At 41.1% G+C, this 114,491-nt stretch overlaps 2 protein-coding genes and 1 long non-coding RNA gene across 5 annotated transcripts; 2 read left to right on the top strand and 1 right to left on the bottom strand.

The window, feature by feature from the left end:
* Nucleotides 1-16,772: 16,772 nt before the first annotated feature.
* On the bottom strand, nt 16,773-39,021 carry LOC128851323 (uncharacterized). 2 transcript variants are annotated; one of them, XR_008448666.1, is made up of 5 exons: nt 37,459-39,021; nt 36,585-36,764; nt 36,410-36,480; nt 35,425-35,489; nt 16,773-22,743 (listed from the first exon to the last, which is right to left on the bottom strand). It is a non-coding gene; the product is annotated as an uncharacterized LOC128851323 (long non-coding RNA). The 2 variants fall into 2 exon arrangements; XR_008448665.1 differs by having other exon boundaries at nt 16,773-22,740.
* COLEC10 (collectin subfamily member 10) lies at nt 35,578-72,018 on the top strand. 2 transcript variants are annotated; one of them, XM_009568761.2, is made up of 6 exons: nt 35,586-35,961; nt 48,471-48,542; nt 50,028-50,099; nt 52,072-52,125; nt 53,369-53,464; nt 54,906-72,017. In XM_009568761.2, exons 1-6 carry the CDS (start codon nt 35,814-35,816, stop codon nt 55,295-55,297), a joined length of 834 nt encoding a protein of 277 aa, XP_009567056.1. In that variant the 5' UTR covers nt 35,586-35,813; the 3' UTR covers nt 55,298-72,017. The 2 variants fall into 2 exon arrangements, with proteins under 2 accessions (XP_053915338.1, XP_009567056.1); XM_054059363.1 differs by lacking the exon at nt 53,369-53,464 and having other exon boundaries at nt 35,578-35,961; nt 54,906-72,018.
* A 199-nt stretch (nt 72,019-72,217) lies between these two features.
* On the top strand, nt 72,218-84,596 carry MAL2 (mal, T cell differentiation protein 2). Its single transcript, XM_054059362.1, has 4 exons — nt 72,218-72,463; nt 74,624-74,794; nt 79,468-79,626; nt 82,687-84,596. The coding sequence occupies exons 1-4, from the start codon at nt 72,329-72,331 to the stop codon at nt 82,756-82,758; spliced, it is 537 nt and encodes a 178-aa protein (XP_053915337.1). The 5' UTR covers nt 72,218-72,328; the 3' UTR covers nt 82,759-84,596.
* Nucleotides 84,597-114,491: the final 29,895 nt, after the last annotated feature.

Below are 114,491 nucleotides of genomic sequence, written 5' to 3'. Positions count from 1 at the left end.
GAATGGTATTTCTTAATAGTTACAGGTATAGTCAAGACAACGCAATGTGAAATAAGCTTCTGTTCTGATGTAGGATAGTACACTCCTGAAATTATTGTACTGAAAGGAGAACTTCAGTCTTAACACATTGTGAATGATATGACTTTACCATTTTCTCAAAATAAGAATGGGAAGCTTCAGTCTGGCCATATTAAGTCTAAAAAATGTGTTCGATACCAAATGTGAGTATTCAACTCATTTCAAAGTACATTATTTTGGGACAGGTTATAACACTGTAATAGGGTGAATGGCAGCAGAGTAATTATGGTTTTCAGTTGGTCTCAGAGAGGAAAGCCTTCTCTCATTTCTGTCACAGTCCACCAGATGTATCCCTTTGAGCAGAAGCTGGATTTTACTGTTCCTGAGTGTGCTTCCCTGGTGATTTGCCTTTGTCTCTCCCCAATACCAGCATTGGATGCTATGCTAAGCAATTTTAAACTGTCTGTAACAGTTTTCCAGGCTTCAAGAGTCAACTCACACATAAAACCATATTCAAAAGATCACTTGACTATAACACCATGTCCATTCACAAGGCATGTCCATTTGCATCAGGAAAAAAGAAAAACCCAGGACAAGGAAAGCTTATGACTCTTAATATTGCTTTGTAGACCAAAAGAGGAAAAATTCCTGCTTGGTGCATGTGTACAAAAGAAGAAGATTCAGACTGGCTAAGCAAGCTTACTTCTTGAATCCCTCTCAAAAGATTCAAGTGGAATAGGTGTCTGGAAAAGTTATCAGATAAGGCCCACTTTGGGAAAGATCACAGACATCAAATTAACACTCCATGAAGAGATCTGATGGTGGGAAATAAAACAAGATGCACCTGTAGAAAATACACAGGGAAATTTGCATCCCCTCTGATCTGTATGATGGTGTAAGAAGCTTGTGACTCATTTAGACACACAGCTTGCTAACAAGACTATCTTGTTACCCGTGTAACTCTGGGTTGAAATTATAAATCTTTTCCTAACATAGGGTTGCACTGAAATACGAGCAATTTGCGTTTGTTGTACTACATTGAAAATATATATAAGCAATGATGCAAGCTATACAGTGTTTGTCAAAAACTACCCTGGCATTTTGATTCACCCAGTCTGCTAGTAAATGTTCTTTCTTCCTCTTCCCAGCTAGACTAAATACAGCATGGCACATTTTATATCTTCAAGCTTGGAAAGCATTTAATTCTTCACATTATGCATCTTTGGAGTCTTAACTAAAAATATACGCTGCCAAAAATCTATATTTATGCCAGTGGCTAAAGCTAATGTTACAGGGAATAGTTTCAGAAGACTGTGCAGTCCTAGCAAATGATATGCAAGCTCTGTAGCCTGAAGCTCTAGAGAAATGGCTTACAGGCAATATTACAGACTCTCCAACTTTCAGCATTACGTGTAGCCAAGCATGACTGCTACTACCAAAACTCAAGCTGATAAGGAGAATAAACGATGTTGCTCCAAAACATATTTTCAGTCCATATTGTCACAGGCCAAATTTCCCTATTGTCACAAGTTTTGCATTTGTTGCTCTAGAGGACATAGAGCTACCCCTGAAGGGGCTGAAGGGTAAATGCCATAGAGCTATCTACCACTGTACATGAACATAAGTTCTGAACTAAAAAGAATGAAGAATGGGAAATGGCATTTACTTGTAGTTATCTTTGAGTGCACTGAGCCTCATTTTGCCTCACTCTTGAGCATGGTGAGGTGCCAGAAGCCCACAGTGGACACTGCATGCCAGTTGTACTTGACTCGGGTGCACTCGCTGTATTTAAGAGTTGCTGCTCTTCTTTGTGGAAATAGCTGTACTGCTAAAACAGCTCCAGAACTACAAACTAGAGACTTACCATCTCCTTTACACATGTTTAGTATTATCTGTGCCTTGGGCTTATTTTTTTTTACCCATACCTCATCCTGTCTTATTAGTATGGATAAAGGAGATGATGACTACAGAGATTACAAGATTTTTATTCAGAACACCCCTAGGGTCATTTTGAGCATTTTTTTTAGCTATTTATCTACTCAAACCAGAAACCAAATAGAAAAATGAAAGAGAGAGGAATGGAACATTGTTAAAAGAAAGGGCTTGAAAGAACTGTGATGACTTAATATGGAGAAGGGAACAAGTCTTCTAAAAAGTTAAATGTAATACCAATATTAGCTGTCATCTACCCATATTTAGCACAGAAGAGGGAAAAGAAACAAGTTAAAGACAGCAAGAGAGATGTAGGCTGCATTCTGGAAGAAAATTCTCTGCTTGGAAGACAGTTAAATACTGGAAGAGATTGTGTGGAGAAGCTATGGCTTCAGTGTGGTTAGGGTTCTATAAGGAGGCTATATAGCTAAACCTTTGCTAGCTACTGCTGATTTTATCTGGAGACAGCAGAAGGTCTCCACTGGCTTCTCAGGGTCCTCTCTAAGGAACAGCTGCAGTCCTTAAAAAACTCTGTAAATTTCTGCTTCCCATCAGAAGGTGCTAAAATCCCAATAGCTGTGGTAGGTGTGAAAGCCTCAGGAAAGAACCAGGCAACATTTCCGAAAGGTTTGGGGTGAGGCTTTCCAAGTAGACCTGAAGACTTTAGGCCTATTGTACCCACTGGCACCACACTGGGAGAGAAGGTTGGCAGAGGTGGAAGGATGAAGTCGTGTGGTTAGAGGACATTTGCTATTGGATGTTTACACCAGCAGGCAGGAAACCAAGGCAGCAAACTCTTGGCAGAGTTACCAGGGGAAAGTTTTTTATTTATCATTCATATAGACATATTGCTGTTTTCTAAACACTAAACCTGTGTGTCTTTTCCTCTGAATACAATTCCACAAGCCTATAAATTCTTCTACTTTGCAGCAAAGTTCTACTGTGTATTAGGGGCACACCAGGAGTGCACAATCTGTAAGAGAGCTTGAGCTGGGGATGTTGATTTCGAGAGCAGATCCACCCAGGAGCTATTTAAGCCTGTCCCTTGTTTTTGCCAGTAACACCAGGAAGAAGGCTTACACACAGAAAATCAGTTTCCTCTAATACTGGCCAGAGGCCTTTTTCAGGAAGCAACAAAGAAAAGTCTCTTCCAACAGAGCTTCTCATTTCTCCCCAAGAGTGTTTGCCTACCAGGTCTAAGGAAGAACAAGTAGGTGCAGAATGGGTTTGAAATGCTTGATTAGATAAGGAGGAAATAGCAACGCTCAGATTTTCAAGAAGCTTGAAGTGTGCAGCTGAGTTTGGGGTCTATACTAGAAAGCAGGGGAGGTATTCAGGCCAACTTGGTGAGGAAATGCCGGGGAATAAGCCTATGGACTCTCATCACTATAAAATCAACGTGCTCAAATCCTTAAAATGAGCAGCTTTGCGATTGTGAGGGAGCATCTTCTCATAGAACTTTTGTTCAAGGGAGGCCTTGAGAGGCTGAGAGAAACTCAGTTGCACATCTGGAACAACAATCTTTCCCCTGCCTTCTTCTGGGGAATCAGGAACAAGTTCAAAGATGACTGAGGCTCTTAAATACAGCACAGTGCTTATAACTAAGCAAGGGACATCTGCCCATCCCATAGGCATTATCAGGTACTAAATTTCCCAGCAGTCATGTGGCATCTGTCATTCTTATCACCCAGACAGTTTTTCTAGTGGGTCTTTTCATCCCTTCTGAACACTTTAAAGTAAGACTCAGCCTTTTGTTGCACTCAGATGTCCCTTCACCCATTTCTAGGATTTGTCTCGTGTGCGCCACAGACATGCTGCAGGCTCTGCTCCAAATCATGTTTCAAGGACCACTTGTTTTAGTCATTTCTGGGTTAGTCTGTACCTCCCAGCACAGCCTAATCCAGGCACTTGCTCTCCCAACACAAAAGCGACTAACTGTGCCAAGACACTGCCTACTCCACCCCTTCTCTCCCGTGTGAACTCACTGTCCCCAAATCACTTAATCTTCCCACTTGGCTGTAGGATAGCAGCTGCCTATTCCAATGAAACTAAAGACACTGGCAACCAAGCCTTCATTCCTGGGAGAAACACCAAGAACAGTCCATCCATCTGTTTCTCGATCTTTTAAGGCCATTCCTACCAAACAGAGATGGGAAACAGAAAGAAATGTGTCCTTCAGCAACAGGAAATTCAGGGGGCAGGCTTGAGGAGAGGGGAAGTGACACAGAGACGAAAGAATGAAATGAAATGAAATGAAATGAAACAAAACAAAACAAAATGAAATGAAACAAAATGAAAAATGAAAATAAATTAAATTAAAACAGATGTTCAATGCCAGAATCTGAGAGGCATTTATGATTGCACAGGAAAATACTAGAGTCTGTGTGATCCCAGTGTTTTGTGAGTGCAATAAATCTAATATGGACTCAATCCAATCTCCGAAATTCTGCCACAGAATGTCATTGCTAATTCTTGAAGATTAAAGCAGCCTCTGACTCTTCCTTAGTGGCCCAGTATGTATTGCAGGCTGCCAGAAAGTAAACAAGTAGTATTAATTGCCCTCTGTGGTGGTGTTTCCTCCAAGAATGGCTGGCAGTATCGCTGTAGCCATTGTGCATGCTCACCAATGGTCACAACTAAGAAGTGGACCTCTTGTGGCCCCTTTTTTTTCTCATTTCCTACATTTGGCACAGGCATATCACACCACACTGAATTTGAAGATATTAAGATCGCACCATATCAAATATTTCTCTTCAGAAATTCAGCATCTGCAAGAAAACTATTGGACAAGATATCCCAAGGTTAAACTTTGCCGGTAACTAGCAGAGATTTTAATTCATTAAACAGTGGAATTCACACTTGAATCACAACAACCTTCTCCTTTATTGGGAAAACTTTTGACTGATGGCAGAGCTTTCCAGTAAAGAAACTCAATGGAAGTTCAGTGTTTCCAGTTGAAAACTCTCTTAACTGTGAATCAACATAGAGCTGCATTCCATGGAAATGGAGAGACAAAGAGATACAAATGATGCAGTCCACTCGATTTTAAGATATTTTTCCTTTTTGTTTGTTTGTTTGTTTGTTGAATCCGTGCAGATATCAGCTCAGATACAAGTTCTCAACTTTCCTAGTGTTCCTTATAATACATTCCTTACAAGAAAACCCTAAATCTGCTCTTGGATTCAGACATTTTTATGCTTGTGCTCTTTCCAATGCTCTAGGGAATAAATCATATTTCCAAAGCTCCTTCGATATTTGTATTGTAGAGTAATAACTAGTGTGTGAGATCATTGCACACACCCAGCCTTCTCGCTTTGAGGCTGTTGTTATAAGTTCTAATAAAGACAACATGTTTTGCGAGCTGCATTTTTTCCAGGCCAAACCATTATAATTGTTCACACTTTGATTGGTACTTTACATATGTTTACTCTGATCTTTAGATAAAGTGGCAAGAGGATGTATCAGGTGGTGTGAAATATTGACATAATTTTCTGATGACAGAAGGGAGACTTGCAAATGAAATCTGACAGCTCTGAAAAATTAAGTGGGTAGAAGGTAGAATACGGATCAGCGTATTGAATTTATATTGCATTTTGTTTAAAATGTAAGGCAGAAAAAAGAAACTGCTGAGACACGTAAGCTATTAATCATTGCCAACTAGAGCACATGCAAAAATATAAAAACAGAGCTTTGCATTAGATTGAAAAAAAAGCTTCAGTATTTCTCCGTTGTAATCAATAAAGTTTAGTAAATAACTCATACTGTACAGTATACTCAGCAAGCTTGTGTTCAGTAGGTTCTGTGAGAAGGAATAGCATATTATTATATTCATCTGTATATTCTGGAAAAAGTTGAATCAGGCCTTATTCCTGGGAATATCAGCCTAATGATATTTGATAGCTGCCTGAGGGGAACGATGGGAAACAAGAAACACGCAGATCTGATCAGTTCATTTCCTGGTCCTTAGGCTTTGGTTTTGGCTGTGCTAGTTCTTTGTCATTACCATTGGAGGCAGAATTTGAGCTGAGGGAATTTCTGGAATTTAACATTCATCAGTAACATGCACACTTTCTTTGCTTTTTGGTAGCATGTCCTTTTCCTGATCCACAGCTCGAGACCAGTGGTTTAGGTAGAGAGGAAAAAAAAGGAGGGTGTTATTCCAGCCTCAGCAGAAGCTGCTGCCTGGTGCAAACACAGCAAGGCAATGGCTCCCAGCTCCAACTCTATTCCTCTCATAGATGAGCGTGTTCTGGTGTCAGAGAAGATGATGGAGTTCCAGCACGCTGATCATGACTGGCGGGACCACAGAGACACTGTTTTGCTCAGCCAAGCCCTACTTCTGCGCAGAGCAGCATCCCTGGCTGAGGCCACACAGGCGGTCAGCCTGGAAGCCTCTGATGGACATCTAATTTGTTCAGACAGCAGCAGCATGACATGTTCCTACGGACATGGAGCACTGCTTGGGAAGATTATTCACTACTGGGGCAGCACAATGATATTTACAGCAGCGACTGCTTTAAGCGTCGGTTGTTTATAATGAGGGCACTGCAGGAGGGCAGCCATGGACTCCCTTGCAGCTAGAGTTTTCTCCAACAGGAGAAACAAATCTCCTGAGTCAGAGGAAATGGTTTCTGGTTTCTGTTTGTTCAATTCTCAAACTCCCTTGAGATTTTAAAGAGAGTTACCTAAAATGTTCTGCTGTAAAGAATCAGGTTCTCATACAGATCTTCATCTTTCCCCTTGCCCCACTATTTTTTGTGGCTAAACCTTTGCTTAGAAGAGCAGGCGACCAGAAAGCATGGGACAAGTCCTCTCTTGTTGACATTGTTTCTCATAATGTAGTCAATAGATATTGTCAGACCCTCAAATGTCCCAAGGCTGTTGTTTTAGAAGAATTGTTAGTTTTTCCCCTTTTCCCTTATGGTGATGCAATGGTTATATTGTGGGACCAGGACTCGGAGGTTTGTTGCAGCAACATTTTCTCTATATGAACTTGTGGACTGTAAGGGATCACAGAATCACCAAGTAAATCTTTTATTATTGTTGGGAGAAAAAAACAAAGACAAATTCAAACCTTCCTTCTCCCACATTTAAGGAAATTAGGCAAAGGAGGACTTTATTCAGGTTCTTACAAGGTCAAGATAGGCTTGGTTGGACTGGTTTGGAAATGGAGTTAAAGGAGTTAAAGTAGAATGCTGTTGTGGGGAATTTTAAAATGTTAACATTGTAATATATTTAATTTAAAATCATAAAGGTATCATAGGCTCACACACATGGTGTCTAGCAAGAATTCTTATGGTTTGAAAAGCACAGTCTTTGAACTAAACCAAAATCTCTTGCAGCAAAAGTGAGAAGAATTCTTGTGTTCAGCAAAGGAAATACTTTGAGCATTTTTCCTTAGTGGAAACAGTACAAAGAACAATTCGTACTGAATTGAAGTTTTGTGGTGTCTCAACTTTGTTTAAAACACTTTGGAGAGTCCAACTTTACACTGTCTGGTAAAAAATCTATTTTTTCAATCATTTAGCTGACACAGTGTGGTCTCCTTTGAAGGATGCAGAGCAGCCAGAGCAGTCAAAGAGCAATTGCCTTTAAGACAAGAACAGGCTTGATTCTTTCTTGAAAGGCCTCATTCTTTGTTTAACAAAATACATAACACTTCTCACTCACTTAGATGAACTCTGGGCCTTAGCAGTTCTGTAAATAGTTTTGTGTTTCAATATCTAAACAAGATGAATGAATACAACAATACACACATTCAATGGCAAACAATGGAAGAGACCTTTGCAATGGAAGAGACTCTTACGATGCAATTTAATGCATGATTTTGACTCCAAGTGATACAGGAAAACTGCATTTAATCCACATACTTGTATCTGTGGCTGAACAGGCACCTCCAGTTTTTCTTCTCCTCATATGAACCACTACCCTGGCTGACCTCAGCTTTCAGAAAGTGTGATCCTTTCTAGGGCTGTTTGGGATTCACACAAAAGGAAATAGGCATACCCTCTGCTGGGTATAAAACTGGCTGGCTGGACTGACGCAAAGAGTTGTGATGAATGGAATTAAATCCAGCTGGAGGCCGATCACAAGTGGTGTTCCTTACAGCTTAGTGCTGGGTCCAGTTCTGTTCAATAACGATGACATGGATGAGGGGATTGAATGTACCCTTAGTAAGTTCACAGATGACACTACGCTGGGAGGAACTGTGAATCTGCTTGCGGGTAGGGAGGTTCTGCAAAGGGATCTGAGCAGGCTGAGGCCACCAAGATGAGATTTAGCAAGGCCAAGTGCTGGGTCCTGCACTTGGGACACAACAACCCCATGCAGCGCTACAGTCCTGGGGAAGAGTGGCTGGAAAGCTGCCTGGCAGAGAGGGTCCTGGATAGAAGTGCCAATCTGCTGGAGGGCAGGGAGGCTCTCCAAAGGGATCTGAACAGGCTGGACTGGTGGGCTGAGACCAATGGCATGAGATTTAACAAGACCAAATGCCAGGTCCTGCACTTGGGGCACAACAACCCTATGCAGTGCTACAGACTGGGGGAAGAGAGGCTAGAAAGCTGCACAGAAGAGAAGGACCTGGGGGTGCTGGTTGACAGCCGACTGAACATGAGCCAGCAGTGTGCCCAGGTGCACAAGAAGGCCAATGGCATCTTGGCTTGTATCAGAAATGACGTGACCAGCAGGTCCAGGGAGGTTATTCTGCCCCTGTACTCGGCACTGGTGAGACCGCACCTTGAGTACTGTGTTCAGTTCTGGGCCCCTCACCACAAGAAGGATGTTGAGGCTCTGGAGCGCGTCCAGAGAAGAGCAACGAAGCTGGTGAGGGGGCTGGAGAACAAGCCTTTACGAGGAGAGGCTGAGGGAACTGGGATTGTTTAGCCTGGAGAAGAGGAGGCTGAGGGGAGACCTCATTGCTCTCTACAACTACCTGAAAGGAGGGTTTAGAGAGGAGGGTGCTGGCCTCTTCTTCCAAGTGTCAGGGGACAGGACAAGGGGGAATGGCCTCAAGCTGTGCCAGGGGAGGTGCAGGCTGGACATCAGAAAAAAAATTTTCACAGAAAAGGCTCATTTGGCACTGGCAGAGGCTGCCCTGGGAGGTGGTTGTGTCACCATTCCTGGAGGTATTTAAAAGACGGGTGGGTGAGATGCTCAGGGACATGGTTTAGTGGTTGTTAGGAATGATTGGACTTGATGATCCTGGAGGTCTTTTCCAACCTAGTGATTCTGTGATTCTGTGATTCTGTGACTCTGTGTTGGTTGACCGCCGACTGAACATGAGCCAGTAGTGTGCCCAGGTGGCCAAGAAGGCCATTAACATCTTGACCTGTATTAGAAATAGCGTGGCCAGCAGAACCAGGGAAGTAAGTGTTTGTGCCCTTTTAGTCAGCATTGGTGAAGCTGCACCTTAAATACTGTGTTCAGTTTTGGATCCCTCACTACAAGAAAGACATTGAGGTTCTCAAGAGTGTCCAGAGATGAGCAAAGTAGCTGGTGAAGGGACTGGAGAGCAAATCTTATGACTAGCGGCTGAGGTAACTGGGATTGTTTAGCTGAGAGGAGGCTGAGAGGAGACCTTATCACTGTTTGCAACTACCTGAAAGGAGGTTGTAGAGATGTGGGTGTTGGTCTTCACCCAAGATGAGAGGGAATGGTCTCAAGCTGCACCAGGGGAGGTTCAGGCTGGACATTAGGAAAAACTTCTTCACTGAAAGGGTTATCGGGCACTGGAACAGGCTGCCCAGGGAGGTGGTTGAGTCACCATCCCTGGAGGTATTTAAAAGATGGGTAGATGAAGTGCTTAGGGATATGGTACAGTAGTGGACAGGTACAGTTGTACTTGATGATCTCAAAGATCTCTTCCAATGTAGGGAATCTATGGTTCTGTTATTCTATGATTCTGTGATTGTGTACACACACAACATGAGTGGAGTGCACCAAGATCTGCGGACACAGCCAGCTTCAGTTAAAGACAATAGGAAGAGGCGAGGTACACAGTAACTGGGAGGTTAGGGTACTTGCTCAAGTAGGATAGTTGGCTCGTTGAGCCCACAGCTGTTGCTTCACAGGACAGTGCCTAACCATCAAGCCATACGACACACTGAGTAAGGAGTACACTTCTTGTTGAAACCAGGATCCTCTGCAATCCAGATTTGAGACCCAGGAGTCCAAAGAGACATCAATAAAGAGACTGACAGTTGGTAACTCATCAGTGAGGGAGCTCTGCTTCTGAAGCAGGTCTTAGCTTTCAGTTGTTCAGCATCAAAACACTCAAACTTTTTTGTCTTTTGACCCTTTTACCTCACAAAAGAGAGCAAATCTTCCAGTAGTGCTGCTTCTTTTTAACAGAGACCAAAGTGAGCACTGAGTGGAAGTGGATTGAAGTGAAGAGCCATTGCAAAGCTTTAAATAAAACATAGTTGGCTCATAAAACTATCCTTTACCCCCCAAAAGTTTCCTTTCTACCTTCCCTTCTTTCCTTTCTACCTTCTAAAAATCAATCCCTCTTTACTTTCTTAGCTTACTTACAAAAGTCTTAATGACAGCTGCAGACCACCTATGTGATTTTCCTGCACTGGATAATTTGAAACTAGTCACTAGTCATCATGAAGTGTCTAAGAATATAAACACATACAATTCATGGAAGTATTGTTGACTTACCATAAAACATAGCCAAACATTCCTCCCTGTTATTCTCATCTTATTATTGGGAAAATGCCCATTTCTGCTCATTCTTACAACTCAGAAGGTTCTTTTAAGCCAAAAGAGTGTTTCAATTAGAGGTGAGCTGGCAAATTCATTTTAAATTTTTGTTAACTAATTTCATGTGACTTTGGCAACAAAATACCTGACTATGATGATCAATGCAAGCCCAAGATTTGTAGACAGTAAGCTGGGAGAATCTATTGGAACTAAGGCTGAAACAAAGACACTCATTCTTCTAGCAGGAAAAACGGGATACTACTTTGCAGTCCCTTTGGTTTTGCAATAAACTTTTCCATTTCTACTGTGCTGTTTGTGTCTTCTGCACTGGGGATGAGTTAGATTTAACAGACAATAACAACAACATCCTGAATATTTCAAGCAATATTTTATTTTGGTTAAAGTCTATTGAAATAGCATTAAAGGTGAATGGACGGAAATGAGTGTAATAAACTGAAGCATTGACTCCTTTGAAAGCAGTGAATAAACAGAAATTGCAATTAGAAGTTCTGTAGTAGCAGACTGGAAGGATCATTACAGAGACACTCAGAACAAATGTAGAGCTCATTAGAGACTGACTGCAGCAAGCCAAGCAGGTAGACTGGTTAGGTATGTCCAACTCCTGAACTTCAGTCATTCAGGGTACTAGAACAATGACTTCGCTGAAGTTGTGTCTATTTTGTTGAAGGATCAGCAAACTAAGCCAAATTAGCAGATCTTAGCAGGAAGAAAGTCCACAAGCAATCCCCCAATACATCTGTTCAATCAACAAACCACTTGATACAAATTGCCTTCACGAAGAAGTGACGCCATTTCTGCTGTACAGCTTCAACCGGCAGAACTTAATTTGACCTTTCCCCAGTAGTTTCTCCTTGTGTCTATGTTCACAGCCACCCACACTGTTATTTCCAACAAGACAGTATTGACAGAGAAGTTCTTTCTAGTCTTGGGGTTGTTTCAAAGATGGGGGTAGCAAGGAAGTGATCTGCACTGCGTAGACAGAGTTTGGCTTGGGATGTTGGCAGTGACAAATATCATAGACCCACGATACAGATTAGGGTGATCTATAAGTAAAAAAATTGCATTTTGGCATCTAGTTTATTCACTTTACTGGTCATTCAGGAAAGAGTATAGATTAGAATCACTACGTCATTCCTTGGTTATTTCATCTTAACAGAAGCTATGGTTCTCAGCTTATGTATAAAGTACCATTTCAGGCTAGAACTGATACACCTTGTCTCAGTTTCGTCCTGCTAACATTTCTCAGGGGTCAGCTAGGGACAGTAAAGATTCTAGCAATAGCTCACCTTCAGCATGGAGAATAAGAGAAGGTTTGGCACTGAAACATCCATCAAAACATAATTCAGTGATGACAAACATAAAGGGATCCATTACCTGCTTTCCTGAATATATTACAGACCTCGGACCTTCCTGGTTTTTGAGATCAGAGAGACTAAAATATGTGGCAGGATATGAAGCTGTAAGTACTACTCAAATTCTCTGTGTAGCACTGAAGTAGGGCTGAGGCAGTAGTGAATTTTACACCAGCTTCCTGGGCAGGTGTGCTTTTCACCCTGGCTTAAAGGACATAACATTTGCTTAACTCCTGACAATTGTGGAATGCATTGCTAACCTCACCACAGCCCGCCACAAATGCGAACAGCAAAACCTACGGCAGCATGACAAACGTTCCCCCGTGTCTAGCTGAGAGCTTTCTTCTTCCAGCCACATGCATCCTGTCAATTATTCAGTCTTTTACTGTCCCTCACCTGCTTTTTGTGAAAACAATATAATTTCCATTACTGTCATCCTAAACCTGACATTGTAAATATAAAAATCAGACGGCTATTCCCTCTTTCTTTATGGGATTTTCCAAGATTGTCTTAGATATATTTAGTATTCATATGTAATGAGTCAGAGTGTCCACCTGTGGTCTCCATAAACCGAATTTGTAAATAGCATTGACTGATGTGACTCAAAAAAAAAAAAAAAAAAAAAAAAAAGACTAGTTTCTATTTTCCAGTTTTAGTCTGAATTCAAACACTGTTTTCAGTTCCAAGAACTCTGTGGGTTTCATGCTCTGGGTCAGTGGGTGGGGAATACTGGAAAAGGCACACTCCATCCTGTCCCCTCATTCCGGTGGGCTGTAGGTCTGCAGAAAGGCAACTTTATTTTATAGCACAGCAAACCACCTTTTCATTTAGAAACTGTTTAATATGCAACCTGTAGATGAGGCCCTGGCATACATACTTTCCTGTGTTCGTTACTCACTTGGAGATTGCTACTGAGAAACATTGAATTTTGATCCTACAGAAATGAATGCCCAAAATGATCTGTGGTCTGTTTTTTTATAGGTATCAAAAACCATGGAAGGATGTTAAGTCTCATTGACTTTTTAGTAATGCTTTGAAGAATATGCAAGAAGAGCTTGACTTTGGTGGTATGTTATCTAAACTCAGTTTAGCCTCATACTAATGGAGGTGACCACACTGTGAAGAGACACCTGAATTCCTTAGTTTGGACTGGAGTCACTTATGTGTGGTATGAAGCTCTCTAAGGCTTTGGTGCCTGTTCTCACTCTTCAGACAGCTGAACTGTGGGCCTTTTTAGCAAAGGAGAAGTTTGGGGCAGAAAGTAGAAGCCTGGCAGAAAAGAAGAGGAGGAAGCCTGTGTCCTGTTAATAACTGAAAAGTTATGGTGCCTGAAGCTTAGATTAACAGTTCTGGCAGATTGATATCTCAAGTTAAAAGCACCATTGTGCATATTGTAGGAATACAGTACAGATTAAGTTTAAAGTCAACTATAAAAGGGTAACTGAGATCATCTTTGCAATGAGGGTAAGCCTCATCTCCAGAAAAAAAAAATACCTGAAAAGGGAACTTGGGATCCATTTTAAAATTTGGCATTAAGCCATTCTTAGGGCTTTTCTTAAGATCTAGTTTCATTTGCATCCTTTGTAATCTTTGCACAAAATGAGCAACTAGACAGCTGTCCTATAGTTGCCAAAGGACAGTATAAATTCAGTTTAGATGAAAGCATTGGAAGGACACTTATAAGTACACAGGTACATGCATTATAAGGCTCTGAATGTTCAAAAATAACCAAGGAAATAAAGTAAGAGGATGTCTTGCTGAGTGCTTAAACAGTCTATTGACTTTACTGGAAGTTTTGGCAAAAGCCAAAGGCAGTCTGGCCTCTTACTAAAGCAAACCCAGTGAAATAGTCGTTGCTGACTATGGCAATATCAGCTGTGTTTCTTTTAGGTTTTACATGAAGTCTGCTGTGTTTGGGGCTTAGAAAGAGACCCCTAACTCACAGCATGTGTATCAAAAGGTCCACGAAGACTCACAGAGCTTTTGAACTTGCTTTGAGTTGCAAGCTGAATAATACTTTATTTTCCTTCAACAGAACTTTATGAAATTTACAGTTAGCAGGTTTTCATTATGAAAGTCAGGAAATGTGATACCTTGAAGGATTTTCACATTAATGCTTCAGGAACACTTGAATCCGGAGCCTAAAGAAAACTTCAAGGCTTGCAAAACCACTTAGGTTGGAATGTATAATAGAATAAAAAGCAATAGTTTTCATGACTCTCTGCCAGCTGAAGCCACAGATCAATTAGGACATGATTCTGCAAGGTGCCAGTGTGTCTTGTGAGTCACTGTGTACTGTCAGCTCTTTGAAATCAACAGAACCAAGTCAAAAGACACTCTACTTATCGAGATCATTTTTCTAACAAATCAGTAGAAGAATGTTTTCCTCTATACGCTTTGAATAGAAGAAGAAACTCACCCTCCCAACCTTAAATATAAAAAAAAATAAAATTGCTAAGGAACCAGCATTTCTTATATCATAATGAATGCAAAACAAGCTGCTAAGCAAGCAGATAACATGAAGCATGTTAATTTGGAATTGCAGTAGCATTTGATAGCAAAGCGATGGCTAAAGTTCTATCAGCTTTTCCATTCTAAGCCACCACAAAAATCTATCAAAAGCAGTTACTTGATTTGTGGTTTCCAAGGCTCAGAATCATTCTAAAATTTGCATTTGATTTGATTTGATTTTCCACTGAAAAGAAAGCAGATCAGTTATTATTATGGCATTCTAGATAAAAATTCAATGGAAGTTTAGGAGAATTAAGTTTATTTGTGCTTTTATTATGCCATAAACTTTCATCCTTAACATAACTGCAATGCCTATTATTCCACAACAGTAAAGAAGAGCTGTCTTATTTTTAAAATAAGCTGCGAAGGAGTAATTTCTCACTTTTTATGAGTACGTGCTAAATGCTCCTCATGTAGACACATGTGGCTGACAATTTGCTGGTACTGTTAAAATATGCTCTTGAAATAAAATATAATAACTGACTCAAGCCAAGCATGTCTTCTATGTGAGAATGGCGTCTTCTACCTATTGTGCTTTGTGCTTTTTGATGCCTGTGATGCTATGTAGAGATCATTGTTGTTTACTGGCATAGCACAAATTTCCAGTGTTCCTCAGGCTAACAGTATTCTTATTTGGATACAAACTCCAGTAGGCTGGGCACTTTCCAAACAGGAAAGGTAGTTCAGACTTTGTTTCAAGAGTGTCACAAACTAAAAAGGCATGACAAAGAAGAAACAACTCAGAAATCACTGAAATCTAGCCAGATCCCCTTGGGCATCAAGCAAAGCCAGTCACCCCTAGAAACACAGCAGCTATTATAACAGTGCCAGCAACATGACACAGAGCAAGGGGAAGGAAGTGCACCAGAAAGAATCACAGGCAACTAAAGCAACCAGAACTTTAAGGTAATTACCTTAGTTAGGAATCTAGCAAAAAGCCAGGATACTGCTATTTTTGTGAGAAGTGTTATTGAGCATTTTATGGCATACAGCGGTCAGGAGTCAGAGCCTCAGTTTTGGGATTTACCTGAATGATAGTACCCCAGCAGGGCATGAGTGACTCAGGGTGAAGAATGTCAGCTACTGAATCACAATGCCACTTCCTGAGGCACCTCATTTTTCCTAACAGAAGTCCCCAAAGCTGCCTCATACTAGGTAGGTTGTAAGATCTTTGGAAAGCTGTATATATCTGAGGTCTTGGACCAGGATTGTGCCTGGTGCAATGCAGTCAGCCTTGCTGGCTCTGCCTCCAGGTTACAGCTTAACCATTTAATTTCCTCAAGTCCATAAGGTCATTCAAGGAGCAGTCAGCATTTCCATTACAAACTCTTCTTTCAGGGATTTATCATTACAATAAAAACATTATTGCGGAAATACACTGTTTGCATAAATTCTCTGGTGAATGAAGGTGAGTTTAAGTGTCAAAAATTACTACATCAGAGCAGGATACAAGGAAAAGGACTAAGTACTTGATTCTGAAAGGAATGTCAAATACTTGTTTTTAAGCACCTATGTAATTTCATTGAGCTCCAGAACTTTTTTTACATTTTTAATAAGCAAGAACAGGGACCAGAGTAATTAATAACTGTTAAAAATAATTAATAAACAATTAAATAAATAGACACCATACCTATGCCTAGCATTTATGCAAGTAAGAGCCACATCTGCTCACAGATAAAAAGGACCAGGATCATAATCCTAATACAGAAAATAATGCCATCTCATTTGTGTAATGAATTTCAGGTGCACTTGGTATCCTCAGCTCTTGTTCACTTTAACTGTAAGAGAGTCAAGCTATTAAGAAAGAGGACTGTCTCCTAACCTTTGAAGGAGATAGGTTTGATAATGCAATAAGTCCCACACATCCTCCTTCCACCTGCTCATAATACCTATCTTATGTAGATACAACAGGAACAATTAATATATATTATAGCTTTTGGAAGAAAATTAATGTGTGACAGAGAGAAACTGATGTTTCTGTAGATAACTAATTCTTCTGCTGAGGCTAGAACTCTAACTCTAGGGAGTGTTAGGAATGGTTGGACTCGATGATCCAGTGGGTCCTTTCCAACCTGGTGATTCTGTGATTCTGTGATTCTAATCCAGCATTTCAGCAGTAGAAATTATTCTTTCTCTTGTTAACATGCTCACAAAATGGTATCTCTTTTGTCAAAAGTATTTCCCTACACAAATACAACAGAAACACACCTGCATGACCGTAGAATCATAGAATCATAGAATCATAGAATCATAGAATAGTTAGGGCTTAAAGATCATCTAGTTCCAACCCCCCTGCCATGGGCAGGGACGTCCCACCAGACCAGGCTGCTCAAGGTCCCATCCAACCTGGCCTTGAACACCTCCAGGGAGGGGGCAACCACAACTTCCCTGGGCAACCTGTTCCAGTGCCTCTCAACTCACATGGTGAAGAAATTCTTCCTAATGTCTAGTCTAAATCTGCCTCTCTCCAGTTTGTACCCATTCCCCCTCGTCCTGTCACCACAAGCCTTTGTGAATAGCCCCTTTCCAGCTTTCCTGTAGGTCCTTTTCAGGTACTGGAAGGTCGCTCTAAGATCTCCTCTAAACCTTCTCCTTCCTTCTCTTTTCCAGGCTGAACAACCCCAACTCTCTCAACCTGTCCTCGTAGGGAGGGTGCTCCAGCCCTCCGATCATCTTTGTAGCCCTCCTCTGGACCCATTCCAACAGCTCCATATCCTTCTTACATTGAGGATTCCAGAACTGGACACGCTATTCCAGATGAGGTTTCACAAGAGAGGAATATAGGGGCAGAATCACTTCCCTCGACCTGCTGGCCACGCTTCTTTTGATGCAGCCCAGGATATGTTTGGCCTTCTGGGCTGCAAGGGCATATTGCTGGCTGATGTCAAGCTTCTCATCGACCAGCAACCCCTAGTTCTTCTCTGCAGGGCTGCTCTCAATCACATCATCTTCCAGCCTCTACTGAAACCGCGGATTGCCCCAACCCAGGTGTAGGACCTTGCACTTTGCCTTGTTGAACCTCAAGAGGTTCTCACAGGCCCACTTCTCCATTCTGTCCAGGTCTCTCTGGACGACATCCCATCCTTCTGGTGTGGCAACTGCATCACTCTGCTTGGTGTCATCCACAAACTTGCTGAGGATGCACACAATCTCGCTGCCAATGATCCTGTCATGATCCTATGATGCAGTTGGAGGCAGAGTTAAATAAAGGTTGAAACTATCATCTTCTGATAAATACAGCTAATTGTGAATACAAATTTTACTGTGTATACAGTATGTTAAGGAAGAACTGAAACAATTATTAAGAGGACAGTTGCAATCTAATTATATATCTCATGGATTTAATAAAAAACTGATTTTGTCTAAGATAGCTACAAAAATTGTATAAAACCTACTACAAAAATTTAGGCATAGCAAATACACATTATAACTTAAAGATGAAACTACAAGATAGGATACAGAACAGATCACGAAAAAATATTTCCTGAATTTTAACATCATAACTATGGACATTACAGGAAGTAGAGATCAAGAGAAATTGATAGAAAAGCAAATGGAAGGCAATGCAGAAAGACTCATAGACATCTTGAATCTATCTGTAGAGCTGATGCCTCTTAATTAAATTCTCTATTGCAGTTAGCACGAACCCACATCCAATATTCAAAGGAATTGCCATACCCAACAGATTCAGTGAGCTCCAAGCCAATATATGTGCCTGTGGAAACCAAAGAAAAAGGGTTTTGACAAGAGAGTGTACCAATATTTTATCATCTCCTCTCTAATGGAATTGAGCTGTATGTACTGATAAACAACAGCAGTAATATCTGTAACAAAAATCCCACTTTCATCAACATCAATTAAACCATATTTTGACAGTTATTTTCCTTTTTTTCCATGGGTCTATTTTATTTATGAAAATATCAGGATAAGAACACCTCGAGCACATTAAAATACTACAGCACACTTTAATTACCTATTCAGGTGGATTTAGTATTTACTTCCTGAGTGACATAAGGTGAATTGACTGCAGACAGATCTGCTCCTCTCAGCCCTTCTCATAATGCTACATCTATCAGCTCTCATGCTTCATATTCATTCCATGAATTACTTCTAGAAGTGCCTATTTTTAGTGTAAATTCACTATAAAATTTGTCAAAACTGTTACGTTGTACAGCATGCCAAGACACACCTTTCTTTTTTCTTTCCCTCGAAGAGGTGATTCAGTTCTTCACTGTTCTTCATTTGTTGACTGCAGGTCAGCAAATGTGCCACCCATCTACAAGAATGGCCAGAAGGATGATTCAGGGAACTATAGACCTGCCAGCCTGACCTTGGTTCTGGGGAAGGTTGTGGAGCAGATGATCTTGAGGGGCATCATACAGCACTTAGAGGATAATCAGATTATCAGGCCTATTCAGCATGGGTTTAGGAAAGGCAGGTCCTGATTGACCAACCTTATCTCCTTCTATGACAAGGTGATCTGTTTAGTAGATGAGGGAAAGCCTGTGGATGTTGCCTACCTAAATTTTAGTAAAGCCTTTGAGACCATTTCTCACAGCATTCTCCTGGAGAAACTGGCTGCTCATGGCTTGGATGGACATACTGTTAGCTGGGTAAAAATCTGGCTGGGTGGCTAGGCCCAAAGAGTTGCGGTGAATGGAGTTAAATCCAGTTAAATCCAGTCACAAGTGGTGTTCACCAGGGCTCAGTGTTGGGGCCGGCTCTGTTTAATATCTTGATCAATGACTTGGATGAGGGGATTGAGTGCACCCACTTGGGCCACAACAACCCCATGCAACATTACAGGCTGGGGATGAATGGCTGGAAAGTTGCCTGGTGGAAAAAGACCTGAGGGTGCTGGTCAACAGCTGGCAGAATACGAACCAGCAGTGTGTCCAGGTGGCCAAGAAGGACAATAGCATCCTGCCTTGTGCCAGAAACAGCATTGTCAGCAGAAGTAGGGAAGTGATTGTCCCCCTGTACTCATCACTGGTGAGGCTACACCTTGAATATTGTGATCAATTCTCAGCCCTTCAGTACAAGAATGACATCATGTTGCTGGATTGTGTCCAGAGAATGGCAACAAAGCAGTTCAAGAAGGGCCTAGAACACAAATCTTACCAGGAGTGGCTAAGGAAACTGAGGTTGTTTAGTCTGGAGGAGGCTGAGGGTAGACCTCATTGCTCTCTACAACTACCTGAAAGGAGACAGGAGTGAGGCAGTTGTTGGTCTCTTCTCCCAAGTCACAAGCAATAGGGTGAGAGGAAATGGGCTCAGGTTGCACCAGAGGAGGTTTAGATTGGATATTAGGAAATATTACTTCACTGAAAGGATTGTCAAGCATTGGAAGAGGCTGTCCAGGGAAGCAGTGGAGTCACCATCCCTGGAGAAAAGAGAAAAAGCTGCAAATAACAGAGGTAGCTCCACAGGTAAAACTGTTGGGGACAGTGTATGAAGAAGCTCATCAGGCCCACAGACTATGTTATTGTGTTTTAACTGTATCAGGATTGATTCATATTTTTTGTTTAATGTATAAGCTTGAAAGGTTGAAGAGTATCAAATTGAAAACAAATTTATCTAATCCTGCTCTTTTTTCCTATCAAAGTTCTGCTTCATTGGACTGTCTGCTAGAAGTGTCAGAGAAGTGATAGTCACCCAAGAAATTTTTGTAGGACCTCTCCAAGATAGAAAGAGATGCTTTAATAACTAATCCTGTTTTCCAGCTCGTCTTCTTTTTAGCTAAGGGAAAACTGAAAGTAAGAGCAAATCAGATAATAAAGTTGACAAGAGAGGATTGTTCAAGGCTGATCACCTCAACCCATACTTGACAGTCTGCGAAATCAGCCAACTGTGATATCGGACTCATGTGTAAAATGTTTGTTTCCCTCACTTAGGTAGTATAAAAGTGTCACAGGCTTTCTACCCGCACTTCCTAAGTGGATTTCACTTCAGAGCCAACTTTACTTTAAATGTTGGCTTGTAAGAGTCATACAGCGATTTTATGCATGTGGTACCTATTACATGCAGTGGAAACAATGCTACCCCTCTTGATATGGTATGTTTCTTCAATTAAGGAATTGTCTTGTACCAAACATGCTGGCTGCAGGGACTAAAGACACAATTTGGAAGAGTTGCTTTGAAGTGTAAGGCAAGAATCTGGGTAAAGCTACAGCAGAAGTCAAATAGCCTGTGTGTTTTGTGCGTGTTTGGCACCCAGTCTCAGGAGTGGATGTATCCCCAAAATAACACAAGGGTGGACTCGTTTCTCTGAAATAACAAAAAACCAGCTGAGGATACTCTGGTGAACGAAAAATCTCCTAGCAGCTTTCCTTATGTGGAGGTAGCTCGTTCTTTAACACTCAAATATATCAAAATGGTGCTAAGGCACTCAGTCTGAAAATGTTGTCAAGCGCCATGCTGCTTGAGACAAAGAAATATTTTACAGTAATATCTTCTCAGAACTCGAATCACTTTTAACCAGTAGTTCATAGTTATAAACAACAGGAACTTACATGCCTTTGGGCACTTGCATCAAAAAGCTTTTACTGAGAAAGGGTCAACACACTCAGACCCAGTAAAGCACTGCTGATGCAGAAACCTTTGTCATATTTAGTCAGAGTATTACAATGAACAAGAGTCATTTGGGAACAGCTCAGTTTTAACAATTCAACTGCCTCTTGGGGAAGGGCTCTGTCTTAACTGTTCAGCCACATCTGTTCACATCTGCTGGCACTGCAATTCACAAAATGTCAGAAAATGGTTGTTTGTGGAAAAGGAAAGTAAATTAGGGCTGAAAACTTGTAATATACTGTTATTATTAAATTAATCTTTGGGGTAGACATCCACATGAAAGAACATTCATAGGAAACAGACAGTCTGCCATAAAAATCTTCTCGGTAAATAAACAAAACATCGAATATCTGTGTCTGTTTGTGTTGTGCAGCAGATCACTGACAAAACCCAAAAAACCAAGGTGTAGGTTTGCCAAGCTCCGGGTCAGCAGCCTGGTAGAAGACCCAAAATAAAAGCATCTATGATATGATATTCTTTTTGGCTGAAGTTGTTTTTTAAAACTACTTCATAATTTGTTTTGAGGGCTGGAGGGCTTGTATTCTTGTTGATTTTAAAATATCTGCCAGTTTTCTTACAATTCTATTCTACTGTTAAGTACAAAGGCTGAATTTCTGCTTATAGCTCACACATAATTTGCTTTTCTCTTTCCTGTGCCTTGGAGTTTATATTAGCCTTTGATCTAGGCACTTGAAAAGAGACAAGTATGAATGAACAGATCCATTAAGTACAATAATGCTGTATTGGTAGCCCACAATCCATTCACATCACTGATCCTTTCAGATAACTGAATTCTATGTTTATTACCTTCTTAAGTACTTTTAGATTACTTTATACTATTTATTTCTTACCAAAGAGAGGGTATTAAGAGATTGCAACATTGGCAAGATCAAACTTCTAGAAGTGAGGAAACAACACATTTGCATTTGCCAAGCTAGCCTAAATTTTGAGATGACATTTTCTGTTCAAACAAGAGATGAAATGGAGAAGGGCAGGCATGCAAAGTTGCAGAATTAAGGCTACTTGGGAAACCCCAGGTTTGGTACTTCCTAATTTCAAAGTGTTGATTTTGAAACCAGGCCAAACTTCATATGAATCAAGGCCCTGGGGAAGAGAGTCCACAACGAAGGCAGATGAAGATTGTAGCAGAACACACGGACACAAGGCTAAATTTGGGTTGGCTGGACAAAAATATATCTGGCTTTTCCCAACTTCAGAGGAGTTGATTTTCCACCAAAAAAAAAAAGACGTGTGAGTTTCAATTGTGTGTTACTAATTTATTTTCTAAAGAAAACCCTGTTCACATGCAGCCACCTCTTCATCATCAATGGGACATCAATGCTCTCTGCTTGTGACAGCTAGGCAGAGGCCAGCTCTGCTTTTGAAGAAAGCAGATAAATGCTCTCAGTACCAGCCACGCACACACCTTACTGTCAGTAGAGAGAACTGGTGGAAGAGGGCATGGAGAAGGCTCCTAGAGTGGGGCAAAGGAGAGAGCCTTTCCCAGCCCCTTTTCCGTACAAAGTAGCTCCAGCACCCCTGTAATCTCTTCTGCTGTGCTGGTTGCAGTGGAGCTACAGGCACACCGGCGTCGGCTTGTGGTGCAGGCAAGCTGCCACAGCTTCTGTGAACTCTGCTAGGGAGAAATGGGAAACATTTCTGGAAAAACTTTGTGAGGCAAAATAAAATGTATTTTTTCTACTCTAAGAGCTCTCTCCTTTTTCTCCTGCCACATATGTATGTGCATACTCCTCACACAGCCATATTTCAAAGCCCTGTTGGAAGCACCAAAGATGTTAAAACTTCACAGGATCAAGTAATGGGAATGTTTTATGCTGGGTCAGGGCTCCAAGGTGTGCAGGTAGGCCAGCTGCCACCCTGATGATTAAAGCAATGTAACATACAGCCTACCACAGAACATTAAGTTAGAGGAAAATTTTCCTCTTGCATTCCTCCTTTCCTCCAGTGCATAGTCATGTACTGGAGTGTCCGTTGCTAGTCCAGTTTATCCCAATAAAAGTGATATCACTGAGTTCAGGATGAGAGGATCCCTCAGCAGGTTTCTTATCTGGTCTCCCTAAATGAATCAGAATTTTAAAAGCGCAAAGCAAATACCAAGCGTCTGCCACAGCGATTACAGGAACTAAAAAAAAATAATGACACGTAATAGCACATTTCTCTCTGAAGCAGCTTTGATGTCAAGAAACAAAATACCCAAGTACAGCTTTTTTTCTAGCTTGTTCATCTTTGGGGGTTGCCAGAGGAAGGTGTTTTTTGCCTCCCAGACCACCACAAAGTTGAGACATGGAGAAGAAGTGATAGTCCACATGACTCTTCTGTGAAAGTTCAGGATTTTCCAAACGGCCGTTTACAGTTACATGTTCATTCATTTTTCCAGTCAGTGAGCATTACAAAAATAAAGGACAGAAAAACAGAGGTTATGCTAATAGCTCCCAAGTGACTATCAAGAGCACGCAGTTTCAATCTCTGATGCAGATGACAGTAGTTTTTCTCAGTAAGCTAAGACATAGCCCTGTTTTTCGAAATTGTGTATAACAATTTGTAAAATTTTTGTCTATAAACAATTGACTTTTAAGTGATTCTTTTAATTATTGGCAGCATTAATCACATTCTCCGACAGACAGCAACTGTAATAGTTGTAGTGAGGTAGTAAGGAATTTTCCATCAAAGCTGAAAAGCCCTTAGGTGAACAAAATCATCTACAACTTAAACCAAATTCACTGAGCTGAAGAAGCAGCACCAAATGTCTAACCTTCTGACACTCAGACATATTCTGTAGTTGAGATCTGACATTTAGCCTGTTTGCTTTTTTATTAGATTGTCTGTCTTAAGAAAAAAATCAGCTAAAATTAGTAAAATTCTGTGTACTTGACTAAATACTGAGAGTGATGGCCTATTTTAATACTCTCTAGTATGATTCACTGAATAATCCAATATGTAGCCTTGATCCAGCTGTGGTGGAATAAATTATACCTTGCTACCTCATTGGGATGTTAATAATAGACAAGCTGTTCATCAACAGTAGAGACAACACTTGTTCGTGATCCCTCCTTTTTGCAAATCTCGGAAACTTCTGAACCAAACTTAATACAGATAGATGAGCTATACTGAAATAAAAGCACTCATGGACAGAAAATTGTATTGTCGGACAGAATCACAGGTAGGACAAGAAGAAATGGCCTGAAGTTGCACCAAGGGAAGTTTAGACTGGATATTAGGAAATACTACTTCACTGAAAGGATTGTCGAGTATTGGAACAGGCTGCCCAGGGAAGTGGCAGAGTTCCTGTCCCTGGACCTATTTAAAACATGTGTAGATGTGGCATTCAGGGACATGGTTTAGTGGTGGAGTTGGCAGTGTTAAGTTTACAGTTGGACTCATTGACCTTGAAGGTCTTTTCCAATCTAAATGTTTCTGTAATTATATGTTCAACAGAAACTTTTCTGCATATGTCTCACTGTCTTTACCATATTATTTGACATGTGAATTCACTCTGTATTTTTCCTGCTTTCCAAAGTAAGTGAAAGACAATCACTTGGAATGGAAGGACCTTTGTTACGTCCATTCTTATGTTCTACATATACCTGTTCCCATCTGTTCCCATTATGAGTTCATGTCATTCTGTGGAAGTTAACCTTGTGAAGAGGAGGACTGGGCTGTTCATATTAAAACACTTGATTTGGTACAAAACTCAGGGAAGTTAATGTGAGTTTTTTTCTCTCTCTCCATCACAGATCTTCGATGCTTCATGGTCTTTCTGAATGTTCACCTGCAAAACTGCTTCCTTGGAATCATGCTTTTCCGTTCATTTGCATTCAAACACCTACTGGAGAAGCTCATTCCAGTTCTGTAACTTCCCTATGTTTTTCTCTTTACTCTATTTCCTCCTTCCCACAGAAATGTAGCTTGAGATATTCTCTGTTACTCGAAACTCTTTCCCAACTGCATCATGCATCCTTTCCAAACTCTCGTCACATGCCTCTCCAATATAACAAGGTGGGACCAAAAGAGTTACATGGCTTTCTTTTCTCATTCATAGTGGAAATTTGTTTCCCCCACATATAGGTTAAAAGTCAAATGCTTTGCAGAAACCCATTAGAATCATCTCTCCAGTCTCCAGAGTTATGAGATACCATAGCCAAAGGAAAAATACAGGCACAACTCCTTCTGGACCTGAACTGTTCTTGGGAAGAACTGCATAAGCAATACTGTGGCATTGTGCCTAAACTTGCTAGCTTTGCTGGACCTAAACTGACTCACACAGGATCATCTTTGCTCTCTCAGTAACCACTGCACTGGTTAATCTGCAAACCAAATTGCCTTCCCATGCATAATGGAAAGATGACTCTGCTTTATCAAGCAAACTGGCTGTCTAAAAGGTTATTTAGGCAAAATGTTGAGGTTTTGCTACAAATATCTGAACTCAGGATTTTTTTCTGAAGAGAGACATTAAGGAGCATCAAATGAGAACAATCAAGGTCACTAAGGACAGCCGGGCAACATCTCAGCCATCTCCCCACATGAAAGACAGTGGTAAGACTAAAGCCTCCAACATAAATAGCAGTGGAGTTTGTCAAGAAGGCTGTATGCTGCGACAAGCTAAACCAGTGGGCCTCAGGACTGTTATCTGTTATAATGCAATGCAAACCAACAAACAGGTATTGCTGTGTGCTGAAAAAAATCACTCATAAGATGTATAACACTTCAGGATGAAAGGTGCTCTCTAACTGTGATATACCATGTCATAAATGTTTTCTTAGGAAACAGGATGTAGAACCAGTTGGCTTTGGGGCCTAAAATTGATAGAAAGTTATAAATACTTCAAGTACAAGTTTGGTTTTTTAAACAGGCACACATATTAAACATACTTTACTAAACATGCATTGCAGAATATCCAGCAGGTTACAAAAATGAGTATAACTAGCCACTGGAACGGGGTAGTTGTTGTTTTTTTACTCACTTAAAGTATTTAAATATAGCTGATACATTTTCCCATCACCACCAGCAGCTGTGAGCAGGAATTGTTCGGTGAAATTCCAAGTCTTATGTTATGTAGAAGGCCAGCTAGGATCACTGTAATGATCACTTCTGGTTTTAAAAGCTCTGAATAATATATGTAATCCCTAGCTCCATAGGCTTCTGTTTACAAGTCAATTATTTTGGCTGTCTGTATCAGGAGAAATAAATAGTTGCAGCCAGTCAGGGTTTATTGAAAGTAGGGAATTGCTATTTGGAGTGAAGCCTTTTTCTAAGAACCCTGCTGTATAAGCCTATGGTCTTTGGAAACACCGAAGCTGATCTCTATGACACATTCTATTTGCCGAAAGTTTACGGTAGATTGACTCACGCCGTTTTGTGTTGTGCTCTGTTTAAAATACTATATTTTTTTTTGGTTGAGTGGTAGCTGTTTCAGTGGTTACCTTTTGGTTTGATGGTTTGTTTTTATAGGGCAGAGAAAGTTTACCCAAATTACGAGCAGTTGCCAGTACTGCCTGAAGAAAAATGTCATCCTGACATTGATTTCTTTTGGGAATGAATCATGCAGCTATATAACTTTTAGCAGTGCTGTCTGTCTAGATTTGTGATCTTTTTTATTTCTTTTAGTACGAAGTTTGTCACTTGAAACAATGCGTGATGTCTCGTCTTACGCATATTTATAGGTTTCCCTCTGTTTACTAACAGTTCTGTTCTGTGTGTCACTCGTGTCTGGCATATGCATCATCAGTAGTTCCATTTCAGTATAGAAACCCATAATTTCACTTTATATTTTGTCCATATGCATCATTTTTGTGGCTACGTTTTATCCATGATGGGGCATAACAAGGAGGCCTTCTTAATGATAGAAACCATAATGTGTCCCAAATATAGTCCAGTACGGATAATTGTAGACAGAAGTTTAGGGGTATTTTTGGTTTTGACAATTAATGACTGCCTGCACAGAAGTTTTAATGCATTGCATCATATGAAAACCACTGACAGAAAACCAATGGCACATTCCTTTGGAGAGTTCTCTTGAGCTCAGCTAATCTAAAGAAAATCAAAATGGCCAATTCTTTACATCAGCACAAACAGAAAACTTAAGTAATGAATACAGCTTTATGGATTTCTTAGGCCAGATCCTGCTCACTCAAAATGTTCCATTTAGGAGGAAAGGGCTGAGAAATCCCAGGGGCAGCAAAATCAAAGCAGCAGATGTTTCTAGTCTGGTTCTAATCTCATGTAATTAGAATAACAGATAAATTATAAGTTCTCATTTTCTCATCCCTACTTTCTTTTTATGATAGCTTGATTCCTTTGCTTCCTTGATCTATTACTTTGTGTCCCTGTTATTTATGATTTATTAAGTGCTGCTGAGGCAAATCTTTGGAGATATAAAGCCATCATGTTTGCCATGATGTTTAGGAGCTCTAGTCAATAAACCTCAGCTTTTGCTCTTTGAGAAAGGGCAGCTCAGCATTCAGGGTGTGCCTCCATTGCTTTCCCCACCACAGCATGCAGAGACACTCACTGAATGTACGCCTGTCCGTATGACATAGCATGACGGCAGGTACAGTCATCACATCTGAGGGAGTCGACACTGAGGACACATTGGCATCCACACTCAGGGGAAGACAGTTACTGACTCATTCCCCACCGCAGATCCTCCTTAAAGAAAACCACGTGCTGTCTGTGAATCTCTTCCTAGTGCTAACAGGCAGTAATTCACTTCCAGATCGATTCAGTCTAGAAATTTAAAAAAAAAAAAAACACCAAAAAACAAAGCAAAACACAACAATATCACAGAGATGATGCCAGTTCCAACTAAGGAACCGGCATAAGCAGCATTGAGCTGGATGCCAGTCTAAATACACTTCCAGAGCTCATCTGTATCCTTGCGAAATTGGCTTCCTACCTCTGTGAGCAGGCACCATGCCATCCCGCTGCCTGGGTACTAGGGTGGGCTGCCAAGCAATCATGCACACACACTGACTGTGGGCAAGAAGGGCATGAATCCAAGCCCAGGAATGTGGATGAAACAGCATGGCTGAAGCTTTTGCACAGATTCAATAGTTAATGGACCACGTTAACAGTGTGAAGCTGGAATCACCACAAAGATCAGCCAAAACAGTTTCCTCCACCATGTGAAGTAATTTTTATCACCAGGGGATCAGGACGTATATTACATAAGAAAAGAAGAGGGAGGAGAGGAAGGGGAAGAGCAACTGGAGATTTCTTAATGATGGGTTGGGCATTCAATCTCTGCCTGCCCTTTGCACAGTCCTTGTTCTTTTGATTAGGTCATTGGTCTTTGGAAAAAAACATCTGATCTGTGATGCAGCATTGCAGATGCTTTGCCTGGCAAATCACTTCTGTACTATAAAGCCAAAGACCAGTTAATATTAGAGGTAACCTCTTACCATTAATCCAGAGCTTCACAAGTTCAAGTTTATTCTTAACTGCATCTGGCTGGCTATTTCCCAAGGGGTAAGACCTCTCCACCACAGCGAAGGACAAAAACCTGCCAGAATCTACTGCCTCCTCCTAGTACACACTACTTTGACCAAACTGCAAGCACCTAACAGATTGTGGTAATTTCCTGTCTCTTAAGACTGAAAATGACTGTGAATCCCATACTAATTTTGGAATCTCCAAAACCCTTGGAGAAATGACAATGCTACATATTTTACTGAGAGCGTTGGACATAGTATGATGCTGTCCTTGGAATTGATTTAATGTTACTCCTAAACTCATAAATTCTTTTGAACACTGTCATAAAAGCCCACACATTAAACAAAACCACGCACTGAATTTTAGTGACGAGAAATACTGTGCTGATTTATGAGCCTTTCTCCTAAATCTATACTTATATTGCTATAACCAGAGAGCAGATAGATTAAAAAGCAAAGCACCCAAGCAGATGTCACTTTCTGTGCAGGGATGAGACAAACAAAAACTTGAAGTTCTGGAAAGTCCTACCCTGTAGAAAAATGTTGAAAAAGTGTTCCTAACAGTTCCCATTAATGGCAAAATAATTACTATTCAGAAATATTTTTATAAGCCCCGTAGCTCAATTTTTTCATTGCCAGACGTGGCTCAGGAGTAGTTCCAAGTGATGTGAATTACTCCACATGGCAGATGTCACAGCAGTCCTTTTATCCAGTCTGTGCTAGTCCTATACTTTATATGTTAAACTACTGTTGAGCTAAACAGTAGCCACATTGTATACTCAAGTAAGTATCCACAATTCAGAGACGTGCGTATGAAGAGGGGACTGGAATCTAGTCTTCCAGTTTCCAGGTCACAGGTTAAAAGCCCCAGAGGTACTAGCAATAATTAGAATTGTCCAGAAAAATACTTCTATTTTTTTAATCTTTCTTCATTACACAAAACTTGAAGTTGTAAAAAAGTCTAATTCATCAGCAGACAGAAAAATCCCCAAACAAACAGCTTTCTGAATACGGACTGAGTGAGGGTTTTTTTCCCTTTTGTTTTGTTAGGCTGTCAGGCAGAAAATATGCTCTTCCTCCCCATCACTAACAAACAGTCTGGCTGACAATAACTAGGAAGGTGGGAGAATGAGGCTGAAAACTTTCCTTTTTTTTTTGCCAGCAAGACACCCACTCAGACATGAAACCAACATTATGATACACATTACGCAATGCTGTGCATCCCCAAACAGCAGGGAAGCAACTCATGAGGTAAGTTAGAGTTCACTGAGCAGGGCAGATTTCTTGAGACAGAGTGACGAGGGCCAGGAGCTCTGAGCAGCAGGTCAGCCCTTTCGGAACAGTGAGCAGTCATTGTCATTATTGATGCTGCTCAACAGCACTGCAAAAAAAATAAACCTGGAATGCCTGTTTTAGTCTACAAACATATTTTCAGATACCTATGGGCTGAGAGGGAGGTCTTCATGCTTTCTCTGGTTTCCTGTGGATCCTTCTCTTTTCATTGTGTTTCCCTCTCTCTAGTTCCTCCTACCCTTGCCTTCCTGTTTTCTGGATGAACTCATAAATGCTCCAGGGCAGGTAGTGGCCTCCTGGTTTGCTGGGGTGTCTTTTGCAAAATGCTGAAGAAATTGCTAAAAACTGTTTGGCTCTGGCTCTGTTTGGAAAGTCTCTGGCAGAGTATGAACTAAAGAAGGAAAAAAAAAGGAGAAACTATGTAATCCTAAATCTACACAGTCTGTAAACGTGTGTATTCAAGCTGAAGATCAAACAAGTAATCCAAGGCACAGCAGCTGAATCCTAGGACCAAGAGACTTGGATCCAGTAGGACTGATAGAGCTTGCACTTTGAAGTCTTGTCATAGTTCTGCACGATAAACAGGTTTCATGTACAATCCACAGGCCAGCACATCACTTAGGTACAACTTAGTCATTTGCATATTTTACCCTGGACACAAGCTTAGCATCTGCCATCTCTTGTGACTATATCTCCCACCCTAGGCATGGTGTTTTTCAGAACACCCCACACAGTTTATCACTTCAGGAAAGGTTGTGAGCATGCTGACAAGCAAAGCTGAGCTTTGCAGCAATACAAGGCTTTGTACAAGGCTCTGTCTGTGTTTCAAAGTTAGTGACTTTTCTGTTAAAAATGTTTTCTCTTACTTTTCTCTTAAAAATATTAAAGAAAGCAGGATCAACCTTTTTCAGTTTGTTGTGTTGGAGGCTATGTCTATTCTCATGGGGCAACTCATGTACAACTTTTTCACTAACCCCTACTTATAAACTTAGAGAGCAAACTCAAAAGACTGCATGTCATTTCTATTTCAGTTCACAGCAGTGTGTTTAGTTCTGTTTCTAAATATAACTACTTTCATTAGCCATACAATTCCCTGTTTAATCACTTACATGACTTTATTTATTTTTTTTACAGAAGAGCCTTGAACTAGAATGGAAGGGCAAACTGGGCAGGACAGAAATGTGTTACCACACAGAATATCACATTTAGTCCCTATTTCTACAGCCCCAAATAACAACTCTCTAAAGATCATGGGGAATGTTCAAATTCCACAGCCAGAACTAAGCTCCATGGCTCAAGACATGATGTGATCTATAAGAAGAGGTGAAGGAGAACTCTAAAAGGCAGAAATGTCTGAGATAAGAATGTAAAAACCAAAGGCTGGGTACATGCCCATAATCTCTCCTGTGTAAACAGTTAAATTTGTGTCAGGGAGCAGCATGTTCAGTTTTCTGAAGAAGATATTTTTCCCAGAAGGAATTACATAAATATTTATGAAAATGAAGCAGGAAATATTTTCCCAGGGTAGGACACTGTTCAGCACTGCATCAGGTCAGCAGAAGCCGGGGTTTATTTTGTCAGTCTTCCTCTTGAACTGAATCATTGCCCTCTTGTTTGCAAAAATCTGTTCTGACACAGGAAGAGGTTACACTTAGATAAACACAATTACAAACCACACTGAGCATTTCACTTTCTATCACATCTCTGAATGCATACATGAATGCTTTACTTTTTTGGACAGCTTCTTCAAGTGATTGCATGGAAAACAATAGCAATAGGTATCTGTCTCTGCCCTCTCAGGAAGGCTGATGTCATATGAGTAATGTCAAAAGCACCTTCAGTAGAAGTGAAAACCTAAAGACTATGTGTCAGATAATTATTGACAATGAAAGTGTTCACAATAAAAGATCTTACACACATTGATGGTGAGCCATTAAATTCTTGCAAACTGCAAAAATTAGAAATGCGAAGTTGCAATGCACTGCTAGCTCAGTGAGCAGAAGTTACACACAACCGAGGTCCAATGAAGAATGGGGTACAGTGTTCAGTACTGCACCTCATCAAGCATTCAGCAGCTCTTTGAAGCTGTGCTCTGCCATCCAAGCTCTTTCTAACATTTTGGTGCTGACCAGCCGTTCTGCTCTCTCAGCTGTCTCCAAATCCCTCGTGCCTCACAGTAGACGTTTCCAATTGGAATCTGGGTCAGCTTTTCTGTTTGAGAGCTAATGGCTGAGGGGGATAGGAGCAGGAAAGCAGAGGTAGGAGTATCCCAATAAGAGGTTGTAAGTTCTAAGGGAGGCCTAAGATTCTCCTAGAGCACTATCCCTGTCACAGACCAGGGAATGCTCACACCCATCTCACAAGATATCCAACTCAACAGAGTCAAACTCACTAGCAAGAAACCAGGGAGCTCATAGTTTATAGAGGAACATACATTTTACACTGCGGAGGCTGATGAAGATCCTCAAATATCCAACAACAATTATCTAAAAAAATTAGACTCTTACTAGGTCTGTTTACTGAACACAGAAACATGGAGATTTTGTCCTTATTTTGGTTCTTTTCATCGGTTATTTGCAGGCATATTAATGTCTAGTCATTGTTTATATCTCACCCAGAGGAATAACAACTGGTGCAGACTGTGTTTACAGGCTCGAGTAGTCATTGCGTGGTGTCAAAACAAAAAAATGACATTTTACAAAATAGCCATGGGATTACTGTCCTCCCTACACCTGGCAAACCATGTTACTGCTTTTCCTCTTCCATTCTCTCTAAGCTTTACTGCCATGATTGATGTACAACAGGTTGAAACACTCCAAATCATCATGGCCTCTAACACCAGGAGAACTGAAACCATGCAGAATCCCAAAGGAGAGAAATCCCCAGATTTATTCAGTATAGTATTGTAAAGAAGAGGAATGTGCTCCTTAGTACTATATTTGGGTTAGAACAGGTGCCAGCAGACTCTCAGCACTTCTGGTTGAATTAGCCCATGGTTATTAGCAGGATGTATTAACCTGGAGTCTAACCACAGGATCTGGGACTTTACCAATTATTAAAATTCCCTTTGGTTCTGGCTACCTTTTGACGAACACTATTTCAGGATGCTGCCTGTACTCCTCATAGTCTATTGACATTTAACTACTAATGTCTGAAGAACAGGCGAGTGAATACAAACTACCGAGGAAGTACTTGGACTCCAAGGAAGCAATGCCCTAAACAAAGGTTACCTGACTACTGCTCAATTTAAAGCAGTAAAATCTTTCAGGATTTTCTTTTGCGTCTGCTCAGGGTTCCCTTGTAATTCTGTAGGAAAGGTTTGCTTTATGTCTTTTATGTCTGGACAACACTGCTTAGTTTGTTTTTCTCTCTTGCCTACAGACATTCCTCTAGTCCCACCTCAATGAGAATTAACATGCGCAATAGGTAGTGTATCTCATTAAATCTCCACCACTGACGAAGCTGCTTGAAGATTTTTCAATGTAACTAGTTTGATAAATACCAATTTTCCAGACTCCGAAGTTTTTGTTCTACTATATCACTTTGATAGACTGCTTGTTAAGTTAGGTTTCCTAGCCCCAAGACAGGATTTCTGGCCCAACATACAGGAAGACATAACTGATTAGCAAACAGCCTTGCAAGGCAAGATAACCTTAAGGCTTTAGAGCAAACACTGGTTTGAATTAGGCAGAGAAAGAATTTGAATCTGGATGTCCTACATCTTAAGCAAATGCCTTCATTACCAAGCTCCTGGATATATTAAGCTTCATTTCTCACTTTGTATTTAGGGCTTTTTTGATTTTCATGGAGGGAAAAAAAAGTAGAGTCATGGTTTATTTTCTAATGTGCAATGAGAACATTTGAAAACTATCACAGCAAATGAAGTATTGGAAAAATGTTCCCTGCTTAGGTCAGTAACTAAACTGATAAAACAAATGGTTTCCTCTGTCACTTACACTTACCCCTCTTTATCCCTGATAAACAACAAAGAAGTCACTGTAAGTCTCCCAGTACTGTGGAACAGATAGCATCATTTCCGTCACTTTGCCAACATTTCCCAAAATGCCTCCTCCAAAGCTAAGTACACTAGCTTCCCACTCCTACGCTCTCTATTCTTGCTCTTACATTGACCTTCTGCTCACAAAATGGAAAGTGAATGAGGAAAAAGATAAATAAAACAGATTTACAGTGTACAAGTCAGAGGCACAGTGCCCAACACAAATCACAGAGGAAGAAGTTTATTCCTGGTACAACTCTATCCATCTACAACCCTGGCTTTCTCTTTCCACCCCCTCTAGCTGTGGCGTATCTGTTATCAAGGTCCCATTTGAGGATGTTAGTTAGACAACAATCATTAGGACAGAGACCACTATTTATTTCTGAAAAGTACTGTATAGAGTTTAGCAAAAATGAAAAGCATTTTGAAAAGTGGGAGAGTCTCTGACCAGGGTAGAAAGCATGAGGGAGATGAGTGCCTTGAACCCACTCAGCATTTTGGCCAACATTTCATCCTACATGAAAGTTTGAAATCAAAGCCTTTCTTCAGACTTTGAGAAAATTTATTTGCTTGTACATCACTGTTGCTACTTTTTCTGTCTACCAAAGGCTGAAACATGGTAGAGCTGGTGAACCAATACTCTCTTAAATAATTAGGAAAGCATCTCAAAAGCTTTTGTCATAGGAAATAAATTTTTTGCCTAGAATGGAAAGAAAACATGCTCTCTCACACACTATGCAGTTCAAAAGTATAGTTCAGCTTTTTGAGTAGCTGTCTCCTTCATTGTGTAAGAATTTCCTGGAAAGACTACAAATACTCATCTCCCCTTTCTTTGCTGCCAGGCTACCTAAAACAGCCTGCTCTCCCTGGTTACAGTGTTCTCCCTTAGAGAAAGATAGAGGTTTTTTTCTAGGAAGGGACTGCACATGAACAGATATCTATCACAGCTCCATCCAATATTGCGATATATTGCGAGCTTGGGTGCTATCTGTTCTCCTGTCCAGGAGGTCACCTACACCTGATTTCAAAGTCCAAACACCCAACTGAAGACCTGGCAGCCACGTCATGTGGATTTGAACCTGTAGCAGCTTCCTGGACAACGCAAAGATGACCTATGGTATTCCACTATCCTAATATTTGGTCTCTTCCAGTTAGCAAGTAGAGGAGAAAGGTGTTATGGGAGGAGCTACTGCAGTCATTCAAGCTCATCCTACTCTGTGGCTTCTCCTTAAGTCTGTCCTTCTGCACTGTGTCTGCCAACATAATCCGGGCTTGGAGCAAGCATTGTGGAGCAATGTATGAGCATAAAACAATAATTTCTGTGTTTCTGGCTCAAACAGCCATTGGTAACATCAACTTTCCATTTGGTATTCTGGGGACTATGAGTATACAGCACCCAAAAGGTGTGAAATAGCAGCAGTGACTTCCATCCACAACAGACTGGCAGCTTGTCCACTGTCACCAATGGTCTCCTTGGAGAAAAGCTTTTGCAGAAAAGTCTCTCTATAAGTTACATGGAGTCTGATAATCTTCCAGTTCAAAACCAGCCACAAGTATCCTATAATTAATTAGTACTCACTTGGATACAATCCTGAACTCTTCTGTCTCTTCAGTAAGTGAAAATCTGGGCATGAAGAGTCAGTGCTGAAAGGAAAAAAAAAAAAAAAAAGAAGACAAAAGAGATATCCCCATATATTGAAGAAATTTTCCATGGCAAAAGCAGCTAAACATCTCACAGATAAGAGATAAATTGGAATAAACAGCTGTCACTGTTAAATAAATATCCTGATAATGTGCAGGACAGAAATAACTACAGCATCGTCAAACTCCTTTCCTCACTTTATTTAGCTGTTCTTGCATGTAGCTCCCAATCTTTGTACTGCTTCAGTTAGTGGAGAATTTATTTTTGAATCAGCTGCATTTTTAAAGACTGTAACAACGAAAGGCATTTCCTGAGAAGCTGCAAGGATGAGCAGCAAGAAAGAACAACAGCTAAGGAAATATGGGACCCTAGTAGTGCTTTTTATCTTCCAAGTTCAGATTTTTGGTTTTGATCTTGACAATCGACCTACAACAGATGTCTGCTCGACACACACAATTTTACCTGGACCAAAAGGTGAGGAATACCAGGTTGCTAATGCTCAGATCAGTACTGAGAAAGGCTGATTTTTAAAAATAGAGACATGGAGGGCTTGTGGCATGGGCTGGGGATGAAAGATGTGAATTATTGTGGACTGTACAAACATCTAGAAAGGTGGAACTGTGATGGGGCAAAGTGATGATACAAGGACATTTGAATTTGCTTTTCTTTAATTTCAGTAACAGTGTCACACATTCTCATATAAATTAGAGTTGTCCTTTTGCATTATTCTCCAGCTACATAAATCTTTTCTTGCTTCTTGTATTCACCACACAACCAGTACAGCTAGCAGCCATAAACTGAGTGCCTTTGTCTAAAAGTGGGCACCTATTGTGAACTGTTAAAGGTTCACTTTGCACCTGCAGGTAGTAAGATATCTGCAATACTTAAAATGACTGAACTGTCCTTATTTCCAAATGCTTACTTGTAAACAGCTCCGCTCTGCATTCGTCAGACTTGATCCAGAAGCTCCGGGTGAATTAAACAGGACCTTCACTACATATTTCAACAAAAAAACAGATCAGCTCTGGCATGTGCAGCTCTTTTATCTTCAAAATACTTTGCAAATATCTGAAACCAAATTTTCTGCCTCAACTTACTTTTTGTGCAACAGAACTAACATCAATGGAATTGCCTGGAGGGTATCTCAGCCAAAAATTAGGTCCATGATGTACAAATCTATCTTGCAGTGACAGATCTAAAATATATATTCCACACCATGGCTATTGCAGTTCGAACTCCTGCTTTCCTTTTAGTAATTCATTATGTTTTTCCATAGGCTACAATTTGAGAGAGAAAAAAAACGCAACTGATTTAAATTTTAAGCAGAAAAAAGATTATCAAGTCAAAGGCACTGCTACAGACTCATTTGTTTTTATGATGGATTATTCAAATGCACGTTGCTTAAAGGACCATTTTTAATCAGCAAGTTAATTTTTTTATGATTACAATCCAAGCTGAACCTTTTGCTGTCACAGCATAAATGCAGAGAGATGTAATGATCCCCAGGGGAGCTAGTGGGAATTTGTTTAGTTAGTATCTGGATAATGGTATGCTGGAGAACAAAGTTTGACAGAATTGTGTTTAACAAGTCACAAAGCTAATGAGGTGGTCTGGTGACAGCATGGGAGTAGCTGGGACTCCAGCTGTTTTCCGCAGTCTAGCTTGGATAGGGAGCATTTGAACAATATATATTATGGTTCTTTGCAAGCGTGATACTGAGAAAGTCAGGATTTAGTCATTACCAGTCCTTCTGTCTCCCGGCTGATATGAAGACACAAGAGGAGCCAAACTCTTGTGTGGCATGGTCCTCACTACTGCTTTAAAATTAAAATACCATGCCTTTTATCCATGATTGATAAAAGGAATATTGAGTAAATCATGTCCATGTTACAGGCTCACATCCACTGCAGGTCATCAAATACATTTTGCAGTCTATGTGGAATGATCCTATAGACTAATTTTAGTTCCTACCAGATCTGAGTTCATCCAGGACAGTCACAAGTGGCTCTCAGTGGCACTGGTTGTATTGACTGCCAGTCAGCTGGGCAACGGGCAATTTAAGACTGAGCAGGCTGGGGGTGTGAACTACAGTTACTCCTCAGGCATCCCTTGTAGTCAAGGACAAAGCATGCTGACCTAATATGGTAGAACAAAGCCTGTCCTGATGCCAGTTTTCCTCAATCTGTCTTATGTCTACAGACTCAGAGCACGTGATCCCCAGCCTATGATCACATCACAGCCACAGGCAAAACTTTTTCTGCTCAAACTTTAACCCTAATAATGGACAAGTCTGTGACTTTTGATTTTGTAAGTTTTTTTTTTTTCTGTGCTACGTCTATTTTGCCCCTTTGTCCACCATTCTCCCCAAAATGGATTTTGACCCACCTTGCACAAGTTTCAACCCCACCTCCATCTGCTCAGCATCTTCAGCTATGGTAGAACACAGTGGTGGTCCCAGAAGATGGAGGCGCTGTGCTCACACAGGACTCTGGACAGCTTTTTTACCACCACAGGCCAGATTCCTGTTGCAGCAACTTTCTCCTTCTGTTTGAACATGAGAGTATCTAATGGGCCAAAGCAACTAGAAGTGAAAGAATTGAAAGGTATTCAATAGCTGTAAAACTTACTATACTGTCCCATCTCACCTATCCCAGTGCAAAGTATAAATTGTCCTGTGGGCTAGATCCAGTCTGTGGGCTACAGGTGGGATGGTTCTTTGTGGTATGCAGCAGCAATACTGCTGTTTCCATCACACAACACAACAAAGAGGGGAAAGCTGAGGGAGAAGTGAGGTTGCTTGGAGAAGCTCAGAATTTACAACCCCTTTATTTCTTGTACTATCGAAGCCTGTATTGCTCACTTCATCATTCACAGATGCTACAGCAGCAAGCACCTGATCTCTCCACATATTCACCCTGAAAATCACCTGTTCAAAAAGGGTCATTAGTGTTGTGAGGATAGGCTATTTCTTATACAAGCCACATGTAACATATCCAAGTTAATTTGTGCAAGTCAAATTACTCCTATTCAAAAATACACTCTTTGTTATTCTCATACCTGAGATGTCACAACAGAAGTATGGTATGAGTGATGGGATGAAAATAAAGGGTAATTCCAGGCTGAGTATCATGAAAGTCTTCAAACCAGTTGTGACAGTCCCACCAGCTCTCAAAAAACATGAGGCAAGACCAAAGGCCTTTGTGTATAACACCAAGAGCTAGAAAATACTCTGCAAGGATGCAGTCTCCCAGGGACAGAGGAATGTAGTAAATTTCTTGCAGCCCTTCTGCACTTTCCATTGCAATGACAGAAGTCAGTCTGAATCCAGCATTGGAAAAGGAGTTTCAGTCTGACCTCTGGCGGTTCTGCATGATGCAAACCAGACACGGTACAACTCCCTCCATCTGCTGCTTCTCCATCAGTGGTGCAAGCAAATGAATTTTGACGATTGTTTGTAAAGAATTCTGCAAAGAAATTTTCTAAATAGCACTCCAGAAAAAAGAGCAAAAAAAAAAAAAAAATAGAGGAAAAGCAAAAGCTGGCACTCCTCTCCCAGTTTCTTTTTCTAGGCACTGCTCAGGTCTCTTCTCAAAAAGATAGGCTTCTGTTTACTGAACACAATCCTAGTGCAATGGTTGTCTGGTTCTGCCTATCTGAAAAAGCTTTCGAGGTACACAGCACGCTAGCTTATATAGCAGTTAAAAACAGAAATGTGTGAGGGATTTTCTAGGATCCTTACTGAAATACACTAGGAAACAAAAACAAAAAAAAAAAAAAAAAGAAAGAAAAAATATGGCTTTGGACTATAACAGATTTTCAGTGTTCATAATTAGAGATTTTTGGTGTTTGACGTGTTTGGGAACAACTTGGTCTTAGCTGAACTGCTTTGGCACAGGACCTCTGAAAACTTACATTAGGTAACACTGATCTGCTCCGGCTGAGTAACGAAGGTCATAAAGGCCAAGTTCTGTACTCCATCAACTTCTTGGGTACAAAGTGAACCAGATCAAGCAGTAAATTTCCCAGACCAGCCAAGTGCTTGGGCTGGCAAAATTGGTCATGGACCTGTGACTTACTTTCCACCTTTCCAAACTTGGAGGCAAGCTAGCTGTTGCTGCTGCTGAGCAAGGAACTGAGTCTGTGAGGAGGCAGCAGCTAGAGCAATGACAACAAAAGCACCTGTTGTTGGTCCTGGCAGCAGAAGAACACCAGGCTCTGCTCCCCTGGGCTCTCTCTCTAACCAGTGTCCTGCCTTTGTCCTTTCTGGTAGTCTGCTTTAGCCAGGAAACTGCAAGCTCAGTTTAGTCTAACCTGAAAAAGAAGTTTTAGGTAGTCTGTTGATATTGATGAGATGGGATCTAAGTGAGTCTGAGTAAATCAATAAGCAACAACACGAGGGCAGAAATAAGGAGAAAGCCTCCAACTTTGACTCCTAAACTCCCATTAAAAGCATGAGCAGAGCGAGAAGAGGATTAGGGTACAGGCTATCTCTGCAGAAGCGTGAAGCGTGGCTACAGCTGATTTCACATGGATTCCTGGGAACTCTGCTTCAGAAAACTGGCTCTAGATCTTGCTATCTGTCCCAGGTCCCAGCTCATTTCCTTTGAAATCCAGACAGGGGAACTTCAAAGGTCTTGAATCAGATCCAGGTTGAGAAGCTGGAAAGAGATGAAATCTGAACAATACTGGGAGTTTCCCATAGTAATTTAGATGTAAAATGTTTCCTTATTATTACTGACAAATGATGCTTATAAACTCTATGAAACTGGCTGGCACCTCAAAATAGCATTTACTGTGGTCTGCAGTATAGTTGTTCATTTCTCAGCTTTAATTTCGCTTACGCAATTCCACTCCTGGAAAATTTCAAAATCTCTCAGAAACCAGATACGCTGTTATCCCCATTTCCTTCCAAAAATATAAAATACCTTACCACATCCTATAGGCTGTTCAAACCTATAACTAAACTTCCCTCTTAGCACTTCACATTTTATCTGAAGAGCCCTTTAATTTCAAAACCTAATTCTATTTTTCATGTCTTTTACACTCCCTTATTTTAGTGTACTCTACATTTCTGACGTTTATCAGCCTGAACTAGAAAGCATGTATGTTGGGACTTAAACACATAAATTCAAGAGATATTTGGTCTGTATTTCTTACCAATTATCAGTTTGATTCCCCACTGAAGCAGCTGTAATCCATGGGTCTCTGAGATCATGTCAGAACAGCAGGGAAACAGGTTGAGAAAATTAAATTTGGCACACCAAGTGAAAAGAAAATCTGGAATAATCTAAATATTTCTGTGTTATTAAAGAAATAATGTATGTCCCTATTATGCACGAAGCCTCACACTGTCAAATAATACAAGTCAGCAGAGCTTCTCGCAGCCTGCTGAAGGCCTGGGTCTGGCTCATGCAATGCAATAGAAGATGAGGGTATTTGTATTGAAGTCAGTGGATGTTTCTAAGTGGGAAGTGGAAAAGGCAGCAGAAAGTCATGTTTATTCTTTAACATTCTTTCCATTTCACAAAGGAAGGTGACTGAGCCCCTGTTGTCTAATTTAGAGATGGATAAAAAAAGACAACACAAACTTGTGGGCAAAATGCTTTATTTCTCACAGTGGAGCCCTGCATGTTCTTGCAGCACACCTGCCAGAAGGGCTATGGCTGCAGTTGCACACTGCAGCTGCATTCATCTGCCAGGGTTTTTTGCCAAAAGGGGAAGCCCAACATCTTTTTCATCTCCCACTCCAACTGTGTGGTCCTTTCTTCATCTTGTACTAGCTCGGCTGTTTATTCGTCAGACTTCTCACTGAGCTGATTCAGCTCATTCAATAAAAGCTGCTCCTTGCCTTATTAATGTTCCTCTGTTTAGTGAGTTAATTCCAGAAGAGTGCTCAGCATCAGGCAGAGGGGAGGAAGGTGTGCAGGCCAGAGATGGGGGCTGAAGGAAGGAGAAGGAAAGATGAGGAAGAGAACATCATGTTAGACAGGCAAAAGACATCAAGAAAGCAAGAATTCCCTCTGCTACAGGAAATTCACTAAGGATCTAAAATACACTGAAAGTGGAATTAGAGGAAATCTTGAGGCTTTCCATTGACGTAGCTCTGACGTGCTGGTACACTGGAAGACTGTATTTGTTTATTTCATGGACTCATTACTTCCCTCTGGTGACAAGACCGCTCAATAGAGACTGTACGCCAAGTTCACCATGCTCAGGGTCACTCAGCATCCATAGGATGCAGAGCTAATCCTGTGGTTATCTGCAAGGCTCTTCCAGGAGAGCAAGGGATTCAGTTGCTCCTGGAGGTGTCTCAAGGCTTCAGAATTAGGCACATAGAATCAGAGAATGATTTGGGTTGGAAGGGACCTTAAAGATCATCTAGTTCAAATGTCCCTGCCATGGACCCATCTCCTTACTCCTCTGATTTAACTCTCAGGACAGGCAGAAATCATCTGTACTCTCCACGGCCTCCCACAGTGGAGGTGGGGAGGGTCTCTATGCCAGCTCAGGTGGGACTAGGAGCATGAAACGTGGGCTCAGCAGAACTACGTCATGCATGATCAGAGGGTAAAACCATGTAACAGATTCCATACAAAGCCGCTGTGGTGAGACATTGCCTATGCCTAGAAATGCTAAATGCATCCAATGCAAGCAGTACAAAGCAGCCACGTACACATGAATCAAGGTTAACCATACCACCACCACACCCTCAGCAAACCAGTTACGTCCCCAAGAGCTTCTCAAGGACTTTTGGCCTGGTGGTGGACTTTTTTGAGTTCAAAGTATCTGATGCAGGAGGACAACTTTGCAACAGCCCAGTAAAAGTTGTGTTTCTGTCATATGAAAAGGTGGGTATGCCCTGGAGGGTGGAGGAAGGTATGTGAGGCTGCGGTACATGATAAGCCCACATGGGTAGTTGTAGTCAAAGTTCTTCATGTTTCTTTTGCTTCAGAGGAAACAATTTAATTGATTCACTAGAAAAAAAAATAAAAAGCTTAGAGAGCATTAACTTTTCTGCAGTATTTTTGGTCAGGAGACAGGAACCGGAGCTGACCTTATGCCATGACTTCCCAGCAGGTGTGGGGAAGTGTCTCAGTAAGACCGTGCGTTTCAGCAGAGCTCTGAGTGAAGATATGGCTACGCTGGCTGAATATGAGCTGGCAGCCAGCCCAGGGGGACAAGAAAGCCAACAGCATCCTGGCCTGTATCAGAAGTAGTGTGGCCAGCAGACCAGGGAAGGAAGTGATCACCCCCCTGTTCTCAGCCCTGGTGAGGCTGCACCTCGAATACGGTGTTTAGTTTTGGGACCCTCACGACAAGAAAGACACTGAGGGGCTGAAGCATGTGCAAAGAAATTCAATGAAGCTGGTGAAGGGGCTACAGAAGAAGTCTCACGAGGACTGACTGAGGGGACTGGGGTTGTTTAGTCTGGGGAAAAGACGGCTGACGGGAGACCTTATCGCGCTCTACAACTACCTGAAAAGAAGTTGTAGCATTGTGGTTGTTGGTCTCTTCTCCTAAGTAACAAATAATAGGATGAAAGGAAATGGGTTCAAGCTGCATCAGGAGAGGTTTAGGTTGGATATTAGGAAATATTACTTCACTGAAAGGGTTGTCAAGCATTGGAACAGGCTGCCCAGGACAGTGGTTGTCATCATCCATGGAGGTATTTAAAACATGTGTAGAAATGCTTAGGGACTTGGTTAAGTGGTGGCTTGTCAGCGTTAGGTTTATGGTTGGACTCAATAGTCTTGCAGGTCTTTTCCAACCCAAATGATTCTGTGATTCTAAACTGCTAGATGTTACACGCTTCCATAAAGATGCAGAAGCCCAGCTATGAGCCTCCTCTTGGCTTTATCCTTTAGGCATCCTGCAGACATCCTCATCCTGATGCAGGGCTGCTTCAACAGATAAGCATGGGCTCCAAAATCCTCAAAGATTACATCCTGATTCTCCAAGAACCAGGGTCAGCCCTTGATCACAAGACTTTAGGAGTCACTAAACATATGCGAGCAATTGAACCTGAAAATATCCTCCATTGCCCAGACAAGTCATGGATGTCCCACCTGTGGAGGTGTTCAAGGCCGGGCTGGATGACGCTTTGAGCAACCTGATCCAGTGGAAGGTGTCCCTGTCAATGGCAGGGGCATTGGAACTAAATGAACTTTACGGTCCCTAACCCAAACCATTCTGAGTCTGTGATTCCATTGGTGAATACAAGCCAGATAAATTGCTTACAAAAGATTCAGTAAGGAAATTTAAGTCACTTGAAGGTCAGTAAATTCTTATTAATTAAAGTCTTACTAAATGTAGTCTCTCAACATTGTGTTATTTAGTGAAACTCCTAAAGAGGCAGAGACCCTTTGAACTGCCTAAAAATAGTGATTATTATTAGACCTTCAGCATTTTCCTGAGCTTGTTTATGGGTGAAGGAAGAACTGGAGCTCCCTCTCAATTACAATTAAAATTTTGTAATGGCTGCAAAAGTCATTTACTGCTTATGGCTTCTGCTTTCCTTCTGTCTCACACAGTCTCAGGCTGGAAGTCTAGTAATTTATTGTTCCATGAGTTCATTTTAATAGTCTGGTATTTAAAATCTGTGACACAGAAGAAATGCGTCAGCTTGAGGGAATACTATGAAGCTTGAGAAGTGGTTTTGCTTCAGGTACTAGCTCCAAGCACTTTACCCATGCTTGTAATGCCAGTGCAGTGCATTACGTGACATCCTTGCAACCACAGTTTTAAAGTAACAACCTACTAATTAGGTTAACACTTAACCTGACACTGCCCCAAGCAAAAAGCAGCACAAAGGCAAGGTTAACCTCTAGGTACTGACTAAAGCATATGGGGACAGGGATCAGAGAGGGGTTTTTTTCTGTAAGAAAATTCAAGTTGCACAAAGCACAGTAGCACAAAATTTAAAAACCCAGTCCTGAGTACTGGCAGGATTTTTTTTTTTTTTCTGGCAGATTACAAAATGACTGCCTAGCACAGTGGGGTGACCTGTCCATGTGAAGTCCCGCAGGAAAGGGGACACTGCTTTAAACAGTGTCAACCGACCTCTCACAATCCCTCCTACCTACTGCAAATCTTGGTAAGACCACAAGAGGGGAGCATAACCCAAGAGTTCACGTTTCTTGCCAAAATTTGAGCTCGCACACAACAGCTCAGCGAGGACACAATGCATTTATAATTATAACACCATATTATCAAGCACTAGGCTTAATCCAGTCCTAACAATGAGATGGTACCACTAATGAATACTGTTTCTACCCTTGCTTTCTAATGGCCTACTCCTTCTCAGATGCCAAATGGGAAGATTAGCAGGATTTCCATCCCTAACAGAGAGGCAAAGTATTATTCTTCCCATTTTCCTAGGTAGGGCAACTAAGGCAGAGTGTGGTAGGCTGCTTTATGCCACAATGAAACAGGTGATAGATCTTACTTCTCTCTACTTCAGCTTTTAGAGCGCTTTAGCAAAAATTTGGTCTACACGAGGTGTTTGCAATAAAAATAGAGATTCCCTAATCTCCCAAAACCTCCTAAACAAACTTTCCCACACCTTTTACCCATTTTTTCTATTGCCTCTTAGTCTGATGGCCCATATAGGGCAAGCAAACTTCACCTCCAGCTGCCCTGTGTGTGAAAAGTTTGTTCCAAAGTCTCTCAGGAAAAGCTGCTGCAGCTTTCAGTGGCTTGAAATGTTGAATATGAAATTGGAAGAAAACATCTTTGGAAAGTAATCACAGTTTTTCCACTTGTATATTGACTTTCTTTACTAAGCTCTATTTCTAAGATTAACTAAGCAATGTTTCTTACCAAAAAAAAAAAACAACCAAGAAAATAAAAAAAGCATCTTTCCTGCACATCTTGCACAGAGGTCTTCCTTCTGCAGCAAATGGTCTCTTTAGAGTCTTTAACCCAAGGGCAAACTGCAAGCCACGAGGAATGAAACTAGCTGGCTTGAGGGAGGTGATGAGGTCTGTCAGGGTGACAAGCCCTGGTCTGGAAGGTCAGCATAAGTCTGGTTTGCTCTCCTGTGTGACATAGGGCAAAGAAACTCACTCTGCAGTTTCTACACCAGACCTAGTTACAGCACATCTTACACAATAGAATTCATTGCACGGTGAAAGGCTGGACATAAAAAGCCTCCTACACCTCCCTCCCCTGCCGGAGAGTACAGTCCATTTGTTAAACATCCCCATGTTGCATTTCTAGTCAGGACTCATCCAGCTTTTCCAGCCTTTCAATCACACCCTGCTTCCTTTCTGTTACCACATGTTTCTCCCCCTTACAGGTTTGCAGACTGTGATCAGATCAGCTCTCAACCTTCTCCCGGAATTTAATTTTACAAGCCTTTTGTCAGCCTCTGGGAATCTTTTCTGAATTTCTGAACTACTGAGAAGTGACTTTTACACTTTTCCCAAGGGTTCCATAGATGGGTTTGGAAAGGACAATCTCTTGGTTTCTCAGTTGTAAATGTTGTTAGTACTGAGGTCAACAGCAAAATTAAATCATACGTTCTCTGGCTCTGCTGTCTGATGGTCAGTAGACAAGAACCCAGTACAAGCAGGCATCCTTCTATTGGCTTCAGTCTCATAACCATAGCTTCAAATGGATATACAAGGAGCTTGGCTTTCAGAAATACATTCTGACTTTTCCAGCATTTTTAAAAACTACTGAAAATACATATGTTTAAAATTTCTATTGCTGACTCTTTATAGCCTATCCCTTTCCTGCTTTGACCTGTAGCAGCTGCTGTTAAAAACAAACAAGGCACATGAGCTAGCCAGCACACGCTGTTTCCTCCTTGTCCACCCCTCTAGCAAATACTTCCTCCCTCCAATGTGGACTGAAGTTCAGCCCTTTATCTTCCTCAGTTTTCATCACTGGCCACCCTCCTCAAAGAACATCCTGACCAACGGGTAAGTCTGCCCTCCACAAGAGAGTTCCAACAATGAAGGACTTTTTGGCATCCAGGAAGAAACTCAGCCCACTCCACATAACTGACACGGGAAGGAGCCAAACACCTATTACCACATTTTATATGCTGCAATTAATATTCACCACTCCACCACTGGAGGCCAGTTACAAGTGCGGTTCCCCAGGGCGCGGCACTGGGTCCAGCTCTGTTCAATGTCTTTATCAATGACCTGGATGAAGGCATTAAGTGCACCCTTAGCAAGTCTGTAGATGACACTAAGCTGGGTGGAAGCGTGGATCTGCTGGAGGGTAGGGAGGCTCTGCAAAGGGACCTGGACAGGCTGTATCACTGTTCCCTGGACATGTTTAAGGGACGGGTGGACGAGGTGCTGCGGGGCATGGTTTAGGGAGTGTTAGGAATGGTTGGACTCAATGACGCAGTGGGTCCCTTCCAGCCTAGTGATTCTATGATTCTATGATTCTCGTCACCACCCCACAGAACAGCCAATGATATGCTACATAAGGCTTCAGAAGTAGGAGAAGCTAAATTAGGAATAAGTGGGCAGTATCTTTCAAAAAATAAGAACGAGGTCCATGAAACAATCAGTTTGAAAGCAACTATAGGAAGCTGCTTTCTCCCTAAGCCCACAATAAAATCAGCAACCTCTTTGCCACGGGGTATTATAGGGGCCAAAAATATAAACCGGTTTAAAAGGTGCAGGATTAATCTATGTAGGGAAGAACTAGTAGTGGCTGTTCATGAGTTCTCTGGATGCAGTGTTTGGCTCAGGCAAGCCCTTCAAATCACTGCTTGTGGGAAGCTGGAAGTGTCTGCTTGGGTCACAGTCACCCTCAGCACATCCAGCCCCCTGAACACCTTCTGCCAGGGCTGGAGGCATCATCCTCAGTGAGACAGGTTATTGGTCCCACAATGTAATGCTGTTCTGTCCTCACTTTTCTTTCGCTGACATCCAGACATACTGCCCTCCCTTGGGTACTCTGTATCCGGAGCTCTTCTCCCATTCTGGGCTGCAGGCATGGACACACCTAGCTGCCATTCACATGAGATCCTGTTTCACAAGAAACTGTGGAGCTGCTTCCCACCGCACAGCAAGGCTCACTGCAGACATGGGTAGTGAGCACGGGAAAAGGCTTTGGAAAGCTGCCTGTATCCAGTGCTGGTAGTTTCATGCAAAGGGGTGCAGGTGTTGTCCCCCTTTGGCATTTGTCAAAAAGAAAAAAAAAACCAAAAATCTAACTTCCTGCATAATATGAAGTGAGATTGTATAGTACCTAAGGAAGGAGATAATACGTATCTCCTACTAATTGCTGTCTTGCATCTTTAGACTGTAAGCTGCTCAGTAAGAGACTCTCTCTTACAATAGTAAGCGTACTTACACAATACTATACAGGAACCTCTGTAATTTGGTCTTGATGTCATTTGGAGAAATCTCTGCACTACTGTAATAAAGACAATGCTTTTACCTCTTACAGATACTCAGTGTTTGACATTTTCAAATTAAAGCTTTGGAGTAATTGCAAAATACGTTTGTTATAGCAAATGTCATCTGTCAAAAACCGAAGGCAAGACTTCTGCCATACTAAGTGCTAAGGTCTATATTAGGATCTGTTTCAACATATTTACATTCCTCCCATTCCAAAAGCATCTGCATACCATGAACACAAGGTCACTATGAACAGTGTCACTAGAAACAATTACTAAATTCCTGTGGCTTCCCCTGGTAGCTCTTCCACAGTACCTGTGTACAGGTTTCCCAACAGAAAAAGATCAGCTTAGGTATCTGCTTTACAGCAAACAGGGATTAAAAGGTAGGACTAGAAATAGGTGTTGGATAATTCTCATGTTGGAATAGCCTTTCCAAAAGTGGAAGTTTTCAGCTTTTCCTAATAATGATCAGATTCATCAGCTCTTCTCTGGAAACTTATCCCACGGCAAACAAACAAAACAACCTGTGAACTTTACTTTCTGAGGATGTACAGTTGCACTTACTGCACTGAGAGAAACACACCATGGTGCTTTATTTTCTGTTTTTTGGAAGGTGATGAAGGTGAAAAAGGAGATAGAGGAGAAGTGGGCAAACAAGGAAAGGTTGGACCAAAAGGACCGAAAGGTATTTATGACAGTTTGTTGGCTATTACTGGTATATGAATATCATTACACAAAACTGTACTGATGCATATGATCAGTGATGTTTAATGCTTTTCATTCCTGCTGCACCAGTGGATTTCACAATCCTGTCAAACATTAATCAGTGAACCTAACGATACACTGAAATCTGGTGCGATTCTTACCAATACAGAAGACAGCTCTACATAGCAATAAATTTAAAGAGTCTTGTTATAAACCAGTACATCTGCTGCTGCTTTCCCAAGTGACTGAGTGTGATCCAGAGGACTCAGATCATGTGTATAATCATTACCCAGATGATATTTATAATCAGAAAAATTACTCTTCTCTTACTGAAGTGAACCTTTAGTTGAAATTGAATTTTGAGAGTTTTTTCCTAGTAATATGTCAGGATGCTCAAAAAATTTGGTCTCAGTTGTCCCTATTTTGCAGAAAAGCAAACAGAGGCAAGCACTGAAAAACAAAGTTCCTCTGATCAAACAGTATCTGATGGGAGAACAAGGCGTTGCAGATGTCTCAGGAGTTGGCTCTATTAAACATCTCCCATATCCTGCTGGGCAGGGCATTTGGAAGCACCAGATGCAACAGTATCAGCCTTGTTTGAATGCTCAAATTCAAAAGCCTAATTTATGATCAGAGTTTAATGATAGTGCATATTCCTGGTCTTTCTTCCTTGACAGCAGTTAAGAATACTCAGGAAAATTTTTACTTTTATAGAAACTTTGAAATCATCCTGTTATTATTGTTACAAAAAAAAAAAAAAATCCATTTTTAAATGCAGTCATATGACTTTGCCTCTTACCTTAAAAAGATCAGGAAAGTTACAAGGGAATCGGTAACTGATCATTTAAGAAGCATCTTAATGATTATTCAGTCAAATTCAGTGTGCAAACTGAGATTCCCTAAACTGAGCTGTCATCATTAGCTGGTTTAAGAACTTACACTATTAACCAATTAAAAAAGTATCCATTATTTTGGTGGTCTGAGGACTGAAAAAGCACATACAACAAAACAACAGGTCCCTATTTACACTCCTGCTTTAAGAAGCATTCACAGCAAAAGCCATGAAGACTTTACCTCAAGGAAAAAAGGAAAGTCTTTTTTCTGGGGTGGAGGGAAAAAAAACCAATAAAACCTGCTGTTGGCCTGGTCTGCAGTGAAGTAAAATTAATATTTGAATGCTCACTAGCAGTTTTAATTTGTATTTTCTGTAAGAAAATGTGATGTTTTGGGGCATTTGAACAGGCAGTTCTACTAAGGTGCCTGACAATGCCCTACTGTTGTGTCCCACAGCAGCAGAGATCTGCGCTGTCCTCCTACAACCTTCCTCAGAGCTCCAGTCCTTTTGGTTTTGCCACACACACGAACTGGTCAAGCTCAGGAAGAACAGCAAGAGTAGATACCTAACAGTGCCTTGGGAAAGGAATGAAATCATCCATACTATTCTCCTCATTTTTGCTTCTCTTAGGAAACAAAGGACCTGTGGGGGATGTTGGTGACCAGGGAATGCTTGGGAAAATTGGCCCAATTGGTGGAAAGGGTAAGCTCTGGCCTGGGAATTTTCTTTTTTTTTTTTTTTTTTTCATCTGTCTAAAGGTAAATATGTGTTTTTTGAGAGGTCCAGGTATGGAGTAATATCAAATAATGGCTGTGACCAATGCTCTCCAAATAAAGTTATGCATAAAGATTGGTGACGAGAGCTGAGATATTCTTCTTTTATTTCCCAAATGTGACATAACAGACTTACTTGGCTAGAATAATTTGCTTTATGAGTTAAGCTATCAATCTTCTTTTGTGGTAAAAGAGGAAGGGAGAAATCGAGCCTGGATTTCTAGAGAAAACCTCTGAACGTTCCAAAAGAGAAAGCCAAACTTGTGCTTTGGATGCTGAAGGCCTAAGTCAGTATTCTGCCATCTGTGCTGCTGTGGGACATATGAGCAGCAATGCACAGGACAGCTTAGTAAGGAGAGAATTTCAGTAGTTTTAAGAAAGTACTTGTGTAACTACAGATGACAACTACTTGTAAATCAAGGTAGACTCCAAGTCTACCTGGACAATAATTTCATAAAATTATACCCTACTAAACTGAGAAGAGGCTCAGGTATTCCTTTCCATTGTTCCTAAAGAGCTACCTAAGAAGGAATATTACACCTGCCACAAGGAAATCTTCCTTGAATTCTGAGCAGGGACTCCACCATCCCCAGGGGAACTCTGTGGTCTCAAACCAGACCACCAATCCAGGCATGTGAGTGAGTGTGTGGAGCAATCTCTGCTTCTCAAGCTAATGTTTTTAATAAACCTTTGATGGCCTCTAGCCAGCCTCAGTATCAGAGAAGAACAAAAGGATTAGGCCTTAGGGGCTTATTTTCAGAAGTTCCTAGATGACTAAAAAACAGATAGTTATCTCCTAAGATATCTTCAGTTACCAAAGAAGACTAGAATTTAAGAATCCCACAAATTGCTTATCGTTATCTGTAAGTAAACCAATGCTCTGAGCCTTTAAATCAAGCTCTCCCGCAACACGAATGTACAATTTATTGTCCCATTCTACTTTTCCTCATTTTATTTCTTTATTTGCAGAGGCAAAGGTCTCTAAGTCACTGTTTAAGTATACCATTAAACATTCAAAGTCTTAATGAAACAACCTTGAAATTATGGCTTGTATGTGTGCAGTGTCAAGCAATGCTAATTAAAATGGCAGCCAATTCCTAAATTCTTTAAAAAATACAAAAGTATACAAAGGAAAAAGGATATCAAAACACTGCCATCAACAACGCAGAGCAAGCATTAGTGGTTTTGACCTCTGAAGGTTTTAAATCATAAAAGAAGAGCTGACATGAATTTCAGATAGAGTCCAGATGTTTCTGATCCAAATTACAGCTGAGATTTTTTAAAAAGCTAGTCAGCTAAACTTACATAGTAGCACGGCATTTGGAAAAGTATTCCTGTCATTTTTATGATTTATAGAAGAGGAAAGCAGTTGAATGAAAATAAATCACATTTCCTTGAACTATATCTGAAAGGAAACACTGCTCCTTACTGACCTCATTTTGTGCAGGTGCTAACTGCTGCCTGCACACAGAGTCTGTCGCCCACATGAATTCTGTGGCTTTGTGCACATCAGCCTCATCTGCTGCCTCAGCCCATCATGGAACTACTGAACCCAGGGAAGAACGCTGTCCTGCAAGATGCTGAGAGAACCCAGGTCTCACCTCCCACAGATTTCCTGAGTTTTTTAGCCTCTCAGGATCTTTGCACAGTTTATATTTAAAGTAAGTGGTACCAGGAACCAGCAGCACACAAGATGCCTTTGTTATCAGTGAGTTAGCTATTAAAGGGTTCTCCTCACTTCTACACACCAGAATTAATCAGGGTTTGTTTGACTTGGCACATCTGCCAGTACAGCACATCAGGGTTTCCTATCAGAAGCACACCATTAATATATGATTAAACAGGTCCCCTGACATTGTGCACTGCCTGAGATCTAAGAATGTATTTTCCTCTTTATTCAGGTGACAAAGGAGCCAAAGGCTTATCGGGGGTTTCTGGAAAAAAGGGAAAAGCAGGTATGCTACACATTTTTGTCTGCAGAATGTCTTTGATTTCAGAGTTGGTTTGTCTGCAGTTTCACAGTATTTTGAAGCCCATGAACAAACCTGAGAACAGGTGAGTGAACAGGAAGGTGCTGAAAAAATTTCGTTTAGCAAAATGAAGGCTGGGTAAGGCATGACTATGAAGATACCAACATAGCCAAAATATGGAGAAGAGTTATAAAAATTAATGGCTAGTATTTGATATCATAAAAACTAACACATAAACAGGCCAGGAGTATATTTATACTAGAAACTAGAAGATTTCTGAATGCCAAAGGAATTAAATCCTTTAAGAGTTTCCTGACAGGTGCATGGGACAATAAACAGAAACAATTTTAAACAGAGCATAATCTGTTGTCAAACAAATGCAACACATCTGCTTACAGGAGAAGAATTTGGATCTGCTGATCCAGAAAGTTCTTCTCAGTCCTAATGACCTTGAATGTTTTCCCACCTTCAATGTGTAGCTGTGCTCATTTTTAGGAGATTTCATATGCAATACCAGTCTGGTTCTTAATGGGAAATCATCAGCAACAGATTTTCTTCTCCTGAATACCAAAGGAACAAAAAAAATCCAATACCAAGTCAAATTTCAGTTTCCTAGCAAAAACATAACTGAGACATCAGTGCTTGAAAGATATTGATTACTTGAGTTGGTATTGACTATTTCTGCTGTTTCATAGTGCTATGTTCACCAACATGGTCCTTCCACCAAAGTCTTGCCAGTCCCGCCTCTATGCATACTCACAAAGCTCCTTCACTGAGAAAACAGCAGTTCCTTTATTTCATAGATACTGTTGTTTCTATTAGGAGGCCCAGTGCTCCCTGTGGATACAAAGGCAGACCTTTGGCATTCACATGTAACTCTGTGATCAGCATGATTAAACCACATCTCTGTAACTAGATGGAATTGATAATGAGAGGGGCAGAGGACATCCAAATCCTACACTGATTGGTGGAAAGAAGATGGCAAATTCTTCTATCCGTGTTTTTTTAAAGTATGGATGTTTAAGTCACTTAGCAAGGGAATGCACAGACCCAAAATAATAAGTGCTTAGATCAAGAGAAGTATAGCCAGTGGGACAGGATGAGACTTGCTCTCCACAAGTTGAGGCCAAGCCTTCAGGAGGTTTGGAAACGGGCTACAGTCGACCCTCCATGCAGGTTGGCTGTTTATCCTGAACAGATAAATCCTCTGTCCTTTGTATTGCATCAGGCACAGTCTGTGACTGTGGAAGATACCGCAGAGTTGTTGGACAACTGAATATCAATGTTGCTCGTCTTAATACATCCATCAAGTTTGTAAAGAATGGTAAGGATCTTTATGTATTTGATGTGATTTATTTGGCTCCTATAACGTTTATCATTGCTATTCTTCTACCATTGCTGCTCTATGGAAGCATCCATGGAGAGAGAGAGGGTCCTGCTGTGTGAGGCACTCTGACAGCACACAGAAAAGAGTTTACAGTTTTACATCTGTAAGGATACAAGCAGCAGATGAATAAAAGCAAAAACAACACAGACATTATAGAAAGCACAGCAGTAAGAATAATGAAAAGCACAAGACACAGCTTGCTAACTGCCTCTGGGCTCTGCGGCCACACAGGCAATGAAAGGAAAAAGTCTCTGCCGTCTGCTCCAGGGAGGCAGGAAAAGCCATAGGAACCACTTGATCTTTCTGCTGGACAGGGTGGCTGCAGGCACAGTACTACTAGTGCTCCCCCCAGTGCCAGCATCGTTTTCCTGTAACAAGGGACCTGCACCCCAGGACACGGGTTATAAGAAGCCATGTCTGCAGGCAGCACTGTCAGGTGGGCAGTGCAAACTGCCCCCACTGCAAGGAAAAAGAAGCATGTTTCCTGGCATAGCAGAGGCTTTGAGAAGGTTCCACAACCACTTCTAGGATTGGGTCTGTATCAGAAAATTAAATGTGTTTCAGATTGCAGACAACTAGCACAGATCAGCCCTCATCTGTATTATTAAATACTACAAAGCTGGATGCCATATTATCAGGAGTAGTCCTCTACTAACTCCCAAAAGGTGTCTGGAGTAACTTCTGAATTGTCTGGGAAAGCATTAGTTGCCTCAGGCCAAAGCTGTGCTCAGGACCATTTCAGCAGTCCATCAGCAGGGACAATCAACTTCTATCTGCTTCTATTCTCCTTAGCACTGCTTAATTCACTAGGACACATGCTACCTGAGAAGTTTGCCTTTTAAAGCTGCTGAGCAGCCACAGTTTCCTTGCCAGTCAATGCCAGCGGCTACAGGAGCTCTGAATCTCAGGCTGTATTTAAAATGTCTTTTTTTCAGTAGTCATATTGACTTTACATGGAAAGGGGCTGAAAAGCTATCTATACCACTGAGTTTCTATCCCAGGACACTCTTTCACAGTCTGTATTCAAAACAATGGAAAGCAATAGGCATAATCCAGAGTTAGACAACGCTATTTGTCCATTTAGTATGCCTTAATTGGACTAGTACTAGATATCCCTATGGTAAAACTGAAGTGTCATGAGAGACAAATGCCAATCAGGACCAAACAGTTCTTGTCCTAAGGTGCTTTTCATTCCCACTAGCATCAGTATCTGATCAAGTCCTCATTGTTCCCACCTCATCACAAATTCAGTGGTAGAAATACTTTTTCTTTCTCCCTTTTATTAATTCTAATGTAAAAATCATCTCATTGTCATACTGGAACAGAAGTACCTTCAATATCTGTTGAAATGCCACTAAGCAATTATTCCCCTTTAAAGTTATAGCAGGTATCAGGGAGACAGACGAGAAATTCTATTACATCGTGAAAGAAGAGAAGAATTACAGGGAAGCCTTGGCCCACTGCAGAGACAGAGGAGGAACACTCGCCATGCCTAAAGATGAGGCAACCAATGCCCTGATTGCTGACTACATCTCCAACAGCGGCCTCTTTCGAGCCTTCATTGGGCTGAACGACATGGAAAAAGAAGGACAGTTTGTGTACGCAGACAACAGTCCACTGCAGAACTACAGTAACTGGAAGGAAGGAGAGCCTCATGACCCAGCTGGCCGTGAGGACTGTGTGGAAATGCTCAGCACAGGAGAGTGGAATGACTCCGAGTGCCAAGTAACCATCTATTTTGTCTGTGAATTTCTCAAAAAGAGGAAATAAAAGTGCCACAGAATGTGACTGGCATCTGCTGTACATACAACAACCCATCCTCACTCACCCTTGTAGGGAGCGCAGACAACCAGGGACAGGGCTCAAACCAGCCTTCACTTCACCTGGCTGAGCAAGAGCAACTACTGTGAAGATGGCAGTGACCATGAAGTCAGCACAGGTCTGCAGGGGACATCCAGTCAGCTGGATTTTTTTATTTCATATCTATGTGCAATTTAGAGTGGGTATTTCTGTCTGTAACTTACGGGCAAATTAGAGCAGGGAGAAGTGAATATGATTTCACTAATGCCAGAAATAGTAAATTCACTGATATACTAATTACTGATGCACTTCTCAAAGTCCACAGAAGGAAAGAGTGTGATCTTTATTCATCTTTTACCTGCACAGAAAGTCCCAGTAATTCCCCTAGTGAATTCAGAGCTGAGGGAACAGATTTGCAGTTTCTTTTGAAAAAAAAAAACCAAACTTCTTTTGTTAGAATTGTAGAGTAATTTCAGTTGGAGGAGATCTTTGCAGGTGATGTAGTGGAATCTTACACACAAAGCAGAGCCAGCTTCAAATTTAGATTAGAGGTTGTTATACTCTCCTTAATTTGGCTGTCTCTCCCTAATATTGCCTGATGTGCCAGGGAGGACTCGCTTATCTCTGCTTCCCACTCCATTGGCTGGTCTGAAGTGTGAGGAATTAACCTAGCAATGGCAATTCTCCATGCAAGCCTGCACAGTTTGTAGGCAACCTGAGAATAGACTGAGCAGTCCTACCCTCTGATGTCCTCCAAAATCTGTGAAAAACATAGAAAAGTCTAGCGCAAAGAGAACAAGGCAAAGGAAACACCACCATTGCTGTAGGCTGTAAACAGGCACATGTAGTATCAGCTATACCCACGTGCATTGCTGGTTTAACAAGTGATTCTAGGAACACATTAACTCTCTAACTCAGTAGCCAATGATGTTTGACATCTAAATCTAAATCACCTGTGCCTTTGTGACACAGGAGCCAGCTACAGAACAGGTTTTATCCTCCAAGGATCCAGATTCAGGTGTGGTTGAGCAACTTAATCAGCCACTTCAGAAGGACTCTCCACAAATGCTGAGCAATAAGCATTGTGAGCAGTAAGCGTGAAGTTTTGGTGTCAGTGCCTGGTTGCTCTGATCTGCTTGTCAGCATGCCCACAATGGATTATGTTTTCATATCTTTGATATCAGAAGTGAGTCTGTTCCTAGTCATAGTTCACCTTCCCTCACAGCAGGAGATATCAAGAGAAACCTCAGCCTCCCCTGCAATGAAGGTCAATAGGTTCTCTTTCCCACTTGACACTAAAGATAAAGGAATAATATCTGGAAGCTAAGGAGAATGCTAGGCACCAGGCATAATGCAGCAAGTGTACCCTGCAGGCCACTCTGAGCACCACTTGCACATGCTCTTCCTCTGAGTAAGTATATGAAGAGCTGGACATGCCACCAGCTAGTAATGCAGAGGGTCAGCTCCAAGTCTCCCTTCCACTGCCATGTACAGCACTGCAAAGGCAACTAGACAACAGTCATAATTCCTCAACCTCACCCTCAACAGGAAAATCCTCCAAACCATTTAGCTGGTTGTTAGTTTGACTCCAAAGTCATCTCTGAGAAATGACCAATGCAGGAGCACCCCAGGAGACTCTGAGACTCAGTATCGTTATTGTAATCTAGTTTGTCTCCCTCTGGTTCCTCCAGAAAACCAGTTGCTGCTACCAGCAGTAAGTTATCTGTTTTGCCACACACCCTTTAGGGAACTATTCAGACCCATGAATGAAAGCATGGGATCACATTTCTTTTCATTGTTCCCCTACTATGCCATAAGAGTTTTGGGCAAACAGGTTCACTTAGCACAACATAACTCATCCTGAATCATTCCCTCTCTAGGAACTGATAGTCCCCAAAATCAAGCAGAATTACACTTTTTAAGGTCTACAGTAATAAACTCATTAAGCAAAACACTTTGGTTTTAGAGTCATTAATGGGTAATGATAGAGAATTAATGACTAATTCAAGGCAAAGTTTCTTGAGGAAAAGTAATGCCTTTTAGAAGTTAAAGCCCAGGGCTGCTAGCCTCCCTCACAGCAGGTCAGTTCTCACTAGTCATGCAGAAGTAGCATAGCAACATCCCTGTGGGTAAGCACAATCACACTAATACCCTCTCCACACCTCATCTTTACTTCTGATCCACAAAGTCACCAGAACTTGCCTGCCAGACTGGGGGTTAGATTCTGGAACCCTCTAGCTGTACTGAGACCATTGGCCAACAAAATCCACGTCCTTAGTGCTACAATCACGAAGAACAGGCCAGTTTCCTGTTCCTTAGGAGAAATCTCAGAGATGACAGAAGCTGGAAGAGCTGCAGGATCAAGCTCTGCCCAAGACTGGACCAAGCACTCTCCTTCATATACAAAATTAGGGAATACATTTCTAAATTGAAACTCTGGTCCTTCTTAGAAGACCGTGAGTTATAATCAGTCCTGGACCATGCTCCATGTACAGGAAGGAATGACTGTCTCAGTCTCCAGCTGCATTGCTGAGGGAAGTGAGTGACGAAATTGTGTTGCGTTTCTGCAGTACAAAACCTGGGACTGCCCACTTCCTCCATCTTCCTCATCTTCTACTACACCAGCTTCCATCTTTCTTAAATGATCAGGTGCTTGGGCAACCCACTCCTGCAGCACTGGGTCCGAGTTAATAAATTTTGCCAAGAAGCCTAACTTACAGACCAAGCCAAATAAATGAGCCTATCCCGCTTAGGAAACCTGACAGGTAGATCCACACAGCTCTGCACCATGCCACGGGGACACAAGCTTGAAGCAGCACTAACTCAAATATTTTACATGCTTTGCAGAAAAAAATATCCTTTTTCTAGTTAAGAATTTGAGGTATATCACAGGTTTCATTGCTAACCAGTGGGAATCCACTGTAGTGGGTAAAATACCTTGGGTTTCTACAAGAAGTGGATGGAGCCCGGAGCACAGGAAATGGTGTCCAGCAATTCAGGAATTATGGTCTGTTAAAGCTCAATACGTAAACCATTTTACCCAATGCCAGCATTTTTTTTTCCATGTTCTTTTCGTTATTCCCAGGCTGAACCTTTCTTGTTTCAATTTATGCCTCCTGTTTCTTGTTCTCCCTCCAATTACCACTGTGAAGAGCCTTGCTTCGTTTTCTTGAAGACTCCCTCATAGGTCCTGACAGGCTGCTATCAGGTCCATCTGAAGCCACTTTTCCAGACTGAACAAACCCAGTTCTTTTAGTCCCTCCTTACACGGCTCCCACTCCAACAGGCAGCTGAACTTGGCCCAGTTTTTCAATTCCTTTCCTACACTGAGGAAGCTCAAAAGGACACAGTGTCTAGATGTGGTCCAACAGGTGCTGAGTGGGAGTACAATCCCTTCCTTCAAGCTCCTGGCTGCATTTCCTCTAGCACAGTCAGGATGCCATTAGACCCCTCTGCTGCCAGGGCTCACTCCTGATGCACAGGCAGTGTGCTGCCTGCCAGTACTTCCCAGGGCCTTCTCAATAAAGCCAGTCAGCCCCAGCCTGTATTGGTGCAAGGGTTCAGCATTCCCAGATGAGGGAAGCTTTGCATTTGTCCTTGTTGAATTTCATAAGGTTCCCATTGGCTCATTCCTTGCCCTTACAGCAGCCCTGTCCACAGCATATCCAGTGTTCCGTCCAATTTGGTGTGATCTGCAAACCTGAGAAAAGAGGACTTCGTCACTTCCTTGCGGGTAGCTGATAAAGATGTTAAACAGGACAGTCCCAGTATCTAAACCCCTGTAGCACTCTACTTGTCTTCTGGGTAGAGAACAAGTCATTAACTATTCTCCTCTCAGCCCAACCAATTTTTACCCATCCAGACCACAGCATCCCAACTCGGATGCAAGAATGCTGTTGGAGGCAGTGTCAAAAGCCTTTCTGAATTTGAGGTAAATTACATCAACTGCTCCCCCCTAATCCACAAATCCAGCCGTTTTATCATAAACACAGTCAGGCCGTCAGACATGATTTACCCTTATTAGATCCATGCTGACTGTGCCCAGTCACCTTCTTCTACTTCATATGCCCAGAATCATGCTCCAAGAGGACTCAGTCCTTTAGGTTCCGTGGGGACCAAGGCAATGCTGATCAGTTTATAGCTCCCTAGATCGTCTCTGGCCTTTTTTAAGAAGGATGCAATATTTACATATTTACTGTCATTAGGAACCTTCCATGATCTCCATAACCTTTCCAAGGTGATAAAGTGGCCCTGAGGAGACATAAAACCAGTTTTCTTGGCACCTTGGATGTGGTCCATTTGGTCTCATGGAGTTTTCTGGTCAAACTCTTTCAAGTGATCCTTGACTAAACACTCATCTACTGTAGGTAGTTCTCTTTGAACCCTTCCTCTAAGCTCAGAGGAATGGGATAGATAGTTGGTAAAGATGGCAAAGAAACCTATGAGTACCTCAGCTTTATCTGTGTCTGCTGTTACTACATCACCTCCTCCATTCACCAATGGTTTCGTGTTTTCCTTGCTCAGCTCTTTTATGCTAACACAGCAGTGGAAGCTCTTCTTGTTGCGATTCTTGTGCAAGTCTCAACTGCATTTAGGCTTTGGATTTCCTGCGGCTACCCCTACAAACTCAGGCAATGTTTCTAAACTATTCCACTGCAGCCTGTCCCTTCTTACATCTCCTTCAGACTGCCCTTTTGAATTGGAGGTCTACCAGTCTCCTGATAATCTGCTTGTAGGTGAACAGTGAATGCAAGACAGCTGCCCAAGATCTTGCTACATCAAAGCTACTACAGTGTTCTTCCTGCTCTTGGATAGCCAGGGCTTTATGATTTTCTGTATTCTGAAGACTGTCATCTCACTCAGTGCAAGCATCATGCTGCTCTCCCCAGGTTCAGAACACACAGAAGGCACAGATATCTATGGTAAATACAATGCTTTAAAAATTAATTCTAATAAAAACTATTATGCAATCAATATAACCCATTGAGAACATGTTTTCCTCAAGCATTTCAAACAATGTCACATAGGCATTAAGCAGATCCACTTCTTTCACTGCTTTTAATCTGTGAATTGCTTTAAAAAAATACTAGCACCTAGACTAATCAAGTGCCACATTCATGACCACAGCCACAGGAATATATAGATACCTCTATAGCTTCACATACAGTCTTAAAGTATTTTGTAGCTGTAATTCAACTGGCTGAAACAGTTATTAAGAGATGCAATTTGGCATTGTGTATGACACTTAATATAGTAAATATAACACAGAGAAAGGGATTAATTTATGGTTATTTGGAAAGCATTGCCCTAGATTGTCTTGCTTTAATAGGCTTGCACAGGTACAAAAGCCATGAATTGCCATTTATTTTCTTCCTCTCTCATTTATTATTTATTCAAGTCACATGTAATCTACTCAACATGAGTAAGAAAGAACGAGCAAGATCAAAGCAATAGCTTAATCTGGGTTGGTTTTATGCTTGTGTGGTGAAGGAGAACAGCAAATTGCAAAAGAATTCTCTGCCTACCTGCTGTGTACAGCGCACCTGACTGCAGCTCTGGTCCCCACCCACTCCTGGCCTGGAAAGGTTTCTCTGTGAGGATGTTTCAACACAGGGAGGAAAAGTTTCAGTTGATTTTCAGTAGGTGGGTGGGAGCAGGAACTCACATTGCCTTGTTTTGCACACAGCAGTAGCAGCCTACCAAAGCATAGTCACTCACACAAAACTCTCTCTGGCTGTAATCATGTGCATTTCTGAGTTCTGAATCCCTAAGGTCCTTAACATCCTTGGCACTACACCTCTGCTTAAATCTCATGGAAGTCCTGTGCCTAATCAAGTGGAGATCTACAGATGTTGGGCAGTAAAAGGGCTATAGCTCCTCGTTGATATGATGCAGTACAGCACAGGAGCATCTGCAGAACTTCATATGATGCAATTTCACTATATATCTTCCTTTTTGTGGCATTTGTCTTTGCTTATGTGTTTTACAAAGTAGCTGTAACTTCTTAAAAGCAGTCAGATGCCAATTATTACTTTTGTCTTATTGTAAATGTAAAAACATATATAACTAAAGTTTTTTTGGAAACACATTCCAGTCATGAATCCCGTTCTATTTTTCCCCAAAGGCGTTTCGCACCTTTGCTATTTTATTAACCTCTCAGCAGTGAATTTTCTAGCAAGAGATGCTGATTTTCCCAAGTTCATACAACAGAAGTCTTTATGTCAGTTGTCCCACAACATTCCCTGAGATCGTGGGGCACTCTACCATTGGCGGATGAAAGGGCCAACAATGATGATCAGTCATTCAGTAAAAGACTTAAGTAAAAATGTGCAGAAAAATGTGAATACAGAGTTGGCGGATGCTTGGCATGTGAATTGAGGAATTTATTTCCCACTGTGAGCCAATTTCTAGGTCTCGAAAATCTTTTAAAGCTTGTCAGAGGAAATCTAAAACATTGTCAGTATATCCAAAAAGAAATCTCAGCTCAACTGCTCAGGAGTCCCAGAGCTTTCTGCAAGCTCACGTGTCCAAAAGACAGTTTTCTCAGGACCTGAAGAAATAAAAACAAATTTTCTGCAAAAACAAGGACAATTTCAAGGCTCTCCTTGTGAAAGGCACACTTCTTCCATTTCTGCTTTCTCAGATACGAACATTTTCCAGTGTAGGCACATAACAGACAACCCATTAAAGTTGAAGCAAGGAATGTATGTGACTGCAGTACACTGTTTTCTCCTCGGACAGAACAGTGTGTGACAGATGGCAGTGGCCATGCAAACCATGCCACTAAAAGACTCTCATGAGAGAGAAAACAAGATGATGATGATGATAATGATAATGATAATAATAGAAAAAATTTACACCAAAACTATTGAAGTAGTTTGGAAAGCAAAGGAGGGAAGGTTATGGAATAAAGATAAGTATCCTTGCTTATCCTTCCCAGTTGTTCTAATTACATGTAACTCATTAACTTCTGAGTATTCGGGCTGTGGTTCCTCCCAATACACATGGATCTGATTCATAACTTAGAGATCTCACGCTGCATAGGCTATCATCAGTGCTTATATTCACCCCCTTTTGGTCATTGCAGATGGGTAAATTTCCCTGCATGTGGAGAAGGGTATTAGCCAGTTCCTATTCCAGTAGAGGAGAGGCTTGCTAGAAAAGCTGGAAATGAGGGACAGCTGCTTGTATAGTCAGCAGAAAATGTAGCAGAGGAGAAATTTGGAAAAGGTTGAAGAGAGACCCTCAGAAGCACAGACCTGTATTGGTCCATCTGGAAAACCAATCCTGGGAGAAGGAGTTGGAGAAAGCCTTGTAGGAGCACAACACAATCCTACACTGAGAAAAATACTTTCATTTTTTTTTCTCTAATAAGGTTAGCAAAAACCTGAAAATAAAAGAGAAGAGCCAGAGTGGTACATGCAAAGATAACCCTGGAAGGAAACAGGTTGTTAATGTTTGAGGTAAAGTGTGCCATTCAGCACTGGGCGCCCAAAACGTAGCTGCTTGTAAGTTCCACTGATGACCTGAACAACTGCTTCTGTGGGGCCAGAAGGACTCTCAGCAGAAGACAATCAGTTTAGCGTGGGGGAAGCTGGACAGAGCTTTGTCTGCCATATATCCAAGTAGTAAGAAAGATCTTATATTTGCTCTGTATTTACGTTACTACAGAGCACATGAGACTATGACTCAGCTTCAGAGATACCACTCACACCCCTGACCAGCACAAGAGGCTGAGAAGGTCAGAGCTCACTGAAAGGAAGGTAGGGCAGGCTGATACAGCTTCAAGCCTGGATAGGTTTGCTCTAGGACCCTATTCTGGTAGGCTTTTACAGACAGAAAAGCACAGACTTGGAGGGCAAATAAAAAGAGCGTAACAACCTTTTTACACTCACTATGTCAAACATGCTTGGATCCAGGTATATATGTGCATGGCATAGACACTCTCTTCAAGTTACATTTAAGTCAGTCCCTTCAGTCAACCAGCCCAGGCTTTTATTTGACTCCTTTTAAGCAGCCTTTATGTTTACTTCCAGAAAATACTGAACTAGTCTGGTCCAGAGACTCCTCTCACCTAACTTTAGTTATCTGCAAGACAGATGTCCACATCAGGCCCCGTCACCATAAACCTTTGCAGTCAAGAAGCAGACACAAATGATTCATATGAGCTATTTTCAGATACCCACTTTAGTACGAAAAAATTGATCTTCAAATGTGGCTATTGCTTTCCTGTTTGTAGCAGTGGGTCTAGCCAGGTAGCCCACACACACATACGCACTTTGTCAGCTGAGTACCACCCTGGTTTCTTTCACAGTGCACCAGAAACCCAAAAGGACTTCATGCGAAGTTAATAATTTCTTTCCAAGCATAGCTAGATGTAGAAGTGTATGAACACAACATTAGTCCTGTACAACAAATTACATCTTCAAGTACCCTATAAATGCTAACTACACAGCAGTTAGACTATCCTTTTAGTAAAATAATGCACAGAATACTGACCTATTTATTCTTTTGCTGTTAAGTAAAATTAATGAGCCGTGGTTTTTGACCACTGATTCATCCTTCTTCCAAATACCTGTGGATTAAAATTTAAGCTACTTAAATAGCTCCAGAAAATTACTGGTAGGCAGAAAATGGCAAGGGAAGTATTTGAAATGCACTGCTACAGACTATGAACACTAGATGGATGTGTGAAAATAAGGTCCCGATCCTGAATCAGACTCAAAGTAGAAGAAAAATTTTGTTTAAAGCTACAGGGAGGCTGCTGTTTTGTTTGGTTTTATTTTTTAATTAATGCCTTGTAAATAAGCTACAAAATTTTCCTGGTATTTAATTCATCGCCCTTTCCCTCCCCTCATCCAGCATCTCTGAGAACAATGTGCAAGTTCACTGTAAGAGTTATTTGCTGTAGAGCACATAAACACTCACTAAATAAGAGAAGCATGTACAAGAAGTGAAATGATCTCAGGAAACAAAGCACGAAGTCAGATACTAATGAACACAATAAATTATTAGCAACTGTGTGTGAATTAAAATATTAATTAAGATTATCTGTGTGAGGAAATTCTGTGGTTGTCACACTGAAAATCATGAAGGGAAAGTGAGTTGGTTGGTCTTGAACTTATTTTTCATAGTCCAAACCACATTTTAGTAGAGTGTGCCTCAGTGTGAGGACAGCATGAATCACTTCACCCTCCTTAATGATTTGTAAGTTGAAGGATGCTAGTAGAACCACAGGTTGTTTTCTATCCAGAAATTGCATACATACTGGGTGTAATACTTATTTCTTCATGAAGGACGCCAGGCTAAGAGGAATGCGGTTTAACTGGTTTAGGATTTATGAAAGAAAGAAAAAAAAACACTCAAACCTGTTTGCTTCCTTATGAATAAAAACCTACTTGATCAAACATTTAAACTTACCAAAACATTGTGAAAGAACTTGACACTGGGTTCAGTAGAAACTGAGTAGCTGAGATAGGCCTGAAGAAATACGAAGTCTGACACAAAAAACTCCAAGACTAACCCTATAACTCAGGAACAAGAGTGGGAGAAGAGAGACAAAGAGATGATTATGGAACATATTCTGACGTGTCACAGTGAGACAAGGCTCAACTCGATCGCTTCACTCAATACGAGTAGATGTGCAGTCAAATATAGATGTTTTCTCACCTTCAGTCAGAAAATGTCAGTGCGCGTCAGCCCATCATGCTTTGTCTGTGAAGCAGTTTTTGGCTAAAAACATCGCTGTGCACCCACTCTGGCTCCCTCTTTCCAAAGACCAAGTCAGTGCTCAAAGGAACCAATTTTTTGTTTGCAGAAGATGTGAAAGCAAAAATGACAGAGATTATCAACAGCGTTTGAGAAAACGATCTGCAGAATTGCTTTGAATGTTGGCAGCATCATATGCAGCTGCATGTCAACTCAGAAGGGAACTATTTTGAAGGTGATTGTAGTAGATTTTCTTAATTTGTTAAATAAAGGGAGTTACAGGCAGGGCCTTGGGTTTTCTATGTTGGATCTTGTATATTCACAGTGATTCCCTGCTTAGAAATACTCATCAGTTCATTGCATTTGCAGCTGAGATTCCCCCAGCCTCTTCCCTAGAATGGGAATGCCTTATACAGATGGGATTAGCAACAGATATTCCCAGATTCATGGTCTTTTGAAATAAAGATATTATTCCCACCTGTTATACTAACTTCTGATGTTGCTTCAGGACTTGGTGAATCATAAACAGTTACTATTTGGAACTTGCCATCAGTATAAGCGCTAGTTTTCAGAGGATGCAAGCACATCAGCAGACAGCTTTTTTCATCCTGACATCAGAAAATTGTGCATTAGAAATAGGGTTTGTGTTCTACAAGGGACTTCTACCTCCTGCCAACACCTGAGTGCCCCATGGGAGTTTATCATTGCGAAGGATATGCAAGTTCATAATCCAAAGTTCAAGGTTACAGAATATTTATTTATACTTACTCTAAGTAATAAAAATCGAGACAGATGCTGTCTATATTGCAAAACATTCATTTCTATGGAGACTCTTGGAGTCTGCCAGGATGTAAAATACCAGAAACTTGGCTTAATAAATTTAATTCCAGATACTAATTTCCCTAAAATCACCTACATATAGGAACATTCAAACACCTCTTTATGAACAATTTGAACTTCATAATGAAATCAATATTCTTTCAGTATAAACAAATCACTGTGATGAATTTTTCCCTTACTCAATATGGACACAGCAGCATACAGGGTCTAGAGGTACAGAAGCATGGTTCAGACAATGTGGAGGCTTCTAGAGGATACATTTCTTATCTAAAAGAGAACTCATAATAATGTTTTTCTATCTACCATCTTTAAAGAGAAACAAAGTACTGTACATTCCATAAAGAAAATAGAATACGACAGCGTATCTGGATTATAAGTTTTGGGTTTATTTTTAACCTTATCTGTTAGTACTGAAAAATAATTAATTTCAGTGCAAGCCCAATCAATAAAAAGAGAAAAAGGGAGCAGTTTTTCTTTGATCTGGCCCACTGTACCCTCCCTTTCACTAGCTCTGATGCAAAGGAGGCAGAAGGAAACCACAGCTGAGGAACAGCATCACTTCATTTGGCAGCAGCTCAGTTACACTGGCCTATGCACAGCTTGAAGTACTATGAGAAAGTTCGTAAATACCACAGACATAGGATTCTCAGAGGCTGGGGTCAAAAGCAGCTTAAGAGACGAAGCAGTCAGTAAAAGGATTACAGGTATGACAATGATTTCGTTGTTGAAGGGCTCCGTCTCAGCCTTGTAACTCCAGCAGTTACTCTAAGTACTGACAGAAGCCAGTAGAATAAGACCCTGCTATCTTAAGCAAACTTTAACTACACACATATAGAGGTTACTTATGATTCAGTAAATGACACCTGTACATAAATTCAAATGGCTCTTTACTATCCTACTAATAGATAACCTAATCAGACAAGGCCTAATTATGTGTATACATTCTAAAGCTAAGATAAATCCTTTTTATTTACAACTGAATAAATTCAGAGTGCTTTGAAATCTCTAGGCATGCTCCTTTCACAACACTGTTTTTATGCTATTTCAAAACACTACAAAGCACTGGTGTACAAGCGTATTTTAATTTGCCTCCCTGCTTCTCCTTCCTGAATTCATTCATCACAAAGTGAAGCCACTGCTGTCTTTTGCCTAATTATCCTTTGCCTTCTATTTGATTTTTACAAGGGAATTCGCTCAATAAAACAAACAGTCCCCAAAAAGCAAACAAACTGCAACTGAGGAAAAAATTGACTCCCTGTCAGCACTGATAGTTCATCAAAACACTGAGTACATACTCCCAACCAGCAAGAGATAACATCAGAGGCCAAGGCATTATGATTAAAGATTAGGACATCAAGCCCTGCCTCATGACAAAGTGAGAAGAGCTCCATGCTACCAGAAGTACTAAGGTGCTGTGCTGCATCCTGCCTTGGAATCACTTAGACAGCATGTCCTCCTTCCTGTGATGCTGAATTCATGTTCCTCTGCAAACAAGCGAACTGTTCCTCTTTTACACCATGGGGCAGGAAGGGGACAGGGTAGAAAAAACTGTAAGTATTGCTGCTGTGCAGCCCACCTACCAGTTTCCCTGAGCAATTCTGTCTAAAAAAAACCATGCTGCTTACTCATCCCTCATCTACAGGAATATTTGTACTTCTGAGCCTTTCCCATTCCCTGACAGGGATGAACCATGCAACCCATTTTTCCTGCTGGCTCACCTATGCCAAGAGCAGCAGATTGGCTTCTTGCAACATTTTCCCACTGGGTAACTGTTCTGCCCCCTCACACCCCTCCCTATGCATTTTGCCTTATTACCTTTGCTGCACCCTCACACGTTTAAAGGGAATTTCTCAGTGTGAATGAAAGGAGAATTGGCACACTGGCTGCATGTTATACTATACTGCTGGAGAACTGCAGTGCCACCAAGTCAAACAAATTCAGTGTTGGCATTCTTAGGAACATGGAAATGATGTTATCGGAACAGGTCAGAGACCTCATTCTGGTCTCAGTAACAGCAGCCTGCTCCACCTTTTTGCTCAATCCAAGCCTCTCGGCTGTGTGGCGCCTGTGTGAAAGGACCCTCAAACTCTCCTAACCAGCTGGCTAAGGATTGCTTGCTTTTGAAGTGATCCTGGGACTATGGAGAGACAAAGTAGCCAGGTCAACACCCTTCCTCTCACAGCTCTGCGCACAGAAGACACTTCTGCAGGGAGAGGCTATATCCAGAGTACCACCACAGCCTTACACACCAGCCAGAGATCACTTGTCTGAGCAGCTCTGAGCCCACTTTAACCTGCTCTGGGGACTGATTTGGTAACCAGCCATCCCTGAGACTGGTGGACCTAAGAGACCTCACATTCATCTTCATCTTTGCTTTCTGGCAGGCACTCCAAGCTCTGTTTAAATGGATCAAGCAAGTGATTTCAACAGTTATTTTTCCCTTAGTTTGATAATGCAAAAAGGGGCAGCATGCAATCAAAAGGTTGGACCTGCCTGTTAAAGTAAAAACTGTCACCCTGCCTTCCAAGAATCCTCAACAATGTGGTGGTATTTGCACACTAACTCATAATATGCACTGGTTGAAACTGAAGTTCTGTTACCACTGAGTAAATGCACTGTACAAATGATGCTGAAGGGTTTCCTTATCAGTCATCTCATGCAAACCAGTTTTATGCCTATTTAATTTCACTAGCTAAAGGGGAATTACTCCTGAGTTTGCACCACTATGGGATCAGAACCCTGCATACAATTTCCAGGAGAATGGTAAATTAATTTATCCACAAATAAAACAGCCTGAAATTTAGACAATCAACTTCAGGCATTCTATTTTTTTATATATAACTAACTACAGGATTAAGAGAGTCTGTGTTCTTCCCTAAGAAAGAGCAGCTTTGCAAATCTAAAAGAAACACAGAGGGCTTTGGGGAGCAGCTTCCTCCAGATCAAGAAAGTAACTGGAATAAGGAAGCAGAGCCTAATACTATCAGAAAAAAACTTGCTCAGCTCTGCTCTGGCTTAGGGAGATCTGTTTGTGTAGACCTGCCTGTGTGCAAACAGAAACACTGGGTAGAGAATAAGGTTACTGTCACTTATTGTTTTTAAACTTTCCACCCCTTTGGCCATTTGGACAGACCACGCTTGTTCAAGCTGCAACATGAGCCACAGGATTAGCAGTTACATCCGCTTTCAGAGGGGCTTCTGATACAACACTCAGATAAGGTGCTAAGGACCATAAATTCTTATATTGACATTATTTCACTTATTACTCTAGTATCCTTAAAAATATTCAGCTCTTCCAGACATGTCATGCCATGTATCACAAAAGGTAGCCTGAATCTTCCTACATAGGACTGCTCTGTAAGTAATGTTCATGATGTAAATCTATCTTCTTTTCAAAATATTAATTTATCTATTCTGATCGCTAAACCTGCAATGTGGTGGTTAACAGGTGACTACAGATTTTCATAATTTAATGCATTTTTCTTATGGTTGGTCAGTTGGGGGGGAGGAGAAGTAGAACATTCAGAGCCAGATATTTTAGTTTTGATAGCGCATCTTGCCTAAGCACAGTCAAAATAATTTAAACAGCTAATCTCATTTAAATTGTTAGGATTTAGGAAAAACTATTGCCATAAATCTATTGTGTATACATATATCTAACAATGAAATTTAGGCCTCACTGTGAAAATCTACTAAAATTCAAGAAAATCAGTGTTAAAATGAATGTGCAGGTTAAAATGCATGGTATTTACAGCAAGAAAAACATGACTGCACATGGTATGCAATCCTCAGTAAAATCAGTGCAGCTGGAGTTCACACAGATTAATTGTGTGCCTAGATAATAAAACTGGAAATATTTATGACCAAGTGTTGTTTGTACTTCCTCTGTATAAGATAAGTATAATCACTTTCTTGTTCTGAATCATAAACTGATCAACCCCATTTTCCACCCACTCAGGTTTCTCTCTCTGCAGGGCAGTCTCAACAGATTTAAGGACAGACTGTGAAATTAATTGGACATGCAGTCTCTGGAATGTAACACCAAGAATAAACCACCTACACCTCATCACTTAGGCACAAGTTTCAATGCCATTCCCATCCAAAACACACCAAAGTCAAGACCTGTAGGCATATGCTTCCAGAGCCTGGAGCCCTGAAGATAAATGGATGGGACACACAAGGTTCACTTTTAAAATAGATCTAGATAAGGAATAATATCTTAGCTGATAACTAATGGGGCAAAACACTCAGGAAAGTGGGAAGGCCGGGCACAGTGCTTTGCTTAGCCTAAAGTGGATTCAATCGCACATCTCCCCCTTCTCAGGAGCACAAGACACATCCAGCTGCAAGAGGCATAGGATTGAAGAGAGGGCACAAGAAAGAACACAAATTGTTGCTTCTTCCTCCTTTAGAAGCTATGAATTCAAAGCTAAGTGGCTATTACTGCATTTTAGAAGTGTCCCAAACCTATTTATTTACTAGGTGTGCTGGAAATATGGATGAGTTGTGTTTAGAGGAGCCAACTGCTCCTCACTTAGCACTTGGATTGGGATGCGGAAGACAGGTGTCTCAGACTGAGGCATTTCTTGTTATCACAAAAGCACAACTGAGAAACATCATGCATCTAAAAATAAAGGAATACAACGTGAACACCTTAAGTGGTCCAGCCTCTGGAGCAGTTGCATACTCTTCCATGAAACCTTCTTAAAATGCAGTCCCTAAAACCACAGCTGCATTCAAGGTCTGACACAAAAAAAGCCCCAAGACTAACCCTATAGGTCAGGAAAAAGAGTGGAAGGGGAGAGGCAAAGAAATGATTATAGATCACATTCTGAGCTGTCACAATGAGACAAAGCTTCGCTTAGTACAAGCCGATACACGTTGCCATATAAATGCTTTCTTACCCTCAATTGGAAAACGTCAGTGTGCACCAGTCCCCAATGCTTTCTGAAGCAGTTTCTAGCTTATAATAACATCACTGTGCTTGAGCACCCACCCTATTTGCCAGATCTGGCTCCCTGTCATTTCTCTCTTCCCAAAGATCAAGTCAGTGCTCAAAATAACCAATTTTTTGTCCATAGTAGATGTGAAAGCAAAAATAACAGAGGTCTTCAGCAACCTTTCTGAAAATGATCTGCAGGATTGTTTTGAACGTTGGCAGCATCATATGCAGCTGTATGTCAACTCAGAAGGGAACTATTTTGAAGGTGATCATAGTTGATTTCCTTAATTTGTTAAATAAAAAGGGTTACAGGCACTTTCTCATTTTTTTGTGTGTGAGTTGGACTTCATATGTTGAGGATAAACACCCAGAAAAACTACCTGAGATAACATCAGGTGAAACAGTGCTTGGTCATCCCAGCAACAGGACACAAGGAAAAATAAAATAAATGCTGGATGATGCCACATCTTTTGTCTGGGGAAGGTATTTATACTAAGAAGCATGAGAAAATGCACTGTAAGTGGTCTGATGAACTTGTACCTTTCTAGACCCTCACCAGCCCACCACTTGTTTATCAAACATAGAGTCGTGGTTTGGACTGGAAAGGACCTTAAAGATCATCCAGTTCCAACTCCTGCATTTTCTCCTACTTTTAGGTAGTTGTGCACAGCTCAGTTGGATGTGATGAAAAGACGATACACACAAAACGTTGTGTTTTGAAAGGGCAGCCTAGCAGGTTCTTCAAAAAAAGGTGCAACTTTTGTCATTTTGAAGCCTCCAATATCTGTAACCAGAAGGTAAATAACACCCTTTTGCAGAACAGCGTTGGGAAATAATGCCCTAAACCTGACAGGATCTTAGAATCATAGACTAATGGGATGGTCTGGGTTGGAGGGGACCTTAAAGATCATACAGTTCCAACTCCCCTGCCATGGCCAGGGACATCTCCCACCAGATCAGGTTGCTCAAAAGCCCCATCCAACCTGGCCTTGAACCCCTCCAGGGAGGGAACATCCACGACTTCTCTGGGTCAACCTGTTCCAGTGTCTCTACACCCTCGGAGTAAAATGTTTATTCCTAACACCTATTCTCAACCTACCGTCTTTCATCTCAAAACCAATAGCCCTCGTCCTATCCTCGCATTATCCGACTCCGGACTCACGGGTGAGGAGCGCCGCGCGCCCGGCAAAGCCTGGAGCCACGGGAGCCACCGGGCGGCTGCGGGGCAGCAGGATGCGCGGAGCGGGATCCATGGAGCAGGATGCAGGCAGCGGGATGCGGAGCGGGACGCGGAGCGGAACCCCCGCCCCACGGTCCCAGCCCCGGGCAGCGGGGCGGGTGCGGTGCCCGGTGCCGCCCGCCCAGACGAAGGGGCGGGCAGGAGGGAGGTGGCCGGGGCGGGGCGGACAGGCTCGCCCGCACCTGCTCCTTTCTCGTCTTTCCTCCTCCTCCTCCTCCTCGCCCCCCCCGGCCGCGGCTCGGCCGTCCCCACCGCGCTCCGGCACGGCACGATGCTGCCCAGGGGATCCTCGTCCATGCCGCCGCCTCCCAACCCCGCTGCCTACTTTCCGCCCCCCCAGGTCACTTTGCCCTCCGGCTTGGAGATCCTGCGCACCTACTCGGGAGCCGTGATCTTCCTGGAGATCGTGAGTGCGGCGGGGGAACGGGGACACGGGGCGGGACGGGCGCCAGCGAAGCGGTGATGCCCGAGACGGGAGGATATGGCTCTGCCCCGAGCAGCAGCATCCTTCTTCACCTGCCTTTTTGTGTGCGGGAAAGGTGCGGGTGGGGAGCTGCCCCGCTCGGGGTCTGGAGCTCCCAGAGCTGCCCTGGAGCAGGTTCTGGGACGCGGGGCTGTGCCCGCTCCCCCGGGCTCGCCTCGGGCGGCACCGGGGCATCCAGGGGTGTGGGGTTCGTGGGTTTTATTTGGAGCTGTGGAAGGCTTTGAGCCGCAGGATCCCAGATCCAAATCCCTCGACGAAAAAGTACATTGAGGTTTGCTGTGTGAGTGACTTGCAGGTCCTGTGCCTGTCCCTACGAGTACTTTTGATTTCATGTACCTGTGAAACTACTGGCAGCCGCAGGGCTGAAGACCTTTGAGCTGTGGCTGAGTGAGACTGCAGAGCTATGGCAGTGATTAGCAGGAGGGGGAAAACCCAACCTTGGCAGAACTCAGCATATTTTATTAATATTTTTTTTTGGTGGGCTCAGAGCTGGATGCTCATGGGTCTTCGTCTGTCAGTTGGATCCCATCCTGTGAGCTGTGAAACTGCACCTGAGCAAAGAGCTCAGAGCGCAAGCCCGGGCTCTCAATCGGGCCCTGAGTCACTAGGGACAAAAGGTTAATTAGGTTGGCTAACCTGCTGCACATCTGACAGCCGAGCCGAAGTGGGCAGGTGTGGTTTGAGGAAATGGCACCACAGCGGGTGCTGAGGTTCGCAGTCAATACAGTAGATTTCTACATTTATTTTTAAAGAAGCCTGCGAGGTTGCACACTGAAAATACTGAAAATATTTCAGGTGTCTGCTTTTTGTTTAACAGACACTCTGTGCTATCCTTTGTGCTTCCTCGCTGCCCATCACTGTCTGGTCTCTGAGTAATAGACTTGCACCTGCAGTCTGGTGAAACTAGGGAAAGTTCGGGTCTTAACAACAGCTGAAAAAGGAACCCTAGAGAACAACTTGAAGGCCAGTACTTAACCCTTGGGAGCTTTGAAGTGAGACTAGCAGTGCATCTTTGCATACATGCTGCTGTGATGTAACATCAGAGGGGAAACAACTTATTTTGTAGCAGGCATCTTTTGAAAGGTGTCTGTCATCCGACCTTTGTTCAAAAGAACGTTCTCTGAATCTGAAAATGTAACCTCTGACTTTGTAGTTGTAAATCTGTAGGATTTAAACAGGAAAAGTAGTAACTTGCTTGGTAATTGATTATAGCTGTCTCTACACAGCAGGTGGGATTATGAAGTTAAGTCTTTATGTAGTAAGTGAACATGCCTCAGATGGGATTTTTTTTTTTCCAGTTATTCTTTTTTATACAGAGACAGGATTTACAGGGAGAAATAGTACCCTTCCTTAGGCCAAGAGTTGACTAAACCAGGCAAGCCTTTGAGTACGTGAATTTGCCATCAGCCCGTCATAGCACAGCATCCCCACCACTCATTTGTTGCGATCAGCATGCTCAAAAGAAAATTGGTGGTGCTGAATTCTTCCCCGGCTTATGATAATTCTGGAAAGCTGTATGTTTTTGTAGTCATTATAACATAATCTACAGCTTGCAGTAATCTGTATTCTAATTTTCTCTTTCACTTTATTGCTTAATGTTTTCTCTTTCAGCTTTTTATTGCCAATGCATTGAAAAAGAGGATGAAGACTCTTTTATGTATCTCATCTGATTAGGGCTACAAAGCTAAAGAGTATGAGATTGGATCTAAATCTTATGTACGTCCTTGACATGCTAACTGGTATATAAATAGAAATATTTGTATATGTGTATCAGACATGTTTTCACATGTCTTGGATTTCCCTCAAAATGAAAGTAAAGGTAAAAATTTTCAGCAGGAGTGCACAAGTCACTTAGGGTTGTAAATCTCATTTTCAAGATTATTTTAAGAGCTTTTAAGAATTTCTTACTGCCTTTTGGTATCTATCATTTCTGAGAGCGGCACTTGGGCTCTCTGAATACCTTTGAAGTGTTTCCTCTTCCTTCATAAAAGTAATCTGAGGATGTGTTGATGTGTAATATTAGTTCTTGGGCAGAAAGGACTGAATAAGTTATCTCAATTCATTGTATTCCTTTCCTTGCAGCTGTTTGGAACGATAGTCTGGATTTTGGTAGCTTCTACTCGAGTTCCACTGCCACTGCTGCAGGGATGGGTAATGTTTGTAGCAGTGACTGCATGGTTACTGTCCATCTTGTTCCTGTGTGTGTTCCTCTTCGGTTATGCAAATAGAATTGCTGTCAACTGGAACCAGACGGTAAGGGTTTTTTCTGTAGTTAAGGATTCCCTTTGTTTTATAAACTGAAAAGTTTACATGAGAAGTACTGATCCTAAATCTTGATGCCTGGACTTCTGTTTTAGTGGAAAGTTTTTCAAAGCAGAGGAGTTCAAAACTGCAAAAAGAAAGAGTAGGGCTACAGGGGTGATGGAGGAAATACAGGACCTGTTTTATGATAGAACTGAAAGAACCTAACATTTGAGACTGATTGAAGGAGTGTACTTGTCCTCTGTGAGCACATAAAATGCATGAGCAACCGGAAGAGAACTGGTTTAACAAGGCATGACAACAAATTGGTTTAAATGACGAGAAATAATTGTGGACTGGGAATCAGAAAATGTTTTCTGACTGTTAGAGAAGTGGTAGTAACACACTCTGTGAATAATGGGGGTAGAAAGATAGAGCTAATGTTGTAAAGGAAGTGATGCATTTGTGAACACCTTGTGTGATATAATTATCTGTGATAGAACGGACTGGACTAAAGCACCCAGAAAGTCTCCTCCAGTTGTTGAAGTCTTCTGCTGCTTTCTGGTTCAATTCCTTAAAGCTAGGGCAGTATTAGTGAGTAGCTGGTAGACTTTAGGTAGTTAAAGACAGCATAACATGTAGTACAGTACAGCTAACCATCTTTTTAGGAGACGTTTATCTCTCTTAGAGGAAGCCTGTTGCAACTGCAAATATAATTATACTCGGCTTAGCTTTTCTTCATTGTGAGAACAAGACTTGATTCTTGCTGTAATGGATTGTTACAGCTTGTGCCAGTAGTTTTCACAGACTGTACCTTACTGTTAAAAAAGGGAAGCTATTGGCTGCAGATTTTACGAACAAAATGGATACCTCAGGTCATTGGCTTCTAGTTTATGTACTCCTTTGTTGTCATTGAAACTCTGTTTTACTTTGAGTTTTTAGTACTTAAGTAGTTGAGTCAGAGATGGTATCGCTCTCATATTCCTGGAAGTAAATAAGAAGAGGTGGCAAAACTGTGATCTGAATGGAAATTCCAAAAAAATCTTCCAAAAGGACCAGAACTTCCAAAATATTAAAGTATGGCTGTTTGTAACTGCTTATCACCTTCACCTTCCTCCTGTGCCGCTTAGTTTTCCTATTGATGCTTTTCTTCATAGCTGGAATTTCATGCTTCAGTATCATAATCTGTTGTTATTTGTTCAAGTTATTCATGGACAGTCCCTTAAAACAAACGTGTTTAAAGCAAATCATGAGCTCCATTAGTTTGGGGCTCCAACTGGTATCTTCAAAGCCTGTCAGTGGTAGCAGACAGGATTCTATTAAAACAAACTTTAGCACCTGGATAACAAATGCACATACATACAGTGTCAGTTGTCCAGCACAATACAGGCAGTAATTAAGCTAATAATGAATTACAATTACAGAGACCTTTACAAGGGTTTAAACTGCAACATCCTCACAAGTTATGATGCAACAAAGCCCTTGAGCATGTATATAACTTAAGTAAATTAATAGTGTCCTCGGTTTCATTGAAACTGTTTACCAACTTATGATCGTGCATTATTTAAGAGTTGCTGGGTAAGGGCATAGCCTTTTAGAGATTGAAAATGGTATACAAATGTTCATCTTATAACAACTGTTTATCTTACACATTGACTACTTGATGCACTCTGTTACTTAATCTAAAAAGCTGTCATAACTAAGTAAATGTCTTAAATAAATGCATGGTGAATCATTTTCTCTAATACGGTACCTGAAATCCAGCCCCTTCCAACTGTCAACAAAAAACAACACTAGATAGATCATTTGAGCACTATTTTCAGGTACCTAACTGTTCTGAAACTTGTTGGCACTGAACTTTTTAGCAGCGCTTCATAAGGATTTTTTAAACTCCTTCCATAAATATATAATTACTAGAAACACAAAGCTATTTGTATTACAATAAAATAAAATATGTTTGGTTTAGGTTGGTGTGTATTTAGAAAAATACATGGGTTTTGCTATTTCATAAATTAAATATACAGTCAAACTGGGAAATTACAGGTCTTTAGATTAGGTGAAAAATGGGAAGAGTCATAGCTTAGTTTTATTGGAGTATTATAGCTTCATGTAGAGATTCATGAAGAAATGTGGTTTAAGACAGCCAGTTTGAAAAATAGGAAAGGATTCTGACAGACCCACGTTTAGTAATGCCTTATGTCATAAGTAGCTCATTGATACTAATACAAATACTTAAAAAATAAGATGGTACACAGTGAAGAGGTGGGGGAAAATATGGCCCTTCTGGAGGTACATCACTCTGTACCAGATGGTAGGACAAATGCTGTCCTTTACAGCCTGACTCACAACACACTCATTTACAAAATCGATGTGAACTAATAAATCATGCAGCTCTGGTAGTGTTTTGCATACACTTTATATGACGTTTCAATTGTTATAGAACTGTGGAGGCGAGGGATAGTTAGACACCATGCTAACAATTACTGAATAACAAAAAACCCACCCTCATAAGATCTTGGGTTTTGGTCACAGAAACCATAACCATATGAACGCGAGGCCTTACTGATGCTACCTAGCTTCACTGTAATTGCTGCCAGGAGAAGGAAATCAGAGTGTTTGGCAGGAGAATGAAGGAAATGAAAATGAAAGAGTTTATCTTCTGAAAATAACTCTCCTGCATGCAGTCAGCACTGTCTTTCTTATGGAACTATTTGTGCTCCTTCATGAGCAGTGGTGTGACAAACATACAGCTGGTGTCACTGACATAGTTGCACGCTAGGTATTTAGCAGCCAAAGAGTCATGAATGTCCTTGATGACCCATGGTTTCACGCAGACCTTTCAAGCTGCTGGAATCCTGTGTTTTGAAGTGGATGTGTCGGTCACATGTGTGATGAATGCACACCTGCACGCAGTCTGACCGGGTGCGCGTAGGTGGTAGCATGAAAGATGTGTCTGTCTGCCAGCTCCAACGAGCATGGGGAAGCCACAACAGTAAGCATCTGGTGGGGAGAAGTGCCTCCCTCAGCTGCTGGAGAGCACTGCAGCTTCTGTCATGTTGGAGTAGGTCCCTACTAGTTTTTTTCCGTGAGGTGCAGATGTTAGGGCAGAGCTGGAGTCTGAGGGAGTGTGTCTTATGCCCAAAGCTGAACATCTGTCGAGCCTAGCACATAAAGGCTATCCAGCTCTGGAGCGTGTCCAGAGAAGAGCAACGAAGCTGATGAGGGGGCTGGAGAACAAGTCTTACGAGGAGTGGCTGGGTGAACTGGGGTTGTTAAGCCTTGGGAAGAGGATGCTGAGGAGAGACCTTATTACTCTCTACAACTACCTGAAAGGAGGTTGTGGAGAGGAGGGTGCTGGCCTCTTCTCCCAAGTGACAGGGGACAGGACAAGGAGGAGTGGCCTCAAGCTGCACCAGAGGAGGTGCAGGCTGGACATCAGAAAAAAATTATTCACAGAAAGGCTCATTGGGCACTGGCAGAGGCTGCCCAGGGAGGTGGTTGAGTCACCATCCCTGGAGGTATTTAAAAGAAGGGTGGATGAGGTGCTCAGGGACATGGTTTAGTGGTTGTTAGGAATGGCTGGACTCAATGATCCCGTAGGTCTTTTCCAACCTTGTGATTCTATGATTGTAAAAAGCATACGTCTACTGGTGTATTATTTCAAAAATATGTCTATAGCTTTTGCAGACTTGAGTAGGTATAGGCACAAAATGTATGTTGCCTGAACTTTAGAACCGAGTGCAGTGCAAATGTAAGGTTTGAAGACTCAACAACAGAAGGAGTTGCTGAAAGAATATTTCAAACACTTTAAAAGTGTACTGGAACATGCATTGCATCTTGCTGCATGAAACACTGGACTCTGAAATACAAAACACAGAGAGATTTCAGGACCAGAGCTGCTTTTACATGTGCTCCAGTAGTAGGATCCAGAAATGAGAGTTAGATATTTAAACCTTGTGTTCAGTTAGCATTCACCACAGAGGAGGGAATTGCCTAGAGAAGACCAAGAGAGAAGCGTATTTAAAGTAAATCCTGTCTTCCCAAGTCTCAGGGATTTTATTTTACTGTAACACAAAGTATTTCCAAATTACTGTATTTTGGGTAGAGTCAATTCAGAGTTGAGGAAATGGCTCAGTTCTTGGATTCTGATTGTATCAGTAAGTAAACTTCAGCTGTGTCAAGGCTGAGGTGTTTCTGGGCATTTACAGAGCAAAGTTTAAATGTGGAGGAGGGACTTCTGGAGCTTAGGTTATAGCTGCAAAGGTATTTGGGGGATTGCAAGATTGTGATGCTTAAATTCTCATAAAGTTGGCCTATGTGTCCCTTCTTTTTTTATCTAAGACATGTGAAGGGAGATTTCTATCATCTCTAATAGATTTTAAATGATCTAAAAGGTCAGCATATGTAAATATAGATGGGCATGTGCCTCTTAATTTGAAAGCATATAGGATTTAGGGAGAGGAGGAGTTACCCTTTATCACTAATTATGTTAGTGAGTTTCTTATAATTGCAAGCAGCTGAGAAAACTTGTCTAGGTAAAACTCTGGGATGTATTTAACGCTGCTTATCTGAGTTATTGTTATCAGTGCTCATTTCATGTTTCAGTGTTGGGTTTCATTTTTATTGAGACTAGAAGAATTAGATAGGTATTTCAGCCCAGACTAATTCTGTTATTTGCTTTTCAGGATTTTCTTTTTCATGGGGCTACTTTCGTCTTTTATTTTGGAGCTTTTCTTCTGCAAGCAGGAACAACATCTCTGCATCACTTTCCACGCAAATTCAATTCCACCACACAAGACAAGATTCTGGCTGATCATGAATATAACATAAGTATAGCAGCCTCGGTATGTATTTTGTATATTTATATCTGGGGAACAGAAGTCTGTTGTAAGCCCTTGTAGCCAAGTGTTTGACTTGAGAACTTCACAGTAAACTGGAATAGAAAGAGGAGCCGTGAGAGAAAGGATTGTCTTTGAGAGTAGCAGATAACATTTCACAGTGATCGATAAGTTAATGCAATAGGTGCTTAGTTGCTAATCTTCACTATAGTGTTTTAAATATACAATCACTACAGCTTATAATTTTTAGACAAGATATTTGCAAAAGCAGTGTTGGGTATTAGAACAGAAGAAAAAGATAATAACTGAGCCTTCATAGAAGCATCAGGTGTGAATTTCAAGCCTGTGCTCAAACTTCCAGTTGCTTTTGTTATGCCATTTAGATAGTCATGAACGTGCCATGGGGAAGAAACCTTGGACTAGGTCCTTGTGAAGTTCGAGTTATGTACTTAATACGTCAGGCATAAAGCTTCTTGTGAGGGCCCTGCTGTCTCTTATGGCAGGGATTAGAGTGCTTTTATCAATAGCCTAAGCTCAGGCTTCATTTTTCTCACGTAGTTGCATCATCACTGAATCACTGTATCTGGTGATGTGGGTGTGCACAGCTGAGTCAGAAAATACACCAGGCTTTAGCTTTCTCCCTGGCTGGACTCCTGAAGGACAAGCAGAGGTGTGCCAGCAGGCAGAACTTAAAGAACTGAAACTACTGCTCTTATTTTTTTTGTACTGTCCAAAGGGTCTTGCATACTTGTGGGAGCTGTATATCTTTATTAAGCTTCTGAAACCCTCTATGGGTGTCCGTTGTCCTTAAAACGAAATGCACTGTAAATTTTGCACAGTAAACACCTTTGTTTTGTCTTAAGATAAAAATGGAGGATAAATAAGCTGTAAGGTTCATGTTCTCCCTGCAAGAGGAGAATAAAAAGGAAAGGCCTTTGCTTTGGCAAGCCAGTCTCTGAAGGTGAGGTGGGCATGTCAGTCTCCAAGTCCAGAGTGCCTCACCATTGCCCACTTGCCAGTAACACACTCGAGTATGTCCGATCCCTGTATGGCACAACAACAGAGGTTGTCTCAGCTGTGCCTGAATTAAGGGAAGGCTTTGTACTAAGCAAGTATTTACAATTCTGCCCTGAAGTGTAGCTGTTCAATTGTTGTTCAGTGTATTCAGATCCCACTGAATATATGCTCACTTCAGTCATTTTGTCTGACAAAAGAATACTGGGAACTCCAAGAGACCCTTTCCAATTTCCATGCTGTTTTTCCTAGGGAGAATTCAGTGCTCCAAGCCCCTCAAATACTTCAAGACAGGGAAGGATGAGAATCTTTTGTAACTTACCTCAGTATTTTTAATTAAGAGATGGTCAGAAACTGATAACTGAATCTGATAACTGTCGTCTTTAGTGTCTTTGCATTTTTTCCAGGAGTGTATAGTTAGAAAATCAAGTTATATGTAAAAATCAGGTCATACAGAAAAAAACTGTAATCCTTTGGGACACTTAATCGAAACGGTCCTGTTATCTACATGAAAAAATAAAAATAAAAGGTTGCTAACATTTTTGTCTCTTAAAATTACATTTGTATATTGTGATTAAAAAATATATATGTTCATTTTATATGGGTGACAGTTCTACACTGTAGTATCTATTCAAAACTTTATAGTCAAATTAACATCTGTATGAAAAGCAAGGGATAGGTTTTTATGACATGATTGGATTCGTATGGTTTAGAATCCTAGAATCATAGAATAGTTAGGGTTGGAAAGGACCTTAAAGATCATCTAATTCCAACCCACCTGCCATGGGCAGGGACATTCCACTAAAATCAGGCTTCCCAAGGCCCCATCCAATCTGGCCTTGAACACCTCCAGGGATGGGGCATCCACAGCTTCCTTGGGCAACCTGTGCCAGTGTCTCACTACTCTCATAGTGAAGAAATTCTTCCTAACGCCTAGTCTAAATCTGCCCCTCTCCAGTTTATACCCATTCCCCCCGGTCCTATCCCCACAAGCCTTTATGAATAGCCCCTCTCCAGCTTTCCTGTAGGCCCCCTTCAGGTACTGGAAGGTCGCTATAAGATCTCCTCTGAGTCTCCTCTTCTCCAGGCTGAACAAGCCCAACTCTCTCAGCCTGTCCTTGCAGGGAAGGTGCTCCAGGCCTCCAATCATCTTTGTAAGCCCTCTTCTGGACCCATTCCAGCAGCTCCATATCATTCTTACGCTGAGGATTCCAGAACTGGACACAGCATTCCAGATGAGGTCTCACAAGAGAGGAAAAGAGGGGCAGAATGACTTCCTTCAGCCTGCTGGCCACGCTTCTTTTGATGTAGCCCAGGACACAGTTGGCCTTCTGGGCTGCAAGCGCACATTGCTGGCTCATATCGAGCTTCTCATCAACCAGTATCCCCGTGTTTGTTTAATACACAAAATCCATCATTAGCACTGGACAATATGAGAAACTATTTTTTTCAGCAATTCGGTTTCTCATTTCTTCTTTCTAGTTTGCATTATACATGCAAGTTTGCTGTGGTGTGATCTTCAGTTCAAATCTATTCAATTCAGTTCTTGAACAATAGCAACTTCCTGACATTTCTCAGGAAGTTGTTCTAATGGCTGGTTGTCTGGTCAAGGTTTCTGTATTTCTTTGAGTAAGAGTTCTGCTGTTTAGAGGGATGGCATCTTAGTTGTTTGCTGGTAAAGGCATTCACTTGGAAACAAATCTGAAATTAATGCTGAGTCAGTCTAGATTAGAGAAAACTAAAACATATGATGTGCGTGCACACGTGATTGACTGCATGACTTACCGTGCAAAGTATTCTGTTTCATATTCTATTTCAAATGTCTTCTGAAGGAAGCAAGTTAAAAGCAATAACAATGAGTTATAATGGAGGGGTTCATGAGAAAATGTCAGATCCCAAACCTGTCTTTACTTCAAGCTGGGAGAGGTAACTTTTGAATCATTTGTGTTCCTGTATTAATTTAGAGTATAGAACATGTAGAATAAATGTAGTATAATATGTGATTCACCTTTTTTTCTTTTTCTCTTTTTTTATTCCCCCCTGCTCCTCTAGATTTTTGCCTTTGCAACAGCAGTTTGTTACGGTTGCAGCACAGCCCTGGCATTAAGGAGATGGAGGCTATAGCAGCTGAAGACAGGTCAAAGCCTGAGTGTTCCACTTCAGATCAAATTAAGTGCTACTTCTCTATTTTACTGTAATCCAATCCCCAAAAGACTTTTTTTGCTTAGAATCTGTTTTTAAGTGCTAAAATGAAAACGATCCCTAATCAGGATTTTCTTAACAGAAAACAAATTTCCATCTCTTCCTTTTCTAATTTGTACTTTTATTTAAGCGTATTCACTAGAAGCATACTCATTGTGTGGTATTAGAGTTCAGGGATAAACAGATGTGTCATTAGCAGATAATGGAATACTTGTGCTAAATCAAAAGAGGAAGAAAATGGAAACAAAACAAACATATTAACTGCATAGGCAGCTAAAAAGCTCCCCCTTTTTAAGTCCTGGGATTGGGCCTTAAGTGTTTTGCAGCACTACAGTGTATTCCACACAGGTAGGGCCTTGAGGCTCCTTACAGTCATGTTTTCTCTGTGCTGCTCCTTGCGTGATCAGAGCCCAAGCTCACATTGTGATACCAACTTAGTATATATATTATTAACTTTGATGTACAGAGAAAATATTTTAAATATCCATCCAGTGAAATCTTTTGATACTCTTTTATAGCCATATCCAGCTACGGTCATCTGATCCTTAAAGCTTACTGTGTTCCTTAGTAAATGGAAAATGTTTGGGACTGTCAGTCAGTAGTTCATTAGTTTTAGGAATTTAGCTTAATGAGATCTATTTATACTGCAAAACAAAACAGTGCATTTGTGTTGTATTTGTATATACTTGGTATATTTTTGTTTAATAGGAATATTTGCACTGTTTTACTTTGTTGGAGTACAGCTTTGTTTTTGTTACTTCAAGTGCTGCATTTATTACTTGTTATACGAGTCAATGTCATTTGAATGGAATGTTACCAAATGGTGAATAATGTCTGACCTCAATTCTCGCAGTGTGTTATTTGTTGCCTTCTACATTCTAATCGCTGCAGTGTTGTAAAGGTGTTTTTATTTGGAGAGATGCCTGTGCAACATGTTACTATAATCAGTGGAATGCAATGCAGTTTGCCCACTAGGAGTTTGCTTTTGGCAGGAATGAGTTTTGTTGGGCCTCTCTTGACTATCCCAGCTGAGTAATGATAATATATATGTGATAATATATATAAAAAATTAATTTAACAGAAATAAATGATAGGATTGCTCTCTGCTCCCTAACATCCTGTTCTGCAGATGATGAAACATTTTTAATAATGCTAGTAAATAATTTGAGCTTTTGTGATTATTGCCAAATTAATAACCTGGGAGAATAAAGGCTCCTTGTCATTCATAGACAACTTGCTCAACGCCTCTTGCCAGTGCACCTGAATGTTCTGCAGGGACCAGCAGTAGCTGGGTAAGGGAAGACAGGACTTTCTTTATCCCCATGCCTACTTATTCTCCTTGAGTCTGCAAGGGTGTCTGCTATGAAGGTTACTTTATCAAGCTTGTCAGATACAAGGATCTCTGAGAGCCAGCCACCCTCAGTAGTGCCCTGCAGTCCCTGCTGAGCCAGGACAGGTTCTTATGGATGACATAGCAGTGAGTGGCAGCACTACTGGAACTACTCAGTCATTCTAAATTACTGCAATGGGTTGGTTTTGTATATCTTGTTCTCTGAAACTTTGATCTTCCAAAGATTTTGTACTCTGGCTGATTTGTTATTTTTTTTCCCTAATTCTCTACTTGTATTGAAACTTGTTTTGTGAATGCTTTACCTAGAGCCATGTACTTCTAAAAATACTTCATATTGTATAAGATGCATTTACAGTGGAGTAAACAAAGACTTATGCTAAGCAGCATTAAAGTTACTTAATATATTTATGACAGTAGTCTGGTTATTAATTATGTTTTTGGAAAGCATAAAAAAAATACGTTTCAAATTTGACCTGGTGCTAGATATATAAAACAAAGGCTAGTATTTCTTGAAGGCACAATTATATTGATGCTAGTTTTGTATAGTGGTTTGCTGTATGACACGGAATGAATCATAGAATCATAGAATAGTTAGGGTTGGAAAGGACCTTAAAGATCATCTAGTTCCAACCCACTAAATCGGGCTGCCCAATGCCCCATCCAACCTGGCCTTGAACACCTCCAGAGATGAGGCATCCGCAGCTTCCCTGGGCAGCCTGTTCCAGTGCCTCACCAGCCTCATTGTGAAGAATTTCCTCCTTATGTCTGGTCTAAATCTGTCCCTCTCCAGTTTATAGCCATTCCCCTTGGTCCTATCACTACAAGCCTTTGTAAACAGTCCCTCCTCAGCTTTCTTGTAGCCCCTTTCAGGTGCTGGAAGGTTGCTATAAGGTCACCTAGGAGCCTTCTCCAGGCTGAACAACCTCAACTCTTTCAGCCTGTCCTCATACAGGAGGTGCTCCAGCCTTCTGATCATCTTTGTAGCCCTCCTCTGGACCTGTTCCAACAGCTCCATATCCTTACGTTGAGGATTCCAGAACTGGACACAATACTCCAGATGAGGTCTCACAAGAGAGAAATAGAGGGGCGGAATCACCTCCCTGGACCTGCTGGCCACACTTCTTTTGATGCAGCCCAGGATACAGTTCGCCTTCTGGGCTGTGAGCGCTTGTTGCCAGCTCATATCGAGCTTCTCATCAACTGGCACCCCCACGTCCTTCTCTGCAGAGCTGCTCTCAGTCACATCATCCCCATCCTGTATTGAAACCAGGGATCACTCTGACTCAGGTGTAGGACCTTGCACTTGGCCTTGTTGAACCTCATGAGATTTGCACAGGCCCACTTCCCCAACTTGTCCACCAGGTCCCTCTGGATGACATCTTGTCCTTCTGGTGTGGCAACTGCACCGCTTGGTTTGTTGTCATCTGCAAACTTGCCTAGGGTGTATGCAATCTCACTGTTTATATACTTGATGAAGACATTAATGAAGATACGAATATTGTTGAGAAGAGTAAGGTCAGCTACAACAACATTTCAGATCAGCAGTGATCTTTGGTGTGGTTTCTCCTTCATCCTGCAACCTGGATGTGCACTGTACACCACAAACTGTTCATACTGTGGCCACAGTCTCTACAGACAACTGGGATGATGGGGGAAAGATCTTAACTTTTTGCCTGTTTAAACCTATATGGTATGATTCCCACACGTGGTGTTGGTTAAAGTACTGTCCAAGTTTAGCTAGCATTCATGTCTAACCTCTGATTTCAAACTCAAGCTGTAAAGATCATGCTCGATGGATGCTGCTGAGGTCTCTGAAGCTACCTGTCAAAGTCCAGACAGCAGAGTGTGGTTAGCGTAGCATGGGAGCTGTTTGTACAGTGAGGAAAGGCTGAACTTTCTCTCTTGAGTATCAAAGACAAACAAAGGGCAGAGAAAAGATAAAAGTAAAAACTACAGCAATGAAAAATGGCTTTCACAGCTAAAAAGGACTGAAAGAATGCAAGTTTTCTTTTAGTATTCAAGAGGTTTTGCTTTAAGGAAGACCTAAGGAAGGACACACTGGAAGCAGCTGCATTCTTTCAAAGAAAAAGAAAAAAAAAAAAAAAAAAGGCCAGTAGTTGATTTTGTATTACTTTGTGAGTTAGAAAGGTGAATGTGACTCAGAAATGGTATGCGTGCGCTGGGATGTATGTATGCAAGTACTGATATGGGAATAACACGTAATCCTTGTGATAGCTTTAATAGGTGATACATGCAAACTGCTTCTAATAAATCTCACCCTTCCCTGTACAAAAATGCCCCAAAGGCTATGACCTTGAAGAACACAATCTCAGACCTCTCCAAAGAATGGAACGAGTAGGGGAGGACAGAGGGAGATAAATTATCTCAATGAATGTGAGGTGAAAGGAATGAGACCACAGATTCCAAATAGTGTTTTCATCAAACATATCTGTATTTGATGTGAAGCTACAGTGCAGGAATATCTAAGATACCATGCAGGTCCCTACTCTTAGAATCAGAAAATACTTCATGGTATTTTGGATCCCACTATGTGGAAGCTGCCGGTAAATAAGCTCTCTCTAAGGACTTTCCTTCAAAAGGCACAGAGAGAAGCAATAATTTGTTGCTTATTGCTAGAAAGAAATAAAACCAAACATTTTAGAAAGCTAAAACTTTGTTAAAAATTCCTCAGAAAATATGCTCAGTTAAGTATTTTGCAGAAGTTCTGGCTCTGCTTCTGTCTCACTGAATGCCTGGAAAGAACCCAAAGTGACACAGATTCTGCAGTGATTGTTGATATATTCAGGATCAGTCTGTTCAGATTGTTGTGATTTCTCTGGATATGTGCATTGGTTATTGTGACTAAAGTTATGGTGCTGTGAAAAGCTGCTTTCAAATGCAGCTGTGAAACACAGCTGTAAAAGGTGAGAGAGGCAGAACCAGTGATCATACAAATCTGTGCCCTTCACAGAAAATTAAAGAAAAAGCACGGAAAAACCACTAGACTCACTAGTGTCATCTTTCTCTTCTCAACATCTCAAAGTTGAGTTCAGTATGACTGTTCCCATTTCTCCCACTGGGTTAAGTTTCTTTTGGTCCTTTATGGTGCTTATCTAAACGCACTTCTAACCTGAGAAGCACAGAATTTACTGTATTTATTCTCAAGGTTCTCCTGGAAGGAGAAGTGCTATTCTCATTTCAGTGGTGGGAAACACAGACAGAGAGACAATAAAAGAGAAAGTTCCTTGCAGAGAGTCCCTCGGGGGTCTGTTCTGGGACTTCATCAATGACAGGCGATGGGATCGAGTGCACGCTCAGCAAGTTTGCAGATGATAACCAAGCTGAGTGGTGAGGTTGACAGCTCTGAAGGATGGGATGCCATCCAGAGGGACCTTGACAAGCTGGAGAGGTGGGCTTGTGAAAACCTCATGAGCTTCAACAAGGCTAAGTGCAAGGTCCTGGACTGAGTCGGGGCAACTCTTTGTATTGATACAGGCTATAGGATGAAGACATTGAGAGCAGCCCTGCAGACAAGGACCTGGGGGTCCCAGTGGATGAGAAGCTCAACATGAGCTAGCAAAATGTGCTCGCAACCTAGAAGGCCAACCATATCCTGGGCTGCATCAAAAGAAGCGTGGTCAGCAGGACAAGGGATGCGATTCTGCCCCTCTGCTCTGCTCTGGTGAGACCTCATCTGGAATACTGTGTCCAGCTCTACAGCCCTCAGCACAGGAAGGACATGGATCTGTTGGACCAGGTCCAGAGGAGGGCCACAAAAATGATCAAAGACCTGGAACAGCTCTCTTATGAAGAGAGACTGAAGGAGTTGGCATTGTTCAGCTTGGAGAAAACTCCAAGGAGACATTATTGCAGCCTTTCAGTACTTAAAGTGGGCTTATAAGAAAGATAGGGAAAAACCTTTTAGCAGGGCCTGTAACAATAGGACAAGGGGTAATGGTTTTAAACAAGAAGAGGAGAGCTTTATGCTGGATATTAGGAAGAAATGTTTTACACTGAGGGTGGTAAAACAATAAAACAGGTTGCCCAGGGAGGTGGTAGATGCCTCATCCCTGGGAGCATTCAAGATCAGGTTGGATGGAGCTCTGAGCAACCTGATCTAGTTGAAAATGTCCCTTCTCACTGCAGGGGAGTTGGACTAGATGACCTGTAAAGGTCACTTCCAACCCAAACCATTCTATGATTCTGTGATTCTATGATTCTAAGCAACTTGTTTGCTGAAGACCTTGCACAGGAGATCTGTGGTGGAGTAGGAAAAGGAAACCTGGTTTCTAAGTGAGAGGTCAGTGCCCTGCTGACTGCGACAGGTAGGAGAGAAGAAGTACAGCATGGATTGTATATGACCTGTCCCACTTCTGTCTTTGTCACGGTGGAATTAGTTACATGGGGTTAAAAGGGTGAATGTGAAGGATTATGAGTCAAAGGGAGGTTTAATGTGCAAACTGTCATTCCTAGATCAAGCATTGTAGTTTCTGGGTGTTCTGAATTTAACTTTTGATTATCCAACTGGAAATAGGCTACATAGAGTTCCTGTTTGAGGTGTTGACCTTCCTCCTGCATCTCAAGACAGGAAAGAGGTCTCCAGGAATCTGCAAGTTTCAGCTGCTTCCTCCTATACAACATTCTTTTTGGTGTTAGCAAAATATGACATGCCTTCAGCCTGCCAGGACAGAGCACCTTTCAGTTCAGAAACCTGAGCTAAGATTGGGCAAGTAACTTGTCAAGCTACCTTTCAAGGGAACACAATGATGAAGTCAGACTATGTCTAGGTGTGGTTTTAACACCTTTCTTGGTGCGAGATTATTGCAAATATCTGTAAGGGTTCTGGAGATTGTGGACAAAATATTCATGCACTTAGATCCAATGCAGTGTCAGACCTCTTGTTCATGGCTCCAAAGAGGCCCTGTGCAAGGACTGGGCCTTGTGGATCCATACATGATTACTGCTTTGTAATTAATCTTAAAAGAATTACTGAAGATTCTAATCTCATTCAAACACCTTTTCCTGGTCATCTCAGCAAGGTGTGACCTATGTCACTGGACCAGTAGTGTGGCACAATAAAGAGCAGATCAGAACAAGTTCAGAGGGGTTCCTTGCAGTGGAAAGGTTCCTTCTGCACATCTACTGATGCAGAGCGAGGACCTCAAACAGCCCGTGGCCCTGCACAAAGATGCGGTGGCTTCCTAGCGTTCTGATTACCTGCTTGGGCAATTCTACTCACAGTGCCCACGAACAATTGTTTTTTAATAGTACTTCATTACAGGTGTTGCTTTAGTTTAAATAAGCTTTACAAGATAAAATAAGGAGGCAAAAAGCATTTTATTTCTGTAAAGACTTTGCTGACTTTTTTTTGTCCAACACCAAGGACCATAGCCATTCTTCTTTGTGATTACTTTTCAAGTGGAGAACATACTTTAGCATAAATTAATAATGTAATTAATGATATCATAGGTGCATGATCTGGAAGTATTTCCAGACTTCTTGGTTGAGGTGAACACTCCAGCTGGATCGCAGCTTTATGCCACAGTAAGTCCTAAACAGTATCTTCACTTCTCCCTGCCTCTTCCCTGGTATTGGAAAGCAGGCAGGGAGCTGCAGCATAATCTGGACAGGCTGGACAACCCAGAAACCAATGTGATGTATTGTGATGTGATTCATTGATCAGTGGCACTGAAAAGCACAGATAGTCACAAGATGGTTCCACCAGAATAACATACAAACTTACAGCAAATGGAGAAATAGAGTTGGAAGCCTACTGATTAGAAAGGAGATTAAGACCTTAGTAATTGGCTACTTTTGTCACCTGAATAAAATCTGGCATTGAATCCAGCACTTGACTCCTTAATATACCTGTTTTTCAAACTGTAAATGCCTTGACCTTGCCAGGGATATAAAACCCTGGGGAACCTGTAGGGCCAGCTTAGAGCCTTGGGCTGTTGGAATAAGAGGCAAGGTGAATCATCACCAGACACTTTAATCAAAAATTCAGGAGCAGAGGAGAAGGGGAAATGCTCTTCACTTCCTGTATCTATTTCCCAACTTAGTACCAGCTCTAAGATTTGGAAGGAGGGAGGGAGTAGTTCTCTTCCTCTCCATTTCCTGGCTCCAGGCATCATGGGCCTTGAACAAGCTCAGGAACAGAAAGGAGGGGGACTGGGACAGAAATATCATCTGAGATCTAAGATATGCCTGACCTGCCTGCAGCAGTGACAGCTGTTCCTGGACCAAGTCCAATGTTTGGTCCTTGGCCTACAAGAAAAAAGGAGTATAAATAATGAAATTGTCAAATAATAAGCCTGAGTCTTATTTGGATCAAATGTTCATAGAAAAAGATAGAGCTACCTCAGAGAGAAATTTCAGTATAAACAAGAGGCCAAAATTTTCTTTTAGTTATATAAATTCAGCTTCTTTTGAGGTCCAGTCACCAGCAAGGAATTTCACTAATAGAAGTAATAACAGAATTTTCCCTCAGCACTAAAAAGAGCTGACCTTTGAAACAAATGGTATTACAAATTCCTTGGCCTTGTGTCATTTGCTTTTTCTCTTACGGATCCTGTTGCTGTGGTAAGTTACTGCTGCTTCCATGAAGGGAAAAATTGCCTTTGTGGCCATGGCAGCCTTAGAAAGTGTGAAGATTCCGAGATAAAAATCCAGCACTCATAGAATCTCATTATGGATTGTGGCAGGGGAGTTGGAATTGGATGATCTTTGAGGTCCTTTTCAACCCAAACCATTCTATGGTTCTATGATTATCTGGAGAACCTGACTCATGGGTAGTGAATCGTTTATGGTTGGCTGTGTTGGACAGGGTATGTAAGGTATAATGTCATAAAAATTCCTAAGATGAAGAACTGCTACAATAACCCAAGTTACACGGCTCTCTCAGATAAATGAGTATTTCTGTTGGCTGGTAGGATATCAGAACGAGAGATTAATGGTGAATTTACCTCCTTTCTATATACCATAATTTATTTCCTTAAAGAAGACTTCTAAAGAGCTCAAGTTACTTGTAGCTCGTGACTGAAAGGTGGAGATCACGTCAATAGCACCAGTAGATGGAGCTGCAACCACAGAAAGCCCTTCACTGTCTCCACACTCCTGCTTTAGGGATTTCCTTCACCAATCATGAATTAGAGCTTCTGCATACCCTAATTTCTAAATAAGCAAAGCTCCCAGGAGTGCAGTTAGGAATAATTTTTATAACTTATGTGATTCATCTGAAAGGACAGGGCTTACATTTTCATCTTTTTATTATAGCAACAATTTAGTGCCAGACACCACTTTGTACTTCTGTCAGTATGGTTATATTACAAATTTCATTTTTATCAGTAACAATCCCGGGACACTAATATAAAGCAAAGTCCCTTTTCTGAGGAGCTAAGAGGCAGCTGAAGACAATATCCTCCACTTATGTCCCTACAGTTGGCCTTATCGACCTCTATAAACCATTCGTTATTGAAAAACGCAGAGCTCCACTAGGACAGAAAAGTGGAAACTAGCCTTCAAACTTTAAGTGGATTTTGGGGGGATTTCTTTTTCCTAGGGAATTATAAAAGTTAACCAAGTCAACTCATTTAAAATGGCAACTGAACCATCTCATACCGAGAATCACTGGCATTGCAGGGTTTACAGATGATACTAAGTTCTTTCAGACAGTCAAGTCCTATGCAGGCCATGAGGATTTCACTAAACACAGCAACAGGTGAACTTTAATATAGATAAATCCAGGGCAAATCATCTAGGAAAAAAATATCTATATTAGACTTAGAACTGAAAGTTACAACTTAGGAAAGAGTTCTCTGAGCCATGGCCAATGGTTCCCTGAAATCATCAGCTCAGAATGCCATGGCAAACAAACTCCAATAGTGTTGGAACTGGTAAGAAAGTTATTAGGAATAGGACAAACAGTGTAATATTGCTGCTACATTAAAAAAAAAAATGTTATGTTCTAGTAGTAGAGTTAAAATCATCAAGATGGTGAAACTGCCTTAGAAAGAATGAAAATACTGGGATTCAGCTCTGGACTGAAGGATACGATGGAGTGATGTAATCATGACTTACAAAGTGATGAATGTACTGCTTAAACCAAACACAAAACTGTTATTTCCAAGAGCATAGTATGAGATCTAGGGGACGCTTGAGGCAACTAGCAAAATTTCATTTTAGAAGAGATAAAAGATAGTGCTTGCTTACTTAGTGGGTAGGTGGAGCTTGCCAACACAAAAGCTTGTGGAGGCAGATGGTATTAGCATGTTCAAAAAGGGATTAGACAAATTAATGGGTCTTTATGCTAAAAGGATTAGGGAGGAACATACCCTCTAATATCCCTAATCCAACAGTTGTGGATGCTGCGTGTTAGGGGAAAGGGCTGCACATAACTAGTCTCACATGTTCTTCCTAAACAGCATCTCCTTTTGCCACTGTTGGAAACAGAACAGTGGGCTAGATGACTCACTTGTGTGACTCATGAACCATCTCCTATGTGCAGCTTATGTCTTCTTCCAAATGGCAAAGTTCCCCTGTGGGATACCTCACCTGTACGCTCAGTCCTTGCTACATCACTGAAATGCAAATCCTGAGTTCATCATCAGGCTGAGGCCAGCTGATAGTTCAAAATCAAGCCAGCGAAATTAAGATTTTTTAGGAAAAGGTACAACTTGTATGTCCTCACATAAACAGAGCTGCTTGATTTGGCACAAATAAATAACAAGTGTTGACTCCTGGTCCTTCACAAGGCAATGTAAGAACAAGGAGTAAAATCAGGTCATGTTTTTATACACAATTTTGGGAACAGCAAATGAATACAATACAAGATGCCTAAGTCATTAGTCTAAATTCTATCTTGCCCTCTAGTACCACTCTTCAGACTTTCCCCAGGGATATTTTTCAGCAGGGACAAGGTAAAACCTAGTTGTCAAAACTTAGTATATGTAAAAGAAGATTCACAAAATTTCTTGTTATTTCCTAGATTCTTTCTGTACTGTGTTTTTTCTCCCTGGTTCATTACTTTTTCTTCTACAGTTCCATGACAGCTGAATTGTCTTTATTCACATGCTCATGCATGCAAGCACACACACACACTTCCTCATTGCACTCAGTTTTCATCATCTATATCCTTCCCAATCTCCCATAGCATTCTGGTTCAGCTGTTAACAAAATCATTAAAACTCGAAAAAACCTCTAAGATGAAGTCCAACCATCAGTCCAACACCACCATGCCTGCTAAACCACGTCCTGAAGTGCTATGTCTACAAGTTTTTTTAACATATCTAGGGATGGAAACTCCACCACTTCACCGTGCAGCCTGTTCCAATGCTTGACCACTCTTTCAGTAAAGAGATTTTTTTTCTAATATCCAACCTAAACCGTCCCTCACAAAACTTGAGGCCATTTCCTCTCATCCTATCACTTGTTACTTGGGAGAAGAGACCAGCATGCACCTTGCTACAACTTCCTTTCAGGTAGTTGTAGAGAGCAATAAGGTCTCCCCTCAGCCTCCTCTTCTCCAGGCTAAACAACCCCAGTTCCCTCAGTTGCTCCTCATAAGACTTGTGCTGCAGACCCTTTACCACTTTCTTTTCTCTCCTCTGGACACACTCCAGCATCTCAATGTCTTTCTTGTACTGAGAGGCTCATTCCCTCTGTTCCATCTTTTGGGTTTGGTGTGGTTTCAGTCCCAGTACGCCTTGCTGGTGTTTCATCCCTGCCTCTTCTCACAGTCCTCGTGTCATTTTTTAATGTTCCCCGTTGTCAGCCGTAACCAACCCATCACTTGCATTAGGCACAAGACAAGGATGTAGTCCTCTGAGTGGCTTGAGCAGGGCTATGGGACTTCAGGTAACCAAGAAGTTACACTCTGCTGCTGGGCATGCCACTAGTGCTGCGTGTCAAGTGAGGGGCCTCAGAGGTTGTCAGGTACCCGCCTTTCCCTTACAAAACATACAGCTGCTTAGTAGCATCCTTACGAGATTACTTTTTCCACTATTGGCAAAGCAGTTCTTCCCAGTTTTGTTTAGAAAGGACTGAGTGACTTCTGCTGAGACCTTTCCCAGAAAGTTCAGCAGAAAATAAGCAAGCAGCATGGAGAATTTCAGCCTAATTGGTTTAAAATCTGGCAAATCATAAGCAATTGAAAAAGTCTTCAAAGGGCAGTGTTACATTTCCTTAATGATAGGCCACGCTGCCTGCTCTAGCCATAGCACTTTTAACCCTCCACACCAAACAAATCCCCTTGACATCAAAGGAACACTACCTTTTTTGGACAAAACGTCAGCTGTATAACCATCACTTAAAAATGCTTGTATTGTTATGACCAAATTTTCTCAATCACAATCTAAATGGCATTTTCCTGAAGTAAACAAGAATGCAATTTACTGTCCGGACTTTCTGAGTGAGATGAGTATTTGCCACTTTTAAAGTCCCCCCTTCCCTGAGCTTATGTACCACTTTCCTGGAGGTCTGAAGCTGAGGACCTCTCCATCTGCTGCTGTGTGGCAGCTCTCTTGGATGGTCCAGCTGTGCCATCTCACATCAGTTGAGTGTCCAACCTGATCTTAAACTAAAGGTCTTTTTACCCTTTATACTTTGGTTTTCAACCAGCAGCCACCATGACAGTGAGGGACAACTCTGATAATGAGAGCAATGGCTGTCTGAGAGAGATACAAACATGTGGGGGCAGGTGGAGGGAACAGACTTCCAGCACCAATGTTTCAGAGCGGTTCAAAATAACATGCTTCAGAATGTATCTTTTATTCAAATATGCATTAAAAGGCAGCAATCAGCCACGGGATTTAGTGCAACTCTAGATCTTCAGCACAGAGGCTGCACAGCTTCCTGGATTGTCTTTAACAGGAGATGAGGCAGATATGGAAATCTTTCCATGTTCCAGCGTGCTGGCTTAAGCAATAATGTCATGTAAATCCACAGGGAGACAAGTGGCCTTCTATCTCACACTATCATGCTGGTAACACACATAAACAAAGCCTGTAGCTAGAGAGGGAAGAATTTCACTGAAAATAAAGTCTAAGGAGAAGTCCTTTCCTCTTTACCTTCTTGCATAATACTCTGATAGAAGCTCTCCCCTGTGTGACTGCTGCTTTTGTTCTCCTTTCACCTAAGGGGCATAAACTTACCTCTCCCACTGTAAAAAGAGATTCTTAAACACCACACTCTCACTCTCAAGGCTGAAATGGCTCACAGACACACGTGCTGAAGTTGCAACATGGTGAATAAAGGGGTGTTGCATTCACATGGTGACCGCCATCAATAAACTTCAGGTAATGACTATCTTCCCACTGTGTTCTTGTCTTCCGTTACCAAATAGCTATGGAATATCCCTGACAGGCTACAGGTTAAAATGTTAATAGCCATAGACCATGGTCATATTCTTGGACTATGATATCATTATTGGTGCCCATAGCCACTATCAGCCTGGATGAATTTTCACCTCTTCTCACAGCACACAATGTGCTGAGATCTGTCCCCAAATACAGTCTTCAGTGAGCGTGCAATTTTTCACCTCCCACCCTGGCTGCTGCTCCCATTCCAAGGATGCTATTGCATGCCCCATCCTGGCCTGCTGGCTCCATGGAGGGTACCTGTCCTGAAGGGAGCTGGCAGATCTCTCCACAAACACAGGCAGTATGTACTGAGCAGCACATCCAGCAGAAAGCAGAAAAAAAGGATTTAAAATATTTCCTATCTTTAGCGTTTAAAAAATATTGATTGTTCCAGTGTATAGTGTGCCCCTTGTGGCTTACTTCTCAGCTGAGTCCAGCTCTCCCCTTTGATGTTTTGCTCACAGTATAAGAAATTTCATCAAAGAAAAGAAAAACAGCTCATCTCTTTGAGAGCCACGAACAAATGAACTGGCAATGTGAACTGAACTGAAGCAGTACCATGTTTTTTGCAGCAGCAGATTCTTTTATATTAAGTTGCCTAAAAGGATACTGTGAAATACAACCAAACAGAATAATGGTCAACATTGCTGAAATTTGCCTGGGCAGAAAATGTATTTATGATCAGTTTTGGTAAATTACTACATTTTGGTAAGTGCAGAAAAGGGGAAAAGACTTTCTTCAGAGTTAGGTGTCTTAGTTTTTTCTTCTCTTCAGACTCTTGGTTTTAGCTCGGTCATTGTCAAAGAAACCAAACTGAAATATGAAAAATGTGACTTCTTGGAAATAATCAGTTGTGGGAAGAGCAGAACTTCAGTCTGAAAATTGTAACTGGGAAATAATAATTTGTCTAAAACTCTCTATAATGTATGGCCAAATCCCTGATGCCTTTTAAGTTAAAAGGAAATTGTTCTGTCTAATCTATCCTGAACAGTGGGAAATTTTTTTTTTCTCTCTGTATTCACTTCTGTTTGTGTCAATCCTGGAAAGGAACTTAAATTTAGATATCTTCTAATTTTGTGGTGAGGATTGTGGATATTGGCAAAGGACCAAAGTTTAAAGACTTTCAACCCTGAAAATTTCTAAGAAAGAAATTATGTCGGATAGACTCTCTTACCTCACATGACACTTGGCCTGAGATTTGCTGCTGCTTTCTTCTGGGATGCTGGAAGAAAGCTATGCTGTCACTAGCAGAACTGACTGTAGTTCATCTTTCAAGTAGTCCTTCACAGGTTTTATCCACAGAGGAACAGAAAACTTTACCAAGAAAATGTAGTGCATCAGCAGTAGCAACATGCCACATGAGTTAAACCAGGGCATATTTTTAAAACCATATATGTGATATGAAAACCTAAGAATCCCATTGCTTTTTTAAGTCATGAAGGACCAGCTGCTCAGAGGCCAAAATTATGACCACTGTGCATGTTGCCGTACCTAAATACAGGTGTTCAGCCCCCAGACTGGGGTTTCCTAACTCTAAGTGAGAAGGCAGGTGAGGTGTCCCAGTGCATGACCAGTGTCCCAGTGATGACCCCAGTAGTGACCCTTCTGTAATTTTTATTTGAGAAAAATTCCTGTCAGACAGTCAGCCTTTAGACATTTCAGGGACAGAAATTAGGTGTGCAAATCCATTCATTAATATGACCTGGCATCCAAAGCATCTCCCCATCTGGGTTAATCGGAAGCCATGAGAGTGAAAGAGGTTTAGAGAAGTGCATTCCCACAAGGACTTTATGATTTTTCTGCTGTAAGGCTCAGCACTTATATGAGGCAAATGCATGCTATATCACATCACTCTGGAATGCCACAAAGACATTTTTGATGATCACTTTGACTCTACGATGCTCCAACGCACTGCGTGTCCCAGAACACAAAGCAGAATTGGGGTGCCAATGGCAAAGGCTCTGGCACAGGTGTCTCAGGAAGGCTACAGGCATGCCTCTGCAAGGACTCTTCCCAATGAAGAGCTGAATACAAGTTGGTTTGGCTAGCAGGTGTGAAATTCCACCACAGAAATGCATAAAGACTTAAATTGCAAGGCATTTTTCTCCAATTTTATTGCCAAGTGCTCATGCTGGGGCTTCCACCGACTGCTCTGCACACAATTCACAACAAAACCAACTTCCAGTTTCAATATCATTCCGTCCTCACATTGCTTTTGCTGATATCACCTTGCATTTCATGGTTTCTTAGTATTAAGCACAGTAGTTACAGCTGACAAGACCTAACATTTATAGAGGCTGTACGCTAATGCACCAGACCAGTTCTGCACAGGAGCAGCGTCTCTCCAAACACCTCATCACAGCATGTATGGGTGTTCCCTTGCTGGATGGGTCTGACCTGGGACTGGAAGAGGGTGAAGATTTGCTCTTTGGTCAAGAGCAATATCTACCACGGAGGGGTTTTCCTCCCCTTTTTTGTCAAGTTGGGATTGTTTCACTGATAATGATACTCATCTCTCCCGATGTTTTTCTTCAGATCAAATTAATCTCTTGCATTAACTACAAAGTACTTGGAGTCTTTGTTTTAGATGTCCAATAAAGAAGTGAAATTTAACCAAAGAAAACCACTGAACTATATTTTCTATATTCCTGACATCCAGTGAGTTAGGGCAACAGAAATATTTAAACTACTTATTTAATCTTATGTAGCCTGATCCAAATGTCCCTGCAGAATATCCTAGTCTTTCCACTGACTTTCATATGCCTGGAGCATATACACAGCACATGTAGTGTATCTCCACCACATCAATAGCTCATGGAATGTTCTCCTAACCTTTAAAGAGTATATGGTGTGTTTCACATATATAAATACACATATATAAAAGAAGCATGGTTTTACTACCATGGCTAGGCATAAAAGTAATCATTGGGAAGTCTTTCCTTATACCTTGTGCCTACTCCAATACCAAAGTCTACAACAAAATCCAAATCTGGAGGAATGAAGGGAAGCCATTATTAGTTTTTCTATGAAAATGCTGTTTTTATTGAAAGCATGCCAGCTGAAGGCACCAAACTTCTTTAAAATTACTTGGGGTTTATCATCAATAATGGAAGTATATGCATGGTGGCCGAGACATGTCTAGCACCTCTCCCATCTTTTCTGACTGTCCATAAATAAAAGTTTAAGGCCAATGAATATAATCAATAAGTGATCTTAATATTCTGCTTCCAAATTGTTTCCATTTCACAGGAAGTTCAAGTTTCCTTCAGTAAATGGTTTATGCTTTCCTGGGCATTCTTACATTCTAGTAACATGTATTTTATATGGATAAAGGCTTAGTTTATTTATTAGGGGAGAACAGGAATGCCACAGAATAATCAAAAACATGTTATTTTAAGGTTAAGTGTCTTTAAAATAGTTGGCAACTCCTTTTCCTCTGCTGTTTTGAATACAGTATGTGCATCACTGATTTCAGTTTCTTGGATAGATAGCGCTAATTACCTAAACAACAGCCTTACACACGTTTTGACTATCTGAAAGACAAGTCTAAGATCAGAAGTGATGACAAAAATTTGCAGTTGCAGAGTTCCCCACTGCTTTCCATGGAGCTTTAGAAGGGGCAGCAAGTTCCTCTGCAAGGATCAGATCCCGGGACTGAATCCTCAATTGCTCCAGGCAGAGGGAATTTACCAGCTGGTGTCCCAAACAGTAGAAATTTGGCACACTTTCCTGCTCTTTGATAGTGTCAAAACCTGGAATCTCAAGAACTGAAAAACACGGTGGGAAACATAGGACATGTCAACTGCTCCCAATGAATCTGGTTTACTACATGAAAAGACAAACATCACAATTCTTTTTTTATAAAACTGAGAAAATCTTCAACAAATTAACATCTTCTACTTTACAAGGAAAACAAATCTCTTTTAATTGTAAATAGAGTATACCCTGCTAAAACATGGAAGGAGATAAAAACCTAAGCATTCTTGCAGGAGTTAATGCTAAAAATTAAAGAGCTGGAATTTTCCATATTCTTTTTATTAAAATTTCTCCAGTACTTATAATGACCCCTTTATCATCACTAATTTACTCCAAACACTTGCTGGCTTTTTGGTACTGGCTCTAGGAAAATCCTCCACTCACTTTTGCCATTTTCTTTCCACTAGTCTAGAGGAAGGCTTCTTAACAGTCCTCCCTTGTCTGCTTTTATATTCATTCAGCATGTACCACAAATATGGAATACTTTATCCTGTGTTCTGGTTAAGTGTTCAGTACACGGATTCCAAGCCATAAGCCATGTGCTTGACAAGGCTGGAAGAGGAAACGAATTACTCCCAGCTCTGGGTTCAGGGATTCAGAGCTGAGGTAGGATGGGTGGTGTTGCCATTGCCAACTCTCCCTCAGGTCCTACACTGGAAGAAGGACCTGCTGAATGGTCAGAGCTGGCAAAAGCTGCTGGGAGAGGCAGCTATGGAAAAGTGCTTAAATTCTTGTATTGCACAGGTACTGTGACCATGGACCTGTTGTGGAGGAGACAGGAAGATAGAAGTAGTTACTAGAAAGTCTTTTAAAAAATGCAGCAGGCGGAATACTTTTATATATATATATATATAAAATATAAATATAAATTTATATATATACACACATATATATGTTTAACACCAACACTGTAGAAGGCTACTGCCAAAATCTTAAACAAGCAAATTCCCAGCAACAATCCATCTGTTTTAACCCATGATGTCTAGGAGACTGGAAAATCCATTCACCCTTCCATATCATCTGAATGCTGCCTCAGTTCTGTCCCCAGGAAGGGAGTTGATATTACCTGCACAAAACACACAGCTTCCTGTTTTGCTCCTGGAAGACAGACCAGGGTCATGGGTGAAGCAAAGCCATGCTTGGCTTACTTACCCTAAACCTGGGCAAGATGAGACTTTGGGGCAAAAAGAGGAATAATCTTGATATCCGCTTCTGGGATTTTTTTTAAATTCCTCTCATATTTTGTGACATGGTCTAGGCCAAGAATAAGAAAGAAATATGCTCCTTTGGTGTATTTCTGTAATACCTAGTGAAAAGTTGTCTCTGGCAGAGATTGTCAGCAGGATCCAGAGAGGATTTAAACTCCAAACGGAGATAGGAAAGCAGCCCAGCACTCCGTTTGAATAGGTGGCAGAATTAAGTTAAGTGCCTCAGCAGCACCTGAGAGGTCTGGCTGAATAGCTCTAAGACGGCATTTTAACCTGGAATTATATTGTGGCTGCTCCTTTTGAGAGGCTGCAGGGACATGACAGAGCATAAGCTACACAGATACTTTCCTGTACCGTCTCCCCAAATCTGAACAGTACATAAGGAAAGAGAAGAGCATGAGGAGACATAACCAGTCCTCTCAGTTCCTTGTTTGCTGATAAAATACCTGTGGCAGTAGGTGCAGATTTGACCCTGCTTCCAGTGTTTTGGCCATGAAGTAAGTCAGCATGACAGCAGAATAAGCTTGCTACGTACCCTCAAGAGCTTGAGGAAACGGCTCCTGATGTGGGATCCTCGAGGAAAGTGAAGTTACGAGGTTGCCTATGCTTAAAGACAGAACCTAGCCTTTGCAGGGTTTGCTGCCTTCAGCTTTTGAGAATCTGGCTCCTATTTTCAAGTCCGGCCTGAGAACATACCAGGTAATGCATTTTGCAATTCCATCACCCGTGCTGTGAAAGACGAACGTAGGTGCGGTTGTCTGTGTGAATTTCTGCAGGTACAGCAGAAGGCTTGCTGTCACTTCTGACATTTTGCCCCCAGCATGGGCAGAACTCCTCCTAGATACAGCTTGTGTAATTGGTGGCATGAAAAACTGAGTCCCTCATTAAAGAAGGCACTGAAAACACAGGTCTCTGGATCGGATGCTTATCAGGTAGATGCCAGACTCCTTCTACCAGCAGAATCATGTTGCTAATCTATTTGTAAAATTTGATTTATGAAGATTAATAAGACAGCCAAATTATGTCAACTTATGGCAAAAACCATGTGTTTTTCTTTCCGTTCAGATTCCAAAAGGTTATTTTCTTTCTCATAAGGCTATTTTTAATGGCAGAACATATGTGTACCTTACCCAGCCCTGCATGGAATGCCAGGATGGCTGAAAGCATTATGATTATATGACCCATCAAAAAGTCATGCAAAAAAATATACGGTGCTCACCTATATTTATTAGACATGTTTAAACCTGCACAAAGCCAGGATATCACACTGATTTCTCTTCTTCTGCAGGAATTCTTGTTTCCTATTCCACCCGTATCTTCATATCTGCCTTAATGTTAGCTGAGAGATCCTGATGTTGTCTGCTAGTAAAACAAAATTCTATTTTAACTCTACAAATACTAAATACTGAATCTTGACAGTCTACATTCTCACTGTTTCTTCTACCATTTCCTTAAATGTGAAGCACTTTTAGGTTGTGAGTAGCCACAGATGCATTGGTTACATCTATTCTGTTGTGCAAGAGAAGTCATAAAGCTGGGCTTCAGGCCAAACTCAACACCCATCTGCATTGTTTGCTCTCAGGAGTATTTCAGACTTCTTCCTCAGATAATTAATTGGATTTTATTAAAGTGGAAATGTTCCTGGCTGTTTGCTCTGCTTTCAGGTATATTGACGGTAATGGCCACCAGCCTTTGGTGCAACCTTCCTCTATGCTAGTTTCCCTTCAGAACATGGTTGACAACAAAAAGAAAAGTCAGCCACTGGAGAGGATAAATGAGGATATCTTTCCTAGGACATCTCCCTGGCACAGCACTAAGATACATAGATTGCTGAAGTCTCTATTTAGGTTTCCTATGTCTCATAAATCCGGATTAAGTTAAAAGCAGATCATATAGATATAAACACGTATATCTCTATATATACATAAATATATAAGAATTTGTAGATCTTGGAAGCACAGTGGGCTATAGGCTTATTTCTAGACTGGTTAGTTTAGATATTTGTTGATTTAGGCATCAGAGGATCTCTTCTAAAATATCCTTCATCTGACCTTTTGGACCAAGGGAGATGTTACCAGAAAATCCACTTATAAAAATTATTGGGAAGGGAAGGGACTCTAAGCTCTGTAATGTGTGTTAATTAAAAATCCCAGACCACTCTCCAATACCAAAGACACAAGACCTGCAATGGCAATTCCTCTACACCGTTAGATGTTGCTTCTGAAAATGGTTTAATCTCGGGCTTTCCATCCTCAGAAGGAAGAAAGAGAGGTTCTGCAATTTCACAGCAACCATGACTAGAGCTAGTGCCTAGTTCCGCTACTTGAAGAAGTTTTAAAACATAAGGAATGTAACTGTGTGCCCAAAACACATTAATAAATGACCAGGGCAAAGACAGGAGCAAAGAAACCTCAACAAGGGCTGCAACCGACTGCAAAAACTTGGGAACTTGCTACCTATAGGCAGTAAAAGAGCTCAATGATTGGAAAATTACTGTTCTGTAAAGCTTATTTTAGCTGGTTTCACATGGCTCTTGTCACTGATAAGGCTTCAAAGCAAAGACAGCTATAAAGAAAACAAGATGCATTTTATAATATGGCCAAGTGGTTTTGTATTTTGATGAGTAAAATTTTCTACCAAAGTCCAATTAATTACTAAATAAACTTACATTCTCAATTTCAGACTGATTCCTTCAAACCAATGAAATCTGCTTGCCTGAAGGCTTAAAACTTTATATTTGAAAAGATAGATTTTATGGACCAAAACTTGAAAATTTTGTCTGCTCATATTAATCTATCATGTGTCTCACACTGCAAATTTAATCACGAATCCATCTCTGAAAAGACTGAAGAAATTCTTATAATATTTCTCCATATTATAATAGCTTTCCAATATTCCTACTTCTTCTCCTGCCAGAATACAGAAGCTAACCATAAACCTCCAGGCGCTGAACAGTTTTAACATTTAAACTTCTCTGTATTATTCAGATTTCAACATGATTTTCATTCCAGTTTCTTTCTCACTTTGATCTTCAATATCTGATCCCACTGAAGTGACTTTGAAAGACATTGACATTTTTGATACATTGGCATGACAGAAAAAAAGAGGAATGAAAACCCATTGTCTTGAGGAAGAAGTACTAATATAATTATTTATTTTTATTGCAGCAAAATAGCTTGAGGGGATAGACACAATTCATCAGCACTTGATTTAAATTGCTGTGTCTTCATTTTCTGTGTGAATCAGTACATGCTTATTCCTGTAGGTATGCAGACTGCGTACTTATCATCAAAACCTTCAGAAATATGTGGGTGTAGCCAACATCTGGGACTGCTTTTGCTGAATGTTCTGGACTGTTGCAATCTTCTAATAACAGAGACAAAGGGAAACACCTTTCACTATGTATGTAAGGCGAGAAATGCACAGTTATAACAAATTCAATTTGTGCTTGCCTCATCTTTTCCATTTTTTAAATCCTAAATCAATAGTAATTGTTTAATCCTACCTGTGCTTCATTGAAGAAAGGAAGTAGATAGCTTTACCTCCATTGCACAGATAGGAAGACTGAGGCAGAAATCTATCTTAACATAACATACACTTCTAAGTCAGAAGTGAGTAGTCTGTATCATTTAATACTTAATACTCATTAGAATGGTTAAAATGGAACACTTTAGTTTAGGAATGCCATAACGACTCTTCATAGAGATATACCAGCATTTTTCATGCACAGCAAATAGAAGGGAATAAAAGTAGATAAGGACTTATTACCACATACATTCAAACTTCTGAATATTAAATATATTATACGCTGCTTCTTAGGTTCATATCAACTCTGGCTTATGCAGTCAGATTGCAGTCCTAATTAAATCATCCTGCGGTACATTTTTATTTGTGACATGACATGGAAATATTATTTGTTCCATTTGTGAGCTACCTGAGGAGCACTATTTTAACTAGTTAGGCCTAGATGATGCTTTATCCCACAAGGAACAAAGTCTTTGAAGATGGTTATGCCCAGCCTGGGGCTACTCCTTATGTCTCATATTTTAGAACATTATTGATATTGATGCAGAAGCAAGGGGTAGATTTTATTGCCCTCTATGACCTTTCATCATATTGCTCAATATTCTTTGAGATGTTGACTTCTAAGAAACAATGAGTCAGTTGTGTAGGACAGGAGAGACCTTTGTGTGCCCTCCCATTGCATGCCCGAGCTCTTCTGTGGTTTGTACATCTCTGCCGGTGCCTCAGTTCAGGGCACCACTCGGAACTGGATATGCTGAATAATTTACCAGTCAGGAGAGTGCTATCTATCTGTTCCAACTGCTGTACAACTAATTACAAACAGATGATATGCACAGATGCTCAGCTAACAGCAGCAGAGGTCTTTTCAGTACAGGGAAGGATCTGTGAACTCATAAATTCATAAAGGCCAGAAGGGAAAGTTGTAGTCTCTGTAGAGCCCAGGCACCTGCATGTTTCAAACACAGAGTTTCTCCAAACATTTACGCTGCACCTAAATACTGGTAGGGCACATAAAGGTGGAGCTATCTTTTTGCCTCCCTATCCTCACTGGGCCAAGACCCGTCATCCCCAGAGGACTCCAGGAACAATTAATAGTGAAAGGTGTCCCTAGGTTTCTATGAGTCCTTCTGCTCTAGTCAGGATTTTGCTTGGATCTCAGGGCAATCTGAAGATGTCACCGCAGTCCCCATAGTCTGAGTCTGTCCACAGCCAAATTCAGGCAACCACAATGAGTACACGTCCACGAAGCTCACATGGCCAAATGCCACAGGTTGGCAGCCGCAGGCCAACACCCTAGCTTTTAAAGGGTGGTGCAGAAATAGCCTCAAATTCTCGTCGTCTCTCTTTGCTGTCTCCTGGCCTCCTTCACCTTCTCCTGATACTCAGCCATTTATCTACCAGCTTCACTCCAGAGGCAGAAACGCTGAACTGTGACAAACAACTGAATTCATTGATCATGTATTTCTTGTTACATATTTTTCCTTAGAAATGAAACTGATATGCAGTATGGGAGGAGACGTTCATTTCCTGCTTAAATTCCTGGCTGAAGTTTGTTAACCCTGAGTTGGATATGCTGAGACCCATCACATTTTCCCCTAGAAGGAGATAAAAGCCCCAAAGAGTTTGAAGTCTGGTGACACAAATATGACCAGCATGAGATTTTGAGATTCTGTCAGCTTCATTTCAAGCAGTAAAGATCTACTGTTATTGCAGTAAGAAGGTAAACTTCATGGCAAACATCCTTAAATTAATTTGGATATGAATTTAGACATACAGTTACACACACCTATTTTTAAGGACAAAGATATTGATCTTGGCAAGGGAATAGATTCCAGTAATATCTCCCTGCAGAATAAATCCAAGACAATTCAAACCTGTTTATTTTTTGTCTTCACAACATTTTGCCAAAACTATCGTTTTTTTTGGCCATATAATTCTGATTTATATCCAACAAGAGTAGTAAAAAGCTTTTATAGAGGAGACAGCCAGAGTGACATTTTCCTATAAATCACAATGATTTTTACTGCCACAAGATCCTGTGGCTCGACTTCAAATACAAGTGTGCTGTAAACTGCGTGGATGAAGCTGCATTCCTTCTGAATGAGAACCATGTTTCCCTTTCTCAGTGAGTGACTCCACATTCCTATCAGTCTCTAGCAGATAATAACAATATACAAACAAAAGCAGTTTTCAAAGCTGGTAGAGCAATGATGGGAAATCATGCTCAAGGTGGGTGTTATTCTATACCATATCTTTCTTTAGAACTAAAACAAAGGCAAGTTGCATACCAGACAGTAAGTTCTTTTTTTCATGTTTCTGTTGGTTGCAATTTTGGAGGATAAATTTTCCTTGTGGTATAGTATTAAAGAATATAAGTACAATGAGAACAATATTTAACTACTGACCTGGAACACAGCAATCCTAAGCCTCTACGTAATCATCAAGGCATACTAATCACATAAAGGGAATTTGGAAATACCTATATCCAGTTCTTAACCTAACAAAAGATAATCCATCAAGGACTGTTGAAATTAAAATAAAACTAACCTGTTACATACTGTTAAGTTTGGGAATTGTGTCCATCAAAGCAAGGAGTATGGAGCAGGGTCAAGGATGCAGTGTTCTGATCTGACTAGATTAGATGTAGGCAAAGGTCATTCCACTACGCTCAGGATGTGCTCCTACTGTGCCAAAATCTCACTGAGTGCTGTGATGAACCTGCAGCCATGTCCAAAACAAAATCTGAAAAGGATTTTATTGCAGTCCACCACAACTTTACTTCCTAACTCCATACACGTCACTTGAACTCAAGTGAAAAGCATTCCTTCTCTTAGATTATCTTTTTCTCAAGACTTTGACTCACTTCTGAGGCCATATGCTCAACCTGGCCATTACTCCATTCTGGTCCAGGTGGGACCTGGGTATGCATGTCCATCCACTCATCTCACTTTCAGGGTGTGGAAGCTGACATACACAAACTGAAAGACAAGTAGCAGGTTCACTCTTCTTCCACACCAGGAACCCAGGACCACACAAACAACAGCCTGGAGGTGCAGGCAAACACAGTTTTAGCACTGGTCTTCCCACACTTGCTTCTTTTCCCCAAAGGCAGAGCTCCTGTCATATCTAGGTTCATGGAATGATTTGCTAACAGGTATGGTCAAGTGAAAATGTCAGTCTAAAAGACACAAGTATAAGGCAGCAAAGAATAAACATTTTCTAGTGACTTTCAAAAGCCACTTACATGGCTGATGGTGTATGGATAGTGATTATTTATAACTAAAGTTTAGAGGATGGCAGTCCTGAATCTCCTCTTCACAGGACATTCTTCATTTCAGCCTCTCGCCAGTACACAGTGTCAGATGGAAATAGGAATTGTGTGAGACTCCAAGCTCAGGATCATCTGCAAACCTGTGTGTGAATGGAAGAAGGTTGAGATTTAAATCTCTAGTTGTAGTCAGTTGTGGACTGAGGACAAGAATACATTTATACCAGAGTGATAATAAAACCATAACAGCTGTAAACTGCTGGCATATTTGGAAAGTGCTTCCATAGTGCTTTAAAAATAAGAGCCACTTTTCTTGCTCATGCAAAGATTATCATTGCTACACATTAGCAGAGATAGGAAACGTTTTATGATTGGCACCTCAGTATGAAATAATATTTCCCTTTACCTTTTAAAATAAATTCCTTTCCACTTCTATGACTATAAACACTACAGGCTAAACCACCTTTGTGGGGGCTAAGAAAAGAAACCTCTCTACCTTAGAACTATGGACAATGGGCTGGCAGCGTGGCCAGAAAACCTCATTACCTGAGGTGCGGCTACCTCAGCAACCTGTGGGGCAGACACGGAGCTCTCCCCACAGACTTTCTCTCTCCAGTTTGCTTTTAAAAAAACAACCAGCTGCAAAATATTAATTATGGTATTCATGGAGGACTGTGAAAAGATTCAGGTACAGCTTGCATAGACCTGCCAAAGAGTGGTCGCTTCTCACCCCTCAGACTAGCATCACAGTTTTCAGACAGCTTTTCTGCCTCATGGCTATTTAAGAGGCCAGATCAGATGATAACAACTCCCCTCTGCAGCTTAAAAAGACAACAGCAAAATCAGTGGACTAGATTGCATTGCCTTTACCTCCACTTAGTAAAGTCAACCTCTCTTTAGGATCTTCCTGTAACTCAGAGAAACAAATTAGGATGGCTCAAAACCGCATGGCAGGGGTCAGTGCTGTCACAGAATCTCATGGTGTACCCAGCCCCTTCCATCACAGCTGAAATTTTGGGGTCCTTCAAGTCCTATTGATTTTAGAAACTTTTTCACTCCTTAGCTCTCTTTCCCACAATGCCCATCACAAGCTGCTTGCCCTTTCCTGCTGACAGTTTGGGGTCTGCCTTCCCTCCTACAGCTTTTTGAAAGTGCATCTCCTGCCTTCAAATGGACAGGGGAAAGCAAGTCCAGGCAGCGTGTGCCAAGCCACTTCAGCAAGTCGGGGACAGGTTTGGCCTGTCTGGCTGCAGAAACACAGCTTGTTCTCCACTGCATGGACTCAGCTAATGCAATTAGCAACCTCACATAGTTGTTTGGAGTTTTCCCTGACACTGAAACACTAAGAAGAATGACACTGAAATAAGCATGTTTTGGAGGTACAGCACCTAAAAAGTGGACAAATTTGGACTGCTTTTATGTTGAAACAGTCATGATATAGTACTTCTACTGATTTTTTCTTTTACATCCTGAAGCACTTCTGATTAAACAAGTCTTGCTCAAAATAATTTTCTTTCCTTCTGCCCTCCACTACCTGTAAAGACAGCAATAGTCAGGCCATGAGGATACTGAAGACAGCATTAGGATACTGAAAAGTGACTTTTGGCAACACAATAAAGGTCCTATTCCCCCACAGATGGTCTGGAAGCAAAGCAATATTGTTTGGCTATTGCTGTATCCCCTGTTCTTAAGGTTAGTTGATGCAAAGCAGGGCTTACATTTGGATCAGAGGTGCTGCTAGTACACTGGTAGACAGAAATCTGAACTGATTTTATCATACAGGTCTGGAGGAAAAGCGCTGTAAGTTTAAGAACTGGAAAAGGAACATCAGTAGGGGAGGAAAAGGAAATCATTGGGTGTAGAATCAAAGCCTGTGGTACCCTATCTGTGACCTGATTTGCATTATGAAAGTTTCAGATGGTGACTTCATGAGCTGCTCTTCTACAGTAGGGAATATGAAGACAGAAATAATTTTCTGAGTTTGAAATGTATTACTGAGATTCATTTTTCGGGCCCCAATACAAGAAAGACTTTGGCAAACTGGAGGGAGTGCAGTTGAGACCCATTGAGATGGTTAAGGCAAGATCACTTGTCCTTGAGGAGGGACTGAGGGAGCTACGCTGGTTCATTCTGGAGAAGGGGTGGCTTTGGTGAGCCCTAACAGCAGCCCTCAGCCAGTGCTCACAAGGAAGCCAGGCTCTCCACAGCTGTGCCTCATGGGTGGATGAGAGGCTCTGGTTGCAAGCTAAAGGAGGAGAGCTTCAGACCTCTGGGCTTTTCTCTCCTGAGGGCAGTCAGGCACTGGAGCAGATGACCCAGAGGCTGTGCAGTCTCTCTGGGGTAGGGGGGGAGATCGACCCGGACTGGGCTTATTCAAAGCCTTCAGCAATGCAGTTTGTCTTCAGAGCTGACCCTTCTTTGAGCTTTGAGCTGGAGGTTGGGACCTCCTGAGTTCCTTTCCAATGTGAATTTTCCCGTGATCCTGTGCCTTAATACATTTTTCCCCAACTACATGTTTGAGAGAGCAGATAATACTTTGGCCTAATTTTTTTAAACTCTATTTCCAGAAACAAATTTCACCTTCTATGTCCAGGAAATTCTTTCCTCTGACTGCTGAAATTTGCTGATAAATGTGTCATTTTTATGGTGATTTTTATGATTTGGCACGAATTTCACAAAAAACATTCAGAAGCCATTTTATATCAAAGTGGGCAATCATATACAGTCCTTTCAGATGGAAACCACAGGTCCTGATGAGCTGGACTATTCGGATTTTTGTGAATGAGAAATGAAAACTGAAATAGTCACCACCAAGTATTTAGTCTCCACATCCAGTTAAATGGTACTACTTTTCTATTAACTATAGCTGACTTGACTGTATTAAAGAGTTTTGAACTAACTTTTCAAAGACTAGTGGACAATTTATCACCAGGAATATGGGCAAGCACACTGGTGCCAAGAAATGCTCCCAAAGTATTAAGCTGTTCTGAATAATATTTCAATACAATTGAAGCTGCTGTTTTCATGTCCCTGAAACAGCAAAACCAGAAATATTTGCAAGCTGTTTTGACATTCTTGAACACTCCATTAAGCAATAATAAAAGAGGTTGTCATAGCTGCTATGCCATAATGGAATGAGTTTGTCTCTCTTCAAACTGGCAGTGGCATTTTGCTAGTCAGAACATTAGGAAAAAATGTTAAAATCAGTGCCAGAAAAAAAAAAAGACACAAAAGAGAGTATAAATCATCTTTTGTTTTATTTTAGTTCAAGATTTATTCCCTTTTTCTTTCAATCTTTTAATTAATATTTGAAAAAAGCAGGGAAACACAATCCAAACCAACCAATATTAGACACATGACTAAAAGAAAATTATTTTAGATATTATTTCTCTGTCTTCTGCAGCTTGTCAAGAGCAAGTTGGTAAAGCAAGTTTGCTTTCAGTACTTTGCAACTGAGTTTACATTCTGTACATTACCTGCCTCTGTTTTCAGACCCTACCAGAAGCACCTCACGTGCATTGGCCATCATGGTCTTAAATTGCAAGTAACTTGTGACCCTCTCTTTTTACAGATTATGCTTATCTAGAGATTAAATACTTCGAACTAGGATATAAACTTATAGCAGTGAGTGGTTCTGATTAAATTATAGATGTAATGTTTTTTAGCACTAGATTTCTCACTAAAATTTGCTAAATGGTAAATTGTAATTAATAAAAATCTAAGCCCAAGAAGAAGATATTAATAAACAGATAATTAATAAGATATTAATGTCTGATATTAATAAGCATGATATGGAAGTAACTAAAAATATGCATCCTTAGCATCTTTAATTATATATATATTCAACACTAAGATTCTTATTTCACTTATTTTGTGATGATTTCTCTTATCATAACTCTGTAACCAATGTGGAGTGAAATTGTTTTGCAGAAGTTACTATGCACTGAAGGTAATAAACGAGAAATAGGGTTCTCAGGAAAACAGCATCTTCTATTCATAATATTAATGCATTAACGTTAGAATTGTATCAGCAGCAGCACACCTATAAGCATAGCTGTTTCTAGAGGGATGTCTGACAGGCATAGCAGAAAAAGAGAAAAGATTTATCTTTTGATTATTTCAGAAGACAAGTTCTAATGCATTAAATATAAAACAACTGAGAAAATCCTATCTCAGAAATCGAGTTTGAGGTAATAAGTTTTCAAAGTTACATATAATATATAATGTATGCATGCTTAGAGTTGTACAATCACAGAAGAAAGTGTCCTTCCCTTGCTCCTTCCAGCTTGTGGATGGATCACAAGAAGCAGTGAGCAGAAACATCCTTTGAATGCAGTCAGTGTATTGATGTGATTAGAATTCTCATAAATGTGCCTTCAAATGGGCATTGACTCTGCTATCACAACACAGGGAACTGACAAGCCTAGCATGAAATTCTTCAAAAGAATGCACTCTTTTTGCTTTCATCCAACACTGAGTAAGATCTACAGCATTTATTGCATTCAGGATGAAGATATTCAACAGGCAGTGTTAGGGCCAAAACTGTGGAGAGAAGCCAGGAATGCAAAAGCCGAAAGCACAGATCAGTGCTCTGAGTGAGAGGCAGATGCAGTGATTGCAGGTATGACAACTGGAGGCTTAGTACTTGAAGGCAGTGTCAAATCCTCCTGAGAAAATGTCAACAAGTACAAGATTTCCTAGATTCATCTTATGTTTCTAAGTATCTCTGCCATGAAGCAGAATATTTACAGACAAATATCAGTTGTTTATACCTCAGTCACAAGAATAAATCTCCTTCTCCCAAATCCCTTTCTTTTCCTGGAGTTCCACTGCTGTGTTGTTATAGATCCTCTCTCCTGTAGTCTTTCATGCTTTGCACATTAAATATGTTAGAAAATTATGCAACAACCTAATATTTATTCTCTTTTGATTTCTGTATATTTCCACATTTTATTTTCTATTTTATGTCTGCACTTAATGTTCCACAACCATTTAAGAATTGGTTAGTGAATTCTGCATTAGTGAATTAGTGAATTAGTGAATTCACTGCAGTGAATGAGAAATTCTTTCTCTGGTTGCAACTTAAAAAATACAATCAAGTAGTAAGGAAAGTAGTGTATGCGCACAAGGAGGAAAGGGCTGAGGAGCTAAATGCCTGTTACAGGCTGATTCTAAAGAACACCACTGACTGCAATTTCACAGATTTCCTCAGGCCATCTGTGCCAAAGCTTCACAATCTTTCCTGTTAAAAACTTTATACCAATGTTAGCCAGAATCTTCCCTGCTGTGATTTAGGCTGATCACTTCTTGCCCTATCTCTAGACATAATATAATACCTTAGTCTTTGGAACTAACTTTTACAGACTTGGAAGACTGTTAACCTACCTCCACACACAGTCTTGTTTATCTTCTGTTAAAGAATCACAAATAAGTCATCCTATCCTCATACATCTTTGTTTCTAGCCCTCTGACAAATCCTAGGTGGTCTGGACTTCCTCCGGTTATCCACACATTTCTTCAGAGGCAGTGCCCAACACTAGACACTTACTGAACAGAGTACCGGGATTATTGTATTTTGGAGGCCCTTGTTTATAAATCTCAGAATGAGGTTTGCCGCCTTCTCAACTCATGACACTTTCGGGTCATGTTCATTTTTAACCTTTGTTCCTTTTTGAAAGATCAGCCACCTAAACAGCTTTTCCTACCCTGGATTAATGCAATTTGTTGTTCCTGGTGATCTACATAATTTTGATGATTTCTCTAATTTTTCACAATTTCTTTGAATCTTTATCCTATCCTCCAGCTCACCTAAGTATTCTCCAATTTATTTCAAATTTGTTTTAGACTGAGGCCTTACTCAGTACTGGATTATTTACTTGTTGATATTTTTAATAATAACAGATGCAGAAAACACTTGAATCTTCTTGGTATCATCTTTTGCTCCTTCTCTCTAATGAACAGCAAACCAAAAATGTCAACGACCTTCCTGTTAGTATTAGTGTACACATACATACATTATTATTAATGTATAATATAAAAATTACTAACATGTAATATAACATTGATAATACTAACTTATAATAGAATGTTTTCTTGTTACTCTGCTGCCCCTGGCCAAATATACTGGGGTTTGCACTTAGGCTAGTGGTCTTTATTTTTATCCATTCCTAGTTCCCATTTCATAGAATCATAGAATAGTTTGGGTTGGAAAGGACATTTAAAGGTCATTGAATCCAACACCTTTGTGCTTCTTTCTACAGTTAGACGACAGTGATGAGCTAAACATATAACCAGAGTTGCTTTAAATTTTTTATTCTTTCTCCATGTTTGCACTGTTTATGCTTATGCCTTTAGAGCATTTTATTTGACGACCTGTTGTATCTACTTAACTCCATTTATATCTTTATGAGATTTTACCTACAAATTCTGAGTTTATTGATTCCTGCTCTTAGAGAACCTCTCCTTTTCCTAGGAACAGGAACCCACCACCGTGAGTGGCTCCTTGCCACGGCTGTTGTCTTTCTCTTTCATGTTAATAGCCAGTTCCTCCCTTCTTGTTCAGAATCAAAACCAGAAGAGCATATCCTATGGATGATTCCATTCAATTCTGTCACAAGAACCTACTTTTTTAAACAGTTGCTGTTTGATATCATGTCAAAACTGTTGATATCATGTCAAAATTCTGCCCTTTTCTATATAACCACTAGTGGGAATGTCTAGTCTAGTTAACTATCCGTGCCTTCTGAAAGTACTAAAATGCCAGACAGCGGACATAACAGTAAAAGGTTATGTTCTGATACAGACATAATTGTATAAGCATTGTATTTATACTCTAATGCTCAGGATTGCTTCCTTGTTCTTAATTCTTTAAACAATTGCATTAAAACGATAATATCTGCTGTAACTGGCTATCATGATCTGTCTAAACAAAATTTCCTGTTGACCTTTGCTATCTCTTTGGAAATTAAAACTTTTAAGGGATCAGCTTTAACGAACTGGAGCCTATTTTAATTTCTTTTAATCTTTTCTTCAAAAGTGGTGTCTCCACTGCTTTTATACCAGGTTAATTTGTAAAGAAAAAAAACCTAGGACAAACAAAGTAAAGAAACAACACGAAAATTTCTACAGGAAATAAACATATTAAAAAAACCAGCCTCTAAACAGGCTGACATAAGCAAATGCTGGACTTT

Source organism: Cuculus canorus, chromosome 2 (assembly GCF_017976375.1).
Source record: "Cuculus canorus isolate bCucCan1 chromosome 2, bCucCan1.pri, whole genome shotgun sequence".
NCBI classification, from domain to species: Eukaryota; Metazoa; Chordata; class Aves; order Cuculiformes; family Cuculidae; genus Cuculus; species Cuculus canorus.
Note: the sequence above shows the minus strand (reverse complement) of the source record. Positions and strands in the feature narration are given on the sequence as shown.

Excerpts from the sequence above, each read along its gene's own strand:
- COLEC10 (XM_009568761.2), top strand. The coding sequence starts at position 35,814 with ATGAGCAGCAAGAAAGAACAACAGCTAAGGAAATATGGGACCCTAGTA. Across the intron at positions 52,126-53,368 it reads TGGAAAAAAGGGAAAAGCAG|GCACAGTCTGTGACTGTGGA; the intron begins GTATGCTACACA and ends GTATTGCATCAG. Across the intron at positions 53,465-54,905 it reads CATCAAGTTTGTAAAGAATG|TTATAGCAGGTATCAGGGAG; the intron begins GTAAGGATCTTT and ends TCCCCTTTAAAG.
- MAL2 (XM_054059362.1), top strand. The coding sequence starts at position 72,329 with ATGCTGCCCAGGGGATCCTCGTCCATGCCGCCGCCTCCCAACCCCGCT. Across the intron at positions 72,464-74,623 it reads CCGTGATCTTCCTGGAGATC|CTGTTTGGAACGATAGTCTG; the intron begins GTGAGTGCGGCG and ends CTTTCCTTGCAG. Across the intron at positions 79,627-82,686 it reads ACATAAGTATAGCAGCCTCG|ATTTTTGCCTTTGCAACAGC; the intron begins GTATGTATTTTG and ends CTGCTCCTCTAG.